The sequence below is a fragment of the Panulirus ornatus genome, chromosome 19 (genome assembly GCF_036320965.1).
Source record: "Panulirus ornatus isolate Po-2019 chromosome 19, ASM3632096v1, whole genome shotgun sequence".
NCBI classification, from domain to species: Eukaryota; Metazoa; Arthropoda; class Malacostraca; order Decapoda; family Palinuridae; genus Panulirus; species Panulirus ornatus.
This window is the reverse complement of record NC_092242.1, coordinates 50,768,625-50,895,021: the sequence shown is the minus strand read 5'-3', so window position 1 is coordinate 50,895,021 and position 126,397 is coordinate 50,768,625. Positions and strand designations below refer to the sequence as shown.

At 40.4% G+C, this 126,397-nt stretch overlaps 1 protein-coding gene across 1 annotated transcript; it reads right to left on the bottom strand.

The window, feature by feature from the left end:
* Positions 1 to 33,410: 33,410 nt before the first annotated feature.
* abo (de-etiolated protein 1 abo) lies at positions 33,411 to 124,492 on the bottom strand. The gene is made up of 10 exons (XM_071673836.1): positions 124,341 to 124,492; positions 122,239 to 122,451; positions 111,602 to 111,695; positions 96,086 to 96,237; positions 90,218 to 90,488; positions 77,809 to 77,960; positions 71,434 to 71,587; positions 58,126 to 58,349; positions 55,322 to 55,528; positions 33,411 to 38,898 (listed from the first exon to the last, which is right to left on the bottom strand). The coding sequence occupies exons 2-10, from the start codon at positions 122,445 to 122,447 to the stop codon at positions 38,697 to 38,699; spliced, it is 1,665 nt and encodes a 554-aa protein (XP_071529937.1). The 5' UTR covers positions 122,448 to 122,451; positions 124,341 to 124,492; the 3' UTR covers positions 33,411 to 38,696.
* Between the last annotated feature and the right edge of the window lie 1,905 nt (positions 124,493 to 126,397).

Here is a 126,397-nt window from a genome sequence, read left to right as displayed (position 1 = left end):
AGTTGTATCATGTCGCCAGGGCTGTTTAATGTTTATGGATGGCAAGATGAGAGAAATTAATGCAAAGGTCGTAGAGAGAGGGGCAGGTATTCAATCTGTTAGGGGTGACGGGGCCTGGTAGGTGAGTCATTTATTTGCTTATGACACGGTGCTGGTGGTAGATTCGAACGAAAACTACAAAAATTGGTCTCTTAAGTTTGGAAGAGTGTGAAAAAAACAAAAAAAAAGTAAATATGAACAAAACAAGGTTATTAGGAATTGGCAGGGCAAAGAGACGGTTTAATTGGGGTGTGAATCTAAATGAAGAAAACTTAGAGGAAGTGAAGTGTTTTAGATACCTGAGAATGGAAATTGCAGCAAATGGAAACAAGGACTTTGAAGTGAAGTATAGGGTGGGTGAGGAGGTGAAACTCCCGGGAACATTGAAAAATCTGTAGAAAGAGAGGTCACTATTCTGGAGGGTGAAGATGGGTATGCTTGAGGATATAGTGGTCCTCACGGTGTTGTATGGCTGATAAGCTTGGATAAGCTTATAGATGAGACTGTTTGGAAGAGGATGCATGTGTTGGAAATAAAATGCTTGTGGACAATATGTGGTGTGAGGAGGGCTGAACGATTAAGTATTGATAGGGGAAGAAAGAGGCGTGATGACATGAAGAGCAGGGTTAAGACACTTGAAGTAGTGTTGAACTGGTTTGGATATATGGAGAGAATGAGTGAGGAGAGTTTGACAAGGAGGATATATGTGTTTGGGGTGAAAGAGGCAAGCAGGGGAAGATCGATCTGGAGATGGGAAAATGTAGTGAATAAGGTTTTGAGTGCTCGGGAACAGGAGCATGAAAGGCGTGCACGGGTTAGAGCAAATTAGTTATAGCATTTAGAGGGTGACTTCATTAATGGACTGAACCAGGGCATATGAAGCAGTAGGGAAACCATGGAAAGGTGTATGGAGCCTGATTGTGAATAGAGGGCTATGGTTTACACATGACAGCTAGAGGATGGATACGAGCGAAAGGCCTTTTTTTTTGTTTTTGCTGGCGATTCCTTGCTAAAGCGGGAAATGATGAACAAGTATGAATATATATATATATATATATATATATATATATATATATATATATATATATATATATATATATATATATATATATTCCCTGGGGATAGGGGAGAAAGAATACTTCCCACGTATTCCCTGCGTGTCGTAGAAGGCGACTAAAAGGGGAGGGAGCGGGGGGCTGGAAATCCTCCCCTCTCGTTTTTTTTTTAATTTTCCAAAAGAAGGAACAGAGAATTGGGCCAGGTGAGGGTATTCCCTCAAAGGCCCAGTCCTCTGTTCTTAACGCTACCTCGCTAATGCGGGAAAAGTAAGAAAAAAAAAAATATATATATATATATATATATATATATATATATATATATATATATATATATATATATATATATATGCCCGAAACCACAGCTCCCTTTCCACATCCAGGCCCCACAGAACTTTCCATGGTTTGCCCCAGACGCTTCACATGCCCTGGTTCAATCCACTGACAGCACGTCGCCTCCGGTATACCATATCGTTCCAATTCACTCTATTCCTTGCACGCCTTTCACCCTTATGAATGTCCAGGCCCCGATCGCTCAATCTTTTTCACTCCATCCTTCAACCTCCAATTTGGTCTCCCACTTCTCCTCGTTCCCTCCACCTCTGACACATATATCCTCTTTGTCAATTTTCCCTTACTAATTCTCTCCATGTGACCAAACCATTTCAAAACACCCTCTTCTGCTCTCACAACCACACTCTTTTTATCACACACATCTCTCTAACCCTTTCATTACTTACTCGATCAAACCGCCCCACACCACATATTGTCCTCAAACATTTCATTTCCAACTCATCTACCCTCCTCCGCACAACCCTGTCTATTGTCCATGCCTCGTAACTATATATCATTGTTGGAACCTCTATTCCTTCAAACATACCCATTTTTGCTTTCCAAGATAACGTTCTCGCCTTCCACACATTCTTCAGCGCTCCCAGAACCTTTGCCTCCTTCCCCACCCTGTGGCTCACTTCCGCTTCCATGGTTCCATCCGCTGCTAAATCCACTCCCAGATATCTAAAACACTTCACTTCCTCCAGTTTCTCTCCATTCAAACTTGTCTGCCAATCGACCTGTCCCTCAACCCTACTGAACCTAATAACCTTGCTCTTATTCACATTTACTCTCAGCTCTCTTCTTTCACATACTTTACCAAACTCTGTCACCAACCTCTGCAGTTTCTCACTCGAATCAGCCACTAGAGCTGTATCATCGGCGAACATCTGACTCACTTCCCAGGCCCTCTCACCCACAACAGACTGCATACTCGCCCCTCTCTCCAAGACTCTTGCATTTACCTTCCCATCCATAAACAAGCCAAACAGCCATGGGAACATCACACACCCATGCCGCAGACCGACAATCACTCTCCTGTCTTCCTACTAGTACACATGCCCCACATCCTTGGTAAAAAACTTTCCACTACTTCTAGCAGCTCACCTTCCACACCATATACTCTTAAGACCTTCCACAAAGATTCTATCAACCCTATCATATGCCACACAGCCCTACGGGAAACAGCATCGCTGCCCCACGCTTCAATGAGGTAGCACCAGGAAAACAGACGAAGAACGGCCCATCCACTCATATGCACATATATATAAACGCCCACACACGTATATATACATATCAACATATCAACATATACATACATATACGTACATACATCTACACGGACATATACATATATAAACTTGTACATATTTATACTTGCTTGCCTTCATCGATTTCGGCGCCACCCCGCCCCATGACACAATCGCTACCCCCTGCTTCAGCTAGGTAGCGCTAGGAAAATAGACAAAAAAGACCACATTCGTTCACACTCAGTCACTAGCTACCATGTGTAATGCACCGAAACCATAGCTCCCTTTCCACATCCAGGCCCCACAGATCTTTCCATGGTTTACCCCAGACGTTTCACATGCCCTGGTTCAGTCCATTGACAGCACGGGGAATTTTATATATATATACATATATATATATATATATATATCTTTTTCTTTCTTTTAAACTATTCGCCATTTCCCGCGTTAGCGAGGTAGCGTTAAGAACAGAGGACTGGGCCTTTGTGGAATATCCTCACCTGGCCCCCCTGTGTTCCTTCTTTTGGAAAATTAAAAAAAAAAAAAAAACGAGAGGGAAGGATTTCCAGCCTCCCGCTCCCATATATATATATATATATATATATATATATATATATATATATATATATATATATATATATATATATATATATATCTTCAAAGCAAACACCTGATCCACACATCCTCTACCACTTCTGAAACCACACTGCTCTTCCCCAATCTGATGCTCTGTACATGCCTTCACCCTCTCAATCAATACCCTCCCATATAATTTACCAGGAATACTCAACAAACTTATACCTCTGTAATTTGAGCACTCACTCTTATCCCCTTTGCCTTTGTACAATGGCACTATGCACGCATTCCGCCAATCCTCAGGCACCTCACCATGAGTCATACATACATTAAATAACCTTACCAACCAGTCAACAATACAGTCACCCCCTTTTTTAATAAATTCCACTGCAATACCATCCAAACCTGCTGCCTTGCCGGCTTTCATCTTCCGCAAAGCTTTTACTACCTCTTCTCTGTTTACCAAATCATTTTCCCTAACCCTCTCACTTTGCACACCACCTCGACAAAACACCCTATATCTGCCACTATATCATCAAACACATTCAACAAACCTTCAAAATACTCACTCCATCTCCTTCTCACATCACCACTACTTGTTATCACCTTCCCATTTGCGCCCTTCACTGAAGTTCCCATTTGCTCCCTTGTCTTACGCACTTTATTTATCTCCTTCCAGAACATCTTTTTATTCTCCCTAAAATTTAATGATACTCTCTCACCCCAACTCTCATTTGCCCTCTTTTTCACCTCTTGCACCTTTCTCTTGACCTCCTGTCTCTTTCTTTTATACATCTCCCACTCAATTGCATTTTTCCCTGCAAAAATCGTCCAAATGTCTCTCTCTTCTCTTTCACTAATAATCTTACTTCTTCATCCCACCACTCACTACCCTTTCTAATCAACCCACCTCCCACTCTTCTCATGCCACAAGCATCTTTTGCGCAATCCATCACTGATTCCCTAAATACATCCCATTCCTCCCCCACTCCCCTTACTTCCATTGTTCTCACCTTTTCCATTCTGTACTCAGTCTCTCCTGGTACTTCCTCACACAAGTCTCCTTCCCAAGCTCACTTACTCTCACCACCCTCTTCACCCCAACATTCACTCTTCTTTTCTGAAAACCCATACAAATCTTCACCTTAGCCTCCACAAGATAATGATCAGACATCCCTCCAGTTGCACCTCTCAGCACATTAACATCCAAGAGTCTCTCTTTCGCGCGCCTGTCAATTAACACGTAATCCAATAACGCTCTCTGGCCATCTCTCCTACTTACATATGTATACTTATGTATATCTCGCTTTTTAAACCAGGTATTCCCAATCACCAGTCCTTTTTCAGCACATAAATCTACAAGCTCTTCACCATTTCCATTCACAACACTTTTGAAGAATGTATGTGAGAAATACTTAGAAAAGCAAATGGATTTGTATGTAGCATTTATGGATCTGGAGAAGGCATATGATAGAGTTGATAGAGATGCTCTGTGGAAGGTATTAAGAATATATGGTGTGGGGGGCAAGTTGTTAGAAGTAGTGAAAAGTTTTTATCGAAGATGTAAGGCATGTGTACGTGTAGGAAGAGAGGAAAGTGATTGGTTCTCAGTGAATGTAGGTTTGCGGCAGGGGTGTGTGATGTCTCCATGGTTGTTTAATTTGTTTATGGATGGGGTTGTTAGGGAGGTGAATTCAAGAGTTTTGGAAAGAGGGGCAAGTATGAAGTCTGTTGGGGATGAGAGAGCTTGGGAAGTGAGTCAGTTGTTGTTCGCTGATGATACAGCGCTGGTGGCTGATTCATGTGAGAAACTGCAGAAGCTGGTGACTGAGTTTGGTAAAGTGTGTGAAAGAAGAAAGTTAAGAGTAAATGTGAATAAGAGCAAGGTTATTAGGTACAGTAGGGTTGAGGGTCAAGTCAATTGGGAAGTAAGTTTGAATGGAGAAAAACTGGAGGAAGTAAAGTGTTTTAGATATCTGGGAGTGGATCTGGCAGCGGATGGAACCATGGAAGCGAAAATCCTGGGAGCCTTGAAGAATGTGTGGAAGTCGAGAATATTACCTCGGAAAGCAAAAATGAGTATGTTTGAAGGAATAGTGGTTCCAACAATGTTGTATGGTTGCGAGGCGTGGGCTATGGATAGAGTTGTGCGCAGGAGGGTGGATGTGCTGGAAATGAGATGTTTGAGGACAATGTGTGGTGTGAGGTGGTTTGATCGAGTAAGTAATGTAAGGGTAAGAGAGATGTGTGGAAATAAAAAGAGCGTGGTTGAGAGAGCAGAAGAGGGTGTTTTGAAATGGCTTGGGCACATGGAGAGAATGAGTGAGGAAAGATTGACTAAGAGGATATATGTGTCGGAGGTGGAGGGAACGAGGAGAAGTGGGAGACCAAATTGGAGGTGGAAAGATGGAGTGAAAAAGATTTTGTGTGATCGGGGCCTGAACATGCAGGAGGGTGAAAGGAGGGCAAGGAATAGAGTGAACTGGATCGATGTGGTATACCGGGGTTGACGTGCTGTCAGTGGATTGAATCAGGGCATGTGAAGCGTCTTGGGTAAACCATGGAAAGTTGTGTGGGGCCTGGATGTGGAAAGGGAGCTGTGGTTTCGGGCATTAGTGCGTGGCAGCTGGAGACAGTGTGAACGAATGGGGCCTTTGTTGTCTTTTCCTAGTGCTACCTCGCACACATGAGGGGGGAGGGGGATGGTATTCCATGTGTGGCGAGGTGGCGATGGGAGTGAGTGGGGGCAGACAGTGTGAATTGTGTGCAATGGTATATATGTATGTGTCTGTATGTATATATATGTGTACATTGAGATGTATAGGTATGTATATTTGCGTGTGTGGACGTGTGTGTGTGTATACATTGTGTATGGGGGTGGGTTGGGCCATTTCTTTCGTCTGTTTCCTTGCGCTACCTCGCAAACGCGGGAGACAGCGACAAAGCAAAATAAATAAAATATATACATATATATATATATATATATATATATATATATATATATATATATATATATATATATAGATAGATAGATAGATAGATAGATAGATAGATAGAGAGAGAGAGAGAGAGAGAGAGAGAGAGAGAGAGAGAGAGAGAGAGAGAGAGACTCCAGTCACGGACAAAAGTCCACATCAAGGCCGGACCTTAACTAATATAAGGATATTAAGGAATTGGAAAAAATAGAAAGACGAGGAAAAGTATTTAAGATTTTAAAGTAAGTGAAAAAGTTGTCTTTTTAATAAGGTCAGGTCATGGTTATTGAGAAAGATATGAGAGGGGTAGAGAGTTTCAAAGCTTGGAGGAGTGGAGAAAGTAAGTTATTATGAAAACGGTCCACCCTTGAGTTGCCAACGGCCACACAGTAATCACGTGACGCAGCAACTTACCGAGCATTGCGTGGTCTAGATAACGGTGGGCGAACACAAGCAGCCAGCTCTCGGGAGCAAAAACCAAGGGGAAATCGAACAAACAATGCGGCGTAGGACAAGTGGCTTAGCTACTGAAGTTTATCCTGACTGAGTTGATACGACGAACTGCTTTCGACCCAACTCTGTCAATTAAGGATGCAGAGCTCGAGGTACCCCAGATGTGAGAGCAGTACTCCATACAAGGACCAATCAAATCGTTTGTATAAACGAAGCAACTGTTCAGAAGAATCCCCTAACCATGTTTCTGATGATTATTTTCTTATGACAAGGAACTTTAAGGAGTTTAGTTTCAAGACACCTTCATATCTGCAATTTTCTCGCGTAAGGCTGACACTCAAATGGTAGTTCGCTCAGTAATTATTTATCACTCACCGGCTTTGTTACTCTGTTCAAAGGAATATCTGCAACGTCGTGTTGATCCACATTTATCTTGTGTTAGGCTGCATTACTATGCCAACAACACGTCAGCTAAAAAACAAATTGATATTTGATTTACTTGAATATGATAAATTTGGTGCTTACAAAAAAAAAAAAAAGATAATAAAAAGCTTCTTCGTTTGATTTAGTACTTATAGAAACGTGGGTGTTGATGTGGGCAGCAGGCTGTAGTCTTCGACTGTAGGTGTTGTGTTGGCAGCGGTTGGTCGTAGTGTGTGACTGTGGGTGGAGGTGTGGGCAGCAGTAGGCCGTAATGTGCAAATGTGGGTGGTGGTGTGGGCAGCAGCAGGCCGTAGTGTGCGGATGTGAGTGGTGATGTGGGCAGCAGCATGCGGCCGTAATGGGCAAATGTTGGTGGTGGTGTGGACAGCAGCAGGCCGTAATGTGGAAATGGTGGTGGTGGGCAGCAACAGGCAGTAGTGTGCGACAGCCACAGTCACACACTATGGCTTGCTGCTGCACACAGCTCTACCCTCCGTCACACTCCGGCCTGCTGCTGCCCACACTAACACTCCAGTACCACTTTCCGTGAAGTGGTTGGTGGCAGTCAAAGACCCTTGTAGGGTATTTGGTGTCAGTGTTGTAATGGCCGCTGAACATGCAGGAGTTTGAAAGGCGTGCAAAGAATAGAGTGAATTGGAACGATGTGGTATACCAAGGTCGACGTGCTGTCAGTGGATTGAACTAGGGCATGTGAAGCGTCTGGGGTAAACATTGGAAAGTTTTGTGGAGCCTGGATGTGGAAAGGGAGCTGTGGTTTCGGTGCATTATACATGACAGCTAGAGACTGAGCGTGAACGAATGTGGCCTATGTTGTTTTTTCCTAACGCTACCTCGTGCGCATGCGGGGGGAGGGAGTTGTCTTTTCATGTGTGGCGGGGTGGCGACGAGAATGAATAAAGGCAGCAAGTATGAATTATGTACATGTGTATATATATGTATATGTCTGTGTATGTATATATATGTATACGTTGAAATGTTAAGAGTAAATGTGAATAAGAGCAAGGTTATTAGGTACAGTAGGGTTGAGGGTCAAGTCAATTGGGAGGTAAGTTTGAATGGAGAAAAACTGGAGGAAGTAAAGTGTTTTAGATATCTGGGAGTGGATCTGGCAGCGGATGGAACCATGGAAGAGGAAGTGAATCATAGGGTGGGGGAGGGGGCGAAAATCCTGGGAGCCTTGAAGAATGTGTGGAAGTCGAGAACATTATCTCGGAAAGCAAAAATGGGTATGTTTGAAGGAATAGTGGTTCCAACAATGTTGTATGGTTGCGAGGCGTGGGCTATGGGTAGAGTTGTGCGCAGGAAGGTGGATGTGCTGGAAATGAGATGTTTGAGGACAATATGTGGTGTGAGGTGGTTTGATCGAGTAAGTAATGTAAGGGTAAGAGAGATGTGTGGAAATAAAAAGAGCATGGTTGAAAGAGCAGAAGAGGGTGTTTTGAAATGGTTTGGTCACATGGAGAGAATGAGTGAGGAAAGATTGACCAAGAGGATATATGTGTCGGAGGTGGAGGGAACGAGCAGAAGTGGGAGACCAAATTGGAGGTGGAAAGATGGAGTGAAAAAGATTTTGAGTGATCGGGGCCTGAACATGCAGGAGGGTGAAAGGCGGGCAAGGAATAGAGTGAATTGGATTGATGAGCTATACCGGGGTCGACGTGCTGTCAATGGATTGAATCAGGGCATGTGAAGCGTCTGGGTTAAACCATGGAAAGTTGTGTGGGGCCTGGATGTAGAAAGGGAGCTGTGGTTTCGGGCATTATTACATGACAGCTAGAGACCTAGTGTAAACGAATGGGGCCTTTGTTGTCTTTTCCTAGCGCTACCTCGCACACATGAGGGGGGAGGGGGATGTTATTCCATGTGTGGCGAGGTGGCGATGGGAATAAATAAAGGCAGACAGTATGAATTATGTACATGTGTATATATGTATATGTCTGTGTGTGTATATATATATGTGTACATTGAGATGTATAGGTATGTATATTTGAGTGTGTGGACGTGTATGTATATACATGTGTATCGGGGTGGGTTGGGCCATTTCTTTCGTCTGTTTCCTTGCGGTACCTTGCAAACGCGGAAGACAGCGACAAAGCAAAATAAATAAATAAAAACGTTGAAATGTACGAGTATGTATATGTGCGTGTGTAGACGTGTATGTATATACGTGTGTATGTGGGTGGGTTGAGCCATTCTTTCGTCTGTTTCCTTGTGCTACCTCGCTAACGCGGGAGACAGCGACAAAGTATAATAAAATGAATAAATATAAAATAAACATCTACATATTCATACATCCTTGGCTTCATCCATTCCTGGCACTATCCCGTCCACAGGAAACAACACTGCAACCACCTGCTTCAACGAGTAAGTGCCAGGAAAGTAGACAAAAAAGGCCACTTTCATTCACACTCAGTCTCTAGCTGTCATGTGTAATGCACTAAAACCACATCTCCCTATCCATATCCTGACCCCACAGACCTCTCCATAGTTTACCCCAGACATTTCACATGCCCTGGTTCAGTAAATTAATTGTCGACCCCAGTATACCACATCGTTCCAATTCATGCTATTCCTTGCACACCTCTCACCCTCCTGTATGTTCAGGCCCCGATCGCTCAAAATCTTTTTCAGTCCATCCTTCCACCTTCAATTTAGTCTCCCACTTCTTGTTCCCTACACCTCTGACACATATATCCTCTTTGTCAACCATTCCTCACTCATTCTTTACATATTACCAAACCATTTCAACACGCCTCTTCTGCTCTCACAACCACACTCTTTTTACTTCCACACATCTCTTACCCTTTCATTACTTACTCGATCAAACCACCTCACACCACTATTGTCTTCAAACATTCAATTTCCGATACATTCACCTTCCTTCGTACAACTCTATCTATAGCCCATGCATTGCAACCATATAACATTGTTGGAACAGCTATTTCTTCAAATATACCCACTTTTACTCTCTGAGATAACGTTGTCTCCTGCCAAACATTCTTCATCATTCCTAGAATCTTCACACCCTCCCCCACCCCGTGACTCACTTCCGCTTCCATGGTTACTTTCACTTCCTCCAATTTTTCTCCATTCAAACTTACATCCCACTTAACTTCTCCCTCAACCCTCTGAACCTAATAACCTTGATCTTATTCACATTTACTCTCAACTTTCTCCTTTCACACACTTCCAAACTTAGTCACTAATTTCTGCAGTTTCTCACTCGAATCAGCCACTAGAGCTGTATCATCGGCGAAGAACAACCGACTCACTTCCCAGGCCCTCTTATCTTCAATGGACTGCATACTTGCCCCTCTCTCCAAAACTCTTGCATTTACCTCCCTAACCACCCCATCCATAAACAAATCAAACAACCATGGAGACATCACGCACCCCTGCCGCAGACCGACATTCACTTGGAACCAGTCACTTTCCTCTCTTCCTACTCATACACATGCCTTACATCCTTGGTAAAAACTTTTCACTGCTTCCAGCAATTTACCTCCTGCACCATATACTCTTAATACCTTCCACAAAGCATCTCTATCAACCCTATCATATGCCTTCTCGAGATCCATAAATGTAACATACAAATCCCTCTGTTTTTCTAAGTATTTCTCACACATTCTTCAAATCAAACACTTGGTCCACACATCCTCTACCACTTCTGAAACCACACTGCTCTTCCCCAGTCTGATGCTCTGTACATGCCTTCACGCTCTTAATCAATATCCTTCCATATAATATCCCAGGAATACCCGACAAACTTATGCCTCTGTAGTTTGAACACACTTTTATCCCCTTTGCCTTTGTACAATGGCACTATGCATGCATTCCGCCAATCCTCAGGCACTTCACCATGATCCATACATACAGTGAATATCCTTACCGACCAATCAACAACACAGTCACCCTCTATTTTTATAAATTCTACTGCAAAGCTTTCATTATCTCTTCTCTCTTAACCAAACCATTCTCCCTGACCTTGTCACTTAGCATGGCACTCCGACCAAAACATTCTACATCTGCCACTCTGTCATCAAAAACATTCAACAAACCTTCAAAATACTCACTCCATCTTTTCACTTCATCTCTACCTGTTATTACTTCCCCCCCTCGTCCCCTTCACTGATGTTCCCATTTGTTCTCTAGTCTTATGCATGTTATTTACCTCCTTCCAAAACATCATTTTATTCTCCCTATAGTTTAATGATATACTCTTACCTCAACTCTCACTTGCCCTCCTTTTCAACCCTTGCACCCTCCTCTTGGCCTCCTGCCACTTTCTTTCATACATCTCTGTCATTTGGACTCCTTCCTTGTAAGTATCTTCCAAATGCCTCTTTTTTCATTCACTAACTCTTTCATCTCACCACTCACTACCCTTTCTGATCTGCACACCTTCCACCTTCCTCATGCCACATGCATCTTTTGCGCGTGCCTTCACTGCTTCCCTAAATACATCCCATTCCTCACTCACCCCCCTCGCGTCATTTGTCCTCACCTTTTGCCATTCTACACTCAATCTCTCCTGGTACTTCCTCATACAAGTTTCCTTTCCAAGCTTACTTACTGTCACCACTCTCTTCTCCTGAACATTCTCTTTGCCTCCACAAGATAGTGATCAGAAATCCCTCCAGCTGCCCCTTTCAGCACATTAACATCAAAAAGTCTCCCTTTACACACCTATCAATTAACACGCAGTCCAATAATGACCTTTGACCAACTCTTCTACTCACATACGTATACTTATGTATATCTCTTTTTAAACCAGGTATTCCCAATCACCAGTCCTTTTTCAGAACACAAATCCACAAGCTCTTCTCCATTTCCACTCACATCACTGAATACCCCATGTACACCCTCAACTGCCACATTACTCACCTTTGCATTCAAATCACCCATCACTAATACCCGGTCTCGCGCTTCAAAGATGGTGACACTCACTCAACTGCTCCCAGAACACTTGTCTCTCATGATCAGGTGTGTAAGCATCAGCAATCACCCATCTCTCTCCATCAACTTTCAGTATTACCCACATCAAACTAGAATTTACTTTTTTACACTCTATCACACACTCCTACAACTGCCTTAGGAGTAGGGCTACTCTTTCCTTAGCTCTAGTCCTCTCACCAATCCCCGACTCTACTCCCAAGACTTTTCCAAACCATTCTTACCTTTACCCTTAGCTTCGTTTCACTCAGAGCCAGAACATCCAGGTTTCTCTCCTAAAACGTACTACATACACACCACCGATTTTCCGGTAGTTAAGCCTTACCGGATTAACAATTTCGCCGTACCAACCGTGGTTACGTAATAACAATTCATCAACACACCTCTAACCCTCTAATTATACATCTCCCGTGTGTCTAAAGTATACTATGGACTGCTAGAAATTTAAATCAAATATTAAATGTAAATCAAATAAATAAATGAAATACAGGTATTTGTACACTAGTACATAAGTGAAACAAGATTACAGGTATTAATTAAACAAGATTAAACAAATATTGAATGCAAATTGATTAATTTCTTTACAAAGAATGCTGCAGCACTGTTGCTCCCAAAGTGGCAGATTTTAGACTTTTACTGGAACTGTAAAGCTAATCACAAAGGTCTGGAAGTTGAGGGCAGTTAGAATCACTGTCTGTTTCATAAATGATCGTTTCATCTTGGATTTCTGATGTTGCAGGTGAGACATATGAGGTACTTGAAGACACAGGATTTACATATGTACCGGTAGGCTTACTGCTGTGAGACATTCTTCTTTGCTATCTTCTTAAAGATTTTATCCAAGCGAAGTTGCTTCATGTGTCTAGATTTTTCCTTCTGGAATTTTTCATGCATCAAATGAAAATTCATTAGTTTTTGTTTCGTAACAAAGGTATGTTGCTCTAACCCTTTGATTAATTCACTCATCAACTCAATTAACTTTTCAATGGAAAGTCTTTCAGCTACATCTGTTTCATCTTTATCACTGTCATCTTCAACACTTCCTGTGTTTTTATGAGTATTCAGAAGTCTCTATAATTTCAGAGTCTGTAAGATGATACACAACCGGTGTTTTGTCGTCGACATTCATCCACTTGCTTAGATTTTCTTCTTTAATATTACTTGCCATATCCTTTGCAACAGGTTCGGTAACACTTTTAGCTTACCCAAGCCATAGAAGCCATAGTAAGGGTTAAATTCAAGCAAAATAAGCTAAGAACCTCACTGAATTGCGGTATCACCACCAAGTGCTGTGTAAAGAATATAAATAAGCACGCCCTACACACAACGCCATCTGTGGCCGCCCAGTAAACTAGTCTGGTGGCCGTGATAATTTCAAGTTCCCTCACGTAATTTAGCCCGGACTAAAGGAGGTACCGAACCATCACTTGCCAGAAATTCGGTGGTGTACCAGTACCTATTTCTCCTTTCTTCTCATCTTGGTTACATCCACACACATTCAAACCGAAACATCAAGATAATCCTTGGAAACGTCTTACAGAACCTCTCCAGCTATATAAAAAGAGATATTAGACAACTTGATTCAGAAAAAATCTGATAAAAATGTCAGTTTAACTGAATATATATATATATATATATATATATATATATATATATATATATATATATATATATATATATATATATATATATATATATATATATATTATTTATTTATTTATTTTGCTCTGTCGCTGTCTCCTGCGTTAGCGAGGTAGCACAAGGAAACAAACGAAAGAATGGCCCAACCCACCCACATACACATGTATTTACATACACGTCCACACACGCAAATATACATACCTATACATCTCAACGTATACATATATATACACACAGACATATACATATGTACACATGTACATAATTCATACTGTCTGCCTTTATTAATTCCCATCGCCACCCCGCCACACATGAAATAACAACCCCCTCCCCCCTCATGTGTACGAGGTAGCGCTAGGAAAAGACGATAAAGGCCACAGTCATGCACACTCAGTCTCTAGCAGTCATGTAATAATTCACTGAAACCACAGCTCCCTTTCCACATCCAGGCCCCACAGAACTTTCCATGGTTTACACCAGACGCTTCACATGCCCTGGGTCAATCCATTGACAGCACGTCGACCCCGGTATACCACATTGTTCCAATTCACTCTATTCCTTGCACGCCTTTCACTCTCCTGCATGTTCAGGCCCCGATCACTCAAAATCTTTTCCACTCCTTCTTTCCACCTCCAATTTGGTCTCCCACTTCTCGTTCCCCCCACCTCTGACACATATATCCTCTTGGTCAATCTTTCCTCTTTCATTCTCTCCATGTGACCAAACCATTTCAAAACACCCTCTTCTGCTCTCTCAACCACACTCTTTTTATTACCACACATCTCTCTTACCCTATTATTACTTACTCGATCAAACCACCTCACACCACATATTGTCCTTAAACATCTCATTTCTAACACATCCACCCTCCTCTGCACAACTCTATCCATAGCCCACGCCTCGCAACTATATAACATTGTTGGAATCGCTCTTCCTTCAAGCATACCCATTTTTGCTTTCTGAGATAATGCTTTCGACTTCCACACATTCTTCAATGCTCCCAGAATTTTCACCCCTTCCCCTACCCTATGATTCACTTCCGCTTCCATGGTTCCATCCGCTACCAAATCCACTCCCAGATATCTAAAACACTTCACTTCCTCCAGTTTTTCTCCATTCAAACTTACCTCCCAATTGACTTGACCCTCAACCCTACGGCACCTAATAACCTTGCTCTTATTCACATTTACTCTCAACTTTCTTCTTTCACACACTTTGCCAAACTCAGTCACCAGCTTCTGCAGTTTCTCACATGAATCAGCCACTAGCATTGTATCATCAGTGAACAACAACTGACTCACTTCCCAAGCTCTCTCATACACAACAGAGTGCATACTTACCCCTCTTTCCAAAACTCTTGCATTCACCTCACTAACAACCCCATCCATAAACAAATTAAACAACCATGGAGACATCACACCCCTGCTGCAAACCTACATTCACTGAGAACCAATCACTTTCTTCCTACACTACACATGCCTTACATCCTCGATAAAAACTTTTCACTGCTTCTAACAACTTGCCTCCCACACCATATATTCTTAATACCTTCCACAGAGCATCTCTCTCTCTCCCTATATATATATATATATATATATATATATATATATATATATATATATATATGATAGTTGATATATATATATATATATATATATATATATATATATATATATATATATATATATATATATATGATAGAGTTGATAGAGATGCTCTGTGGAAGGTATTAAGAATATATGGTGTGGGAGGCAAGTTGTTACAAGCAGTGAAAAGTTTGTATCGAGGATGTAAGGCATGTGTACGTGTAGGAAGAGAGGAAAGTGATTGGTTCTCAGTGAATGTAGGTTTGCGGCAGGAGTGTGTGATGTCTCCATGGTTGTTTAATTTGTTTATGGATGGGGTTGTTAGGGAGGTAAATGCAAGAGTTTTGGAAAGAGGGGCAAGTATGAAGTCTGTTGGGAATGAGAGAGCTTGGGAAGTGAGTCAGTTGTTGTTCTCTGATGATACAGCGCTGGTGGCTGATTCATGTGAGAAACTGCAGAAGCTGGTGACTGAGTTTGGTCAAGTGTGTGAAAGAAGAAAGTTAAGAGTAAATGTGAATAAGAGCAAGGTTATTAGGTACAGTAGGGTTGAGGGTCAAGTCAATTGGGAGGTAAGTTTGAATGGAGAAAAACTGGAGGAAGTAAAGTGTTTTAGATATCTGGGAGTGGATCTGGCAGCGGATGAAACCATGGAAGCGGAAGTGGATCATAGGGTGGGGGAGGGGGCGAAAATCCTGAGAGCCTTGAAGAATGTGTGGAAGTCAAGAACATTATCTCGGAAAGCAAAAATGGGTATGTTTGAAGGAATAGTGGTTCCAACAATGTTGTATGGGTGCGAGGCATGGGCTATGGATAGAGTTGTGCGCATGAGGATGGATGTGCTGGAAATGAGATGTTTGAGGACAATGTGTGGTGTGAGGTGGTTTGATCGAGTAAGTAACGTAAGGGTAAGAAAGATGTGTGGAAATAAAAAGAGCGTGGTTGAGAGAGCAGAAGAGGGTGTTTTGAAATGGTTTGGGCACATGGAGAGAATGAGTGAGGAAAGATTGACCAAGAGGATATATGTGTCAGAGGTGGAGGGAATGAGGAGAAGTGGGAGACCAAATTGGAGGTGGAAAGATGGAGTGAAAAAGATTTTGTGTGATCGGGGCCTGAACATGTAGGAGGGTGAAAGGAGGGCAAGGAATAGAGTGAATTGGATCGATGTGGTATACCGGGGTTGACGTGCTGTCAGTGGATTGAATCAGGGCATGTGAAGCGTCTGGGGTAAACCATGGGAAGCTGTGTAGGTATGTATATTTGCGTGTGTGGACGTATGTTTATACATGTGTATGGGGGTGGGTTGGGCCATTTCTTTCGTCTGTTTCCTTGCGCCACCTCGCAAACGCGGGAGACAGCGACAAAGCAAATAAAAAAAAGAAAAATATATATATATATGTATATATATATATTTTTTTTTCATACTATTCGCTATTTCCCGCGATAGCGAGGTAGCGTTAAGAACAGAGGACTGGGCCTTTGAGGGAATATCCTCACCTGGACCTCTTCTCTGTTCCTTCTTTTGGAAAAAAAAAAAAAAAAAAAAAAAAAAAAAAAAAACGAGAGGGGAGGATTTCCAGCCCCCCGCTCCCTTCCCTTTTAGTCGCCTTCTACGACACGCAGGGAATACGTGGGAAGTATTCTTTTTTTTGCTTTGTTGCTGTCTCCCGCATTTGCGAGGTAGCGCAAGGAAACAGACGAAAGAAATGGCCCAACCCACCCCCATACATAATGTATATACATACACATCCACACACGCAAATATACATACCTATGCATCTCAATGTACACATATATATACACACACAGACACATACATATATACCCATGCACACAATTCACACTGTCTGCCTTTATTCATTCCCATCGCCACCTCGCCACACATGGAATACCAACCCCTTCCCCCCTCATGTGTGCAAGGTAGCACTAGGAAAAAGACAACGAAGGCCCCATTTGTTCACACTCAGTCTCTAGCTGTCATGCAATAATGCCCGAAACCACAGCTTCCTTTCCACATCCAGGCCCCACACAACTTTCCATGGTTTACCCCAGACACTTCACATGCCCTGATTCAATCCACTGACAGCACATCAACCCCAGTATACCACATCGATCCAGTTCACTCTATTCCTTGCCCGCCTTTCACCCTCCTGCATGTTCAGGCCCCGATCACACAAAATCTTTTTCACTCCATCTTTCCACCTCCAATTTGGTCTCCCACTTCTCCTCGTTCCCTCCACCTCCGACACATATATCCTCTTGGTCAATCTTTCCTCACTCATTCTCTCCATGTGCCCAAACCATTTCAAAACACCCTCTTCTGCTCTCTCAACCACGCTCTTTTTATTTCCACACATCTCTCTTACCCTTACATTACTTACTTGATCAAACCACCTCACACCACACATTGTCCTCAAACATCTCATTTCCAGCACATCCACCCTCCTGCGCACAACTCTATCCATAGCCCATGCTTCGCAACCATACAACATTATTGGAACCACTATTCCTTCAAACATACCCATTTTTGCTTTCCGAGATAATGTTCTCGACTTCCACACATTCTTCAAGGCTCCCAGGATTTTCGCCCCCTCCCCCACCCTATGATTCACTTCCGCTTCCATGGTTCCATCCGGTGCCAGATCCACTCCCAGATATCTAAAACACTTTACTTCCTCCAGTTTTTCTCCATTCAAACTTACCTCCCAATTGACTTGACCCTCAACCCTACTGTACCTAATAACCTTGCTCTTATTCACATTTACTCTTAACTTTCTTCTTTCACACACTTTACCAAACTCAGTCACCAGCTTCTGCAGTTTCTCACATGAATCAGCCACCAGCGCTGTGTCATCAGCGAACAACAACTGACTCACTTCCGAAGTTCTCTCATCCACAACAGACTTCATACTTGCCCCTCTTTCCAAAACTCTTGCATTTACCTCCCTAACAACCCCATCCATAAACAAATTAAACAACCATGGAGACATCACACACCCCTGCCGCAAACCTGCTTCTAACTGCTTCTAACAACTTGCCACTGCTTCTAACAACTTGCCTCCCACACCATATATTCTTAATACCTTCCACAGAGCATCTCTATCAACTCTATCATATGCCTTCTCCAGATCCATAAATGCTACATACAAATCCATTTGCTTTTCTAAGTATTTCTCACATACATTCTTCAAAGCAAACACCTGATCCACACATCCTCTACCACTTCTGAAACCACACTGCTCTTCCCCAATCTGATGCTCTGTACATGCCTTCACCCTCTCAATCAATACCCTCCCATATAATTTACCAGGAATACTCAACAAACTTATACCTCTGTAATTTGAGAACTCACTCTTATCCCCTTTGCCTTTGTACAATGGCACTATGCACGCAATCCGCCAATCCTCAGGCACCTCACCATGAGTCATACATACATTAAATAACCTTACCAACCAGTCAACAATACAGTCACCCCCTTTTTTTAATAAATTCCACTGCAATACCATCCAAACCTGCTGCCTTGCCGGCTTTCATCTTCCGCAAAGCTTTTACTACCTCTTCTTTGTTTACCAAATCATTTTCCCTAACCTACTCACATTGCACACCACCTCGACCAAAACACCCTATATCTGCCACTCTATCATCAAACACATTCAACAAACCTTCAAAATACTCACTCCATCTCCTTCTCACATGACCACTACTTGTTATCACCTCCCCATTTGCGCCCTTCACTGAAGTTCCCATTTGCTCCCTTGTCTTACGCACTTTATTTACCTCCTTCCAGAACATCTTTTTATTCTCCCTAAAATTTAATGATACTCTCTCACCCCAACTCTCATTTGCCCTCTTTTTCAACTCTTGCACCTTTCTCTTGACCTCCTGTCTCTTTCTTTTATACATCTCCCACTCAATTGCATTTTTTCCCTGCACAAATCGTCCAAAAGCCTCTCTCTTCTCTTTCACTAATAATCTTACTTCTTCATCCCACCACTCACTACCCTTTCTAATCAACCCACCTCCCATGCTTCTCATGCCACAAGCATCTTTTGCACAATCCATCACTGATTCCCTAAATACATCCCATTCCTCCCCCACTCCCCTTACTTCCATTGTTCTCACCTTTTTTCATTCTGTACTCAGTCTCTCCTGGTACTTCCTCACACAAGTCTCCTTCCCAAGCTCGCTTACTCTCACCACCCTCTTCACCCCAACATTCACTCTTCTTTTCTGAAAACCCATACAAATCTTCACCTTAGCCTCCACAAGATAATGATCAGACATCCCTCCAGTTGCACCTCTCAGCACATTTACATCCATAAGTCTCTCTTTCGCGCGCCTGTCAATTAACACGTAATCCAATAACGCTCTCTGGCCATCTCTCCCACTTACATACATATACTTATGTATATCTCGCTTTTTAAACCAGGTATTCCCAATCACCAGTCCTTTTTCAGCACATAAATCTACAAGCTCTTCACCATTTCCATTTACAACACTGAACACCCCATGTATACCAATTATTCCCTCAACTGCCACATTACTCACCTTTGCATTCAAATCACCCATTACTATAACCCGGTCTTGTGCATCAAAACCACTAACACACTCATTCAGCTGCTCCCAAAACACTTGCCTCTCATGATCTTTCTTCTCATGCCCAGGTGCATATGCACCAATAATCACCCATCTCTCTCCATCAAGTTTCAGTTTTACCCATATCTATCGAGAATTTACTTTCTTACATTCTATCACATACTCCCACAACTCCTGTTTCAGGAGTACTGCTACTCCTTCCCTTGCTCTTGTCCTCTCACTAACCCCTGACTTTACTCCCAAGACATTTGCAAACCACTCTTCCCCTTTACCCTTGAGCTTCGTTTCACTCAGAGCCAAAACACCCAGGTTCCTTTCCTCAAACATACTACCTATCTCTCCTTTTTTCACATCTTGGTTACATCCACACACATTTAGACACCCCAATCTGAGTCTACGAGGAGGATGAGCACTCCTCGCGTGACTCCTTCTGTTTCCCATTTTTTAGAAAGTTAAAAATTACAAGGAGGGGAGGATTTCTGGCCCCCCGCTCCCGTCCCCTCTAGTCGCCTTCTACGACACGTGAGGAATGCGTGGGAAGTATTCTTTCACCCCTATCCCCAGGGATAACATATATATATATATATATATATATATATATATATATATATATATATATGAAATGGTTTGGGCACATGGAGAGAATGAGTGAGGAAAGATTGACCAAGAGGATATATGTGTCGGAGGTGGAGGGAACGAGGAGAAGAGGGAGACCAAATTGGAGGTGGAAAGATGGAGTGAAAAAGATTTGCGCTGCCTCGCTGGTGCGGGGGACGGCGACGGGGCAAAGTGAATAAATAGATAAATATATATAGGGGAGAAAGAATACTTCCCACGTATTCCCTGCATGTCGTAGAAGGCGACTAAAAGGGAAGGGAGCGGGGGGCTGGAAATCCTCCCCTCTCATTTTTTTTTTAAATTTTCCAAAAGAAGGAACAGAGAAGGGGGCCATATGAGGATATTCCCTCAAAGGCCCAGTCCTCTGTTCTTAACGCTACCTCGCTAATGCGGGAAATGGCGAATAGTATGAAAAAAAAAAAAAAAAAAAAATATATATATATATATATATATATATATATATATATATATTTATATACATACACACATACACACATACATATATATATATATATATATATATATATATATATATATATATATATATATATATATGAAAAATGTAAGAAATAATTTAGAAAACTGAAACTTCTAGCTTGAAATGAAATGAAAAATGAATGTCACATAATGGTTCAACCTCTGGCTATGGAAAAGGGAAATGTCTAATTTATTTACACAAACGTCAATAGAAGTTTTCATCAATTTAACCACTGTATCATACTGCCTGGTCCACTTCTCTTATAATGAAACTGGAATATTGGCTTATGATGTTTCTCAATTGTCTTCATTACACAAAGTACAACCATATCTGGGAGTGGATCTGGCAGCGGATGGAACCATGGAAGCGGAAGTGGATCATAGGGTGGGGGAGGGGGCGAAAATTCTGGGAGCCTTGAAGAATGTGTGGAAGTCGAGAACATTATCTCGGAAAGCGAAAATGGGTATGTTTGAAGGAATAGTGGTTCCAACAATGTTGTATGGTTGCGAGGCGTGGGCTATGGATAGAGTTGGGCGCAGGAGGATGGATGTGCTGGAAATGAGATGTTTGAGGACAATGTGTGGTGTGAGGTGGTTTGATCGAGTAAGTAACGTAAGGGTAAGAGAGATGTGTGGAAATAAAAAAAGCGTGGTTGAGAGAGCAGAAGAGGGTGTTTTGAAATGGTTTGGGCACATGGAGAGAATGAGTGAGGAAAGATTGACCAAGAGGATATATGTGTCAGAGGTGGAGGGATCGAGGAGAAGAGGGAGACCAAATTGGAGGTGGAAAGATGGAGTGAAAAAGATTTTGTGTGATCGGGGCCTGAACATGCAGGAGGGTGAAAGGGGGGCAAGGAATAGAGTGAATTGGAGCGATGTGGTATACCGGGGTTGATGTGCTGTCAGTGGATTGAATCAAGGCATGTGAAGCGTCTGGGGTAAACCATGGAAAGCTGTGTAGGTATGTATATTTGCGAGTGTGGACGTATGTATATACATGTGTATGGGGTGGGTTGGGCCATTTCTTTCGTCTGTTTCCTTGCGCTACCTCGCAAACACGGGAGACAGCGACAAAGAAAAAAAAAAAAAAAATATATATATATATATATATATATATATATATATATATATATATGTATATATATATATATGGAGCTTACCTTCCTGCCCCAAGAGTCCCTTCTTTCCTTATGACAGAAGCTGGCCACATCCACCGTTCCAGATCAGATCATAAAGTCTTGTAACACTGTGTGTGTGTCTATGTGCAGAAAGTGCAAAGACAATAAATGTTGAGGGCTCAGTGTCTTCTCTATGGTAGCTGCTGTGTGCATGAAGGGTCTTGGAATGTGTTAAAATGGTGTTTATAGCATTATAGTGATGGGTGATGTCCACAGTGTAAACAGGGGATTGTGATTGACTTTTGACTGCACTGATAGTGCTAATGAGTTAGATAATCTTGGTGTTGAGTTGTTCTGTGGGGGGCTTTATGAAGATCTGATGGATTCAAACTGAAACATCAAGATAATCCTTGGAAATATCTTTCACAATCTCTCCAGCTATATAAAAGAGATATTAGACAACTTGATATTTTCAGAAGAAATCTGATAAAAAACAGTAATTCTAAGTGAATATGTATATGTATCTTACCTTCCTGCCCCAGGAGTCTCTTTCATCCTTTTGGTAGAAGCTGGCCACATCCACCAGTCCAGACCAGATCATAAAGTCTTGTAATGTTGTGTGTGTGTCTGTGTGCAGGAAGTGCAAATGGCGAGTGCTAAGTGTCTTCTTTTTGGTAGTTGCTGTGTGCATGAAAATCTTGGAATATGCTAAAATGGTGTTTAAAGCATTATAGTGATGGGTGATGTCTAGAATGTAAGCAGGGGAGTGTGACTGACTTGTGTTTGTCTAGGGAGTGTGGTTTCTGATGGGTATATGTCTGGAGGGTTGGAGTTTCAGACTGGGCTTTTTCGGTGTGTTCACAATTTGTCAGTGTTCTATTTGTTGGGGGCAGGGATATCTGTGAATAAAGGTTACTAAAGTGTGATGCACAGGAGTTTTTATTTTTTCATTTCCAACTGGGAGTTGGCAGTCAATTATAGAGTGGTTCGGTGAAGAGGGGTTTAGTGCTGTTGCATATGAATGCTGAGCATGTTAGTGGGTTTGTACTGGGAGGATCATTGTTTCACTGTGAAATCCTTGATAGCTTGTAGTTGCTATGCAGCCATAGATTGTTCTGACTACTAAATTTTGAGGTGGTGGAAGACCAGGTAGGTGAGGCATAGTTTAGAGTGGAACAATTGAATTGTCTGTATAGGATGTTACGGGATTCTTTTTCATCTTCATCTGGCACCAGCTAGTTGTGTATTGCTTTTGTGTTGATGCTAATGGTGTGTAGAGTGAATATCATATGTGTGGCATAAGTGATGCCTAGAAATGGTTGTTTTTTGTTCAGAGGGAGTGATTATCCCTCAAGGTGACTGGAGGATGTGAGCTGGATTCACACTTGTTTGGGGTTAAAAGAGTGATTGAAGATTTCTGTGGAGATGCTGACATTCTTCTCTGGGTGAGCCATTGTTCCAATTGTGTAATGTAGTGCTGCAAATTTGATTTTGTTACCATAGTGTCAGGATGTTGTGATGTGACATTGAGGCTTGAGGCAATGGGAGGCCGTGAAGAAATTGAAGACAGCTGGATAAAGAACTGCTCTTCTGGAACTCCATTGTTGAGTTTAAGTGCCTTAGAGGTTAATTCATTGTGAGTGATTCTGGCATGATACTGGCCAACCATATTTTGTCATTGTTGTGAAAGGTGGTATCATGTATTCAATGTGTAATGTGTTGGGGACACTGCCAAATGCTTTGTTGATGTCTACTACCACTAGTACTGTGCTGAGAGTGGATATGGTTGGTTGAATCCATCTAAGACGTGTTTTGTGAGCTCTGTGTGTTGTTTTTTGGTATAGTGTTTTGGGTGTGAAGCTATGTTATGTGGTTGAGAAAGGGCTGTTTTATTTGATTCTGTTGTGGATCATTTTATTCCCAGAGTAAGGGTACTGACGATAAAATTGATAACAGGAAGAAAGAGGAGGGGACATTTAGGGGGGTTTTGTTACTGGTATTTTATTGGTGAGTTTCCAGATGTTAGGAATTTTGTTGTGTAGTCAAGAGTAGTTGAAGATATCTGTAAGTGCTTGGATTACAAATGAGACAGTGTTTTATGTCAAAGTCTGATATATTGTCAGGGATAGTAGCAGGAGAGGTCTTTATGTTTCTAAATGCCCTGTTTGTATCAGTGAGTCAAGGGTGGCTGGGCAGTTGTTTTTGGCTGGATTTTGTTTAGGTTTTTCGTGACTTCCCTGTTTGAGGGCATGGTTGGTTTGTGGCTAATTTTTGAGTGGTGTTCTAAGAGTATGTTTGTGTGTGCTTTGGGAGAAGGGATATCATTTGAATGGGTCAGGAGTGCTTTATGACTTGGGGCCGGATTAGTTCAATGAGAGTGGATTCTCTTTAGTGTGTACCAGAACTGGTTGCTGTATGTCTTGTGATTCAACATGTTGAAGAAGGAATGAAAGTTTTCAGTTTCTTTCATTGATTAGGTTAGTGATGGTGTTATTCAATCTTTGCATTTGTTATCTGATTTCTGTTGATGCTGAATGGTTATGTTTGAAGAGGTTTGTTAGCTTTATGAGGTGTGTAACTTGTGAAGAGAAATTTGGGTTATATTACTCTCTGTGCCTCTTGTGGTTTGTGTACATTTTTTGGTGTTTGGATTGACTGGGTTAGCTAGATGGCAAATCATCAGGATGGGTAAGTGATGAAAGGATAGTTTGTGTAATGATGGTAAGCAAAGTGTAATGTCTGGTGAGGTCAGCTGCTGAAGGTGATAGGTTGGGAGTTTGGTTGGTTGAACTGCCCTGGATGAGGATACTGAGAGGATGCACAAGGTTTATGACTCAGGTGAAGAAACAGATTATTAATTACGTAACAGCAGGAGGAAAACATAATTAAAACAATATTTCAATCAATCATTTACCTCTCAATAACATTTCCAATGGATATAAAGTTCTATTATGTACCTATTATAAGTACAGTATAAAAATACACTTTAATGAGTATCATAAAATTATACAAAATAACATCATATATATTTACACATTAAATATATTTTATCCATAGGATAAATTTCAAGTAAAGTTATTAAAGTTACCATATTCTAATGATGATAGTTTTACAAAATCCAGTGAGCATCAATAACTCATAGCTGAGATCTAAGCAACAAGAAAAAAGTCTGTAATATCATTAAATGTTCGATGAACTGATATTCTTAAATATAGCTAAAGATTTTCAAAATGTGTAATGATAAACATAAGAATTTGTACAAAATGTAAAAGGTCTTAAGGAGGTACATTTCATATGTAACAACATGTAACACCTTTTTTGGCATTATCCACTCTCATTATGGAACTGATGATATATAATATTTCTTAATATATCACATCCAATAACAAGTTTCCTATTATACGTCTGTTTGACCCTACATGCATTCAGAACCTGCTTCTTCATACTTACTCCCTTCTTTCACATATACTACATGATGCCATTATTCTGCCTAACATTTGGTCTTCTCTTCATCTGATTCCCACTCTACTCATTAATCTGCTCTCCTTTATCTGTCTCTTACCTTAAACTTCATTCCAAATAGTCTGGGAAGGATCAAAACAATAAAGCCTCTCAGTTATACATAAACCCAGTGTACTAACATGAAACTGGGCCATTTTTCTTTTTTACATTGCATACTCAGGCAATTTGACATTAAGTCCCCATTCACTACTTCACCTCTACACATAATGATTCTTTTGTCTTACCAAAAATCATTCCTTCGGCACTTTCATCAGAAATATTTCTAACCCTTGTCATCTCTTTTGAGTATTTATCTATCATTTTTATAGTCTTTCTTTATCTTAGCAAACATCCTTCTCACTTCTTTCATTCTTTATTCTATTTTTCTAATCTTAACTACCCAACTTAAATATCTATTTCTACTGTTTTTATTTCTTACCTTCCTTGACCTGTAGAAACTAGTTTTACATACTATTATCAAAGATGGGACAAGTGTTCCATCATGCATATTTCTTGTTTAGTGTACAGTTATGAATTCTTCCCATTCATAGAGCTTTCAAGTTACTTAAAATTTTTCTTCAATGGGGAAATACTGATCTCCTCTTCAGCTTTCCCTTAACAGTCATTATTGATAATCTATCTTAAATAACTAAACTCGTATAAAACTTCCAGTTTTTCCCATTCACGTGATCATACTATTATAACTCATCTCTTTCAAAAATTAGTCATATATTTCACCAGCACTAGCTTTCAACATGCCTCTTCATATCCAATCAAATTGATGTACCAATATCCAATCCTTTTATGAATTTGTTAATCACTTGCATAAAACTGTAGAAATATCCACATTGTTCTAAGTTCAGCACTCATTTTGCTCTCATATTATGCCTCATCCATAAATGCAAGTTCTGAAGGATGAAAAACCATTTCTTTCCATAGGAAAAGCCCTATGAGCATCTGAAAGGCCATGTGATATGTAGTAGGTCAGAACACTGTCATTTTTAGGAGGGAACTTTGGGTTCAAACAAATGTAGCCTGGGTGTCAGATTAATTAGTGATGGTAATGTAGTGTGCCAGCTTTATGGCATTTGTTAAGCAACCCTCCCTGGCAACGTGTTTGTGTATTCTTGCTGCTACACTTACACATGTTGCTGGAAACCAACCTATGAGTCACATCCTCGTCACTTCAAACATAACACTGGATATTAATATAGCTCATACAACCACAAAAATTAAGACTACATGTTCCAATGGATTCTAGTGCCAAATCAGAATGGTGCCACTAGCTGAAGATGGCTCCCTTCACTGAAATCAAGCAACTGGGATCTACCTCATTTCTTCCAGCACATATTCCATTCATTTCCACAAAATTTGTAGTCTCATTACCTAACTTTGTTTGTAGAACACCATATTTCTTTTTCTTGTGATCACCATTTCTCTAAAACCCAACTGTCAAGAGCTGCTCCTCCTCTAAACTGTTCAGTGCTACTTCTCCTCTAAACTATTCAGGAATGCTTCTCCTCTAAACTGTCAGATCCCTAACTCTATTCTCCTTAATATTCACTTCTCAAACACTTATCATCCCACTCTCTTCTATGTGACTTACATCTGGTCCTTCTTTTTCAGGTACTTTGGTGAAACTTTTATTAAAGCCCTAGACATTTCCAGAGTGTGATATGAGTTTTTACTTTATTTATCTATTATACTTAATAGCTATTCCCGGGTCAGCAAGATAGCGCAAGGAAACAGATGAAAAATGGCCCAACCGCTCATATTTATTTATCATTTATCATACTTTGTTGCTGTCTCCCACGTTGGCGAGGTAGCGGAAGGCCCAACCCACCCACATACATATGTATATACATACACGTCCACACATGCACATATACATACCTATACATTTCAATGTATACATATATATATATATATATATATATATATATATATAGAATGTGTGGAAGTCGAGAACATTATCTCGGAAAGCAAAAATGGGTATGTTTGAAGGAATAGTGGTTCCAACAATGTTGTATGGTTGCGAGGCGTGGGCTATGGATAGAGTTGTGCGCAGGAGGATGGATGTGCTGGAAATGAGATGTTTAAGGACAATGTGTACTGTGAGGTGGTTTGATCGAGTAAGTAACGAAAGGGTAAGAGAGATGTGTGGAAATAAAAAGAGCGTGGTTGAGAGAGCAGAAGAGGGTGTTTTGAAATGGTTTGGGCACATGAAGAGAATGAGTGGGGAAAGATTGACCAAGAGGATATATGTGTCGGAGGTGGAGGGAAGGAGGAGAAGTGGGAGACCTAATTGGAGGTGGAAAGATGGAGTGAAAAAGATTTTGTGTGATCAGGGCCTGAACATGCAGGAGGGTGAAAGGAGGGCAAGGAATAGAGTGAATTGGATCGATGTGGTATACCGGGGTTGACGTGCTGTCAGTGGATTGAATCAGGGCATGTGAAGCGTCTGGGGTAAACCATGGAAAGCTGTGTAGGTATGTATATTTGCGTGTGTGGACGTATGTATATACATGTGTATGGGGGTGGGTTGGGCCATTTCTTTCGTCTGTTTCCTTGCGCTACCTCGCAAATGCGGGAGACAGCGGCAAAAATAAATATATATATATATATATATATATATATATATATATATATATATATATATATATATATATATATATATATATATATATATATATATTCCTCGCGTGTCGTAGAAAGCGACTAGAGGGGACGGGAGCGGGGGGCCAGAAATCCTCCCCTCCTTGTATTTTTTAACTTTCTAAAATGGGAAACAGAAGAAGGAGTCACGCGGGGAGTGCTCATCCTCCTCGAAGGCTCAGAGTAGGGTGCCTAAATGTGTGTGGATGTAACCAAGATGTGAAAAAAGGAGAGATAGGTAGTATGTTTGAGGAAAGGAACCTGGATGTTTTGGCTCAGAGTGAAACGAAGCTCAAGGGTAAAGGGGAAGAGTGGTTTGGGAATGTCTGGGGAGTAAAGTCAGGGGTTAGTGAGAGGACAAGAGCAAGGGAAGGAGTAGCAATACTCCTGAAACAGGAGTTGTGGGAGTATGTGATAGAATGTAAGAAAGTAAATTCTCGATTAATATGGGTAAAACTGAAAGTTGATGGAGAGAGATGGGTGATTATTGGTGCATATGCACCTGGGCATGAGAAGAAAGATCATGAGAGGCAAGTGTTTTGGGAGCAGCTGAATGAGTGTGTTAGTGGTTTGGATGCACGAGACCGGGTTATAGTGATGGGTGATTTGAATGCAAAGGTGAGTAATGTGGCAGTTGAGGGAATAATTGGTATACATGGGGTGTTCATTGTTGTAAATGGAAATGGTGAAGAGCTTGTAGATTTATGTGCTGAAAAAGGACTGATGATTGGGAATACCTGGTTTAAAAAGCGAGATATACATAAGTATACTTATGTAAGTAGGAGAGATGGCCAGAGAGCGTTATTGGATTACGTGTTAATTGACAGGCGTGCGAAAGAGAGACTTTTGGATGTTAATGTGCTGAGAGGTGCAACTGGAGGGATGTCTGATCATTATCTTGTGGAGGCTAAGGTGAAGATTTGTATGGGTTTTCAGAAAAGAAGAGTGAATGTTGGGGTGAAGAGGGTGGTGAGAGTAAGTGAGCTTGGGAAGGAGACCTGTGTAAGGAAGTACCAGGAGAGACTGAGTACAGAATGGAAAAAGGTGAGAACAATGGAAGTAAGGGGAGTGGGGGAGGAATGGGATGTATTTAGGGAATCAGTGATGGATTGCGCAAAAGATGCTTGTGGTATGAGAAGAGTGGGAGGTGGGTTGATTAGAAAGGGTAGTGAGTGGTGGGATGAAGAAGTAAGAGTATTAGTGAAAGAGAAGAGAGAGGCATTTGGACGATTTTTGCAGGGAAAAAATGCAATTGAGTGGGAGATGTATAAAAGAAAGAGACAGGAGGTCAAGAGAAAGGTGCAAGAGGTGAAAAAAAGGGCAAATGAGAGTTGGGGTGAGAGAGTATCATTAAATTTTAGGGAGAATAAAAAGATGTTCTGGAAGGAGGTAAATAAAGTGCGTAAGACAAGGGAGCAAATGGGAACTTCAGTGAAGGGCGCAAATGGGGAGGTGATAACAAGTAGTGGTGATGTGAGAAGGAGATGGAGTGAGTATTTTGAAGGTTTGTTGAATGTGTTTGATGATAGAGTGGCAGATATAGGGTGTTTTGGTCGAGGTGGTGTGCAAAGTGAGAGGGTTAGGGAAAATGTTTTGGTAAACAGAGAAGAGGTAGTGAAAGCTTTGCGGAAGATGAAAGCCGGCAAGGCAGCAGGTTTGGATGGTATTGCAGTGGAATTTATTAAAAAAGGGGGTGACTGTATTGTTGACTGGTTGGTAAGGTTATTTAATGTATGTATGACTCATGGTGAGGTGCCTGAGGATTGGCGGAATGCGTGCATAGTGCCATTGTACAAAGGCAAAGGGGATAAGAGTGAGTGCTCAAATTACAGAGGTATAAGTTTGTTGAGTATTCCTGGTAAATTATATGGGAGGGTATTTATTGAGAGGGTGAAGGCATGTACAGAGCATCAGATTGGGGAAGAGCAGTGTGGTTTCAGAAGTGGTAGAGGATGTGTGGATCAGGTGTTTGCTTTGAAGAATGTATGTGAGAAATACTTAGAAAAGCAAATGGATTTGTATGTAGCATTTATGGATCTGGAGAAGGCATATGATAGAGTTGATAGAGATGCTCTGTGGAAGGTATTAAGAATATATGGTGTGGGAGGAAAGTTGTTAGAAGCAGTGAAAAGTTTTTATCGAGGATGTAAGGCATGTGTACGTGTAGGAAGAGAGGAAAGTGATTGGTTCTCAGTGAATGTAGGTTTGCGGCAGGGGTGTGTGATGTCTCCATGGTAGTTTAATTTGTTTATGGATGGGGTTGTTAGGGAGGTAAATGCAAGAGTTTTGGAAAGAGGGGCAAGTATGAAGTCTGTTGGGGATGAGAGAGCTTGGGAAGTGAGTCAGTTGTTGTTCGCTGATGATACAGCGCTGGTGGCTGATTCATGTGAGAAACTGCAGAAGCTGGTGACTGAGTTTGGTAAAGTGTGTGGAAGAAGAAAGTTAAGAGTAAATGTGAATAAGAGCAAGGTTATTAGGTACAGTAGGGTTGAGGGTCAAGTCAATTGGGAGGTGAGTTTGAATGGAGAAAAACTGGAGGAAGTGAAGTGTTTTAGATATCTGGGAGTGGATCTGGCAGCGGATGGAACCATGGAAGCGGAAGTGGATCATAGGGTGGGGGAGGGGGCGAAAATTCTGGGGGCCTTGAAGAATGTGTGGAAGTCGAGAACATTATCTCGGAAAGCAAAAATGGGTATGTTTGAAGGAATAGTGGTTCCAACAATGTTGTATGGTTGCGAGGCGTGGGCTATGGATAGAGTTGTGCGCAGGAGGATGGATGTGCTGGAAATGAGATGTTTGAGGACAATGTGTGGTGTGAGGTGGTTTGATCGAGTGAGTAACGTAAGGGTAAGAGAGATGTGTGGAAATAAAAAGAGCGTGGTTGAGAGAGCAGAAGAGGGTGTTTTGAAGTGGTTTGGGCACATGGAGAGAATGAGTGAGGAAAGATTGACCAAGAGGATATATGTGTCGGAGGTGGAGGGAACGAGGAGAAGAGGGAGACCAAATTGGAGGTGGAAAGATGGAGTGAAAAAGATTTTGTGTGATCGGGGCCTGAACATGCAGGAGGGTGAAAGGAGGGCAAGGAATAGAGTGAATTGGAGCGATGTGGTATACCGGGGTTGACGTGCTGTCAGTGGATTGAATCAAGGCATTGAAGCGTCTGGGGTAAACCATGGAAAGCTGTGTAGGTATGTATATTTGCGTGTGTGGACGTATGTATACACATGTGTATGGGGGGGGGGTTGGGCCATTTCTTTCGTCTGTTTCCTTGCGTTACCTCACAAACGCGGGAGACAGCGACAAAGTATAATAAATATAAATAAAATAAATATATATATATATATATATATATATATATATATATATATATATACAGACATACACATATATACACATGTACATAATTCATACTTGCTGCCTTTATCCATTTCTGTCGCCACCCTCGCCACACATGAAATGACAACCCCCTCCCCCTGCACGCGCGTGAGGTAGCGCTAGGAAAAGACAAAAATGGCCAAATTCATTCACACTCAGTCTCTAGCTGTCGTGTATAATGCACCGAAACCACAGCTCCTTTTCCACATCCAGGCCCCACAAAACTTTCCATGGTTTACCCTAGAGGCTTCACATGCACTGGTTCAATCCACTGACAGCACGTCGACCCCAGTATACCACATTGTTCCAATTCACTCTATTCCTTGCATGCCTTTCACCCTCCAGCATGTTGAGGCCCTGATTACTCAAAATCTTTTTCACTCCATCTTTCCACCTCCAATTTGGTCTCCCACTTCTCCTCGTTCCCTCCACCTCTGACACGTATATCCCCTTTGTCAATCTTTCCTCACTCATTCTCTCCATGTGACCAAACCATTTCAAGACACCCTCTTCTGCTCTCTCAACCACACTCTTTTTATTATCACACATATCTCTTACCCTTTCATTACTTACTCGATCAAACCACCTCACACCACATATTGTCTTTAATCATCTAATTTCCAACACATCCACCCTCCTCCGCACAACCCTATCTATAGCCCATGCCTCGCAACCATATAACATTGTTGGAACCACTATTCCTTCAAACATACCCATTTTTGCTTTCCGAGATAATGTTCTTGCCTTCCACACATTTTTCAACACTCCCAGAACTTTTTCCCCCTCCCCCCCACCCTGTGACTCACTTCCACTTCCATGGTTCCATCTGATGCCAAATACTCCCAGATATCTAAAACACTTCACTTCCTCCAGCTTTTTCCCATTCAAACTTACCTCCCAGTTGACTTGTCCCTCAACCCTACTGAATCTAATAACCTTGCTCTTATTCACATTTACTCTCAACTTTCTTTCACACACTTTACCAAACTCAGTCACCAACTTTTGCAGTTACTCACCTGAATCAGCCACCAGCACTGTATCATCAGCGAACAACAACTGACTCGCTTCCTAGGCCCTCTCATCCACAACAGACTGCATACTTGCCCCTCTCTCCAAAACTCCTTCATTCACCTCCCTAACCACCCCATCCATAAACAAATTAAAGAGTCATAAGGACATCACACACCCTTGCTACAAACCAACATTCACTGGGAACCAATCACTCTCTTCCTACTCCTACGCATGCCTTACATCCTTGGTGAAAACTTTTCACTGCTTCTAGCAACTTACCTCCCATACCACATACTCTTTAAAACCTTCCACAAAGCATCTCTATCAACCCCATCATATGCCTTCTCCAGATCCATAAATACTACATACAAATCCATCAGTTTTTCCAAGTATTTCTCACATACATTCTTCAAAGCAAACACCTGATCCACACATCCTCAACCACGTCTGAAACAACACTGCTCTTCCCCAATCTGATGCTTTGTACATGCCTTTACCTTCTCAATCAATATTCTTCCAAATAATTTCCCATAAATACTCAACAAACGTATGCCTCTGTAATTTAAGCACTCACCTTTATTCCCTTTGCCTTTGTACAATGACACTATGCATGCATTCCGCCAATCCTCAGGCACTTCACTATGATCTATACATACAATAAATATCCTTATCAACCAATTAACAACACAGTCATCCCCTTTTTTTAATAACTTCCACTGCAATCCCATCTTCTGCAAAGCTTTCACTATCTCTTCTGTTTTTATTTTCTATATCATCTTCCTTTCATTTTTCTGCTTTTCTCGATTTCCTAATGCATTGCTTCCACCCTGGCTGTTCCATTGCAGCAGTTATTAATGAAGCAATATCCCCCTCTTATCCTGTCACTAGTGGTCTCATGGGTCTGAACTATTACCTACTTTCCTCTCTCTATAAATAGTTTCCTCTCTTGTTTCTCTAACTCCATTCACTCGTACTGATGATTCCACTTTGCATACTTCACCTCACTCCTCCTCCCTTCTTTCTTTTAATATTCATCATCTTTCTTGCACTAAAAATATTTCTTATTTCAACTTGGAACTGTGCAGTACTGCCGTGAGGAGAAGCAGCGATCTGGATAAAGTTAATTAGGCTAAGATGCAATTTCCCCCATACCTCTTTCACTGTTACTCATTTCTCTCTGTTCAGTTTCAAAGCACAGTTCAACCTTGTAATAACATATACATATTAGGCATAACACTATCCTCAACTCTATCCTAGAAATCCTTTAGAATCATCACAAATATGTTTCTCAAAAGCTGGGTGTGTTATATAGGTGCCATAATTATTTTTCTTAAGAACAACTATTTCCTATTTACAGGAGTTTTACATGCCCAATCAACGAGTACAGCTCACATACCTGGGTTGGTGATTTCTTAATGTCTCTGTTAGCAAGAAAGGAATCAAAAGCCTTAATTCTCATCAATTTTCTTAAAATAATCTCTCTTTAACCACTCTTTTCTGTACATTGTGGTATTTTTGCTGTCTTCCCATTCTTCAGGTACTGTTATGGCTACTGTTCTTACAAGTTATACGCATGCATTCCTGCCACATAGGATTGGAGTCAAGGTATGTATCTCTGCTACTTCCCAAAGACTATGAAAACTGACTTCAAGAGAAATGACCATTATAATACCTCATTCTTCCCTTGAACAATTAAGCTGCAGCATTTTCCTTCTTTTGACTTTCCCATTTTTTCTATAAACTTTCTATCTTTAACTCAGATTAACAAAAACCTGTGGAGACTGGACTGATTTCCATGTTCTATTTCTCTTACATTTTTTCTTTTCATATGAGATGATCTTGACTGAGACATGATTGCCTATGCCATTTTGGTCGCTGTAAAAAGAAAAAAAGGGTATCTCTATCATAACATTATAAGAATTTCACTGACTCTTCTTGGTGCCAAAACTATAAGTAACAAATTTTCTGTATGAAATATTTTGGAGCATTAAATGCTCTTAGCTAACTTTTGACTGCCCCCATTTAGTCTGAGATGAGGAAGCTTACAAAACACGATTTCGATGCACACCAACTGGGGCTAAATAGAACGCCTACCACAGCCAAAGGCTCCTATATATCTGTCCTATCTGAAAAAAATTGCTACTGGCTTCATTCTAGTCATAAAGATAACATAATGGTTCTGTTACAAAAGTTCCTTCAAAATGTCTTAGAAGAGCCTGAAAAGATTATGAATCCATCTGGTAGTTTCTTTCAGTGGATGGACATACATTATATAAAAGATCACCTCTGAAACATTTTCAAAGTATCATCTATTTATTTGATGAAAAAAATCACCCAAGCAAGAAGTTTACAAAACCTAAAATTTGACGCTAGATCCCTCTTTTATGGTGACGACAGTAAACTTTAGAGTTCAATGAAATTTGAGAATGAACTGGCACTTCAAAAATATTGAATCCTCTTTACCAGGGTTTTTTTATACACATTTTTGGGCTACAAGAGTCACTAAACCTTAAAAACTGATCAGTTTAAGAATTTTCAGTATCTCCATCAAATGATGAAAATAATCAAAGCACAAGCATTTGAAACAAATGTTATGGCAGTGATCCTACAGCTTCAAATTGGAGAAAATCATAAAAGAGTAAAAGGATGCTGACCTCTGCAACTAAACGACCCAACTGATAAGTCGTGTCTAATGAGAAGATTCATTTGAAGGATGGTGAACCTAATGTCATTTTGGGCATGATAATCTTAGAAGACCTAGATTGTCTGCCTAGATATTACCTAGATACTAAAGTCAAGGTAGGTAAAGATGCTAAAGTGAACTGTTTTTATGATGCTGATGAGGCAAGATAAATAAAGAGGAAGAAAATGACATGAACTTTGTTCATAAAGGCATGTACAGATGCAGTTTTTCATCAAAAACTGAACCCTTTGACCTGCCTTCAAAATGTTCCGATAAAAAATTACTGGGGAACCATCATATCTTTCCTCTTGATATGCCAAAAATTCATAGCTTAAGTCCATATATCTTCTTTTAGTTACCCTCTGGAGAATGGGAGCCCCATCCAAAGCTTAACATGTCTGTCCAAACTCTCGTTAGGTCCAAAGTGCTTCTCCAAGATATTCATTGCTGAGCCATCACATCCAAACCGGAAATTTTGTGGTAAAACTCTAATACATCTGTTTCCTTTACAATGAGAATTGTGGTAGGTAACTTGGCAATCCAAAGGAGCTGGGCATCCCCATCCTATTTACCAGTTTGCAGGGTTGAGATGTGAAATCCTAGTTCTGCTAACATTCCCAACTACAGGTGTGTGTGACATGGAAGATGAACGTACCTTATCAAACAAGGAAACTGGGAATTGAAGGTAATGAAGAGAAACAGACTGACAGAATTTGTACAAGACAACTTCTCGATTAGATGATGTGATGCCATAAATCTGGAGGTCCAGGTCATCAGATGCTCACTACTAGTTTGCAATATGCATTCAAAAGAGAATTTCATACTTGGTTCTACAAAATCTAAGTCCTGCTTTTTACAAGACACTATCCTGGTGTTAGATGCAAGTATCATACTATAAAGCACCATGTCAGTCTTACATCCATCACTGCAAACATACAAAGACGCAACAGTCCAAACACAAATGCCCTTGCTGCCTCTGCTGTCAACTCCTGCTGAAGACACAAAATATCTAATTCCCTATTGTCTAATATTAACCCAGCATAAAGAACACCTTAGCATTTCTTCTATCTTTAGAAGTGCTCTGGGAATGCAGCAAACTGATTGCTGGAGGTTTTCCATAATTGTACCCTGTGGCTACAACAACAAAAACATCTTTCACAAAAGCAATAATTCCATCACCTCATATTTCATGCTTATTTGCCATTTCCCGCATTAATGATGCAACAACAGGAACAGACAAAGAAACCAATCATTTGTCCACAGTCATGCTCTAAGTGTTATGTACAAAGCAATGACACTAATAAAACCAGAGCCCTTCATGTGGCTTTTCCTGACTGTTTCATATGCCCTGGTTCAGTCTATTAAGAGCAATTTGCCTGTTTTCTCAGTATCTATCACCTCACTCACACTTTTATTTTCAAATTTCTGTATCTTCATTAGTCTTGTCATTCATTCAAAAACAATTTCTAGCCCCTGACCACTAAAAGTATAAAGGCTGTACATATTACTATTATTCCTATGAGTCCACGGGGAAAATGAAACACGAAAAGTTCCCAAGTGCACTTTCGTGTAATAATCACATCATCAGGGGAGATACAAAAAAGAAATATAACAGTCATTTGATATACATCGAAGAGACGAAGCTAGGACGCCATTTGGTAAACATGAGAAATTATTACATGTGATCATTACACGAAAGTGCACTTGGGAACTTTTAGCGTTTCATTTTCCCTGTGGACTTGTAGGAATATCTTGATCACATTCAAAATTGTGATCCTTTCCAATATTACTATTATATGATCTGACAACCCCATGTCTAAACCCCACATCATTACCCTACTAGTCACATCATTCCTTTCCATAAGCACAGTATTCATGATCCTGTCTACTCTCTTCTCTTTTCTTACATCATGCATGTTGAAAATATGCATTTGTAACATATCTTCTCATATTCTGGATATTTGGTCCTCACAATAATTTTCAACTTTAAAAAATTACAAGATGAATATATGTGATTATCTACACGTATAACAAAATCCACTCATTCAATATAACCTTAGGAGGAATACATCAATATACCAGGAGAGAGCTCTGTCAATAAAAAGAAGAAAAAAAAAAAAAAGATTAAAAAAAAAACCCAAAAGTTTACAACTCACTTGAGCATATAATTAAGAACTCTTGAGGCTTTTGGTATCTAGGCAGTATGCATGTTGTAGCAATCAATAGCTAAATGACTGTCAAGTTACAATCTATACATCTCATTCAAACAATACAAAAACTCTATTATCTGAAAATGAGTTATATGAAGCAATATCATTACAGGGGAGGAAAATCAGATGTGGATCACAGTTACTGACAATGAGGCACTTGACCAATCAACTTGTTGTGAATGCGTTGAAATAATTGTTACTGACCAAAGAAGAAAAACAGAATAAATTACTTTTTTGGTGTTGTAGTTGGTTAACAACGAAAAAGGCCCAAACTGTGAGTAACATGATACAAAACAATTCTGAATTGTGATGAAAGTTAAATGATTTACAAACTGCAGTGTAAATGCATTTTTGATAAACAGTTACATAACCACAGGTCACAAGCTAAACTATTAGGAAGCTTCAACTAGATCAGAAAATCTTAAGGTTCTTTTAACATTATTCAAAATTTTATGAAATTAAAAGTTATATAAAATGTAAACATTTAAGTATTTGTACAAGACTATATTTCTTGTGTTATTTGTTTGTTGCACATAAGTTTCCACCTAGTGTTTAATGTGCCTCCTCATCAATAACTTTTAATACAGTGATAATACCATAGGTCAAATACCTTAACTGTTTTGATTCATCATAAGTACTAATATTTTACATAATCTAAAATGAAATGTATAATGCAATGCAGGACCGTGCTGCAATTAGTCTTCCACTTCTTTGTCGAAACCCTACCTATCTAAGTCAATACCCAAATGTGAGGAAAAAAAGACAGTACAAAAGAAAGGCAGCCATAAAGTAAAATATTGAAATTAACTTCAGCATGAGATGTGGAATATCTTAATTTAGACAAAAAATCTATTGATCTCTCTATCTATCTATGTATCTATCTATACTTCTGATGCCTGTTCCAGCTGGAACTCCCTCATGGCAGTGAAAAACAGTGAAAACAAAAATGATGTATACTCAAAAAGACTTTTAACCTTGGATATAGCTTTTCATAATGCATTGAACATAGATGGGCTATAATACCACTAGGTTGAGGTAAAACGAAAAATAAAACAGGCAAGGAAAGAGATTCTCCTTATATGAATGTACTGTCACTAAAACTAAGAGGAGGCAGAAAATGGTACTACTGTTAAATAACTATTTGGGTAATTTAACTAGACTGGTGCCTTAGATGAAAATTAACAACATAATCTGCATTAGCTCGCTGGACAGATATAGTGAATGGATCTGCAGGATGGAATGTAAATGCTACAAGTCTTCGGGCAGATGATGAAGCTACAGTAGATCCTGGGAGACCAGCTCGGCCTGCATTAATGCTGAACTTGATGAGACCTGAATCACGTCCATAAAATCTATGGAAAATAAAATTTTGTTACAATTTAGAAAACTGGACCTGGATTACATATCATGTTGGAGAAAGAGATTATTGATGAGACATGAACCACATCCATAAAATCTATGGAAAATAATTTTTTTCATGATTTAGGAAATTGGATCTGGATTACATACTATGTTGGAGAAAGAGATTACAGCACAAAGCAAATTAAATTGTAGGAAGAGTCAAATTATGCTCAGTATTATGTTCTTGCCTTTGAATTGGAGAAGGCATTTGAAATTCTCCTCTAACATCATAATTACTGCATATCTTTGCAACTGCCAAAAACATACACCCACTTTTTTATCTGTTGACTACTTTGGCCCTTGCACTTTGTTTACCATAATGCAGTTTCCAAAGGGAAGGAAAAATCATATGCAATGGCTTATAAAGTCTATAGAAGCAAGAAACAAGGGTTAATTTAGCAATGTGAAGGCTGACAGCAGTATGGTCTATTCATCAGTATTCTCTTATTAATTAAAGACTTTTGTGACATTTCGTAAAGGATCTGAGGTTGATGATCTATAAGTAAGCTTTAAGTTCCAGATGTATGATCAGATCATCAGAGACTGAATGCAAGGATAAAGAGAGCTCCCCTGGTTTCTTGATACCTTTATGTGTTGGGAAGGATTGAATGGACTATGCACTGAAGTCATGTCTGTGTGCTCTGTACAGTCCATGAAAAAAAGTCAGAGCTATTAACAAGTATGAAAATCAAGGATATTTTTCATTCATCCATAATTCATCAGGAGGAATAAAGAAATTACATACTGTGAGTCTCTTACCACTGAAGCTGAATGTAGGTATGTGGTGGCTTCTATGTCACCTGAAGAGGATTGTATCATCTTATTTTAATAACTTAAGATTCACTGGAGGTTGCCTGAGGATCCAGGAGTGGCAACCTAATATATTCAACTTGTGGCACTCTCTCTCTCCTATTTGCCCTCAACTATAATTAGGTGAAAGACTATTGCATTTCGTACTTATCATGTTAGTGGAAATGATGAAATGATTTGGTGGACTTTAGATATTTTTTTTCATGAAGCATATATTTTCATACTTCAGATATGATGCAAAAGTGACCCCTGAAAACCTTGGCATGGAAATGGAACTTGAGTTTTATGACCATGGAACTCTCCTGAGGATGTTGATTTAGGAAATTAAGCTTAAGTAATATGGTCTGGCTCTGTGTATTTTAGGAATTTTGAGAAGTTGAAATCTTCAAAATTTCATGAAAAGGTGAAAAGATATCTTATTCAGAAAATTTTGATACCTTAGACTATGGCTATATTACTTTCTAAAATCAATCATAAGTGAGTTTAAATTTTTTTTTAAATGGAGGCATATTAGAGTACTGAGACACTGAAAGAAAAACAAGAGAAAGCTTATTAAAAAAAAATGGAAATTAACTAAATATATCACTATCACATTAGTAACAGGATATAAAGGAAGTAAACTTATGAACATCACTGAAGAAAAACGTGGGAAGACTGAAAAGCAGCATGTAAAACAAATTAGGAGGAAGACTGTTAAAATCAATATTAAAAACCAACAAAGTAAAAAATTTTTCTTGTGTGACAGTTGTTAAAAAGATTCAAAGGTATCAATCCTATCAGAATAATTTCCCATTAGCTACTTCTAAATGAAGATGAAGAAATCCTCAAAGACCTAAATCCAAACATTCTCAGTGTAAAAAGAATAACAAAGAAAGTTGATGGTAAAGAAATGAATACAAATACCATGACTTGACAGTCCAGAAATACCCTATGGGCCAGAGGGATGTCAGTGTCAAACTATACGTCCCATTCCCAATTCAATGTTATAAAGAGGTGCAAGAGGTGAAAAAAAGGGCAAATGAGAGTTGGGGTGAGAGACTATCAGTAAATTTTAGGGAAAATAAAAAGATGTTCTGGAAGGAGGTAAATAGGGTGCGTAAGACAAGGGAGCAAATGGGAACTTCAGTGAAGGGCGCAAATGGGGAGGTGATAACAAGTAGCGGTGATGTGAGAAGGAGATGGAATGAGTATTTTGAAGGTTTGTTGAATGTGTCTGATGACAGAGTGGCAGATATAGGGTGTTTTGGTCGAGGTGGTGTGCAAAGTGAGAGGGTTAGGGAAAATGATTTGGTAAACAGAGAAGAGGTAGTAAAAGCTTTGCGGAAGATGAAAGCCGGCAAGGCAGCAGGTTTGGATGGTATTGCAGTGGAATTTATTAAGAAAGGGGGTGACTGTATTGTTGACTGGTTGGTAAGGTTATTTAATGTATGTATGACTCATGGTGAGGTGCCGGAGGATTGGCGGAATGCGTGCATAGTGCCATTGTACAAAGGCAAAGGGGATAAGAGTGAGTGCTCAAATTACAGAGGTATAAGTTTGTTGAGTATTCCTGGTAAATTATATGGGAGGGTATTGATTGAGAGGGTGAAGGCATGTACAGAGCATCAGATTGGGGAAGAGCAGTGCGGTTTCAGAAGTGGTAGAGGATGTGTGGATCAGGTGTTTGCTTTGAAGAATGTATGTGAGAAATACTTAGAAAAGCAAATGGATTTGTATGTAGCATTTATGGATCTGGAGAAGGCATATGATAGAGTTGATAGAGATGCTCTGTGGAAGGTATTAAGAATATATGGTGTGGGAGGCAAGTTGTTAGAAGCAGTGAAAAGTTTTTATCGAGGATGTAAGGCATGTGTACGTGTAGGAAGAGAGGAAAGTGATTGGTTCTCAGTGAATGTAGGTTTGCGGCAGGGGTGTGTGATGTCTCCATGGTTGTTTAATTTGTTTATGGATGGGGTTGTAAGGGAGGTAAATGCAAGAGTCCTGGAAAGAGGGGCAAGTATGAAGTCTGTTGGGGATGAGAGAGCTTAGGAAGTGAGTCAGTTGTTGTTCGCTGATGATACAGCGCTGGTGGCTGATTCATGTGAGAAACTGCAGAAGCTGGTGACTGAGTTTGGTAAAGTGTGTGGAAGAAGAAAGTTGAGAGTAAATGTGAATAAGAGCAAGGTTATTAGGTACAGTAGGGGTGAGGGTCAAGTCAATTGGGAGGTGAGTTTGAATGGAGAAAAACTGGAGGAAGTGAAGTGTTTTAGATATCTGGGAGTGGATCTGTCAGCGGATGGAACCATGGAAGCGGAAGTGGATCATAGGGTGGGGGAGGGGGGCGAAAATTTTGGGAGCCTTGAAAAATGTGTGGAAGTCGAGAACACTATCTCGGAAAGCAAAAATGGGTATGTTTGAGGGAATAGTGGTTCCAACAATGTTGTATGGTTGCGAGGCGTGGGCTATGGATAGAGATGTGCGCAGGAGGATGGATGTGCTGGAAATGAGATGTTTGAGGACAATGTGTGGTGTGAGGTGGTTTGATCGAGTAAGTAACGTAAGGGTAAGAGAGATGTGTGGAAATAAAAAGAGCGTGGTTGAGAGAGCAGAAGAGGGTGTTTTGAAATGGTTTGGGCACATGGAGAGAATGAGTGAGGAGAGATTGACCAAGAGGATATATGTGTCGGAGGTGGAGGGAACGAGGAGAAGAGGGAGACCAAATTGGAGGTGGAAAGATGGAGTGAAAAAGATTTTGTGTGATCGGGGCCTGAACATGCAGGAGGGTGAAAGGAGGGCAAGAAATAGAGTGAATTGGAGTCATGTGGTATACAGGGGTTGACGTGCTGTCAGTGGATTGAAGCAAGGCATGTGAAGCGTCTGGGGTAAACCATGGAAAGCTGTGTAGGTATGTATATTTGCGTGTGTGGACGTGTGTATGTACATGTGTATGGGGGGGGGGGGGGTTGGGCCATTTCTTTCGTCTGTTTCCTTGCGCTACCTCGCAAACGCGGGAGACGGCGACAAAGTATAAAAAAAAAAAAAAAAAAAAAAAAAAAAAAAAAAAAAAAAATGTCATCTGTATAAGCATGCAAAGGATAAATGTAAGAGCAATTAAAGTAAATGTGAGGTCTGTAAGGAATCCTTTTAGACATCCTATGTATGTCCAGAAGTAAATAACTACTGTAATTGTGGGGTTATAAACCCATCTATAAAAAAAATTTCAATCAATCTAAAAGGGAACAACAGAGTTATACTCCCAGTGGTCTGCCGTTATAGCAAAATGTCACTACATGAGTAGCTGAAACACTCAGTATAAGCGGGGGGTTACACTTCAGAAGCCAAAGTTCCCTAATCTAATTCTCGTGTATGGATTACACCCAAAACAGCTTACTATACCATATACCACACTCTGATTCAGCAACTGTTGCTATTTCATTAGTAAATCAGACCACATTTAATGATTCTTACTGAAACTGCTGGTGAAGATGGATTGCTGTAGGTAGTGGTGGGGTAGGATGGTGTACAGTGAGCAGTTTGTTGAGCCTTTTAAAATAAGTTTATCCACTTCAGAAGCTGTCATGGGAAAATTTGATGATATGGGAGGAGAGCTAAGGGAAAGAGCAGTACCATGTAAAAGAGTTATTGGGTCCCTTAATGGAATAATGAAGGGGAGAGGTGTACGTATGGAAGTAAACAGAGGATAAAGGGACTGTATAATCCTCCCAACCCTGACATATGCAGCCCAAACATGGACACTGAATATGGTAATAGAGGTCTAGAATCCAGGTGGTGGAAAAGAGATATCTGAGAGGAGCATATGGTATGACTAGATGGAATGAAGAAATAAAAGGGTGTATGAGAGATGTGATATGGTAGGGAATGCAAAGGGAATGAATTCTGAAGTGGTGGATTGAATAAAATGTACTTCTTTGAGGTGGTTTGGGCATGTGGAAAGAATGCAAGATGGGGAGTTTACGAGGAGAGTGTATGATGGTAAAATTGAAAGGGGCTGGTGTGACAGGACATGGGGAAATAAGTGGAAGAATACTACAGGGAGAGAAATGATGGAAGAATGCATAGAATAGTGTGTGCAAGGGAGGCATGTAAGGACAGGGATAAGTGGAGACTCTTTTGCTGTAGCCACCCTCGTGATGAGAGTTTCTGGAGACAATGGACATCAGAGGTATAGATAGATAGATAAATAGATAGATAGATAGAAGTAATTGTTTGTTAATGCCTTTGGCCATTATGTTATCCATCTTAACATTTTTGCTATCTATCTTAACATTTTCGATTAGGTAGATCTCACTTTTTTGGCAACTTAAGAATATGAAAACTTTGTGTTCCTTATAATGTAACCATCACAGGCTTGAAAATGATAAGAATTAAGATCTATTTTGCATTCATTTAATTATAAAAGGCATTATTTATTTATCTATTTTGCTTTGTCGCTGTCTCCCACGTTAGCGAGGTAGCGCAAGGAAACAGACGAAAGAATGGCCCAACCCGCCCACATACACATGTATATACATACATGTCCACACATGCACAATATACATACCTATACATCTCAATGTACACACATATATGCACACACAGACATATACATATATACACATGTACATAATTCATACTGTCTGCCTTTATTTGTTCCCATCGCCACCTCGCCACACATGGAATAACAACCCCCTCCCCCCTCATGTGTGCCAGGTAGCTCTAGGAAAAACACCAAAGGCCCCATTCGTTCACACTCAGTCTCTAGCTGTCATGTAATAATGCACCGAAACCACAGCTCCCTTTCCACATCCAGGCCCCACACACTTTCCATGGTTTACCCCAGACGCTTCACATGCCCTGGTTCAATCCATTGACAGCACGTCGACCCCGGTATACCACATCGTTCCAATTCACTCTTTTCCTTACACGCCTTTCACCCTCCTCCATGTTCAGGCCCCGATCACTCAAAATCTTTTTCACTCCATCTTTCCACCTCCAATTTGGTCTTCCACTTGTCCTCGTTCCCTCCACCTCTGACACATATATCCTCTTGGTCAGTCTTTCCCCACTCATTCTCTCCATGTGACCAAACCATTTCAAAACACCCTCTTCTGCTCTCTCAACCACACTCTTTTTATTTCCAAACATCTCTCTCACCCTTACATTACTTACTCGATCAAACCACCTCACACCACATATTGTCCTCAAACATCTCATTTCCAGCACATCCACCCTCCTGCGCACAACTCTATCCATAGCCCACACCTCGCAACCACACAACATTGTTGGAACCACTATTCCTTCAAACATACCCATTCTTGCTTTCCGAGATAATGTTCTCGACTTCCAAACATTCTTCAAGGCTCCCAGAATTTTCGCCCCCTCCCCCACCCTATGATTCACTTCTGCTTCCATGGTTCCATCCGCTGCCAGATCCACTCCCAGATATCTAAAATACTTCACTTCCTCCAGCTTTTCTCCATTCAAACTTACCTCCCAATTGACTTGACCCTCAACCCTACTGTACCTAATAACCTTGCTCTTATTCACATTTACTCTTAACTTTCTTCTTCCCACACACTTTACCAAACTCAGTCACTAGCTTCTGCAGTTTCTTACATGAATCAGCCACCAGCGCTGTATCATCAGCGAACAACAACTGACTCACTTCCCAAGCTCTCTCATCCACAACAGACTGCATACTTGCCCCTCTTTCCAAAATTCTTGCATTCACCTCCCTAACAACCCCACCCATAAACAAATTAAACAACCATGGAGACATCACACACCCCTGCCGCAGACCTACATTCACTGAGAACCAATCACTTTCCTCTCTTCCTACACGTACACATGCCTTACATCCTCGATAAAAACTTTTCACTGCTTCTAACAACTTGCCTCCCACACCATATATTCTTAAAACCTTCCACAGGGCATCTCTATCAACTCTTATCATATGCCTTCTCCAGATCCATAAATGCTACATACAAATCCATTTGTTTTTCTAAGTATTTCTCGCATACATTCTTCAAAGCAAACACCTGATCCACACATCCTCTACCACTTCTGAAACCACACTGCTCTTCCCCAATCTGATGCTCTGTACATGCCTTCACCCTCTCAATCAATACCCTCCCATATAATTTACCAGGAATACTCAACAAACTTATACCTCTGTAATTTGAGCACTCACTCTTATCCCCTTTGCCTTTGTACAATGGCACTATGCAAGCATTCCGCCAATCCTCAGGCACCTCACCATGAATCAAACATACATTAAATAACCTTACCAACCAGTCAACAATACAGTCACCCCCTTTTTTAATAAATTCCACTGCAATACCATCCAAACTTGCTGCTTTGCCAGCTTTCATCTTCCGCAAAGCTTTTACTACCTCTTCTTTATTTACCAAATCATTTTCCCTAACCCTCTCACTTTGCACACCACCTCGACCAAGACACCCCACATCTGCCACTCTATCATCAAACACATTCAACAAACCTTCAAAATACTCACTCCATCTCCTCACATCACCACTACTTGTTATCACCTCCCCATTAGCCCCCTTCACTGAAGTTCCCATTTGCTCCCTTGTCTTACGCACTTTATTTACCTCCTTCTAAAACATCTTTCTATTCTCCCTGAAATTTAATGATACTCTCTCACCCCAACTCTCATTTGCCCTCTTTTTCACCTCTGCACCTTTCTCTTGACCTCCTGCCTCTTTCTTTTATACCTCTCCCACTCATTTGCATTTTTTCCCTGCAAAAATTGTTCAAATGCCTCTCTCTTCTCTTTCACTAATAATCTTACTTCTTCATTCCACCACTCACTACCTTTTCTAATCAACCCACCTCCCACGCTTCTCATGCCACAAGCATCTTTTGTGCAAGCCATCACTGCTTCCCTAAATACATCCCATTCCTCCCCCACTCCCCTTACCTCCTTTGTTCTCACCTTTTTCCATTCTGTACTCAGTCTCTCCTGGTACTTCCTCACACAAGTCTCCTTCCCAAGCTCACTTACTCTCACCACTCTCTTCACCCCAACATTCTCTCTTCTTTTCTGAAAACCCCCACAAATCTTCACCTTCGCTTCCACAAGATAATGATCAGATATCCCTCCAGTTGCACCTCTCAGCACATTAACATCCAAAAGTCTCTCTTTCGTGCGTCTATCAATTAACACCTAATCCAATAACGCTCTCTGGCCATCTCTCCTACTTACATACGTATACTTATGTATATCTCGCTTTCTAAACCAGGTATTCCCAATCACCAGTCCTTTTTCAGCACATAAATCTACAAGCTCTTCACCATTTCCATTTACAACACTGAACACTCCATGTATACCAATTATTCCCTCAACTGCCACATTACTCACCTTTGCATTCAAATCACCCATCACTATAACCCGGTCTTGTGCATCAAAACCACTAACACACTCATTCAGCTGTTCCCAAAACACTTGCCTCTCATGATCTTTCTTCTCATGCCCAGGTGCATATGCACCAATAATCACCCATCTCTCTCCATCAACTTTCAGTTTTACCCATATCAATCTAGAGTTTCCTTTCTTCCACTCTATCACAAACTCCCACAACTCCTGATTCAGGAGTAGTGCTACTCCTTCCCTTGCTCTTGTCCTCTCACTAACCCCTGACTTTACTCCCAAGACATTCCCAAACCACTCTTCCCCTTTACCCTTTAGCTTCGTTTCACTCAGAGCCAAAACATCCAGGTTCCTTTCCTCAAACATACTACCTATCTCTCCTTTTTTCACATCTTGGTTACATCCACACACATTTAGACACCCCAATCTGAGCCTTCGAGGAGGATGAGCACTCCTCGCGTGACTCCTTCTTCTGTTTCCCCTTTTAGAAAGTTAAAATACAAGGAGGGGAGGGTTTCTGGCCCCCCGCTCCCGTCCCCTTTAGTCGCCTTCTACGACACGTGAGGAATGCGTGGGAAGTATTCTTAATCCCCTATCCCCAGGGATAAGGCATTATAACTGAAAAATCTTGAAATATATTTACATATATCATTACTGAAAAGAATGATAGAAAAAATGCAAATTTTCTTCAAATCTTTTGCTATTGTGAACACTTAAGTGTTTTTCTACAAATTTCTATCCCAATTCTCAAATGTCAGTCTTATGAATCATCATTCCGTGAGCTATTGCTCTGTAAGGACCCCCTGTACTCAAAAAATATGAGTTGCAGAGGGAAGTAAGGATGTAAATACAACTTTCCCAAAGATATCTTTAGCTGATGCACTCAAGAACTTTGCTCTCTTGGAACAATACTAGCTCAGCTATCAAAGCTCTCCCTCCAAGTAAAGGAAAAGAACCAAAAGCATTGCCTAATGACACTCCTAAACCTCCTCAATCTTATATTGGTGGTAAATCAAGTGTTTCTGTTATCCTCTATGGGGGTATTATTCTCATGTCCTTTTGAGGGAGCATCATTTGAATGCTTCCTCTGAGAGGAGTATAACTTCATTACTTCTGCTTGGGAATGCCTTCAGATGTTCCTTCTAAGAATATATTTTGGGCACTCCTTCACACAGACACCAAAGAGCACTTATCAACTGTTCCCATGAACCAAAAATTGAGTAAGTGTAAATCATCTAACTCAAAATCAGCTAGTCTTGAGTTAAGTTGTGAGAATGAGTCCCTGGATGATGACATAGAAGATCCATCCAGTCATCTAATATAGTACCTCACTATCATTCTAAACCAGTAAAGTCATCAGCAGGCAAATTTCTTTCAAACCATACTGTTAGTAAAAGTAAAAACTGTGAGGTCAATTTCCAGCCCCCCACTCCCAACCCTTTTAGTTACCTTCTACGACATGCAAGGAGTATATGGGAAGTATTCTTTCTCCCCTAACCCTAGGAATAATATACATACTGTCATGTAGTCAGGTGCAGTTTTTCAATCCCCTTTATTAGTAAATACATGCACAACATTTGCCCTCTTCCATGTATTTGGAACTACAGAGGCTTGAGAAACTCTTCAGAATGAGATATTCGTAATTTCTTAAGAATTTGATGATGGAACTGCAGAGGAATAAGGTTCCAATAAGAAGATCTTTAAGTTCTATGGAACAAAACTGACCCTAAAATAATTCCCATTATGATATCAAACAAGAAAATAAGAGCTGAACCCTTGGATACAGCAATATGTCTCATAAATATGATCCTCCACCTGGTAATAAGGATAAAGGCAGAGCTGGCATTATTTTGAAATAAAAAATCAATCGTGGTGTAACTCCTTTGAGGAATACTTTAAAAGTGACAGTATTACATGTAAATCTGAAAACATAAATTACTATCTCCTCCATATATCTCCCTCCATAAGGAGAACTTATGCAAACGAATAATGAGACTTCATGAATAAACTACCAATTCCTTTTCTTCTGCTCTGAGAATACAGGAACAGAGATACATATGGAGATTATCTGAGGACTTGCCATCAAACTCTGACATAAGTATTTCTAATGATGATGGCTATACTTGCCATAATATTCATGTTGGAAAACTTCCGGCTGTCAACCTTTCTGCCTGTTTCCATGACAATTTTCTAGATTTTAATAGCTGAATTGCAAATCAGAAAATTCTTTACCAAATAACCTTCCTAGATGGAAAGGGACAGCTAATTAGGACAAATATAAAAATGAATTTTAATCACACTTAATAGATTATGTATTTTCTGCTCATAAAGAAGTGTATGGTTATACCCTAAACATTGTCTACGCTGCAGCCCAACAAAGCATTCCTAAAACCAAGACCAAAAAGCAGAAGCAATGACCATCAGTGCCATGGTGGAAACAGTCTAGTCATAAGCATTTTAGGATCGTGAGATCTGCTTACAGGCCAACTCTTTTACTGCACAACTAATTTTCTAGCTAAATCCATAACAATATCAATCATCCACTAAGAATAAGTCATTTATTATTACTTTTTCAGTACTGAAAGAAGCTGTATTTTCTATATCTGGCAATAATATTCCTTGGAATATTACTATCAAAAATAATGATTTAATAAAAAAATTGAGGAAAATTAAAAGAAATGTGTTCCCCGCAAATGGCATAACCATATGTAAAACTAAATCAGCATGACAAAATCATTACAAAATAAAAAAAACTATTCTGATAACAATATTCAAAACAGAAAAAAGCTATATATAGATTCCATATGTGTTCTCACAAAGTTGTCAATTTCTAATTAAAAATTAGTCCTTATTTCCACATGATTTTTATTTCTAGAGCTAATCCTTCCACTTTACAATATGGTAATCATATAAAAAATTTAATGCAAATTGTAAGCTACTGCTAAACAATTATCCTGAAAAGTACATATTTAAAACATGGCATATGTGAGATTAATCTGTTTTGGCTTAAAAAAAATCCAGACTTCACAGGGTAGTGCATAGATGGCAGCATGCATGCTGATTTGGCACTTGTTTCAAGAATGTGTCAAAGCAAAAGCAAATCTTTTCTGTACCTGTGAGGTATATCTGAATTTTGCAGTCAGCGGGCATAAATGTTTTTTTCTGATATATCCAAACTATGCAACAAAAGAGTAAAAAAATAATTTTTGGGGGTAATATTCCAATTTATCAGAGTATAAAAAAAAGATCAAGGAAGCCATACGGCATCCTGAATAAGAAGTGTTCTCCCACTCCTTTGCCTGGCTGTGATCATTCAGGGTTAAAATAAACAACCCTTCTGTCGTAGCTATTTTTTTTTTGCTAAAAGTTTTGTATTGGTTTCTAGTGTCTGCAGATATAACTGAGTTTCAGGAAATCAGAGAAAGAGAAGACTTTCCCCTATCTTTCTCCTCCATGAAGAAAGAGTTTCAGGGAATCAGAGAAAGAGAAGACTTTCCCCTATCTTTCTCCTCCATGAAGAAAGAGGATTCTAATGAGCCATTTTGTTTGGTAGAATGATGTCAGATATGTTAAAACATCTTCCTGAAGCCTCCACAGAATCTGTATTAGATTTGTTTCACCTAATAGGATGCTTACCATACTCTCATTTAGCTGGATGATATCACTTATTTTGCCATTCTTAAGCCAGGTAAAGATTATATTATTGGTACAAGCTATGGAAATACTGCACTAACCAGTTGTCTTTGCATACTAATGGTAAAAATAAATATGTACTAGATTGGTCTATTTTCTTGAGAGAAACAAGCATATCAGTCCATTCCAATATGGTTTTAGAAAGTTTCAATCTCCCATGGAACCCTTATTATAAATATCATGCAACAATCAGAAAGAATATGCTAATCATCATCATCATACAATGGCACTGTTCTTGGATTTACAGAAAGCCTATGATATCACTTTGAGATATCGTGTAGAGGAAACCTATGATATTACTTTGAGACAAATGATTGAGGTTTATTCAAGTTTTTGAAAGAAATATGAAAGATGAGGGCTAACAGTGAATACTCAAGAGAATTCTCACAGAAAGAAGGTGTGCTATAAAAGCTCAGCGTATTAAGAGTTACCTGCTTCACTGCTGCCATTAAATAAAGCTGTGGGCACTATTCCAGGAGATATCATATTATCTGTTTCCAATGATGATTTGACTATCTATCATACATCATCACCTGAAACTGCTGTGAGATGCTAACAAGCTGCTGTTGATAAATTTACTTACTCAGCAAATAACTCTAGCTTTAATTCCACTGAAAAAAAAAAACTATGCCAGCACATTTTACAAGATTACCTAAGAGCTCAGCAGTTTCCAAATGAATCCCTGAAAGATAATCTCATTCCATACGAAGAAGAAGCAAAATTCTTTAGCATAATCTTTGATAAAAAATTGACATGGATACCTCATAATATAAACCTTTCAGTAGTGTTTGATTAACATTCAAAGATACAATTGGTGTGCGACAGGGCTTGGTATTGGGGCCTCTGCTGATCTTGGTGCATACAATAATTTACCTGATGGCCTTGAATTACATCTAAACATGTTTCATGCAATGCAAAGATCATGATGGATATAATAATGATGACTGCAGCAACCTACAGGGAGATCTGGAGAAACTCCAAAGTTGGTAAGATAGACAGATGATGAGATTCAATTCAAGTAAGTGCTAGGTGATAAGGATTGAACAATGTGGAAGAAGGCCTCAGTGTGGTTATTATCTATTGGAAAATAGATTACACAAATCTGCAATGGGGTCAACACTGTGCCAAATTCATCATCTAAGCTACACATTAGGAGAACTGTGAAAGACAGAAACTGTCTGCTCTGCTGGCAAATGAAAGAATCACATTCATATATAAGGACAAGGACTTGTTCTTACAATTACTCACTATACATGTCAGACCAAACTGGATTATGCCTCACAAGAAGCACATACCTCTAACTGAGAGGTTATTGAGAACAGCAACTAAGACAATACCTGAATTAAGAAAATGAGCTACAGTGAGCCACAGAGCAGTCCACTAGCTGGATGATAATGACTGAGGACGATTGTTCAAGAGATGGGGCACCAGAGTAACCAGAAACCATAACAAAAAGCTGGGTCAACAGCTTGTTAGAAAGGATATTAAGAAGAACTGGTTAGGGTAACAGATGGCTGGAATTAGCTACTCATTCCCCACGGATGAATATACAGTTTTACATAAACAGTTTTAAGTTTTTATATATCTTTTAAAGATCAAAATATACATCTTTTTTCGTCTGGCACAAAGCTGACTTATTGCAGGAAAAAACTATCATCAGCAAAAGAGAGACAGGGCAAGAGAAGGTGGTGTATGTGGCAAAGATGGCTGTGTTCTGTGAATTTACTGCTATGCTGCATAAAAATCTAAGTTATATAAACTTCTTTATTGTCTTGAAAAAGTTGATGAATTTTGCATAAATCTATGATCTACAAATGTTACATTACTTTGCAAGCAGACCTACCTACCTCCCTGCTCCAGGATGAAATATAATTAAGTTCTATGTTCCTACATAAGCAACAGGGGGTATATGCACTTTGTATAATTTGTTTTAAGTTGCCTGATATTGGTTTATAACAAAAGGTTAAACACAAACAAGTGGTAGGTCTTCCCATTCATTACAACCACAGCTTTCATTCTATAAATCATAAACTTTATCTCTCCAATCCTGAAATTCCTTTCTGAACTATATCTACTACAATGATAAAATTTTCAAGCTATAAATGTATTCAATTTCTTGTCATCAACACTCTTCTCATCTGAATTGCCTATATAGATGGAGATGTCAAAACTGAACTGATGCAGGTACTTCAGTGACTGATGGTTATGTATTTAGGAACAATTTTTCATGCAAGTTTGTCACATAACCCTTTAATGAAAACCTGATGATGTAAAATGTAGATAATTGTAAGAGTAGCTGCATCTATACTTAATATGGAGATAGTAAGTGAGGACAAGTTGACAAAGAGGATGTGTGTCCAAAGGTGAAGGGGATAAGGAGAAAGGGAAGATCAAGTTGGAGATGGAAGTATGGAGTGAATAGGGTTATGAGTGCTCATGGCCTGATGATAAAGGAGGATGTATGGCATGCACAGGATTTAGAGAACTGGTATATTGGGGTGATGTGTTGTCAATAGACCAAAGAAGGGCATATGAAGCAGCCATGGAAAACTATGGAAAGGTCTGTGGAGCCTGGTTATGGCTAGAAAGATGTGGCATCATTGCATTACACATGACAGCTAGAGAGTGGATGTGAGTGAATGAGGCCATTTCTTTACCTGTTCCTGGCATTACCTCACTAAGGAAGGACACACCAAACAAGCATAAAAAAATAAAACTACTCTCTACTGTCAATTAAAGTACAATACAGAAGGTACCTATGGTCAACTAAAGTACAATACAGAAGGTAGCACAGTCCACAGTGTTGGTGATCTTTTACACTCACCAAACCTTCACACTTAGAGTTTTTCCAATGATAGGTTACCTCAGTATTTTACATTTTCTCTTCATTTCCATTTCAATTATTTAAAAATCTCTCTTATCTATTTTTTTTTTTTTTTTTTTTTTTAATACTTTGTCGCTGTCTCCCGCGTTTGCGAGGTAGCGCAAGGAAACAGACGAAAGAAATGGCCCAACCCCCCCCCCCCATACACATGTACATACACACGTCCACACACGCAAATATACATACCTACACAGCTTTCCATGGTTTACCCCAGACGCTTCACATGCCTTGCTTCAATCCACTGACAGCACGTCAACCCCTGTATACCACATGACTCCAATTCACTCTATTTCTTGCCCTCCTTTCACCCTCCTGCATGTTCAGGCCCCGATCACACAAAATCTTTTTCACTCCATCTTTCCACCTCCAATTTGGTCTCCCTCTTCTCCTCGTTCCCTCCACCTCCGACACATATATCCTCTTGGTCAATCTCTCCTCACTCATTCTCTCCATGTGCCCAAACCATTTCAAAACACCCTCTTCTGCTCTCTCAACCACGCTCTTTTTATTTCCACACATCTCTCTTACCCTTACGTTACTTACTCGATCAAACCACCTCACACCACACATTGTCCTCAAACATCTCATTTCCAGCACATCCATCCTCCTGCGCACATCTCTATCCATAGCCCACGCCTCGCAACCATACAGCATTGTTGGAACCACTATTCCCTCAAACATACCCATTTTTGCTTTCCGAGATAATGTTCTCGACTTCCACACATTTTTCAAGGCTCCCAAAATTTTCGCCCCCTCCCCCACCCTATGATCCACTTCCGCTTCCATGGTTCCATCCGCTGACAGATCCACTCCCAGATATCTAAAGCACTTCACTTCCTCCAGTTTTTCTCCATTCAAACTCACCTCCCAATTGACTTGACCCTCACCCCTACTGTACCTAATAACCTTGCTCTTATTCACATTTACTCTCAACTTTCTTCTTCCACACACTTTACCAAACTCAGTCACCAGCTTCTGCAGTTTCTCTCTTATCTATATCTTAGTTATATGCAGAAAGTGAATATATGAGAAGTGCTGTATTAGTATGGAATACACTACACCTAATTCATGGATATGTGAGTGGTCTGTGACACTATGCATTTCTATTCCATTATCTTTACTCCACTTGCATTTACTGTGTGGATCAGAGACGTACATATTCTAAGTTCACTCATAAATGTCAATATCCCCTGTCCAGGGTGATAATGTGAAACAGGAACATCCATAATACTATAAGAGCTTCTTAGTTTTTTCCCTGCACACATCCATAATACTATAAGAGCTTCTTAGTTTTTTCACTTTGCACACAGCTAACTCATCATGTGAGTTTAAAGTTTCTATTCATGCCCTATATCTTTATCCCCCAAATCATATCATTTTACCCAATTAAAACAGTAAAAATGTAGAGTGTGGCAGTTAAGAATAACAAAAAAGAACCTAAACTAAAATTTCATGAATCATGAAAAAAAATGATAGGTTACCTCAGTAAAATGAAAAACATGTTAAAAAAGATTCAACTATAAAATTTTATCATCCACAAGTTTCAGTGCCAAAGTATAAACACAACTGAGAGTTTCATATATCTTATCCTTGAACCTACTTGCACTTAAGCACTCACCTTAGAGGATGATCAGCACAGCTCTTTGGACGCTCCATAACAGATACCCATTTGTCATCATATGAAAAAAGGGTAAGATCTAGGTAGGGTGAGGCTGAAAATGATTGAGCTGAAATCGGCAACTGGCCCAGAAGTCGCTTAGTGGCCTCTGTGACACCACCTCCTCGAGCATTGATTATAGTCGTCTTGAATCTTTTATGAATCAATCTGAAAACAAGAAAATGAAGCTGTGACAAGCTATAATTCCTTTTTGAGAAAATGATGTCTCCTAAGGCTGTCTTGCAGTCCATCACCAAGAGTAAACAGGACCAAATGTTTCCCGAAACCAGACAGTAAAGACAATCTCTTTCTCAAAGGACTTTTAAAAATATGTATACACTTTACTGCATTTTTCAAGATAAGTCAAGTACTCCAAATAACTTTTATCTGATGATTTCATTAGCTAATTTCAGAGAAGACATAAAATGAGCCTCTGTGATGCATGTTCAGAGAGTGGGATGCAGGCAGGAGGATGGCCTAATTACAGAGATTCTCTTCCCGTTACAGGTACATCACCGATTTTCTGGCACTCTTGGTTCCAAAGCATCGCTGGATTAACCATTTTGCCGAACCAACTGTGGTCATGTAATAATAATTCATCAACACACCTCTAACCCACTAATTATACATCTCTCATGTGTCTAAAGTATACCATGGACTGCTAGAAATTTAAATCAAACAAATATTAAATGCAAATTAATACATGAAATACAGGTACTTGTACAATAGTACATTAATTTGAATCCTGTGGGGTCTTCATCTTCTGTTGTTAGTGTTTTCCTCGCTGTGCATCACCAGAATAATGCAGTTTCGTCTGCATTATACACCTGCTCAGGACTGAGGTGCTTGTCAGCTACAAGTTTTGCAAATTCGTCCACATACTTGGCTGCTCCTTCGAGGTTTGCAGACCACTTTTCCCTGCACACTTTATTCATGGAAATTCCATGATGCTTCTTGAATCTTTGAAGCCATCCTTCACTACAGTCATGCTCATGTTGTAATTCAAGTTCTTTATGGACAACTTAGCCTAGTCCATTATCATGCTACCTGACAAGTCCACTCAATCACTCCGATGCTGCTGAAACCATTCCATCATCACTCGATCGTGCTCAGTACTCTTACCATCTTTCATAGTTTTTCAAATCATCATTAGCTTCCTGGAATCACTGTCTGCATAGAATTTCAATATTTTCTCCCTTAGCTTCTTTATATCATAAGCAGTTGATGAACCAATATTGTAGATGTCACAAAGCTTACACACCGAAACACCACGGTCCATTTTTTTCAACAGTTCTACTTTATCTTGAATTGATATAGACAAGTGTTTACGTTTGACACCAGGACTGACACTCTCATATGTCTTAGAAGTTAGGGTTGAATTTAAGCAAAATAAGCTAAGAATCTCACAGAATTGCGGTATCACCACCAACAAGTGCAGTGTAAAGAATGTAAATGAGCGTGCCCTACACACAACGCCATCTGTGGCCACCCACTAAACTAGTCTGGTGGCCACAGAAATTTCAAGTTCCCTCACATAATTTTGTGTGGACTAAAGGAGGTGCTGAACCATCCGCTGCTGGAAATTCGGTGGTGTACCTGTATCATCATTATAATTCTCATTTTAATCCTGGGTCCCTTTCATGGTGCTTCTGCAATTTCAAGGTTGTGCTCCAAGCAGTACCAGGGTTTATGGGCTCCTTCTGGGTAATAAAGTATTGAATGACACTATGCTCTCTCCCATTTGCTAAAAATGATACAGCCTCATACGAGGTGACTTCCATCTTATAGTGTTACACTTGCAAACAGAATCTGCAAACACATTCCCCAGCAATGCTAAATATGTTATGTTAATATGCATACAGCACTGACTATGGTAATGCCTATTTGCACAGGTGAATGGCAATGTTGGCCTTACTGGACTCTGCCTGCTTTTGGTTACATGGGCTACAGGACTCCAGCCACTTGAGGGACAGTACAAGCAAAAAGTCATCTTTGGTGAAGTTGCATCATTGTTAAAGGACAAGAAGTACAATCTCATCAAAGAACTTCTCACTCTGAAGGAATCCACAATTTCCATGTTACTGATTGCAGTACAGCCTTGGAGTTGCATGATCCCTGCAAAAGGGGTCTTGGGGTTAAATACTGAGAAAAAAGAATGTTACATCATGAGTGGAAATTCACCTTTGGTGAGGTTATATCATGATCTTGATGACATGACAATGATGTATGAAAAAAGACATATACTGTACTACATATTGGGGAGCCATTTACAAAAATGTTCACCAAAAACTAATGCTCCAAGTTAATGGTAATACTAAATGTGTTGGGAGTTTATGGAAATCAGAAACAAAGATTTAAAACATTCTATCTTACTACATCTTTTCTAAAGGATAATGAATTAGTCTTCCCAATGATGTGTTTTGCATATTCAAAATGTAATGCTTTACATTAGTGGGATAACTCCAGAAAAACAGAACAATCATTTAAGATAATTTTTGTGAACTCTTGTACATGCGCTTTTTTTTTTTTAATGTTAGCTTAGCAGGCTCCCTATACTGTACTTTTTCACTGGTATAATATTCAGTACAGTCTTAATGATAATGAAACCCCCTTATCTCCAATAATCATATTACCTGATTTACACATTTGATATATGCAACCATTTTCAAGAACACAGCTAGTGTATAAACTGAGAGGTACCTGTATTTCATGTTCCACTATTACAAAAAAAAATTCCAAATCTAACCAAAAATTCATGACCTCACCTTGCCCAAGTGTTGTTGGATGGTGAGCAAGTGAACTGAGACTCACAGCTCAGTCGTGCATTGCGGAAGAAGTCTGCCATCTTCTCAAAAAGTTCCAAGAGCTCTGAAGATGTGTTTTCATACACTGCAAGGACCTCAGTTGTGATCATATTGTATACTACAAAAAAAGATGGTTGTCCATTTGGTTCAGCTGCTCGAAGAGTCACCACTTCCTCAGATGCATACTATGTAGGATAAAATTTACACAATATCTGACTACAGTGGTAAAATTTCTATACAGCATACACTGTTATATCAAAAATAAATGCTTGCAACAATTTGCTAATCATACGTCCTGATAACTCTCAGTCTCATCTAGAATTTCCAAAAGCTTTATCTCACACTCTTTTTCTTAATGGAATCATTTAAAAATGTAAATTTAACACATTACTAAAGGTAGAAAGTTTACCTCAAGGAGCTGGGTGCCAATGCCCTTTTTGCAAGACAACTAGGTTGATGATGGGGACCCTAGATCTGTGAATGCTCCTCAAGAAAGATATATGCTGTTTGAATAAAAGAAGTGTGTCTGCAACTTCTTTCCATAACAGATGCAGGTTTTCAACAATGAATGGATTGTAAAAGGTATAAATGATGAATGTAAGAGGACAGAAACTGCATACATCTTTAGAAAGGGAAAATTAGATATGTTAAGGTTCTGCAAGGCAAGGTTAAGAGGTAGTGAAAGATGCGAGATCTGGTTTGCAAAACATTCCTTGTTCATCATTTCCTGCTTTGGAAAGGAAGTGCCAATAATAGACAAACCAATGGCCTCAGTTGCTCCCAACCACTCTTTAGCTGTCATATAAAATGCACCAAAACCAGAACTCAACATTCAGAGCTAAGCCTCACAGACTTGATCACTTCACATGCCCTGGTTTAGCCCACTGAAAACATATCACCTCTGTATATCATGACAATCAAAACCATTAATAATAAAATTAAAGTGTATGATTAAGAATGACTGAAATAGTCGCATATGTACAAAGTAATGATACAAAAAAGGATATGATCTTCAACTAATTCTAGCTATGTTACATAATGCCAAAAATCTGGAAACCAGCCAACATAATACCCATTGTGAAACCCTTTGACTCCTAACTCCCTAATCCTATGACTCTACGTCACTACTTTCATCATTAGCCAGACTCCTGGAAAAACTTAAGGCCTAACCACCCCAATACTACAATGCCAAAGGACCTCACATAACACATCCTGAATGGCTTCAACCATCAACAAATCTCTATTCCAATTGTAATGGTGGCAATAGACATCAACAAAGCATTTGATACCCCAACATCACTTCCTCACAAAAAAGATATTTGATGTGAACCTCCTGTTGGCGCCAGACGTATGAAAGTTGACTGCGAAAATAATGGAGTGACGCATTTAATCCATTGTGGACACATCAGTCTGTAAGATGCCTTATTGAATGTATAAGATCCCATTGTTGTTTGGAAGAGATCACATTTACTCAGCAAAGTAAAAAAAACTCAGTACACCACGAGACTCGAGCTGTTTGAGACCCCCCATGTGTTGCTCCGCCTCGCGAGTTATTTTTCACCGGTTTCTCCTCCTATGGGACTTGTGTGGGAGGAACAAGTGGTGCCCAGACCCGCGAGCAGACTTTACGTGCTCAAGTGAACTGAACTTCTGTATATCTGCAGCAAGCTGTGGTGATTACTCGTGATGGCGGAGAAGGAGCAACTTGAAAGAGGACAGGCGGCTGCTCGAAGATGGTGTACGAGAGCCTCCAAGGCTTTGCTTGAACTGCCAACTGTGTCCAGGGTGCAGCTGGAAGACGCTATAGCGGATTTAGATAAGCGTCTAGACACCTTGGACCGAGTTCAAGCGGAATATGAACTGACAATAAGTGACCCCGAGTTGTTGGAAGCAGACCTGAACAAAGCAGATAGTTTACACAGTGGTGTTAGAGCTGTTCGGGTGCAGGCTGGTGAACTGTTGGTGAAACTGGATAAGACTGCCGTCCATGAAGGGTCGGGAAGTAGTGAAGATAAGTCTGCAAGTGCAAGCGTAGTGTCTACTAGTGCCAGTGTGAACCTTCCACGGCTCGACTTGCCGAAGTTTAGTGGTGAACTAACCCAGTGGCAGTCATTCTGGGATTTGTTCGTGGCCATGGTAGACGACTCTACTCTACCAGCCATCAGCAAGTTCACCTATCTGCAGGCCTTATTGGAAGGTGAGGCCAAGTCTGTCATCCAAGGCTTGTCACTTACTGCAGTTAATTATGCTGTGGCCTGTAATCTGTTGAAGGAGCGGTATGGGAAGCCAGAGAGGATTATCTTTACCCACATTCAAGCTCTTCTTGGCTTGAGCCTGCCGTTCAAGCCTCAAGGATCTACGACTTATGTGTCCGCCTTGAGGAAGCTGCAGGATGACCTCCTGATCCACATCAGGAGTTTGGAGGCACTGGGGGTAAGTGGCAGTGAGTTTGGCCTCTTCCTCACCCCAGTGATTTTGTCTCGTCTGCCGAGCGACATCCGTTTGGAGTGGTTGAGGGAAGGATCGGGCCATGAAAGGGATCTCGCATGGCTGCTGGATTTTCTCAGGAAGGAGATTGAGCGCCGTGAACGCTCAGACTCCTTTAAGGACGTGACTACTGCTGCAGGGACAGACGGCCGCAGCGTGAGGGAGTCTGAGAGAAGAAAGAAGTCTCCTAGTTCTGCATTTGCTCTTCAGACAGTCTCAGAGACATATTCAGGTGGGTGTGGATTTTGTAATAAGTCCCATTCCAGAGAAAAGTGCTTTAAAGTTACCAAACTTCCACGTGCAGAACGACTGGAAAATATTCGTTCTGCTGAGCTGTGTTTTAAGTGCTTAAAAAGGGGGCACGTAGCTAGAAGTTGCAAGGCAAAGTGCTCTAAGTGTAAAGGCAACCATAATGTCCTTCTCAGCTCAAAGGATAATGTTTCACCTAAGGGCAGGGCAGTTAGTCAGCCGGCCAAGGAGAGTGAAGGTGTAAAGGGAGATACCAATGTTATGCCTGGTGATCTAGTTGGTGTTTCTCATTCTTCACAGTTTAAACAAAGGTGTTGTGTCTTGCCGACAGCAAAAGTTAAAGTGTAAGGAAGGCATGGCAAGTACAGTAAAGCTACCTTGTTGTTCAACTCTGGGGCAGATCGATCCTATGTGTCGAGTGAATTTGTAAGGAAGGTTAGGCCTACATGGGTATCTTCTGAACAGATGTCCTATTCTGCCTTTGGGGGAAGGAAGAGTTCTAGATCTACCCAGTGTAATATTTATGACCTGAATTTAGTGGATGTTAATGCACAACTCTATCCATAGCCCACGCCTCGCAACCATACAACATTGTTGGAACCACTATTCCTTCAAACATACCCATTTTTGCTTTCCGAGATAATGTTCTCGACTTCCACACATTCTTCAAGGACCCCAGGATTTTCGCCCCCTCCCCCACCCTATGATCCACTTCCGCTTCCATGGTTCCATCCGCTGCCAGATCCACTCCCAGATATCTAAAACATTTCACTTCCTCCAGTTTTTCTCCATTCAAACTCACCTCCCAATTGACTTGACCCTCACCCCTACTGTACCTAATAACCTTGCTCTTATTCACATTTACTCTTAACTTTCTTCTTCCACACACTTTTCCAAACTCAGTCACCAGCTTCTGCAGTTTCTCACATGAATCAGCCACCAGCGCTGTATCATCAGCGAACAACAACTGACTCACTTCCCAAGCTCTCTCATCCCCAACAGACTTCATACTTGCCCCTCTTTCCAAAACTCTTGCATTTACCTCCCGAACAACCCCATCCATAAACAAATTAAACAACCATGGAGACATCACACACCCCTGCCGCAAACCTACATTCACTGAGAACCAATCACTTTCCTCTCTTCCTACACGTACACATGCCTTACATCCTCGATAAAAACTTTTCACTGCTTCTAACAACTTTCCTCCCACACCATATATTCTTAATATATGTTAATAATGAAGTAGTGTGTTTACTTGCAGCTGAAGTGCCCACAATATGTGCTTCATTATTATGTCCTTGTGTTCCAGCTGAAACCCTACTGCCCTTTAAGTTTCTGCTGTTAGCAGATGAGTATGAGCGGGACAGGAAGGTAAATGTTGACATTTTGATAGGACTCGATGCCTATTGGAAATTTGTAATCCCCAACAAGAATTCGCAGGTTGAGGGACTAGTGGCTCAAGAGATGGTGTTTGGTTGGATCCTATCTGGGAATTGTGCTTCGGCATCCAAGGGAAATGTTAAGTTGTCTCAGATGTTATGCATTAACAATTTCAATGAGAATGAGTTACATAAGTTTTGGGATTTAGAGTCAGTGGGAATTTGTGACAAGGAAGTATATCCTGATGTTAGCAACCATCCTGTGTTAAAATCCTTTTCAGAGACAGTTAAGTTTAAGGATGGTAGATATGAGGCTGCTCTTCCCTGGAAATCAGAGCATAAGTGTAGCCTCCAAAATAATGAAAGGCTTGCAGGGAAAAGGTTGTTATGTTTGATGCATAAATTTAAATCCAATCCTAAACTTCAGGAGGAGTATGATGCCGTATTTGAGGGTTACGAACGGGAAGGCATCATTGAGGAGGTACCTGAGGGTGAGATGAACAGCCCATACCCCACATTCTACCTTCCTCATCATCCTGTCGTCAGGGAAGTCAGCACCACAAGTAAAGTAAGACCAGTCTTTGACGCATCTGCTGTGCGCTATAATGGAGTCTCATTAAATCACTGTCTTGAGGTGGGTCCCACTCTTAACCCACAGTTGGTAGAGGTACTTATGAGGTTCAGAAGGAGGAAGGTTGCCTTAACTGGTGATATCACTAAAGCTTTCCTCCAGATTAATGTACGGAAAGAAGACAGGGACGTGCATAGATTTCTTTGGAACTATAATGGTAACATTTGGATAATGAGATTTACTAGAGTTCCATTTGGTGATAAAAGTAGTCCATTTCTGTTGAACGCAACTGTAAAACATCATCTTAAAAGCTTTCCTGATTCTGAAGTTATTGCAGAGCTAAAGGATAACCTATATGTGGATGACTGGTTGTCAGGAGCTGACAGTGCAGAGGAAGCCTTTGCTAAGTGTGATGAGGCACGGTCAGTTCTATCCAAGGCCAGTATGACACTTTCAAAGTGGAGCTCGAACTGCAATGCCTTAAAAGACAGATTTAACGACTACTTAGAGCCCAGCAAGCATGCAGAGACAAAGATTCTTGGTTTATAGTGGTGTTTGACTAGAGATAGTTTTTCATTTGATTGTTTAGAATTGAAGGATCTTGAGGTAGCATCCACAAAGAGAGCAGTTCTCATTGTCATCAGTAAATTATTTGATCCTCTTGGCCTTCTATGCCCAGTAATCATGATGGCAAAAATTATGTTCCAAGATATTTGGAGACTTGGACTTTCTTGGGATGAGATCTTGCCTACAGAATTGCAACACCGGTTTCAGAAGTGGGTTCAAAATATAAAAGTTCTTAACACATGGCAAGTTAATTGTTGTCACTTTCCAGAACTTGTATGGAACAAGCTACAAAATGTAGAACTGCATGCCTTTGGAGATGCTTCCGAGAAGGGGTATGGTGCCTGTGTATACTTGAGAGTTCCTGATAATGATGGGTCATTTAAGGTAATCTTAGTTCTAGCCAGAGGAAGGGTAGCACCTATCAAGAAATTGTTGGTGCCGAGGTTGGAATTAATGGGTGCTCTTCTGTGTGCTAGGCTATCTGTATTTGTGAAGACTTCCCTACACTTAATTGATGTACAAATGTACTGCTGGACTGATTCTAAATTAGCACTGTCATGGATAAAGGGAGACCCTAATAGATGGAAGACTTCTGTAGTGAATAGAGTAACTGAGATTCAGAGTTTAATCCCCCCAGTTCAGTGGAAGCACATTCCTGGTAAAGATAATCAGCAGACCTTATTTCCGGAGGTGCCTTTGCTGAAGAATTAATTTCCTGTACCTCGTGGCTGAATGGTCCTGCTTGGCTCTCTGAACACTTTACTCCCATGCAACAGGGTGAGGTACCAGCAGCACTGCCCATTGTAGAGAAGGTATTCCCTGACAGCCCAGTGACATGCTTAGTGTCCGAGCATCCATCAGTAGGGATTTACTATGCCCGCTGGGGTCATTTTACAAAAGCTATTGAGTGTGTAGCTTGGGTAATAAGGTTTGTGAACAATTGTAAACCTCATGCTGTTAAATGTTGTTCAGAGAGAAAGGTACAGCCAAGAGATCAATGCCTTAATGCTTGGAAAGTCACTCCCTAAGAGTTCTGACATTAGGAAATTCAATCCTTTTATGGATGAAAATGGTCTTCTGAGAAGTAAGAGTTGGCTGGACCAGGCTGAATTAAGTTATGATTGCAAGTATCCTATGATTATTCCAGCAGGTCACATTGCCAAGCTGTTAGTTAGTTTCCAACATGTATTTCTGAAACACGCTGGTGTTTCCACTTTAATTTCAACATTAAGATCTTGTTACTTAATTGTCGGATTAAGAAAGCTTGCTAAGGTAGTCTGTAGAGAATGTATGATTTGTCGTAGACATCACTCACAAGCTTGCCGTCAGCCTGTAGCTCCTCTCCCAGGACTAAGAATTAACTCTGCTCCTCCTTTCACTGTGACAGGTGTAGATTATGCTGGACCACCTGTTTTGTGTTGATTTTCCATGCAAGAAGCTGTACATCTTGTTATTCACTTGTGGAGTTGTCCGTGCAGTACACTTAGAGTTGACTAACTTTATGTCTTACGATGATTGCTTACTTGCCTTTTGTAGGTTTTCTGCCAGAAGAGGCCTTCCATCAGTTATTTACTCTGACAACGCCAAGACTTTTATTAGTATGTCTAAACAAATGCATCAGTTCTTTGGCACCCTTCCTCCCCAGTGGAAGTTTGTTGTACCCCATGCTCCATGGTGGGGAGGTTGGTGGGAAAGATTAGTCCAATCTGTTAAATTAGCTCTGAGAAAGACTCTTGGCATAAAATGTTTAACAAGATGTGAGCTAGAGACTACCTTACATGAAATTGAGGCATGTGTAAATTCCAGACCCTTAACTTTTGCCACAGATGATCCTAATTCTGTAAGCCCTTTAACACCCTCTCATTTTTTAATTAGACACACTGCTGGATTTCATAGAGAGCTTAAAAGTGATTGCCAGGTTTCTGAAATGTCACATAAGGACCTATGTGAGCGAGAAAGCCTGAGACATCAACAACTTGATAAGTTTTGGAATGTGTGGGTGTCTGACTATCTATTGAATTTACCCCCTATCATTACAGGTTTCATACCCAGATGTAAACTGGAGAAGGGATCTGTTGTGCTGGTTTGGGAAGATAATTCTCCTCGTTTGCAATGGCCCCTTGGAGTGATTGTTGAGCTATTCCCTGGGAAGGATGGAACAATTCGTAGTGTCAAAGTTAAGACTGCAAAGGGAGTAATTAGTAGGCCAGTGCAAAAACTGCATAATTTGGAGCTTTCATCTGCAGGGGAGGATGCTACAACAGATGAAGCTCATAGTCCCTTACCACCAACAGATACCTTCCCAGCATATGCTCAAGGTTCTGATGAGGCTCACTCCATGACACCGTCGTCAACTTATGTGTTTAGAACAGGACGAACTGTAAAGCCTCCTCGGAGGCTGAATATGTGAGATTGGAGGGTTTGAGATGCATTGTAGATTTAGGTTGATGATCAGTATAGTCCCTTTGGGTATTGTTTATTGTTTTATTGTATCATTTGCTTCCCAGGGTGAGGGTTGAGTTTACTCTTAATGAGACATTTGTATTTATACATCCTGATGCCATATGATCATGTTATTGAGAGTAAGGATAGGAGTTATTAAAGGTACTCCTATGGTGGGGAGATGTTGGCGCCAGACGTATGAAAGTTGACTGCGAAAATAATGGAGTGACGCATTTAATCCACTGTGGACACGTCAGTCTGTAAGATGCCTTATTGAATGTATAAGATCCCATTGTTGTTTGGAAGAGATCATATTTACTCAGCGAAGTAAATAAACTCAGTACACCATGAGACTCGAGCTGTTTGATACCCCCCATGTGTTGCTCCGCCTCGCGAGTTATTTTTCACCAGTTTCTCCTCCTATGGGACTTGTGTGGGAGGAACACCTCCAAAGCAATAACAAAAAATTGTTTGCCAATTTCATAATTGGACAACAGCTAGAGTCATTCAAAAAAGCTTCACCTCCAAAACCCTTAAACTCTTCAGTGGAATTCCCTAAGGAACCCTCTTCCATCTCCTCCTACATGACTTTCCGACAACTCTTGCAGACTACACAGAATTCCTTTCATATGAAGGTAAACTACAAATTACATCACACACCCTGACACTATCCAAGCAACAACAACCATGTAATATTACATCATGCAATTAGAACACTAGCTCACTTAAAACAAACTCTACATCCCCATGGAAATACATTCTCCCTTTTAACCCCAGACAGACACACATCCAAGCTACACCCTGCCACAATCCTGAATGGTCAACCACTATACTACGTATAAAGCATTACATTCACAAAGCATTTACTTCCCATGAGATAAACATCAACTCAAATGCCATAATCAAACTAAATAGTCACAGAACACTAAATGACACAAGTTTTGGACAAGGAAAAGAATACCCTAGCACATTATACAAATAATTCATGTGCTCCATTTAAAAAAACTATGCCTCATTCACCTGGTCATCAACTCTATCAAAAGAAAACATAAAACTGCAAACCACATAAAGAAAGGCCCTTAGAACAATCACTGGCTGTCTTACAACCACAAAAACTCATCATGTGTACAATGAAGCAAAAAACAAATTCAATCAGCAGGATGCAACAAATATATTTATTTGAAAATCAAACAACACGGAATTTGTGCAACCATGGAAGCGGAAGTGGATCATAGGGTGGGGGAGGGGGCGAAAATTCTGGGAGCCTTGAAGAATGAGTGGAAGTCGAGAACATTATCTCGGAAAGCAAAAATGGGTATGTTTGAAGGAATAGTGGTTCCAACAATGTTGTATGGTTGCGAGGCGTGGGCTATGGATAGAGTTGTGTGCAGGAGGATGGATGTGCTGGAAATGAGATGTTTGAGGACAATGTGTGGTGTGAGGTGGTTTGATCGAGTAAGTAACGTAAGGGTAAGAGAGATGTGTGGAAATAAAAAGAGCGTGGTTGAGAGAGCAGAAGAGGGTGTTTTGAAATGGTTCGGGCACATGGAGAGAATGAGTGAGGAAAGATTGACCAAGAGAATATATGTGTCGGAGGTGGAGGGAAAGAGGAGAAGAGGGAGACCAAATTGGAGGTGGAAAGATGGAGTGAAAAAGATTTTGTGTGATCGGGGCCTGAACATGCAGGAGGGTGAAAGGAGGGCAAGGAATAGAGTGAATTGGAGCGATGTGGTATACCGGGGTTGACGTGCTGTCAGTGGATTGAATCAAGGCATGTGAAGCGTCTGGGGTAAACCATGGAAAGCTGTGTAGGTATGTATATTTGCGTGTGTGGACGTATGTATATACATGTGTATGGGGGTGGGTTGGGCCATTTCTTTCGTCTGTTTCCTTGCGCTACCTCGCAAACGCGGGAGACAGAAAAAAAAAAAAAGAAAAAAAAATATCAATGGCTAAGACAAGATGGCAAGAAAAAGTATACTGTGATTCTTGCATGAAAAGAACATATCAAAAAAAGCTATAGCATGTTAACTTGGAGAAAAGATATTACTCAACTCGAGAAGTAAAATATAAACTGACAGGAATAAAGAATATTCTAAATGAAAAACATACCTTGAATTAATTAATGGTTTCTGCCTGACTCTACTGCCAATGAGAGGGAGGGCTCTGGCAGTAGTAGTACTGGCCTCTCCCATGACCCTTCCCTTTCTGTTAGACTTTCCTCTTTTCCTATTCAATATACCAACATTCTTGGTCTCTCCAGAACCCTCTCCTCTGTTGAACATCATCTGTTTCGTACCTCTCCTAAAATCTTACTTCTCTCTGAGACTCACTGGTTTAATGATGTTCTCACTGGTCCCTTTTTCATATCCAACTATAATCTCCACTCACAATTCCAGTTCAAAGGAGGTGTTTAACCTTAATTTGATATCAACACACCTATTGCACACCTCAGAGACCTTAAGTCCCCAAAATCTAATGCTATGTGGCTCAAGGTGTGTCACCCAACTAGCACACTGTTCCTCTGTTTTGCTTATTGCTCTTTTAATTCTACAAACTTTATATCTTTCTTTGACTATTTAAACTCCTGCCATGAGACTGTGACATCCTCTAACCTGCAAGCTGAGATCCTCTACCTCAGGGATTTCAATGTTCATCATAGGGAATGGTTGAATTCCTCTCGTATGGAAGGTGGAGGGATAGAAGCCCTCATGCTCTCCATTTTCAATGATTTAGAGTAAATTATTTCCCATCCTACCCATATTTCTGACTGCTGTGATCATTCTCCTAATATTCTGGATCTGTTTTTCACTTCTAGTCCATTCTGCTGTAAGTCTACAATCCCACCCCAATTGGTTCATCTGATCATGCTCTTGTACATGCATCTATTCTAATGGCACCTACCCCTCCAGCAGCCCTTTCTAAGAGTAAATACTGGCACTTCAACAAAGCTGACTGGAACAACTTATGCAACCTCTTTTCTGACTTTCCTTGGGTAAATTACCACCAAATGCATAGCAGAGGTTGTTCTTGCAGGAATAGAAGCATTAATCCCATCATTCTCCAAGACAACCTCTTCATCCAATTCATGGTTCAACCATTTCTATTCTGAGGCCTTTCAGACTTGGGATCAGGCATGTCAGGCTTGGGAACACTCTCATTCCTCTGGCTCCCATTCAGCTTTTATCACTGCCCATAATCAGTGCAATCCACGAGGCAAAGCATCCTTTTGTCCAAAGGAAGTGCTATAACCTCTCCTCATCATTTACTGATAGGTCTTTCTAGTCTTTAGCTAAGGGCATCTCTAACAATAACTATCATTCTACCTTTCCTAACTTTTCCATTCTGATGGTACTATGGCTGTCTCTCCCATACACAAAGCAACTCTTTTTGGCTCCCAATTCTCCTCTAACTCAACCATGGATGACTCTAACATTCCTTCACCCTTTGATGCTCCTCTAACTAACTCTATGCCCCTCCACATAATCTCTTTCCGAACTGTCCGAAAAGTGCTTTTCTCTCTGGACACAATCAAGGCCTATGGTCCTAATGGCATTCATCCCCGTGTGCTGGGCGTGCCCCTGAACCTGCACCTCTACTTGCTCATCTGCCCCATTTTTGTTTAAAAACCAAAACTTTTTCTTCTCCTTGGGAGCATGCATTGATACATCCCATCTCTAAGAAGGGTGACTGTTCTGACTCCTCTAACTATCGTCCTATTGCTTTGAAATCTACCATTTCCAAACTCTCTGAATCCCTTCTTAACTCCCATATCCTTAGACACCTCGAAATCACAGTCTGGTGATATTCTTTCCTATCTTACTAATGTCTGGTCATCATCCCTGAAGGATTTTGGGGAGTCATATGTAGTTGCCCTTGACATATCCAAAGCTTCTGACAAGGTGAAGCATTGGGGTCTCATCTCTAAGCTCCTCTCCTTTGGCCTTCCTCCCTCACTTTGCTCCTTCATACCTAGCTTCCTCTCTAGCTGATCTATCTCTGTGGCTGGTGATGGATCAATCTCCCCACTTTTCTCCATCAACAGCGGTGTCCCTCAAGGTTCTGTCCTGTCCCCTAAACTTTTTCTCCTTTTTTTCAATGACTTCCTCTTCTCCACAATTAATCTAATGCATTCATACACTGGTGATTTAACACTGCATTCATCGACATCCTTCAATTTTGCTCCTTCTCTCAATCCATCTGTTTCTCATCTTGATACAACTTCCTTAATAAACTCAGAATTGGACAGAATATCTCAGAGGTATCTAGAGGTTGTACCTCTTTAATCTTGCAACCTTGGGACCTGGCCACTGACGGACCTCAGAAAATGCTGGAAAACAGAAAATGACCCTAAGTTATACACAGTTGATGGTCCTATCTTATAGTACTCATACGAAGTCTTTACTGAAGTTCCTTTATCTAATTCTTTCAGTAACTCCACCTTCTTAAGCATAGGTAATGGTTTATGCTTACACTTATTAGCACTGGCACCATCTTCTGCACCTCTTGGTCTCTTGGATGACATCCTGAAGGGTTAAAATACATTGAATATAAAAAATAAACAGAACTGTTAATTAGCCTGGTTGCAGTGTAAACAGATTTTGGTGTCTTAGTGCTGCTAACACCACTGCCCTGGTAGCAGATCCACAAACTGTAAACAGATTTTGGTGTCTTAGTGCTGCTAACACCACTGCCCTGGTAGCAGATCCACAAACTATCAACTAATAGTGACAGATTCAAATTGTGCCAGACCGTGGGAGTTGCTGAACCACTGTAGTTAAGTTTAATGCCTCCAAGACCTACGTTCTACCCAACTCTCTATCAAAAACTCCTCACAACTGTCTTCTCTCCTTTGATGGCTCTGAAATTCCACCTCTTAAATCAATGAATAATACTTTGTATTACTTTAACATCCACACTTTCGTGGAAACCTCAAATTACAGGAATAGCTAAGTCTGCCTCTAAGGAACTGGAAGTTCGGTTTAGATGTTGAAACTTCTTTTCCTCTGAAATGTAGCCCCATTTATACAAAGGATTGGTTTTCCTTGTATGAATTACTCTTCTGAAATCAGGGCTGGTTCTAGCTTTGTATCCTTACATGACAGAGTTGAGTTGAAAGTGGTCCAACCTATAAACTGTCCCATGATAACTTCCAAACTTGACCCTCTTGCTCTATGCTGCAATAATGGTTCATATTCCTTCTTCTATGAGTATTACTTTGGTGTTTGCTCCTGAGAGCTGGCTGCACCACAAGCTAGACCACGTAATACTCGGAAAGCTGCTGCGCCACACGATTAATGCGCGGACATTGGCAACAAAAGGGTGGGCCATTTTGAGAACTGCTTCTTTCCCTACTCATCATAGCTCTGGAGCCCTCTATCTTCTCATGACCTAGCACATTCTAAAAGACAAGTTTGTCACTTCCTCCAAAATCTGTAAAGACTTTTCCTTGTCTTTTCTTTTCCCTTTCATAATTCTCTCCATATTTCAATTTAGGCTCAGCCTCAATGTGGACTCTCGTCAGTGACTGGAGCCTAAAAAAAAAGAAGAAAAAATAAAAAAATATCTCACCTTTATAAGCAAGTGTACATCATCAAGGAGCTGCATTTTCCACATACGAAGACGGTGGAGGTGATCAAAGTAATGGAAGAACTCTCTCAAAGCGCGTGCACTACCTTCTTCCTTGCTAATGGATTCAGCACGTCGGTATAGAAACACTAGTAACCTGCCAAGAGACTCTACACATTAAAGATAAGTGAATACAGGCATTACAGAGTGCTGTTACTGATATAAACATTCTGTGAACTGATTTATAGGCACACAGAGGAGAAAACCTGTAATTTTTCAAGAAACCATAAATAAGTACCATTAACAGTCTCCTAAGAAGTATTGTTTTTTAAAGTACTCTATCATGACCTCTACATTATTGGAATTCAGCTAAATCTGAATGAAAACAGATTCATAATTAAGTGTATTACTTGGCACACTAAATTAAGAGCTGACAGTTATCCACACTGGTATTACATTGGAGTGAGAGAGGGTTACATTGGTGAAATCTTTCTGAAAATACTTAAATTTTCAAAGCTATCTCCTCTTACTGTCACAATCAAGTCATATCTACTAGTTTGTATGCTTTATAGAACACACTAAATCTTACAACTATTCCTTTATACTTCTTGTTTGTTTGTCTGCCTAATTATTTCATCTACATGCACATCCACACTTTTCATATATGAAATCTATATCCTTTACTATGTAAGTAGATGATGACTGCTTCACTGATATTTTCGCTAATGTAATGTGCACAAGACATTGAGGAATGACCAGTTATGGCTACATCTAACTTGGAGTCAACTAGCCAGATGGTACTTAGACAGGCAAAGAAACTTAAATACAAGGTGGAATTCAATGAGGTATCCATCACTTATGATAGATCAAAGGCAGTGAGGGATAGAATTAGAGAATACCATCATAAGGCAAAAATCTTGAGATGCCAAGTGAGGTAAGAGGACAAAAAAGCCCATATAGAAAGAGCAGGAGTTCAAAGAGATGGTAACAACAGACCGAAAGTGATGTAACAATTATTGTTGGATTAGCAGTTAATGGGAAAATCTCACTTGTTGTGCCCTGAGGGGTATATGATAGTGAGTAAAGAAAGAGAAGGCAGGGGAGGGGAGGATTGGCCTTTACAATAATAGACATTATTAACTTTCATTTGCTTTTCTAAGTATTTCTCACATACATTCTTCAAAGCAAACACCTGATCCACACATCCTCTACCACTTCTGAAACCGCACTGCTCTTCCCCAATCTGATGCTCTGTACATACCTTCACCCTCTCAATCAATACCCTCCCATATAATTTACCAGGAATACTCAACAAACTTATACCTCTGTAATTTGAGCACTCACTCTTATCCCCTTTGCCTTTGTACAATGGCACTATGCACGCATTCCGCCAATCCTCAGGCACCTCACCATGAGTCATACATACATTAAATAACCTTACCAACCAGTCAACAATACAGTCACCCCCTTTTTTAATAAATTCCACTGCAATACCATCCAAACCTGCTGCCTTGCCGGCTTTCATCTTCCGCAAAGCTTTTACTACCTCTTCTCTGTTTACCAAATCATTTTCCCTAACCCTCTCACTTTGCACACCACCTCGACCAAAACACCCTATATCTGCCACTCTGTCATCAGACACATTCAACAAACCTTCAAAATACTCATTTCATCTCCTTCTCACATCACCACTACTTGTTATCACCTCCCCATTTACGCCCTTCACTGAAGTTCCCATTTGCTCCCTTGTCTTACGCACCCTATTTACCTCCTTCCATGGATTTGTATGTAGCATTTATGGATCTGGAGAAGGCATATGATAGAGTTGATAGAGATGCTCTGTGGAAGGTATTAAGAATATATGGTGTGGGAGGCAAGTTGTTAGAAGCAGTGAAAAGTTTTTATCGAGGATGTAAGGCATGTGTACGTGTAGGAAGAGAGGAAAGTGATTGGTTCTCAGTGAATGTAGGTTTGCGGCAGGGGTGTGTGATGTCTCCATGGTTGTTTAATTTGTTTATGGATGGGGTTGTTAGGGAGGTAAATGCAAGAGTCCTGGAAAGAGGGGCAAGTATGAAGTCTGTTGGGGATGAGAGAGCTTGGGAAGTGAGTCAGTTGTTGTTCGCTGATGATACAGCGCTGGTGGCTGATTCATGTGAGAAACTGCAGAAGCTGGTGACTGAGTTTGGTAAAGTGTGTGGAAGAAGAAAGTTAAGAGTAAATGTGAATAAGAGCAAGGTTATTAGGTACAGTAGGGTTGAGGGTCAAGTCAATTGGGAGGTGAGTTTGAATGGAGAAAAACTGGAGGAAGTGAAGTGTTTTAGATATCTGGGAGTGGATCTGTCAGCGGATGGAACCATGGAAGCGGAAGTGGATCATAGGGTGGGGGAGGGGGCGAAAATTTTGGGAGCCTTGAAAAATGTGTGGAAGTCGAGAACATTATCTCGGAAAGCGAAAATGGGTATGTTTGAAGGAATAGTGGTTCCAACAATGTTGTATGGTTGCGAGGCGTGGGCTATGGATAGAGTTGTGCGCAGGAGGATGGATGTGCTGGAAATGAGATGTTTGAGGACAATGTGTGGTGTGAGGTGGTTTGATCGAGTAAGTAACGTAAGGGTAAGAGAGATGTGTGGAAATAAAAAGAGCGTGGTTGAGAGAGCAGAAGAGGGTGTTTTGAAATGGTTTGGGCACATGGAGAGAATGAGTGAGGAAAGATTGACCAAGAGGATATATGTGTCGGAGGTAGAGGGAACGAGGAGAAGAGGGAGACCAAATTGGAGGTGGAAAGATGGAGTGAAAAAGATTTTGTGTGATCGGGGCCTGAACATGCAGGAGGGTGAAAGGAGGGCAAGGAATAGAGTGAAATGGAGCGATGTGGTATACAGGGGTTGACGTGCTGTCAGTGGAGTGAATCAAGGCATGTGAAGCGTCTGGGGTAAACCATGGAAAGCTGTGTAGGTATGTATATTTGCGTGTGTGGACGTGTGTATGTACATGTGTATGGGGGGGGGGGTTGGGCCATTTCTTTCGTCTGTTTCCTTGCGCTACCTCGCAAACGCGGGAGACAGCGACAAAGTATAAAAAAAAAAAAAAAAAAAAAAAATAACTTTCAAGAAATACTGTAGGATGGCCCATTTGGACAATACATAATGGGAAGCATTACTGTTGGGAAGAAGTTATGGATTTCATGGACCTCCCTGGTGTAGTGATTAGCATCACTAACCATGATGCATTCACAGTTTGTCTAAGGTCAAGAACATAGGTTTGAATCATAGATGCAGCAGTTGGTCCACAGGTAACCCAGCTATTCATACTCCCCAAGGGGTTTGGTCAATAAAATGTGTTTGATGACAGAGTGGCAGATGTAGGTGTTTTGGTTGGGGTGGTTTGCAAAGTGAGAGAGTCAGGGAGAGTGGTTAGGTGAAGAGAAAAGAGGTGGTGAAAGCCTTGCAGAAGATAAAATCTGGCAAGGTGGGAGGACTACATGGCATTGCAGTTGAATCTATTAAGGGGTGACTGTTGTTGATTGGCTGGTAAGGATATTTAATGTATGTATGCATCATGGTGAAATGCCTGAGGACTGAACAAAAGCAAAGGGGATAAAGGTGAGTGTTCAGGTTATAGAGGCATAAGTTCGTTCACTATACCTGGAAAATTGTCTGAGAGGATAATGACTGGGAGTGTGAAGGCATGTAAAGAACATCAGACTGGGGAGGAGCAGTGTGGTTTCAGAAGTGGTAGAGGATGTGTGGATCAGGAGTTTACCTTGAAGAATGTAGGTGAGAAATATGTAGAAAAATAGATGGATTTGTATGAAGCATTTATGGATCTGGAGAAGATATATGATAGGGTTGATAGAGATACTCTGTGGAAGGTCTTAAGAATATATGGTGTGAAAGGTAAGTTGCTAGAATCAAAGAAGTTTTTATCAAGGGTGTAAGGCATGTGTACGAGTAGGAAGAAAGGAGAATGACTGGTTCCCAGTGAATGTCGGTTTGTGGCAGGGGTGTGTGATGTCACCATGGTTGTTTAATATGTTTATGGATGGGGTGGTTAGGGAGGTAAATTCAAGAGTTTTGGAGAAAGGGGTGAGTATGCCGTCTGTTGAGGATGAGAAGACCTGGGAAGTGAGTCAATTGTTGTTCGCCAATGATACACCACTGGGGGCTGATTCAAGTGAGAAACTGCAAAAGTTAGTGACTGAGTTTGGAAAAGTGTGTGAGAGGAGAAAGTTGAGAGTAGATATGAATAACAGCAAGATTATTAGGTTCAGTAGGGTTACGGAATTGGGATGTAAGTTTGAATGGAGAAAAACTGAAGGAAGTGAAGTGTTTTAGATATCTGGGAGTGGATTTGGCAGCAAATGGAGCAATGGAAGCTAAAGTGAGTCATGGGGAGGGGAAGGTTCTGGGAGCGATGAAGAATGTTTGGAAAGAGAGAACGTTAACTTGGAGAGCAAAAATGGGTATGTTTGAAGGAATATTAGTTCCAACAATATCATATGGTTGTGAGGCATGGACTACTGATAGGGCTGTACAGAGGAGGATGGATGTGTTGGAAATAAAGTGTTTGAGGACAATATGTGGTGTGAGGTGGTTTGATCAAGTAAGTAATGAAAGGGTAAAAGAGATGTGGGATAACAGTGTAGTTGAGAGAGCAGAAGAGGGTGTGTTGAAATGGTTTGGACATATGGAGAGAATAAGAGAGGAAAGGTTAACAGAGAGATAATACGTGTCAGAGTTGGAAGGAACAAGAAGTGGGAGACCAAACTGGAGGTGGAAGGATGGAGTGAGAAAGATTTTGAGTAATTGGGGCCTGAACATGCAGGAGGGTGAAAGGCATGAATGGAATGGAGTGAATTGGAATGATGTAGTATACTTGGGTCGACATGCTGTCAATAGACTGAACCAGGGCACGTGAAAGATATGACGTAAACCAATGAAAGGTCTGTTGAGTCTGGATGTACAGAGGGAGTTGTGGTTTTGGTGCATTACACATGACAGCTAGAAACTGAGCGTGAGTGGATGCGGCCTTTTTTCATCTGTTTTCTGGTGCTACCTCATTGTTGTTAAACACATTCAACAGTCCTTCAAAATAATCACTTTGTGTACTCTTCATCTCAGCTTAATCTGTTATCACTTCACCATTTGCCTTCTTCATCAACGTTTTCATTTGTTCTCTTGTTTAACTCAAACTATTAATCTCCTTCCTAAACAGTTCTTATTTCTATGAAGTTTACTGATACTTGTTAACCCCAACTCTCATTTGCCCTCTTTTTCAGCTCTTGATCTCCTGCTACTTTGTCTTGCACATCTCCCACTCACCTTCACTCCTTCCTTGTACATAACACTCATACATACCTCTTTTCTCTTTCAATAGCTTCTTAACTTCATCTCACCACTCACTAACCTCTCTCACCTACCCATTTCCCATCTTCTGCATTCCAAACACTTCTCTTGCACATGTCAGCTCTGCTTTCTTAAACACCTTCAATTCCTTAGTTACTCCCCTAGCTTCATTTATTTCCACTTTTTGCCATTGAACACTTAAACTCTTCTGAAGGCAAGCCTAAAAGTGAAGATACCTCAAGCTGACATTAAGTAATGATCAACAGGCCTGCACTATTCCTGTAAGCAAGTGAAAATAAATGAGCATTTCATTTGGCCTAGTATGGAGTTCAACTATACTGCCTGGGATGGATCTTCTTCCACCTCTTTCTTAGATAAAGCTTAATCAGAAGTCTTGTAACAGTTCCTTACTCGGCTATGACTTCTCTTCAACCATACCTTTTTTGTCAGTGAAGTTGCTACCTTCTATCTGTTCTACAGGTATTACTACGGCCAATGCTCTCATAAGCTGTCTCCATGTCTTCTTTCCTCATGCCCTGGAACATTTTAAAGTGCCTGGCTGCTATTTTCTATAGTTTCTCTGTGAAGGCTAGCCACATGGGGACTGACCATTATGATGCCTTTTTCTTTCCTCTTACAGTGAATACTGGGGATTCCCATCCATCTTTCAATTTTCCCTCTTCCTAGAACTTTCCACTTTTAAGAATCAGGTTTACTAATGTGTAGGGACCTTAAATAATTTTTTCCATTCTTTTTCTCATACTCTTCATTTTTCTTTTCATCTGATATGGCCATGACTTGACCATGTTTTGGCCTGTATCATGATGGCTGCTAAATAAAAAAGAAAAGAAAAGATGTCAGCAGTACTAAAATAATTCTATGGGGTATCTCAAACTACTGCACGCTTTTAAGTAAGTTATCTTGTATTCCTCCTTTCTTTCTTCATTTACCCCAAGAAATTACAAGATACAGTCAGTACTAAAGATGCTAAAGTAGTGCCAGAAAATAATTTTGTATCAAGCTACTAACAAACCTGTGCTTGAGGCAATTAATTGTCTTCTCTCTCACATGTTGATAGGTGCATTGCATTCGATCTCTGCAGACTGTGGCTAATAAGTAGTCATCATCCTCATAACAAACTCTACCTATTGTGCGGACATCTAAGAAGCATCCATGTGGAGTAATCTGAAGAAATACAAACTACATTAATATACATTATATATCAGTACAGATTTTGATAAAGAAAACAAATTTCTGCCTGGTTAAGCACAAATGAACAGGCCTCCTTCAATATAAATGGGAGATGAGTTCCTAGAAGGGGTTATCTAAAACAAAACCATTCAAAGCAAATTCAGGTTTCAACAAAAGAAGAATTTTGCTCCAGATCTCCTTATGAAAGGCAGTATTCACAATTTTGGACAATTAACCCTTTAACATACATACAGTTTTTCCCTACCCTAAACATTTGAGGTTTTTGCACCCTTAAATTTCAATGCTAGCCTCTGGGTGGTAATACTATACACTTGGTTCAGACTATCACCGATGCTAAATATTGATTCAGAGGAGTTGCTAGATCCTTTGGTATATAAGATTATCTGAAGGTTATAGAAGAAAGAAAAAAACATGGGCAATACACTTATGCAAAAGGGGAATTCAAAACTTTCCCTACACGAAAGTGAGACTCCTAACTATTACTTGATATCTATATAGTAATAAATAGGTAACCTGGTGTATTCGTAAATATGGAAAGTGAAAATACACACTGGTACAAAAAGGGTCAGTAGAAGAAGAGTCCAGGTGTAGGCCCACATTGCTGAGACTTCAGAAGTGGTGGAATGCAAATTATCCACATTTGAATTCACCTTGCTGGGTGGAGCTCCTCCCTATAGATTCATTATACAACCAATACATGATACAGGACCTAAACTGCAAGATGATACATGATAAAGCCTTATCCTTCATAGTAACTGAATGTATCATTGGTAAGCTAATCCAAACATGGGACTGAAGGACAGAATGTTTATTGTCATATCCCTCAAAGATACAGGGTAATTAGGTCAAAAGTCTACCTGTAGCCAAGTTCCCACCAATGAGCATAAAGATATTTGCTTATAGTTTCCAAACAGTGGCATATGGTGATAGGATGGACAATGCCCACCTGACTTTCTGGCACATATATGGCTCATTAAATATGATAGTCTAACAAAGGCCCTATGGGCCTTCTAGGCTAGGCCTACTGGTGGCCTTTGCACCTTCAGTGCCACCATACTGCTTGTAGTGCTAAGTTTGCTCATTTCACTTGTTTTTTTGCTTCATTTTGTTATATAAAGGATCGCAATGAGAAATGTTAGAAAATAGGTCAGGTTTGTGTAACAATAAAATATAAGAACTCTTACTATCCCTACAAGCATATCATATCTCAGTATTTGAAGATTCTCAAATGCAGTTTTTCTACAAAATCTTTGATTAATATACTGTACAAATTTGACACAATTTTCTTTTCTCACACACTAACACTGATATACCTCCAATATCTTACAGATAAACATACCCATAAACTTTTTTTTAATGTGTCTGCACATATAAATGTTACCTTGAATCCCCTGACAATGACTGAGGGATAAGGGATATCTTGCTCCTGTAAGATCCATGTGGTACAATAGAAGCTTCAGATATGTGTAATGAGGGTAGCAGCTCTGGGGCCAGAGCCATCCAAGGGTGGGATAGAAAATTCTTATGGCAGAACCGGAATGAAAAGTAGGTAATGGTGGACAGCATTAGACGGCCCTGAAAAACTTAATATTAGGGTTCTGTCTATGCTCCAAAAGGCCTATGAGGATGTGGCATGACCCAGTGAGGGAACCAAAGGAAAGTCATGGTTTCCACTTAAAAAAGAGAATGGACAACCTTGCAGGCAAAGAATTATGAATGACTGTAATGCCCAAAGAGAAGACCAGTATATAATAAGACCAATATATAATATTCATATAAAAGGATATACCACTGTAAATACTACAACATATAGCCTCCCCAAGCCATACTCTAACCACATCCATATAAGGAACAAGAGCACTCTTAATCAGTACTAACAAAACAACAAGTTACATATGCCACACCAAAGGTGCCTCAGTAAAACGTTTTTCCAATTAAACCCTGTTGTTTTGAGAGTTTTTCCCTGCCAGGAACTACTTGGATTCTAAATTCCTTGAGGCTGCCCTTTTCCCCATTATATCACTGTCAGAAACATAAGCCAAAAGAACAACATGCCCTCCCTATGAACTAGGGCATGCTATTTATGTATGCAAGTAGCTACCTAGACTCTAAGTTCTGTGAGAAAGCAAAGTTTCCATAACATAGCCTTTTCTCTTAATGCAATGTCCAACTTTTGGAGCTACTGGCATCCTGAAAGTCATCTGAAGTCTAAAAAATAAAACCCAGAAGTGAGAGGCCTTGACCTAGTGATGTTCATCCCTGTAACTGCTGTTTAGGTTCAAATTAGTATTAACGGTATACCAGTCCAGTGGCTACCTCTGACATAAATTCTCCTCTATGGGGCTAATATGCTTAAAAGGCATCAAAAATAGAACCAGCAAATAAATCAAGATAATGACAGAAAAATACTCTAGAAAGTGTAGGTGTGGGTGCATTGAAAGTGTGTGGGTGCATTGAAAGTGTGTGGAAAGAAAGGTCAACTTCTGTGAGGCCAAAGATGGGAATGTTTGATGGTATAGTAGTCACAATAGCACTATATGGATTCGAGTTGTGCATTCTGAATGTAAAAATAAAGAAGAGGATTGATGTGTTGGAAGTGAAATCCCTGAAAACAATGGGTGGTGTAAGGAGAGTTGATCAGATAAGGAATAACACTATGAGAGAGAGGTGTGGCAGAAAGTGGAGTATGTCTGACAAAGCTGAGTATAGTGTGCTGAAAATGTTTGCACATAAGGAGAGGAAGAGTGAGAGGGACTGACTAAAAGAATATATGTCATAAGTGGAGGGTATAAGGGGAAGGGTTAGGCTAAGGATTAGATAGGAAGATGAAGTAAAATATGATCTGAACTTCTAAGGCCTGAACATGGAGTACGGTGTGAGGCATGCAAAGGATGAAATGAATTGGAGTGATGGCTAGACGGGGAATGCAAGTGAGATGAACTAAGAGGCAGGAGGTGGTCAGGGGAAACCATGGAAAGGTCTATGGGGTTTGGCTATGGATAGGATGTCTCTGGTTTTTAAGCATTATACATGAGAGCTACATTGGATGTGAGGTAACTAAAGTGCAGTTTCTTCAACTTCCTCATACAGGTTGTACATTTCTAATCCGGAGTTCTGTGGTCCAGCAACTCCCATTGTCCAGCACATTTTGAATCTCCTGCTATTAGTTTGTGTCTGCCACCTGGGAAACACTGTTAGCAGTGCTAAGGCACCAAAAATCTGTTTACACCACAGCTGAGATAATTCCTGAAAATGTAAGCTAGAAAAGTTTAAAGTTTCGGAAAACTTTGAAAGGTGCCCGGAGTACAGAGTTCAACAGTGCAATTATAAAGCAGTTTAAGCTCCCACTGAATGAAGGTGAAAGCATTTCTGAGGAGATGCTTATCGAGCAGGCCAAAGTTCATCAAGAACTAAAGCTAGGCTATGACTGAATGTTTGCAAGGATGGTTACACAAATATAAGTGGAGACATGGAATTTCAATACATATGGTGTGTGGCGAAAAACATAGCCCTAACATGGAAGCTTGTAGCGTAATGTCAAATTAAAAGAATCAATAAAAAATCCAATTCTCTATCAAATAACTAACAGAAATATGTACAGGGCAAGAGAGAGTGTAAAAGCGGGCTGCCTGATGGACTGATGCAGCGTGGGCTGGCTGCCTTGATGATAACAATAAACAACAAAAGTAACAAGAGTCGACCAGAGTCAACTACCACCTACGGTTGTTCGTTACATTAACTACTCGTCATAAAGCTGCAACAAAGTCTGTGGATGATTTTGCACAGCTAGTAGCAGCAGAAAACTCAGCCCCAGAATAAGTGTATGATGCTGATGAATCTGCCCTGTATTGGCATCATTCATATTTATTTATCTATTATACTTTGTTGCTGTCTCCTGCATCAGCGAGGTAGCACAAGGAAACAGACGAATGAATGGCCCAACCACCCACATACACATGTATATACATACACGTCCACTCACGCACATATAAATATGTATACATCTCAACGTATACATATATATATATATATATATATATATATATATATATATATATATATATATATATGCGTGCGAAAGAGAGACTTTTGGATGTTAATGTGCTGAGAGGTGCAACTGGAGGGATGTCTGATCATTATCTTGTGGAGGCTAAGGTGAAGATTAGTATGGGTTTTCAGAAAAGAGGAGTGAATGTTGGGGTGAAGAAGGTGGTGAGAGTAAGTGAGCTTGGGAAGGAGACCTGTGTGGGGAAGTACCAGGAGAGACTGTGTACAGAATGGAAAAAGGTGAGAACAATGGAAGTAAGGGGAGTGGGGGAGGAATGGGATGTATTTAGGGAATCAGTGATGGATTGCGCAAAAGATGCTTGTGGCATGAGAAGAGTGGGAGGTGGGCTGTTTAGAAAGGGTAGTGAGTGGTGGGATGAAGAAGTAAGAGTATTAGTGAAAGAGAAGAGAGAGGCATTTGGACGATTTTTGCAGGGAAAAAATGCAATTGAGTGGGAGAAGTATAAAAGAAAGAGACAGGAGGTCAAGAGAAAGGTGCAAGAGGTGAAAAAAAGGGCAAATGAGAGTTGGGGTGAGAGACTATCAGTAAATTTTAGGGAAAATAAAAAGATGTTCTGGAAGGAGGTAAATAGGGTGCGTAAGACAAGGGAGCAAATGGGAACTTCAGTGAAGGGCGTAAATGGGGAGGTGATAACAAGTAGCGGTGATGTGAGAAGGAGATGGAATGAGTATTTTGAAGGTTTGTTGAATGTGTCTGATGACAGAGTGGCAGATATAGGGTGTTTTGGTCGAGGTGGTGTGCAAAGTGAGAGGGTTAGGGAAAATGATTTGGTAAACAGAGAAGAGGTAGTAAAAGCTTTGCGGAAGATGAAAGCCGGCAAGGCAGCAGGTTTGGATGGTATTGCAGTGGAATTTATTAAGAAAGGGGGTGACTGTATTGTTGACTGGTTGGTAAGGTTATTTAATGTATGTATGACTCATGGTGAGGTGCCTGAGGATTGGCGGAATGCGTGCATAGTGCCATTGTACAAAGGCAAAGGGGATAAGAGTGAGTGCTCAAATTACAGAGGTATAAGTTTGTTGAGTATTCCTGGTAAATTATATGGGAGGGTATTGATTGAGAGGGTGAAGGCATGTACAGAGCATCAGATTGGGGAAGAGCAGTGCGGTTTCAGAAGTGGTAGAGGATGTGTGGATCAGGTGTTTGCTTTGAAGAATGTATGTGAGAAATACTTAGAAAAGCAAATGGATTTGTATGTAGCATTTATGGATCTGGAGAAGGCATATGATAGAGTTGATAGAGATGCTCTGTGGAAGGTATTAAGAATATATGGTGTGGGAGGCAAGTTGTTAGAAGCAGTGAAAAGTTTTTATCGAGGATGTAAGGCATGTGTACGTGTAGGAAGAGAGGAAAGTGATTGGTTCTCAGTGAATGTAGGTTTGCGGCAGGGGTGTGTGATGTCTCCATGGTTGTTTAATTTGTTTATGGATGGGGTTGTAAGGGAGGTAAATGCAAGAGTCCTGGAAAGAGGGGCAAGTATGAAGTCTGTTGGGGATGAGAGAGCTTGGGAAGTGAGTCAGTTGTTGTTCGCTGATGATACAGCGCTGGTGGCTGATTCATGTGAGAAACTGCAGAAGCTGGTGACTGAGTTTGGTAAAGTGTGTGGAAGAAGAAAGTTGAGAGTAAATGTGAATAAGAGCAAGGTTATTAGGTACAGTAGGGGTGAGGGTCAAGTCAATTGGGAGGTGAGTTTGAATGGAGAAAAACTGGAGGAAGTGAAGTGTTTTAGATATCTGGGAGTGGATCTGTTAGCGGATGGAACCATGGAAGCGGAAGTGGATCATAGGGTGGGGGAGGGGGCGAAAATTTTGGGAGCCTTGAAAAATGTGTGGAAGTCGAGAACACTATCTCGGAAAGCAAAAATGGGTATGTTTGAGGGAATAGTGGTTCCAACAATGTTGTATGGTTGCGAGGCGTGGGCTATGGATAGAGATGTGCGCAGGAGGATGGATGTGCTGGAAATGAGATGTTTGAGGACAATGTGTGGTGTGAGGTGGTTTGATCGAGTAAGTAACGTAAGGGTAAGAGAGATGTGTGGAAATAAAAAGAGCGTGGTTGAGAGAGCAGAAGAGGGTGTTTTGAAATGGTTTGGGCACATGGAGAGAATGAGTGAGGAGAGATTGACCAAGAGGATATATGTGTCGGAGGTGGAGGGAACGAGGAGAAGAGGGAGACCAAATTGGAGGTGGAAAGATGGAGTGAAAAAAGATTTTGTGTGATCGGGGCCTAAACATGCAGGAGGGTGAAAGGAGGGCAAGAAATAGAGTGAATTGGAGTCATGTGGTATACAGGGGTTGACGTGCTGTCAGTGGATTGAAGCAAGGCATGTGAAGCGTCTGAAGTAAACCATGGAAAGCTGTGTAGGTATGTATATTTGCGTGTGTGGACGTGTGTATGTACATGTGTATGGGGGGGGGGGGCATTTCTTTCGTCTGTTTCCTTGCGCTACCTCGCAAACGCGGGAGACAGCGACAAAGTATAAAAAAAAAAAAAAAAAAAAAAAAAAAAAAATATATATATATATATATATATATATATATATATATATATACACACACACAGACATATACATATATACACATGTACATAATTCATACTGTCTGCCCCTATTCATTCCTGTCGCCACCCTGCCACACATGAAATAACAACCCCCTCCCCCTGCATGTGCGTGAGGTAGCGCTCGGAAAAGACAACAAATGCCACATTTGTTCACACTCAGTCTCTAGCTGTCATGTATAATGCACCGAAACCACAGCTCCCTTTCCACATCCAGGCTCCACAGAACTTTCTATGGTTTACCCCGGATGCTTCACATGCCCTGGTTCAATCCAATGACAGCACGTCGACCCTGGTATACCACATCATTCCAACTCACTCTATTCCTTGCACGCCTTTCACCCTCCTGCATGTTCAGGCCTCGATCACTCAAAATCTTTTTCACTCCACCTCTCCACCTCCAATTTGGTCTCCCACTTCTCCTTGTTCCCTCCACCTCTGACACATATATCCTCTTTGTCAATCTTTCCTCACTCATTCTCTCCATGTGACCAAACCATTTCAAAACACCCTCTTCTGCTCTCTCAACCACACTCTTTTTATTACCACACATCTCTCTTACCCTTTCATTACTTATTCGATCAAACCACCTCACACCACATATTGTCCTCAAACATCTCATTTCCAGCACATCCACCCTCCTCCGCACAACTCTACCTATAGCCCACACCTCGCAACCATATATCATTGTTGGAACCACTATTCCTTCAAACATACCCATTTTTGCTTTCCAAGATAACATTCTCGACTTCCACACATTCTTCAACACGCCCAGAACATTCGCCCCCTCCCTCACCCTATGATTCACTTCCGCTTCCATGGTTCCATCCGCTGCCAAATCCACTCCCAGATATCTAAAACACTTCACTTCCTCCAGTTTTTCTCCATTCAAACTTACCTCCCAGTTGACTTGTCCCTTAACCCTACTGTACCTAATAACCCTGCTCTTATTCACATTTACTCTCAGCTTTCTTCTTTCACACATTTTGGAAAACTCAGTCATAAGCTTCTGTAGTTTCTCACCCAAATCAAACACCGGCACTGTATCATCAGCGAACAGCAACTGACTCACTTCCCAAGCTCTCTCATCCACAACAGACTGCATACTAGCCCCTCTTTCCAAAACTCTTGCATTCACCTCCCTAACAACCCCATCCATAAACAAATTAAACAACCATGGAGACTTCATGGACCCCTGCCGCAAACCAACATTCACTGAGAACCAATCACTTTCCTCTCTTCCTTCATGTACACATGCCTTATATCCTCGATAAAAACTTTTCACTGCTTCTAACAACTTGCCTTCCACACCATATATTCTTAATAACTTCCACAGAGCATCTCTATCAACTCTATCATATGCCTTCTCCAGATCCATAAATGCTACATACAAATTTGCTTTTCTAAGTATTTCTCACATACATTCTTCAAAGCAAACACCTGATCCACGCATCCTCTACCACCTCTGAAACCATACTGCTCTTCCCCAATCTGATGCTCTGTACATGCCTTCACCCTCTCAATCAATACCCTTCCATATAATTTACTAGGAATACTCAACAAACTTATACCTCTGTAATTTGAGCACTCACTTTTATCCCCTTTGCCTTAGTACAATGGCAATATGCAAGTATTCTACCAATGTATGTATGAGTCATACATACATTAAATAACCTTACCAACCAGTCAACAATACAGTCACCCCCTTTTTTAATAAATTCCACTGCAATACCATCCAAACCCACTGCCTTGCTGGCTTTCATCTTCCGCAAAGCTTTTACTACCTCTTCTCTGTTAACCATATCACTCTCCCTAACCCTCTCACTTTGCACACCACTTTGACCAAAACACCCTATATCTGCCACCCTATCATCAAACACATTCAACAAACCTTCAAAATACTCATTCCATCTCCTCACATCACCACTACTTGTTATCAACTCCCCATTAGCCTCCTTAACTGATGTTCCCATTTGTTCCCTTGTCTTACGCACTTTATTTACCTCCTTCCAAAACATATTCTTATTCTCCCTAAAATCTAATGATACTCTCTCACCCCAACTCTCATTTGCCCTCTTTTTTTTACCTCTTGCACCTTTCTCTTGACTTCCTGCCTCTTTCTTTTATACATCTCCCAGTCATTTGCATTATTTCCCAGCAAAAATCATCCAAATGCCTCTCTTCTCTTTCACTAATAACCTTACTTCTTTTCCCACCACTCACTACCCTTTCTAATCTGCCCACCTCCCACGCTTCTCATGCCACAAGCATCTTTTGCGTAAGCCATCACTGCTTCCCTAAATACATCCCATTCATCCCCCACTCCCCTTACATCCTTTGTTCTCACCTTTTTCCATTCTGTACTCAGTCTCTCATGGTACCTCCTCAAAAGTCTCCTTCCCAAGCTCACTTACTCTCACAACTTCTCTTCACCCCAACATTCTCTCTTCTTTCCTGAAAACCTCTACAAATCTTCACTTTTGCCTCCACAAGATAATGATGAGACATCCCTCCAGTTGCACCTCTCAGCACATTAACATCCAAAAGTCTCTCTTTCGCGTGCCTATCAATTAACACGTAATCCAATAACGCTCTCTGTGGAACATCAGTGAAGGGGGCAAATGGGGAGGTGATAACAAGTAATGGTGATGTGAGAAGGAGATGGATTGAGTATTCTGAAGGTTTGTTGAATGTGTTTGATGATACAGTGGCAGATATAGGGTGTTTTGGTCGAGGTGGTGTGCAAAAAGAGAGGGTTAGGGAGAATGATTTGGTAAACAGAAAAGAGGTAGTAAAAGCTTTGCGGAAGATGAAAGCTGGCAAGGCAGCGGGTTTGGATGGTACTGTAGTGGAATTTATCAAAAAAGGGGGTGACTGTATTGTTGACTGGTTGGTAAGGTTATGTAATGTATGTATGACTCATGATGAGGTGCCTGAGGATTGGTGGAATGCTTGCATAGTGCCAAAAACAAGGGGGATAAAAGTGAGTGTTCAAATTACAGAGGCATAAGTTTGTTGAGTATTCCTGGGAAATTATATGGGAGGGTATTGATTGAGAGGGTGAAGGCATGTACGGAGCATCAGATTGGGGAAGAGAAGTGCGATTTCAGAAGTGGTAGAGGATGAGTGGATCAGGTGTTTGCTTTGAAGAATGTATGTGAGAAATACTTAGAAAAGCAAATGGATTGTATGTAGCATTTATAGATCTGGAGAAAGCATATGATAGAGTTGATAGATATGCTCTGTGGAAGGTATTAAGAATATATGGTGTGTGAGACAAGTTGTTAGAAGCAGTGAAAATTTTTTATCGAGGATGTAAGGCATGTGTACATGTAGGAAGAGAGGAAAGTGATTGGTTCTCAGTGAATGTTGGTTTGTGGCAGGTGTGCATGATGTCTCCATGGTTGTTTAATTTGTTTAAGGATGGGGTTGTTAGGGAGGTGCATGCAAGAGTTTTGGAAAGAGGGGCAAGTATGCTGTCTGTTGTGGATAAGAGAGCTTGGGAAGTGAGTCAGTTGTTGTTCGCTGATGATACAGTGCTGGTGGCTGATTGGGGTGAGAAACTGCAAAAGCTTATGACTGAGTTTGGTAAAGTGTGTGAAAGAAGAGAGCTGAGAGCAGATGTGAATAAGAGCAGGGATATTATGTACAGTAGGGTTGAGGGACAAGTCATTTGGGAGGTAAGTTTGAATGGAGAAAAACTGGAGGAAGTGAAGTGTTTTAGATATCTGAGAGTGGTGCCTGAGGATTGGTGGAATGCTTGCATAGTGCCAAAAACAAGGGGGATAAAAGTGAGTGTTCAAATTACAGAGGCATAAGTTTGTTGAGTATTCCTGGGAAATTATATGGGAGGGTATTGATTGAGAGGGTGAAGGCATGTACGGAGCATCAGATTGGGGAAGAGAAGTGCGATTTCAGAAGTGGTAGAGGATGAGTGGATCAGGTGTTTGCTTTGAAGAATGTATGTGAGAAATACTTAGAAAAGCAAATGGATTGTATGTAGCATTTATAGATCTGGAGAAAGCATATGATAGAGTTGATAGATATGCTCTGTGGAAGGTATTAAGAATATATGGTGTGTGAGACAAGTTGTTAGAAGCAGTGAAAATTTTTTATCGAGGATGTAAGGCATGTGTACATGTAGGAAGAGAGGAAAGTGATTGGTTCTCAGTGAATGTTGGTTTGTGGCAGGTGTGCATGATGTCTCCATGGTTGTTTAATTTGTTTAAGGATGGGGTTGTTAGGGAGGTGCATGCAAGAGTTTTGGAAAGAGGGGCAAGTATGCTGTCTGTTGTGGATAAGAGAGCTTGGGAAGTGAGTCAGTTGTTGTTCGCTGATGATACAGTGCTGGTGGCTGATTGGGGTGAGAAACTGCAAAAGCTTATGACTGAGTTTGGTAAAGTGTGTGAAAGAAGAGAGCTGAGAGCAGATGTGAATAAGAGCAGGGATATTATGTACAGTAGGGTTGAGGGACAAGTCATTTGGGAGGTAAGTTTGAATGGAGAAAAACTGGAGGAAGTGAAGTGTTTTAGATATCTGAGAGTGGATTTGGCAGCAGATGAAACCATGGAAGCGGAAGTGAATCATAGGGTGGGGGAGGGGGCGAAAGTTCTGGGCGTGTTGAAGAATGTGTGGAAGTCAAGAACGTTATCTTGGAAAGCAAAAATGGGTATGTTTGAAGGTATAGTGGTTCCAACAATGATATATGGTTGCAAGGTGTGGGCTATAGCTAGAGTTGTGCTGGAAATGAGATGTTTGAGGACAATATGTGGTGTGAGGTGGTTTGATCGAATAAGTAATGAAAGCATAAGAGAGATGTGTGGTAATAAAAAGAGCGTTGTCGAGAGAGCAGAAGAGGATGTTTTGAAATGGTTTGGTCACATGGAGAGAATGAGTGAGGAAAGATTGACAAAGAGGATATATGTGTCAGAGGTGGAGGGAACGAGGAGAAGTGGGAGATCAAATTGGAGGTGGAAAGAAGGAGTGAAAAAGATTTTGAGTGATTGAGGCCTGAACATGCAGGAGGGTGAAAGGCGTGCAAGGAATAGAGTGAATTGGAACGATGTGGTATACCAGGGTCGACGTGCTGTCAATGGACTGAACCAGGGCATGTGAAGTGTCTGGGGTAAACCATGGAAAGTTCTGTGGGGCCTGGATGTGGAAAGGGAGCTGTGGTTTCGGTGCATTATACATGACAGCTAATGACTGAGTGTGAACGAATGTGGCCTTTGTTGTCTTTTCCTTGCGCTACTTCACGCACATGCGGGGGGGAGGGGGTTGATATTTCATGTGTGGTGGGGTGGCGACGGGAATGAATAAGGGCACACAGTATGAATTATGTACATGTGTATATATGTATATGTCTGTCTGTGTATATATATGTATATGTTGAGATGTATAGGTATGTATATGTGTGTGTGGATGTGTATGTATATACATGTGTATGTGGGTGGGTTGGGCCATTCTTTCGTCTGTTTCCTTGCGCTACCTCGCTAACGCGGGAGACAGCGACAAAGTATAATTAAAAAAAAAAAAAATAATAAACAAGGTCTTAAGTAAATAATATTTGCCTGCAATAAACATGATCACATAATCAAATACTTGCCTGGAATATGTGTATGGTTTGATGCTGAACAGAAAGCACTGCAAGAGTCTGTCTGTACAAATATAGTCCCTGATTATGAGACAGAAAAATCTTGTCATGCATGAAAGTTCTGGAATCACAGAGCCTGCCCATTTCAATATCAACTATGTGCAGAGTGTAGTCTTCTAAAGGTGAGCGAGGGTTTGGTGTCACCGATTCATTATTTCTGTACATATCAAAGTGGTCAATACTGTTGACATCATCTATGGAAGCAGATCCAACTATAACATACCTGAAATAGTAAGAAACAATCTACAATAATATAAGATGGTTGATAATATTGCCCACATATCAAGATGAAACACTTTCTAAAATATATTTCAATCACATAAGGATAAGCATCCACCTAATATGTAAAGAAGAAAGCAGCAAGTACAAAACATATCCTAATCATCAAAAGTTGTTGGAACAAGTAGTGATTACATCTTTAAATCTTCAAATAATTACATTTGCAAATCTATTTTCAGTTTGAATACGTGAGTTTCATGGCATATAACCAAAACAATACTGAATGTAAATTTACCTATCTGAACCTACACCAAGAGCCTAACGGCAAGCAATATTTTCAGCTAAATGGACCAAGAAAAGTTTTCATTTAAGATTCTAATAAGTAATCCAATACAATTTTGTCTCACACAGAATGTGACATCATTAACAGATCTTTTGATCACTTCTTTGAACTGCTTTTGAGAAATCTGAGGCCTTTCTAGACATCATTTTATTTGTTTGATTTCTCATTATGCTTTGTTCTGAGATGAAGCCATGATGTGTTTTCTATCACTCCCACTGAAATGATCAAGTTATCAAAACATTAAAGAACTTTCCTGCAAGAAGCCCTGGCAGCAGAACAAACTTTCACATGAAACACTTTGGCTCAGTTGCAATCCAAGTACTTAAAGATATCTTCAATCATCTATGGCTGCACAAGAAAATCCTTAACATCCAAAAACTTGCCAATAAAATACCAATCTTAAAACCCTACAAACTCCCATACTCTTACCCCTCCTACTGCTTTTACATCATAATATCTCTTTCATCCTCTATCTTTAGTATCCAAACTATGTGAAAAACTGATCTACGACAGAATCAAAGAACATCTCACTCTTATCTACAAAACATGGCTTCAGATCCAACCACTTAACAACCACTCTACACAGTGACTTCACAGAACATATCCTAGATAGTGTCAACCAACCAAAGCCCCCCCTCCCCACACACACAATACTAGTGGTAATATATACATTAAAAAAGCATTTGACTCCATCCCTTAACACAGCTTCACACAAAAGACACTTGACACTACCCTCCACAAAAATAACAGAGTGGTTGGCTAAAATCATAGCCGGCTACCATAGCAGAATCATACACAATGGCTTCACCTCTCAAACACTTAACCTCTACAATTAAGTGCCCAAAGGAGCAGTTCTTTCTCCACAACCTTTCACAACATGAAGGTCTTCTCATATGCAGATGACCTCACAATTACATCACAATGCCCTATCATCACAACAGCAACAACAAAAAGCAGCATCACATCACTATACTGAAACAATGGGGTGATTTACCACAGAATGTTGCATATCTACAGAAATCTTCAATCACTCTTTTAACCCCGGACAGATCTATATCCGGCTCACAATCTCTAGTCACCATAAATGGAAAATCACTCCCATTAAACAAATCACCAATAGTCATCATATACAACTCACAAGAAATTCATTCCTCACACTAAAAACATCAACATTACACCAACACACTCACTATACATATCCCTCAGAACACTATATGGCACCAGATGTGGACAACAATTCATCTTCTCCACATGCCCTCAGAACACAAAAAAGCACCAGATTTGGTCAAGAAAAGGAGTCCCTTAGCATCCTGTGCAAGCAATTCATCTGCTTCACTCTAAACTATACCTCACCTGCATAGTATTCCTGTTTCCCAAAAGCACATATCACAAAGCTGCAAACCACACAAAATTGAGGACTCAGAATAAATGCAATGAAACAAAAGTCCTCCCAATACAATCCTACTATAACATACTTGGCATTCGATTCTATGCAACAGCACTAGACTCCCCACCAATAAACCACTCCATAAAGAACCCTGAACTTCGACGTAGAACTCAAAAGCTTAGTCTCGCCTCAAATTTCAGCAACATCCACTCATAGATCTCTACTCTCCTAACAAATTCGATACTGACAAAATACATATAATCATTAAAATAATCCAACAAGCACTGAACAACTGACCTTCCCAACTCAGTTTTAAACTCCACCACACTAGATGTACATCAATCATAAGCCACACTCCCTATGCAATCATAAGTAACACTTTTCTGTCTACATTCTGGATATCACTCATTGCAGCAACATAATAAATCCCACTTCAACAAATCTCAAAACACTTTATGCCCTTGATGCAACCACCACAACAAAGACACCAAACAGTAACTTCTCAAATACCTTGCACTCTTCTCACAAAGATACATACACATCACTAAACTTTATGACCAATGGTCATGCCCAGTGGAGGTGATCAGCTTGCCGAGTGCTGAAAGAGCCTTATTATTTTTCTTTTCATACTATTCCCCTTTCCAATGTTAGCGAGGTAGCTTTAAGAACAGAGGACCAAGCCTTTGAGGGAATATCCTCACTTGGCTCCCTTCTCTGTTCCTTCTTTTGGAAAATTAAAAATGAGAGGGGAGGATTTCCAGCACCCCACTCCCTCCCCTTTTAGTTGCCTTCTACGACACGCAGGGAATACATGGGAAGTATTCTTTCTCCCCTATCCCCAGGGATAGAAGAAGCCTTATCAAGATAAAAATAATTTCTGGGGTAGTAAGATTAAATGGTAAAGTAGTCTTAAAGTTGTTGATAAGATGTAAAGCATGGGCCCTAGATGACAAAGTACAGAAGATGAATGCATTGAAAATGAAATGTTTAAAGACAATAAATGATGTAACGAGGGTTGATTTAGTAAGAAATAATTGGCCAACAGAGAGGTGTGGTAGTAAGAAGAGTAAGTGAACAAATGAGGCTATTCTTACCTCTTCCTGGTGCTCACTTGCTGATTAAAGAAATAACAAACAAGTATGAATATGCATATAACAAAGTAATAATCACCCTGATGTCTCATTCTTACAAAAAGTCTTATGCAGGATCTCTTTCCATAGGCTCCTGCAGCCCAAGGCTGAGCTCCTTCCAGTATTTCCAGCAGCAAAGGAAATGTGGACTTATGTGGATTGATAACTTCTTTATGAGACTGTACTCCCAGTGATACTGCCTCACCAAAGGTGGCTCTTCACTAACAACATAACTGCTTGCAGGAGGGGGAATGTGTAGTTGACTTGTTACTCAAGATTTTCAATACAGATCATAGTGAGGTGTGTGATGATTGTTGGAATGAGAGCACAATGCAAATGTATAAAGGCATGGGGAACAAAGGTGTGTTCAAATTACATAGGTATGAGATTATCATGTGTACCTGTTAAGTTGTATGGATGAATGGTGGTTGAGAGGGTGGCTGCTTGCGCAGAGCATTAGACTGGGAAGGAACAATGTGGATTCAGAGGTGGTAAAGAATGTAAGGGTCAGGTGTTTGCTCTGACGAATGTGCTTGAGAAATACTTAAAGAAAAAGAAAGTTATGTATGTGGCATTAGCAGATTTAGAGATAGCATATGATAAGATAGATAAAGATGCTTTGTGGAAGGTGCTACAAATATATGGTGAGGGAGGAAAGCTTTTAAAACTATTGAGGATTTTTTATCAAGCGAGTATGGCACACATGCAAGTGGGGAGAGAGGAGGGTGAGTGATTCCAGGTGAAGATGGATGTGTAGCAGGAGTGTGTGTTGTAACCATTTGCATAAAGATGGGGTAGTGAGGGAGGTAAATGCAAAGGTCAGAGAGAAAGGGGCAGGCCTGAGAAGTGAGTCAAAGGTTGTTTGCTGATGAGACAGTGTTGGTGGCAGATTTAGGAAAGAAACTGTAGAAGTTGGTGTCTGAGTTTGGGAGAGTGTGTGAAGGGAGGAAGTTGAAAGTAAATGTAAACAGAAGCAGAGTTATAAGGTTTAGCTGTACAGAGAGACACGTTAGTTGAGATGTGAGTTTCAGTGAGGAAAATTTTGAGGATGTGATGTGTTTTATATACCGGGAAGCAGACATAGCAGTGAATGGACCCATGGAAGTTGAGGTGAGTCATAGGAGATTGAGGGGGGTGAAGGTTCTGGGAAAAGTGAGAAATGTGTAAAATGAGAGGTCACTTTCTTGGAGGGCAAAGGTGGGTATCTTTGAAGGTACAGTAGTCCTGATAATGATGTATGGATGCGAGGCATGGGATACAAATGAGAATGTACAGAAGAGGGTACATGTGTCTGAAATGAAATACCTGAGGACAATATGTGGTGTGAGGAGAGTTGATCAAGTAAACAGTGACAGGATATGAGAGAGGTGAGGTAATAAGAAGAGTATCCTTGTAACTGGTGAAAAGAGTATGCTGAAATGGTTTGGACATATGGAGAGAATGCGTGATGAAAGGCAGAAAAAGAGGATATATACATCAGAAATGGGGGATCGAGGAAAAAAGGGGAGACCATATTGGAGATGTAAGAATAGAGTGAATAAGATTTTGTGCTAGGAGTCTGAACAAGTAAGAGGGTGAAAGGGGTGCATGGGATTAGGTGAACTGCAGCAACATGGTGTACATGGGGCAATGTACTGTCAATGAACTGAAGAAGGAAATATGAAGCAGCTAAAGGATCCTAAAGAAAGGTCAGTGGGGTCTGGTTGTGGATAGAGGCCTGTGGTTTTCAGTTTTGGTGCATTACACATGACAGCATGAGAACAGATGTGAGTGAATGAGGCCTTTTCTTTCTCTGTTCTTGGTCCTACCTAGCTAATGCAGGAAACAGCGAACAAGTATGAAAGAAATAAAAGACTCATCAAATTGCATCAACTCACAAGGTCTTCTCACATGCTTCTGCACTTATGTTGCAAAATACATCTACCATGAGAAGGAGGAATATTATTTCTTACAGAAGCTTTGAATATAAACATCACAAAAAACAAAAAGAGTAAAATCCATACCTTGCAAAGCTGTCATTGGCATGATTCATAAAGTAAAAGAAAGAAATGAAAAAAGAGGGTGGTTTGCTAACGAAAGCTTATATGCAGCTCATGGGTTGGGACAGTATGAGCTAGCAAATTGAGTGATATTGTTTCAAATGCAGACAATGGAAAAGATGGATAAATGTGGTGAAAAATTTGATTACATCTAGGGGTATTTCAGACGAAGATGTTTGATGGATGATTGGGGATTGAGTGCAATGGAAGCACTTTGTGTATAAAAGTGGTATGAAAGGAAACTTTGGTTTTAAATGAAGAAGCAATTTTGTGAAAAATGAAAAAGTGTGAGTGGCTTTTATAAGTTTGGAAGCTTATGTTTCAATTTAACAAACTGGAGATGGGTTGCTGATTGAAAAAAAAAAAAAAAAAAAAAAAAGGAATGGGAAGGGAATGGGGCTGAGCAGTACTGCAGAGGCTGTGTTTATCTGGTTCACAAAAAAATGAAATAGGAATGAAGAAATGAGGATAGATTGACACACAAATGAATATTTGTTCTATAATTTTTTGTCACTTTTAATCTGACAGCCATGGTAATCAAGTACAAAAAGATAGTTAATCAAAACAACATACTAAATCAGGAGAGAAAAAAAATTAATGCTATCATCAAGACAGCATGCTTCAAAACAGCCCTGGATCATTACAGTTGTTTTGTCTTAAACTTGTACCAACTTAAAAATTTCATAATTAATTTCAACATACTTGCCATCATCAGTGAACAAGCTGCATTCACGGTTAAGCTGTTCACCATTAGTTGCCACAGTCACAATGTGCTTCAACCTGAAGAAACGGTCAAATATGTTCCTTCTAATCTCATGTGTCTTGGGATCATTTTCCTTAAGAACACTTGTGCTCTGAAATACAAGTAAGTACAATATATAGCATTACAATAAAACAAGTTTCAGCATTATACTGGCTACTTACATCAACAATTACATCCAACAAGAAATGTAAATTTGAAAACAGAAAAACATTTTCTCTCTACAGTAGTCTCCTGCAAGCTTGAGATATTCTCTTGAATAATCTCTAGGAAAATCTGGGTCAGGATCTTTCAACCCTCATTATTTCTATAAGGAAGCACTAGCCCTCCTTATTCCTTTGTTAACCACACAATTGTATTTGCAGAAACTAGCTCATTTTAGGCCTGCTCTCTGTATTGAAAAACCATAATCAAGGTAACTTAATTGACCCACTCCCTTATAACCATTCAAGCTCAAAATTTGCAGATTGTGGGTGCTAAACTAAAGGCAGTTACAGCAGACAGAAAGAAAACGTTGTTTTAAAACGAAGAGGGAAGGTAAGGCAAAGTAAGAACATCAGGAGGAAATGCTCAAAAGACACTGTCTCAAGAGAGAAAAGGTTTTCAAATTTTCAAAACCTTTATTTCTCTCTTTCGCAGTCTATCCTGTGAGTATGACAGCATAACTATATGAAGGAGGGTTTACAAAAAAAAATGAAAAAATACAGATCAGGCTAAACCCAAGAGCAGATATAAATAACTTCAATGGTGATTCACAAGCACAATGAAATCTAAGTCTCCTAAAGAAGAAACCCTTAGAGCCATGGTGGATATATCTAGAAAGTCTAAACTATGGTGCCACCTGATGAAGGTGAAAGACGAGAACTAAACACCCCACTTCTTAAGTTCTGCTCCAATGAAAAGTTTCTGAGGAATGCTATGTTAGAGGACATCTGTCTTACATTATATGATATCAAGGTCTCTTCCATCTCCATGTAAGCATAGCAAAAAAAAGTCTGCTCTTCTCAGTACTATACAATCACCATTAGAGGTGTACAAAGGGAGGGGGGAAAAACTGCATGTAAGGGAAGCCTTTTCTAAGTGGGTGACCAGTGGAGTGACACACATTTCTGTTCTGGGAACATTATTCTTCTTGGTCTATGTAAATTACTTGTCTGAAGGTATGGACTCCCAACTGAATATGTTGTATATGATGCAAAGGTCATGAGGAAAGTGGAAAGTGAGGAAGACTACATCATCCTATAAGGAGACCTAAACAGACTTCAAAGCTGATCTGAAACATGGTTGATAAAATTCAACCTGAGCAATAGTAAAGTAATGAGGATGGGCCAAAATAAAAGATGGCTCAATATGATTATCATCTAACAGGAAATAAACTTCAGTGATCTGTGTGTGAGATGGCCTTGGGAGTTGACAATGTCCCTAATCTGTCACCAGATCCATATTAAGAGAAGAATTAAGAAAACAAACTGTTTGTTGACAAACATCAGAGCAGGTTTCAAGTACATGGATAAGAAAATATCCAGCAAGTTATTCATATTGTAGATAAAGGAAAAACCATAATATGCTTCTCAACTTTGGCCATTGCCCCTGCACAAGCACAAAGGACTAATATAGAAGGTTGAAGGTCCAGACGAGGACAATAAAGATGGTAATAGATTTTTTCATACATATTTGCCATTTCCTGCATTAGTGAGGTAGCATTAAGAACAGAGGACTGAGTCTTAGAGGGAATATCCTCACTTGGCCCCCTTCTCTGTCCATTCTTTTTGAAAAGTAAAAAAAATGGGAGGGGAGGATTTCTAGCCCTCCATTCCCTCCAATTTTAATCTCCTTCTACAACATGCAGGGAATATGTGGGAGGTATTCTTTCTCACCTATCTCCAGGGTTGGTACTAGAATTATGAGAGCAAATTACAGGGAAAGGCTGGTAGAAATTTATCAAGTTCACTGGGGAGGGCAAAAATAGGTGGTATGTTTGAGGGTAGAGTAATTCTAACCATGCTGTATGGATTATATGGATGTGAAGCATGGGCTACAGATTTCAATGTAGAGAAGAAGGAGGATGTGTTTGAAACAAAATGTTTCAGGCCAACATGTGGTATGAGGAACATGGATCAAGTAAGCTATGAGAGGGTGCAACAAAGGTGTGGTAATAAGTGTGGCCACATAGATGAAGGTGTGCTGAATCAGTTTTGATATATAAAGATAATGAGCAAGGATATATGTCTTAGAAGTGGAGGGAACAAGGAGAAGGGGGAGACTGAATTGGAGATGGAAGGAAAGAGTGAAACAGATTTTGAGTGCTCAGGATCTGAACATGCAGGAGGGTGAAAGGCATGCACAAGATAAAGTGAACTAGAGTGATGTGGTATACAGAGGAGGAAGTGCTGTCAATGGACTGAACCAGGCCATGTGAAGCAGATGGGAAAAACCATGGAAAGGTCTGCAAGGCCCCATTGTGGATAGGGGGTTGTAATGTCAGTGCACACAGATGACATGAATGTGAGTGAGTAAGGCCTTTTCTTCATCTGTTCCTGGTGTTACCTTTCTAGTGTGGGAAATGGTGAACAAGTAAGAAAGACTCAAATTATCAGATGAGCTCACAAACAGGTTTATCAATGAAAAAGAGCATTCATCTGAAGAGATCCTTTCTCAATGAAGGCCCGGGAATTTACAAACTGACTTCATGGGCTTTGAGTACCTTATAATAAACTTTCCAATAGTGGTACCAACCCACCATTTGACCTATCCTTGTCAGTATACTAGAGAGGTGAAAAAGTTTAAGAAGGATCCGAAGTTCACTTTTCAGTTTGTTAGGGAATATCAAATCTGTTTTTCCAAAAACTCATGCACAAAAACTAATTACACTACTGGGACCTTACTAAAGATTCTTTTATTAATGCCCAATCACTTTTCCACCTTAGCAGGAACAGACAAACAACAACTCAATTTATACATATCCACTTTCTGGTTGTGATGTATATTTTACTTAAACTAGAACCTATCATCCACAGCTGGGCTCTACAAACTACTTCATGATTTACCTTGACCACTTCATATACCTGGTTCAGCCCAGGGCATTCCCCCTGCCAACATACAGATTGATCCAATTCATTTGTCCCCCAAGCATGTCTCTCACTCCAAAGAATATTCGGGTTCTAATAACTGAAAGCTTTCTTTACTCCATAATTCTACTCATTACTAGCCATAGATTCAACCAAGGCATGTGAAGCATCTGAGGTAAACCATGGAAAGGTCTGTGGGGCCTGGATGTGGACAGGGAGGTTTTGGTGCATTACACATGACAGCTGGAGACCGAGTGTGAGTGAGAGTGGCCTTTTTGTCTGTATTCCTGCTGCTGCCTTGCGGAAGTAGGGGATAGCGATGCTGTTTTCTTTTGGGGCGGGGAAGCGACAGGAATGGATGAAGGCAAGCAAGTATGAACATGTACGTGTGTATGTATGTAGTGTCTGCATATGTGTATGTATATGATGATATGTATATGTAAGTATATGATGATATGTATATGTATGTATATGTGCATATGTGGGCATTTATTTATATATATGTGTATATGAGTGGATGGGCCATTCTTCATCTGTTTCCTGATGCTACCTCACTGACGTGGGAAAAAGCGATCATGTACAATAAATGAATATAAATACTGGCTGTCATGTATAGTGTACCAAAACTAGAGCCCCCTCTTCATAACCACACCCCACAGACATTTCCACACTTTCCAGTGAACTCTTCATATGCCCTGGTTCACCTCACTGACAGCACACCATCTCTAGTAAACCAAATTGCTACAATCAGCTCTATCCCATGCACATCTAATTTTTTGCAAGATAAGGCCTCTGGCCTTTAAAGCATTTTTCACTCCATCTTTCCACATCTTTGGTTTTTTCCTTTTCCTTGTTCCCTCCACTTCTGACATATTTATCCCCTTTGTAATGCTTTCCTTACTCAACCTCTCCTTATATCTAAACCATTTTAACACACCTTCTTCAGCTCTCTCATACATACTCCTCTTACTCCCACACTTCCCCCTTACTCTATCACTCCTTATTCAGTTAACCCTCCTCATACCGCATACTGTTCTCACCCAATTCATTTCCAACAAATTCACTTTATTCCTTAGATCTTTGTTGCTGGCCTATGCCTTGCATCCATACAGTACCAACAGGATCACTATACCATCAGAAATAACCATCTTTACCCTCAAGGACAGTAATCTCCCATTCCACACATTCTTCAATGTGCCTAAGGCCTTTGCCCCCTTGGGCTCACTTCAGCTTCCATGTTTCCAACTGATGTCATACCTACTCCCAGGTATCTAAAACACTCCACTTCATCCAAGTTCTCTTCATTCAAACCCACATCCCCAACTAACCTGTCTCTTTTTAATGCCATACCTAATAACTATGTGAAAGTTTCACCTACAAGGAGTTCACAGCAAGTGGACAAATGCTCTATCTTGGTCTGCGGCCTGTTCAAACAGAAGTCACAACCAGGAAAGAAGTAATCTGGTGGATTCTTTGCACAGGAGTATCACTGCAGACAGATCTATTCACAACTAGAACGGGTGTTTTTCCTTCTATACACCTCACTGACAACTGAATCCTGAAGATTTGACAAAAACACCTCAGATAAAGGATTAGAATCAATGCAATAAGACTTATCACTTTCCTTTACCAAAGATTTGTTACGACATGATTCAGAATTTGGATTATTTTCAGGGATCAGTAACCCATACAGCACTACTAGTAGACAACTATTGGACACACTATGCCTTTCTGGCCTTAGGTAAGGAGTTAGAAAAAAGGATGTGTACCTTCGTTCCTGATCTCATGAGAAAAGAAAGGCTATTCCCTGACACAATCAATACTTCTTAATGCAGCTGTGGTATATAAAATAATCAAGGTTCAAATTTTGGCATAACAGCTTTAAGAAAACATTAAAACACACCTTAACAACTATGAAACAATGAAAAAACAAATAAAAGCTAATCATATTTCCTGTACTATGTGGAGACAATCACAAACTTAGCACGGGTACGTAACAAGATAGTGCAATTATTACATTTTGGTTATTGACAGACAAATCAGCACATATAAATTTAGGCCCATAATGGACCATGTTATACATGTACACTACCAGCAACATATAACTAGTTTAAACAACTGTAGAATAATGAAAAACAAATCAAAATTCACTTACTGTGTGGCTGGTTTCAGGTGATGGTGGAGGTGGTGGCAGAGACATTGTTCATGATATGGTGGAGGGTGATGGCAGAGAAAATTACAGAGTAAATTGCTAAACAAACAGGTGTTGTTTTAAGGCTACTGTGACTGCTGTAAGCTTTCAAAAAGTGTATATTACTCTCCAACACAATACTCCACATACGATCGGTCTACTGTAGTTGTAAAATAACTTTAAAGGCATATGATGAGGTCTCAATTGTAAGCAAATTATGACATCTTTTTTCAGATGGATGAATGCATTGTGACCCTTGAAAACTTATGTTACACTAGCAACCCCAATAGACTGCCTGACACTATTCTGTGGAAAATAAAAAAAAAATTGGGTTTTGAGATACACCAGACAAAACAGTGTTTTATCATATGACAACATGCTGGAGAATTTGAATATAATCCTCCAATTCTAGGTATTTTTATTGAACTGAATCAAAAAATATCTCATGAAACCATGCCCTGTCAAACTGTTCACATATAAGACTTTTGTTATCATTCCATATCATATCTTTATATTCTTACAATCTTTTTTGTACTTTTCCTTCCTGGTAATCAGGCAATGCTCTTGCAGTATGTTCTGACTGTCTCCTCTCCTCACCCCCCATAACAGTAGCCCAAGAGCTTTTGTAGTGAAAGGGTCTTAATGCTTCATGTTGGGCTGTGTCTGGATGACTTTATGCTTCATTTACTGAAGTCCTTGCCTGCTGAAGCTTGCTCAAAATGGGTCTACAAGGTGGGGAGACAAAGCAAAGCCCATATGTGGCAAATAAAGAAGATAAAAGAAAGTAAGGTCAGAAAAGTGAAGCATGAAGCAGCAACAAGAGAGGAAGCAGCCACCATTCTGCCCACATCACTTTAAAGAAGAATTTGACCTACAGTGATGAAAAAGGACATAGAAATGACACTTGGTATATACTGTGGTAAAAAGAGTGTTGTGTGGAAATTGCAGAGCCCCATTTGTGTTTGAAATGTCACATGAAAGAGACTGGCAAAATTTATTCACTGTCAGGCAGGCAAACTTGAGAAAATATCAAGTAAGCGTGGCAGTGTTGTATATGATAATGTTGAAGACAGCAAGGTACAAGTTGCACAGAAAAATATGCATATTGTTACAATTATAATGGTTCACTGTGTATTGTTGAATGGCTATGCTTAAGCTGCATCATGAAAAATGTGTGGATTGCTTGTGTTTGGGCATTCCATATACATTACTAAAAATTTGGACAGATATCTGGAGAAGGTTGACACTTCTATGAACATCTCAATCAAGAGGAAAATGTGCAACAGGAAGCTGTGGCAGGAGCTGTCATAAGTGTCACCATCAGATTTTGAAATCTGTGGATGATACCAACCTGGAAAATAAATCTACAACTGATATTGAATGTCTACAGCTTCAAACTGACATACACAAACTGAAGAACTTGCATCACAGGTGCCAAGTGAATTTTGATATCGATAAGTGCAAAGGTGTACACACCAATTCTAAAAATGAAAAGGCAAAATACGGTATGAATTCTGTTGATCTACGAAAGGTAAATGGGAAAAAAACTTTGGTGTAATAATGTCTGGTGACCTAAATTCAAGTAAGCAATGCACAGAAGCAGTAAAAGGGGCAAACAAAATTCTTGGATCATGGGTTGGGCTTTTGAATTTAAGTCTAGGGAAATTATCCTCACTCTTACCAATTCAATTAAAATGTCCTCAACATAAATATCTTGTTCAGCTTTGGTTACCCTACTTGAAAGAAGGGAGAGAGTGCACAGACAAACTATCAAGATGATTCCCAGACTAACAAACAAATCTTAGGAGAGCTAACTAATTGACTTTCTTTAGCTTAGAAAACATTATGAAGTCATCCAGTATAGTTATCTAAAATTATCAAAGACTTCAATAATCTCAGTCTAACAGAATACTTAAGGATAGAGTTGCCTGATTTCACTTGCAGTAATGGATACAAATTCATGGGTACATGGTTTACCTTAAATGATATGAAGTATTTTTTTCTTCAACAAGATTGTTAACATGAAATTAGAGAGGGTAAAAGCATCACAGTACCATAGATACATTTAAGCAAACTTGATATTTTGCTTCATATCCATGACAAACATTATTTGCACCTCCTCAGCTATCAGAAAAGTGTACAAGCTTTTTTCTTTGATCAATCTGTATGCCTTTCTACCCTTAAAACACTAATTCATGAATTTCAGTTCTCTTCCACTACCTTAAGAAGCCACAAACAAAAAGAACACAATAGTCTGTTGCTATATGTATTTTGTACACAAGGGACTACAGTCCTACATGCATAGAGGATATGAGCTAATATTTCCCATTCAATCTGAGCCATAAAATACTATAGGTCAATGGCAATAATAATTTATCCTCAAATATTTAACAGCTGTCAGTTACCCTAAAAACACAACAGGGGTGGGATTCTTTTCTAAGTGTACATCTGGCATTTATGATAGTGATAACCATGTAACTAGCAGCAGCAAACAAAAATGAACTGCTAAATACGAAGAAATAGGATGCAGCTTCAAGAGAGAGTTGGGAGTGGTATACAAGCAAGATGATGACTCATTCCCTTCTTTAGGTTAATCATTACCTTCTTTATTCTTATCTTGTGTTAGCTTGAAATCTTGTGCCCAAAGCCTGCAACTAACCAAAAGAGGTTGCCAAGGCACTGTAGCAATGACAGAGAGAGCGCACACCATTGAAGCCTATACTTAGACAGAACGAGGAGTTTAGCCATCAACAGAGGACAAAGAGGCCCCGTATTTACCAAGCTCCCTTAACAGGAGGAGAGGTTTTATTATTCTAAACATGATTTTATATTGTAAACATGTGGCTTATACCTAAATGCAGAGGAATATGTTTGGATGAACAGGGTAGGTCATTCTAAGCACTTTTAACTTATTCCATATGGGACAAGGCTTTCATTGGTGTGCCTATTCCATGAAAGGCACAGCTTTCATAGTTTTGTATTTGACACTGTTACATGCATGCCAATGGAGTTACTATTGTAAACAAAAGCTACTATCAGCCATGATACATTTACTCATACAAAAGTAACTACACATTATGCTCCATCATATCAATTTTACAATTCATTTATAGCTCAAGATGAAATAACAGTACAGTATCAGAATAATAGCAGAATGACAACAGGAATGTACATAAAAATATCAATCAGAGCACATAATTTAATTGGCCTTGAAATAGAGTGCAGGTTGTCCAGACTCCAAAATTATTGCATGTATGTTTCCATTCACTTCCAACGCAATCTGAGATCAGCCACTTATCAAGTTAATCTTCATTTGTTTTTGCACTGTTTCATAAAGGTATGTCTTGTATTTCTAATAGTTTAAACATGCCATAAGAGCCACCATAGATTTTCAGACATGCAGATTCATTTGCAAGTATATTTATTTATTTATTTTACTTTGTCGCTGTCTCCCGCGTTAGCGAGGTAGCGCAAGGACACAGACGAAAGAATGGCCCAACCCACCCACATACACATGTATATACATACACGTCCACACAGGCAAATATACATACCTATACATCTCAACGTGTACATATGATATATACTCACACATACATATACATATATACACATGTATGAAAAGGATTCACATTTACTCTTAACCTTCTTCTTTCACACGCTTTACCAAACTCAGTCACCAGCTTCTGCAGTTTCTCACATGAATCAGCCACCAGCGCTGTATCATCAGCGAACAAAAACTGACTCACTTCCCAAGCTCTCTCATCCCCAACAGACTTCATACTTGCCCCTCTTTCCAAAACTCTTGCATTCACCTCCCTAACAACCCCATCCATAAACAAATTAAACAACCATGGAGACATCACACACCCCTGCCGCAAACCTACATTCACTGAGAACCAATCACTTTACTCTTTTCCTACACGTACACATGCCTTACATCCTCGATAAAAACTTTTCCCTGTGAATTCACTTTTCATGTGAATAAGAGCAAGGTTATTAGGTACAGTAGGGTTGAGGGTCAAGTCAATTGGGAGGTAAGTTTGAATGGAGAAAAACTGGAGGAAGTAAAGTGTTTTAGATATCTGGGAGTGGATCTGGCAGCGGATGGAACCATGGAAGCAGAAGTGAATCATAGGGTGGGGGAGGGGGCGAAAATCCTGGGTGCCTTGAAGAATGTGTGGAAGTCGAGAACATTATCTCCGAAAGCAAAAATGGGTATGTTTGAAGGAATAGTGGTTCCAACAATGTTGTATGGTTGCGAGGCATGGGCTATGGATAGAGTTGTGTGCAGGAGGATGGATGTGCTGGAAATGAGATGTTTGAGGACAATATGTGGTGTGAGGTGGTTTGATCGAGTAAGTAATGTACGGGTAAGAGAGATGTGTGGAAATAAAAAGAGCGTGGTTGAGAGAGCAGAAGAGGGTGTTTTGAAATGGTTTGGGCAAATGGAGAGAATGAGTGAGGAAAGATTGACCAAGAGGATATATGTGTCGGAGGTGGAGGGAATGAGGAGAAGTGGGAGACCAAATTGGAGGTGGAAAGATGGAGTGAAAAAGATTTTGAGTGATCGGGGCCTGAACATTCAGGAGGGTGAAAGGCGGGCAAGGAATAGAGCGAATTGGATCGATGTGGTATACCGGGGTAGACGTGCTGTCAATGGATTGAATCTGGGCATGTGAAGCGTCTGGGGTAAACCTTGGAAAGTTGTGTGGGGCCTGGATGTGGAAAGGGAGCTGTGGTTTCGGGCATTATTGCATGACAGCTAGAGACTGAGTGTGAACGAATGGGGCCTTTGTTGTCTTTTCCTAGCGCTACCTCGCACACATGAGGGGGGAGGGGGATGTTATTACATGTGTGGCAAGGTGGCGATGGGAATGAATAAAGGCAGACAGTGTGAATTGTGTGCATGTGTATATATGTATGTGTCTGTGTGTGTATATATATGTGTACATTGAGATGTATGGGTATGTATATTTGCATGTGTGGACGTGTATGTATATACATGTGTATGGGGGTGGGTTGGGTCATTTCTTTCGTCTGTTACCTTGCGCTACCTCGCAAATGCGGGAGACAGCGACAAAGCAAAATAAATAAATATATAAATGAAAAGGATCACAATTTTGCGCGTGATCAAGATATTCCTATGAGTCCATGGGGAAAATGAAACACGAAAAGTTCCCAAGTGTACTTTCGTGTAATAATCACATCATCAGGGCCGACACAAGAGAGAAATATAACAGTCAGTTGATATACAACAAAGAGACGAAGCTAGGATGCCATTTGGTAAACATGTGATTGTCCAAAACATACAACGAGTGTTCATAAACTTATCATTTTACAAATCTTATCAACAATAAAGTTATCTAATTTGTATTAACCATCACTAATATTAAGATCATAATTCTTTGTGTATTTAATAACAGATATTATTTTCTAAAAGAAAGAACAGAGAAGGGGGCCAGGTGAGGATATTCCCTCAAAGGTCCAGTCCTCTGTTCTTAACGCTACCTTGCTAACGCGGGAAATGGCGAATAGTGTGAAAAAAAAAAATTTTAATAATAGAAGATTTAATGATATTTCTCTTGGTAATAGAGTTAGAATTAATAACTGAGATGGCGTTACTCCAGTCAATACAATGATCATAGTTTTTAACAAGATTAAACAAGGCATTTGATTCTTAATAAAGAAACTAACCATTTTGACAATTCATATGTGATGGAGCCTACTGAACTCACTATAGGTCTTGCTGGAAAATTCTGTTTATGTGTTTTGATAAGTCCATACATATATGGCAATGAAGGGGACAAAGATGACAAACTTTTGATAAGAGAAATGTTACCTCTCAACATCAAATGCCATGGTTAATCATGTTAAAAACTATGATCATTGTATTGACTGGAGTAACGCCATCTCAGTTATTAACTCTAACTCTATTACCAAGAGAAATATCATTGAATCTTCTATTATTAAATACACAAAGAATTATAATCTTAATATTAGTGATGGTCTATACACATTAGATAACTTTATTGTTGATAAGATTTGTAAAATGATAAGTTTATGAACGCTTGTTGTATGTTTTGGACAATCACATGTTTACCAAATGGTGTCCTAGCTTTGTCTCTTCGATGTATATCAACTGACTGTTATATTTCTTCCTTGTGTCTCCCCTGATGATGGGATTATTACACGAAAGTGCACTTGGGAACTTTTCGTGTTTCATTTTCCCCGTGGACTCATAGGAATACAAATGTATATATTTCATACTGTCTGCCTTTATTCATTCCTGTCGCCACCCCGCCACACATGAATAACAACCCCCTCCCCCCGTATGTGCGTGAGGTAGCGCTAGGAAAAGACAATAAAGGCCACATTTGTTCACACTCAGTCTCTAGCTGTCATGTATAATGTACTGAAACCACAGCTCCCTTTCCACATCTAGGCCCCACAGAACTTTCCATGGTTTACCCCAGATGCTTCACACGCCCTGGTTCAATCCATTGACAGCACATTGACCCCGGCAAACCACATCGTCCCAATTCACTCTATTCCTTGTACGCCTTTCACCCTCCTGCATGTTCAGGCCCCAATCACTCAAAATTTTTTTCACTCCATCTTTCTACCTCCAATTTGGTCTCCCACTTCTCCTCGTTCCCTCCACCTCTGACACATGTATCCTCTTGGTCAATCTTTCTTCACTCATTCTTTCCATGTGACCAAACCATTTCAAAACACCCTCTTCAGCTCTCTCAACCACACTCTTTTTATTACCACACATCTCTCTTACCTTATTATTACTTACTCGATCAAACCACCTCACACCACATATTGTCCTGAAACATCTCATTTCCAGCACATCCACAATCCTCCGCACAACTCTATCTATAGCACACGCCTTGCAACCATATAACATTGTTGGAACCACTATTCCTTCAAACATACCCATTTTTGCTTTCCAAGATAATGATCTCGACTTCCACATTCCCAGAACTTTCGCCCCCTCCCCCACCCTATGATTCACTTCCGCTTCCATGGTTCCATCCGCTGCCAAATCCACTCCCAGATATCTAAAACACTTCACTTCCTCCAGTTTTTCTCCATTCAAACTTACCTACCAATTGACTTGTCCCTCAACCCTACTGTACCTAATAACCTTGCTCTTATTCACATCTACTCTCAGCTTTCTTTTTCACAAACTTTACCAAATTCAGTCACCAGCTTCTGCAGTTTCTCACACGAATCAGCCACCAGCGCTGTATCATCAGCGAACAACAACTGACTCACTTCCCAAGCTCTCTCATCCACAACAGACTGCATACTTGCCCCTCTTTCCAAAACTCTCGCATTCACCTCCCTAACAACCCAATCCATAAACAAATTAAACAACCACGGAGACATCACACACCACACCCCTGCCTAAACCAACATTCACTGAGAAGCAATCACTTTCCTCTCTTCCTACATGTACACATGCCTTACATCCTCGATAAAAACTTTTCACTACTTCTAACAACTTACCTCCCACACCATATATTCTTAATACCTTCCACTGAGCATCTCTATCAATTCTATCATATGCCTTCTCCAGATCCATAAATGCTACATACAAATCCATTTGCTTTTCTAAGTATTTCTCACATACATTCTTCAAAGCAAACACCTGATCCACACACCCTCTACCACTTCTGAAACCACACTGCTCTTTCCCAGTCTGATGCTCTGTACATGCCTTCACCCTCTCAATCAATACCCTCCCATATAATTTCCCAGGAATACTCAACAAACTTATACCTCTGTAATTTGAGCACTCACTTTTATCCCCTTTGCCTTTGTACAATGGCACTATGCAAGCATTCTGCCAATCCTCAGGCACCTCACCATGAGTCATACATACATTAAATAACCTTACCAACCAGTCAACAATACAGTCACCCACTTTTTTAATAAATTCCACTGCAATACCATCCAAACCCGCTGCCTTGCCGGCTTTCATCTTCCGCAAAGCTTTTACTATCTCTTCTCTATTTACCAAATCATTCTCCCTAACCCTCTCACTTTGCACACCACCTCGACCAAAACACCCTATATTTGCCACTTAGGGGATTAAGAATACTTCCCACGTATTCCCTGCGTGTCGTAGAAGGCGACTAAAAGGGGAGGGAGCGGGAGGCTGGAAATCCTCCCCTCTCGTTTTTTTTTAATTTTCCAAAAGAAGGAACAGAGGGGGGCCGGGCGAGGATATTCCACAAAGGCCCAGTCCTCTGTTCTTAACGCTACCTCGCTAACGCGGGAAATGGCGAGTGGTTTGAAAGAAAGAAAGATCATCAAACACATTCAACAAACCTTCAAAATACTCACTCCATCTCCTTCTCACATCACCAAAACTTGTTATCACCTCTCCATTAGCCCACTTCACTGAAGTTCCCATTTGTTCCCTTGTCTCATGCACTTTGTTTACCTCCTTCCAAAACATCTTTTTATTCTCCCTAAAATTTAATGATACTCTCTCACCCCAACTCTCATTTGCCCTCTTTTTCACCTCTTGCACTTTTCTCTTGACCTCCTGCCTCTTTCTTTTATACATCTCCAACTCATTTGCATTATTTCCCTGCAAAAATCGTCCAAATGCCTCTCTCTTCTCTTTCACTAATAATCTTACTTCTTCATCCCACCACTCACCACCCTTTCTAATCTGCCCACTCTTCTTATGCCACAAGCATCTTTTGCGAAAGCCATAACTGCTTCCATAAATACATCCCATTCCTCCCCCACTCCCCGTATGTCCTTTGCTCTCACCTTTTTCCATTCTGTACTCAGTCTCTCCTGGTACTTCCTCACACATGTCTCCTTCCCAAGCTCACTTACTCTCACCACTCTCTTCACCCCAACATTCTCTCTTCTTTTCTGAAAACCTCTACAAATCTTCACCTTCACCTCCACAAGATAATGATCAGACATCCCTCCAGTTGCACCTCTCAGCACATTAACATCCAAAAGTCTCTCTTTCACTCACCTATCAATCAACATGGAATTCAATAACGCTCTCTGGCCATCTCTCCTACTTACATACGTATGCTTATGTATATCTCTCTTTTTAAACCAGGTATTCCCAGTCACCAGTCCTTTTTTAGCACATAAATCTACAAGCTCTTCACCATTTCCATTTACAACACTGAACATCTCATGTACACCAATTATTCCCTCAACTGCCACATTACTCACCTTTGCATTGAAATCACCCATCACTATAACCCGGTCTCGTGCATCAAAACTACTAACACACTCACTCAGCCGCTTTCAAAACACTTGCCTCTCATGATGTTTCTTCTCATGCCCAGGTGCATATGCATCAATAATCACCCATCTCTCTCCATCAACTTTCAGTTTTACCCATATCAATCTAGAATTTACTTTCTTACACTGTATCACATACTCCCACAACTCCTGTTTCAGGAGTAGTGCTACTCCTTCCCTTGCTCTTGTCCTCTCACTAACTCCTGACATTTACTCCCAAGACATTCCCAAACCACTCTTCCCCTTTACCCTTGAGCTTCGTTTCACTCAGAGCCAAAACATCCAGGTTCCTTTCCTCAAACATACTACCTATCTCTCCTTTTTTCTCATCTTGGTTACATCCACACACATTTAGACACCCCAATCTGAGCCTTCAAGGAGGATGAGTACTCCCCGCATGACTCCTTCTTCTGTTTCCCCTTTTAGAAAGTTAAAATACAAGGAGGGGAGGGTTTCCAGCCCCCTGCTCCCGTCCCCTTTAGTCGCCTTCTATGACATGTGAGGAATGTGTAGGAAGTATTCTTTCTCCCCTATCTACACATTCGCAAGTGTGTAGATTAAAAACAAATGTGCAATACCACCATCACCCTGCCATCATCCAAAGAGAGTTTGAGGCTTTCTACAGCAAAAAGGTGGTATATTTCACTTTCATATATTTGACTGTTTCTCAGTTGTTAAGGTATATTTCAAATTTTCTAAAAATCATTTTGCAAAGATCTGGGTTTCCATTTTTTGTCTTCCCCAGCTGCAATGAGGTTGGGCATATCTATGGTCACACAGAATGGGTTAGAGAATCTAGGTGACAAATCCATCATAACTTTTATGTAGGACCTCCTTTGTAAAAATTTTTTCCTCATATAATTCATGTTACAGTGAGCTGTTATCTCTTAATAAAAGCTTACCTCACACCAGTGAAGTATGTCTGCAGCAGCTGAAGGCCCCATGTAACGATAGATTTCTATACTGGTTTGGTCTGCTGAAAATGCAATGAGGAATCTGGAAAGAAATAATCTTACATGACATTCAACTACAACTACATGTAGTGCAATGAAAAAGAGTAAAATGCAGAATAAGCTAGCATTTTGCAAAAAGACCATTACTGAAGCTAAGATTTAAGATGTACACTTTGAAGATTGAGACGAATTTGTTACATATGTAGAGAATAAGATGTAACATATCTGGTGCATATAAAACAAGGGAATGATAAAAATAATCTCCATCCCTTTTTGGTAAACATCTAATCATACTTTTGGAAAGAATTAGCATACCAAATATAGAAAGAATGGTTCCACATATGGTGCTAACAATGCCATAGGAAATACTGCATTTATGGCTGTACATACATTTCCCAGCTGAAGGAAACGTAAAAGATATTACTGAGTCACATTTGCCTCAGCTGCAGAGAAGAAAAAAAGAATTACTGGGGCATATATCTTCCAGATGCAGTGAGAGGGGTTAGACAGCCATGTTGACATTATACACCCTTGATCCAAACTTATCTTCACCTGTAATCCCTCATCTCCATCCCTTCCTACACACACATACAAGCCTTAATCTCTCCATGAAAACCTTTCATGCTTCCAATGCCTTTCCTCCCTCACCATATATTCACAGCACCTTTTACAAAATCTATATCCATGAATGACATATACAAGTCCCTCTTTCTCCAAGAATTTCTCAAATAATTTCTTCAAAACAAACACCTAGTCCTCATATCCTCTACCACTCCTGAAGCCAAATCTGATACTCTGTGCATGCTACCATCCTCTCAATCAACACTCCCATACAACTTACCAGGTATACTTGACAGACTTATACATCCGTAATTTGAGCACTTACTTTTCCCTATTGATTTTATGCAATGCATTCTACAGGCATTCCACTCATCCTCTCAAGGACCTTACACTTTAGCCAGAAAGACAATGAAAATCCTGAATAGCTAATCAACAACACTGTCATTGATTTTATTGTACAGGAAAAGTTTGTTTCAGTGTTTTTGTGGCTGGTGTCAGTATAGCCTGTTACTATGTAGTAGAGTGCTTTGTTTTGGGTTTTCTAAACCCTATGGATGTGATGTTGACTAACTTTAGGGGCCCTTCCAAGGATAACATTATTCATTGTGGTACAGATAATTTATTTATGAACTGCATTTATGGATTCATTTCGTATTTTGAATGTGGTATTTGTCAATGATTTTGGTGTGGTAGTTCCAACAATGTTATATGGTTGCAAGGCAAGAGCTATAGATAGGGTTGTATGGAGGAGGGTGGATGTGTTGGAAATGGAAAGTTTGTGGACAATATATGGTGTGAGGTGGTTTGATCGAGTAAGTAATGAGAGGATAAGAGAGATATGTGAAAATAAAAAGAGCAGGGTTGAGAAAGCAGAAGAGGGTGTGTTGAAATGATTTGGACATATGTAGAGAATGAGTGAGGAAAGACTGACAAAGAGGATATATGTATCAGAGGTGAAGGGAACAAGGAGAAGCAGGAGACCAAATTGGAGGAGGAAGGATGGAGTGAAAAAGATTTTGAGCTATTGGGGCCTGAACATTCCGTAGGGTGAGAGGTGTACAAGGAATAGAGTGAATAGGAATGATGTGCTATACTGGGGTCAATGTGCTGTCATCAGACTGAACCAAGGCATGAGAAGTGTCTGGGGTAAACCATGGAAAGGTCTATGGAGCCTGGATGCAGAAAGGGAGCTGTGGTTTCGGTGCATTACACATGACAGCTACAGACTGAGTGCGAATGAATGTGGCCTTGTGTCTTTTCATGGCGCTACCTTGCTGGGGTGGGGGAGTTGCTGTTTTCTGCATGACGAGGTGGTGAAGGGAATGGGTGAAGGTAGCAAGTATGAATATGTGCATGTATATATATATATATATATGTCTCCATATATTTTTTTTTTTTTTCTTTTATTTTTTTATACTTTGTCGCTGTCTCCCGCGTTTGCGAGGTAGCGCAAGGAAACAGACGAAAGAAATGGCCCCCCCCCCATACACATGTACATACACACGTCCACACACGCAAATATACATACCTACACAGCTTTCCATGGTTTACCCCAGACGCTTCACATGCCCTGATTCAATCCACTGACAGCACGTCAACCCCTGTATACCACATCGCTCCAATTCACTCTATTCCTTGCCCTCCTTTCACCCTCCTGCATGTTCAGGCCCCGATCACACAAAATCTTTTTCACTCCATCTTTCCACCTCCAATTTGGTCTCCCTCTTCTCCTCGTTCCCTCCACCTCCGACACATATATCCTCTTGGTCAATCTTTCCTCACTCATTCTCTCCATGTGCCCAAACCATTTCAAAACACCCTCTTCTGCTCTCTCAACCACGCTCTTTTTATTTCCACACATCTCTCTTACCCTTACGTTACTTACTCGATCAAACCACCTCACACCACACATTGTCCTCAAACATCTCATTTCCAGCACATCCATCCTCCTGCGCACAACTCTATCCATAGCCCACGCCTCGCAACCATACAACATTGTTGGAACCACTATTCCTTCAAACATACCCATTTTTGCTTTCCGAGATAATGTTCTCGACTTCCACACATTTTTCAAGGCTCCCAAAATTTTCGCCCCCTCCCCCACCCTATGATCCACTTCCGCTTCCATGGTTCCATCCGCTGACAGATCCACTCCCAGATATCTAAAACACTTCACTTCCTCCAGTTTTTCTCCATTCAAACTCACCTCCCAACTGACTTGACCCTCAACCCTACTGTACCTAATAACCTTGCTCTTATTCACATTTACTCTTAACTTTCTTCTTCCACACACTTTACCAAACTCAGTCACCAGCTTCTGCAGTTTCTCACATGAATCAGCCACCAGCGCTGTATCATCAGCGAACAACAACTGACTCACTTCCCAAGCTCTCTCATCCCCAACAGACTTCATACTTGCCCCTCTTTCCAGGACTCTTGCATTTACCTCCCTAACAACCCCATCCATAAACAAATTAAACAACCATGAAGACATCACACACCCCTGCCGCAAACCTACATTCACTGAGAACCAATCACTTTCCTCTCTTCCTACACGTACACATGCCTTACATCCTCGATAAAAACTTTTCACTGCTTCTAACAACTTTCCTCCCACACCATATATTCTTAATACCTTCCACAGAGCATCTCTATCAACTCTATCATATGCCTTCTCCAGATCCATAAATGCTACATACAAATCCATTTGCTTTTCTAAGTATTTCTCACATACATTCTTCAAAGCAAACACCTGATCCACACATCCTCTACCACTTCTGAAACCGCACTGCTCTTCCCCAATCTGATGCTCTGTACATGCCTTCACCCTCTCAATCAATACCCTCCCATATAATTTACCAGGAATACTCAACAAACTTATACCTCTGTAATTTGAGCACTCACTCTTATCCCCTTTGCCTTTGTACAATGGCACTATGCACGCATTCCGCCAATCCTCAGGCACCTCACCATGAGTCATACATACATTAAATAACCTTACCAACCAGTCAACAATACAGTCACCCCCTTTTTTTAATAAATTCCACTGCAATACCATCCAAACCTGCTGCCTTGCCGGCTTTCATCTTCCGCAAAGCTTTTACTACCTCTTCTCTGTTTACCAAATCATTTTCGACGATGAAGGCCTGCACTGTGGCTGAGAGATTGACTTGAGGAGGCAGAAGTGATATTGTGACAGTGATTGTGTCAGCGTCGCGTCGCCTCGCCGCAGTGTATCGAGACAGACTTCCCCAGAACTTTTAAAGGGGAAGTAAATGTTTATAGTTGTGTTACTGGAGTGATAGTTTTCATGCATGGTGTTTTTGACAAGAAAATAGTGAAGTTGGAGAAAAATGTAGCTTAGACATTGAAGCTTATTGATACAGTGGTGAAATTGATGAGAACTGCTATTGACGTTTGTGTGAATAAATTGTACATTTCCTTTTCCATAGCCAGAGGTTGAAACCATTATGTGACATTCTTTTTTTTCATTCATTTCAAGCTAAAAGTTTGTTTTCTTAATTGTTTCTTACATTTTTCATATGTATATATATGTATGTGTGTGTGTGTGTGTGTATGTGCGTATGTGTGTGTATGTGTGTGTGTGTATATGTATATATATATGTATATTATCCCTGGGGATAGGGGTGAAAGAATACTTCCCACGTATTCCTCGCGTGTCGTAGAAAGCGACTAGAGGGGACGGGAGCGGGGGGCCGGAAATCCTCCCCTCCTTGTATTACTTTCTAAAATGGGAAACAGAAGAAGGAGTCACGCGGGGAGTGATCATCCTCCTCGAAGGCTCAGAGTGGGGTGCCTAAATGTGTGTGGATGTAACCAAGATGTGAAAAAAGGAGAGATAGGTAGTATGTTTGAGGAAAGGAACCTGGATGTTTTGGCTCTGAGTGAAACGAAGCTCAAGGGTAAAGGGGAAGAGTGGTTTGGAAATGTCTGGGGAGTGAAGTCAGGGGTTAGTGAGAGGACAAGAGCAAGGGAAGGAGTAGCAATACTCCTGAAACAGGAGTTGTGGGAGTATGTGATAGAATGTAAGAAAGTAAATTCTCGATTAATATGGGTAAAATTGAAAGTTGATGGAGAGAGGTGGGTGATTATTGGTGCATATGCACCTGGGCATGAGAAGAAAGATCAAGAGAGGCAAGTGTTTTGGGAGCAGCTGAATGAGTGTGTTAGCGGTTTTGATGCACGAGACCGGGTTATAGTGATGGGTGATTTGAATGCAAAGGTGAGTAATGTGGCAGTTGAGGGAATAATTGGTATGCATGGGGTGTTCAGTGTTGTAAATGGAAATGGTGAAGAGCTTGTAGATTTATGTGCTGAAAAAGGACTGATGATTGGGAATACCTGGTTTAAAAAGCGAGATATACATAAGTATACTTATGTAAGTAGGAGAGATGGCCAGAGAGCGTTATTGGATTACGTGTTAATTGACAGGCGTGCGAAAGAGAGACTTTTGGATGTTAATGTGCTGAGAGGTGCAACTGGAGGGATGTCTGATCATTATCTTGTGGAGGCTAAGGTGAAGATTAGTATGGGTTTTCAGAAAAGAGGAGTGAATGTTGGGGTGAAGAAGGTGGTGAGAGTAAGTGAGCTTGGGAAGGAGACCTGTGTGGGGAAGTACCAGGAGAGACTGTGTACAGAATGGAAAAAGGTGAGAACAATGGAAGTAAGGGGAGTGGGGGAGGAATGGGATGTATTTAGGGAATCAGTGATGGATTGCGCAAAAGATGCTTGTGGCATGAGAAGAGTGGGAGGTGGGCTGTTTAGAAAGGGTAGTGAGTGGTGGGATGAAGAAGTAAGAGTATTAGTGAAAGAGAAGAGAGAGGCATTTGGACGATTTTTGCAGGGAAAAAATGCAATTGAGTGGGAGAAGTATAAAAGAAAGAGACAGGAGGTCAAGAGAAAGGTGCAAGAGGTGAAAAAAAGGGCAAATGAGAGTTGGGGTGAGAGTCTATCAGTAAATTTTAGGGAGAATAAAAAGATGTTCTGGAAGGAGGTAAATAGGGTGCGTAAGACAAGGGAGCAAATGGGAACTTCAGTGAAGGGCGTAAATGGGGAGGTGATAACAAGTAGTGGTGATGTGAGAAGGAGATGGAATGAGTATTTTGAAGGTTTGTTGAATGTGTCTGATGACAGAGTGGCAGATATAGGGTGTTTTGGTCGAGGTGGTGTGCAAAGTCTCCATATATATATATATATATTTGTTTATGGATGAGGTTGTTAGGGAGGTGAATGCAAGAGTTTTGGAAAGAGGGGCAAGTATGCAGTCTGTGGATGAAAGAGCTTGAGAAGTGAGTCAGTTGTTGTTCCCTGATGATACAGCACTGGTGGCTGATTCGGGAGAGAAACTGCAGAAGTTGGTGACTGACTTTGGTAAAGTGTGTGAGAGGAGAAAGTTGAGAGTAAATATGAATAAGAGGAAGGTTATTAGGTTCAGTAGGGTTGAGAGGCAGGTTAATTTGGAGGTAAATTTGAATGGAGAAAAATTGGAGGAAGTGAAGTGTTTTAGATATCCGGGAGTGGACTTAGCAGCAGATGGAACCATGGAAGCGGAAGTGAGTCACAGGGTGGGGGAGGGGGTAAAGGTTCTGGGAGCATTGAGGAATGTGTGAAAGGCGAGAATGTTATCTTGGATAGCAAAAATGGGTATGTTTGAAGGAATAGTGTTCCAACAATGTTATGTGGTTGTGAGGCATGGGCTATAGATAGGGCTGTGCAGAGGAGGGTCGATGTGTTGTAAATGAAATGTATGAGGACAATATATGGTGTGAGGTGGTTTGATCAAGTAAGTAATGAAAGGTTAAGGAAGATGTGTGGTAATAAAAAGAGTATGGTTGACAGAGCAGAAGAGGGTGTATTGAAATGGTTTGGACACATGGAGAGAATGAGTGAGAAAGATTGACAAAGAGGATATATGTGTCAGAGGTGGAGGGAACGAGGAGAAGTGGGAGACCAAATTGGAATGACTAAATTTCTAAGCCCTCTCATCCACAACAGACTGCATACTAGTCCCTCTCTCCAAAACTCTTGCACTTCCCAATCCAACCTATCCATAAACAAATTAAACAACCATGGAGACATCATACACCCATGCAGCAAACCGACATTCACTGGGAACAAATCACTTTCCTCTCTTCCTACTTGTACACATGCCTTGCATCCTTGGTAAAAACTTTTTACGGCTTCCAGCAACTTACCTCCCACACCATATACTCTTAAAACCTTCCACAAAGCATCTCTATCAAGCCTATCATATGTCTTCTCCAGATCCATAAATGCTAAATACAAATCCATCGGTTTTTCTAAGTATTTCTCACACACATTTTTCAAAGCAAACACCTGATCCACACATCCTCTACCACTTCTGAAACCACACTGCTCTTCCCCAATCTAATGCTCTGTTTCTGCCTTTACCCCTCTCAATCAATACCTTCCCATGTAATTTCCCAGGAATACTCGACAAACTTATGCCTCTGTAATTTGAAGTCACCTTCATCCCCTTTGCCTTTGTACAATGGCACTATGCATGCATTCCGCCAATCCTCAGGCACTTCACCATGATCCAAAATACACAGAATATCTTTACCAATCAATCAATAAGACAGTTATCCCCCTTTTTTAATAAATTCCAGTGCAATACCATCCAAACCCATTGCCTTACTGGCTTTCACCTTCTGCAAAGCTTTCGCTACCTCTTCTCTGTTTACCAAACCATTCTCCCTGACCTTCTCACTTTGTGAACCATCCAGACCAAAATACCGTATATCTGCCACTTTATCATCAAACACATTCAGCACACCTTCAAAATACTCATTCCATCTCCTTCTCACTTCATCACTATTTATCATTACCTCCCCATTTGCCCCCCTTCATCAATGCTCCCATTTGTTCTCTAGTCTTACGTGTGTTATTTACCTCCTTCCAAAACAGCTTTTTATGTATGTGCTTGTGCGTAAAGGTATATATATGTGTATGTGTGTGGATGTGTCTTTCTTTGTCTGTTTCCTGACACTACCTAGAATACACATATCTAGGTACACTTACCTGAGCTAGGAACCCATTTCATCGACCAACCCCTAGGAGTTGATGAAAAGTTAGGTTGAGTGTTGACTGACTGCCAAAACCAAGACAAACAATTGTGCAAGAGAAATTGTTTCTTTAATTATGAAATTAGCCACAATAGTTGCTGTGTTAATCTGGCTTTCCATATTGATCATGCAGTTACCCTCTCTTTGACAATTTATGGGGTGAATATGGCAGGTGATACCTTTCCCAGTTGCGTTATTAGGTTGCTAGTAGAATGTATGGATAAGAGACTGAATCATATATCAAGTGGAAACAAAATATGCCAAAAAACTTTGGTAGTCTACTGGCAGTTGTAGCACTTCACAGCAGTCCAGTGTACTGCCATGTAGCAAATCAAGGTTTAAGAAACTAGAAATGGATAGCCCCACATATGCACTGTTACTGCTGACTAATCAAGTTGGTGAAGTTGGCCCAAAGACTTTGTAAGCATAGTCAGCAATGAATTTGGAAGCATATCTATCAGACAAGGGAGCATATGGGAACTTCAGTGAAGGGCGCAAATGGGGAGGTGATAACAAGTAGTGGTGATGTGAGGAGATGGGGTGAGTATTTTGAAGGTTTGTTGAATGTGTTTGATGATAGAGTGGCAGATATAGGGTGTTTTGGTCGAGGTGGTGTGCAAAGTGAGAGGGTTAGGGAAAATGATTTGGTAAACAGAGAAGAGGTAGTAAAAGCCTTGTGGAAGATGAAAGCCAGCAAGGCAGCAGGTTTGGATGGTATTGCAGTGGAATTTATTAAAAAAGGGGGTGACTGTATTGTTGACTGGTTGGTAAGGTTATTTAATGTATGTATGACTCATGGTGAGGTGCCTGAGGATTGGCAGAATGCGTGCATAGTGCCATTGTACAAAGGCAAAGGGGATAAGAGTGAGTGCTCAAATTACAGAGGTATAAGTTTGTTGAGTATTCCTGGTAAATTATATGGGAGGGTATTGATTGAGAGGGTGAAGGCATGTACAGAGCATCAGATTGGGGAAGAGCAGTGTGGTTTCAGAAGTGGTAGAGGATGTGTGGATCAGGTGTTTGCTTTGAAGAATGTATGTGAGAAATACTTAGAAAAGCAAATGGATTTGTATGTAGCATTTATGGATCTGGAGAAGGCATATGATAGAGTTGATAGAGATGCTCTGTGGAAGGTATTAAGAATATATGGTGTGGGAGGCAAGTTGTTAGAAGCAGTAAAAAGTTTTTATCGAGGATGTAAGGCATGTGTACGTGTAGGAAGAGAGGAAAGTGATTGGTTCTCAGTGAATGTAGGTCTGCGGCAGGGGTGTGTGATGTCTCCATGGTTGTTTAATTTGTTTATGGATGGGGTTGTTAGGGAGGTGAATGCAAGAGTTTTGGAAAGAGGGGCAAGTATGAAGTCTGTTGTGGATGAGAGAACTTGGGAAGTGAGTCACTTGTTCGCTGATGATACAGTGCTGGTGGCTGATTCATGTGAGAAACTGCAGAAGCTGGTGACTGAGTTTGGTAAAGTGTGTGAAAGAGGAAAGTTAAGAGTAAATGTGAATAAGAGCAAGGTTATTAGGTACAGTAGGGTTGAGGGTCAAGTCAATTGGGAGGTAAGTTTGAATGGAGAAAAACTGGAGGAAGTAAAGTGTTTTAGATATCTGGGAGTGGATCTGGCAGCGGATGGAACCATGGAAGCGGAAGTGAATCATAGGGTGGGGGAGGGGGCGAAAATCCTGGGAGCATTGAAGAATGTGTGGAAGTTGAGAACATTATCTCGGAAAGCAAAAATGGGTATGTTTGAAGGAATAGTGGTTCCAACAATGTTGTATGGTTGCGAGGCATGGGCTATGGATAGAGTTGTGCGCAGGAGGGTGGATGTGCTGGAAATGAGATGTTTGAGGACAATGTGTGGTGTGAGGTGGTTTGATCGAGTAAGTAATGTGAGGGTAAGAGAGATGTGTGGAAATAAAAAGAGCATGGTTGAGAGAGCAGAAGAGGGTGTTTTGAAATGGTTCGGGCACATGGAGAGAATGAGTGAGGAAAGATTGACCAAGAGGATATATATGTCGGAGGTGGAGGGAAAGAGGAGAAGTGGGAGGCCAAATTTGAGGTGGAAAGATGGAGTGAAAAAGATTTTGTGTGGTCGGGGCCTGAACATGCAGGAGGGTGAAAGGAGGGCAAGGAATAGAGTGAATTGGATCGATGTGGTATACCGGGGTTGACGCGCTGTCAGTGGATTGAATCAGGGCATGTGAAGTGTCTGGGGTAAACCATGGAAAGTTGTGAGGGGCCTGGATGTGAAAAGGAAGCTGTGGTTTCGGGCATTATTGCATGACAGCTAGAGACTGAGTGTGAACGAATGGGGCCTTTGTTGTATTTTCCTAGTGCTACCTCGCACACATGAGGGGGGAGGGGGATGGTATTCCATGTGTGGCGAGGTGGCGATGGGAATAAATAAAGGCAGACAGTGTGAATTGTGTGCATGGGTATATATGTATGTGTCTGTGTGTGTATATATATGTGTACAATGAGATGTATAGGTATGTATATTTGCGTGTGTGGACGTGTATGTATATACATTGTGTATGGGGTGGGTTGGGCCATTTCTTTCATCTGTTTTCCTTGCGCTACCTCGCAAACGCGGGAGACAGCGACAAAGCAAAATATAATAAATATATCTATCAGTGAGTCTTTGTAAGCATATTCAGCCATCAAAATCTTTAAACAAGTAATGGACATCATAGTAGATGAATATGAATGTATATGAGACCTCTGCTCTATTCTATTCTGCTGAAAAAACTTCTTTCCTATTCATTTGGCATGGGTTAAGGGCAAAAAGTAAAAAAAAAGAATAACACGTAACTTACCAAAGATATTTAAAACCAAACAACTGCATAACTAAGATACATGAAACTCAAAGGCTAAAATGTGAAACTATGTTGTTATGCATAGTTCCTCTATGAGTTTTACCTTCCATCAGGACTGAATTTCCTCAAGAAACATGGTGGCTTCTGAACATTTGTGACGGTGAAGTTTGGGGTAACATTTTGATAAAAGAAGCGATCTGTGTGCATCTGACAGTGTGACTGCTTGTGTATTTCACGATGGAAGAGTCGAACAACCAAGTTTTGCGGTGGAATCCTAAGCACTCCAATGCCAGGCTCATTTTTCACATTCATGGTTCTGTTAGGAATCATAAATTATTACAAATCTATATTAAACATACATCTGGGATAGAACTCATACGAGTTTAGTTTTCCAACAACCTACACTAAAATATTCTTCATCAATGCATTCAATGATTATCACCACATCCAAGAGTGAGGTAAAAAAAGAAAAAAATGTGAAAGTTGTATTAAACTAAACAGTATAACATCATTTGTCTGATAACCTTGGAGCCAAGCAGTTGCCAAATTACAAATTCTACCTTACAGTGCATATATTGCTACTGGAACATGATAGCAGATTGAATTAGTTATAACTTAACCATAGAAATCTTATCCATTTTTCATTTGTAAGGCAGCCAAAGTGGCACAGTCAACTGTATTCCCCAATCATGGTTATCTCAGGTTCACTACATTCAATCTGCACCTTTCCATTACCCTGAATGGTTTGCTCCCTTTCAACAAAACTCTCGCCATGCTAAGTATCATAAACATCTTTTAAAAACTCTAACCATGCTAAGTATTACATATATCATACAGAGGATGGGTGAAACGTAATACTTTGAGGTGATTCAGGAAAGTGGAAAGAATGCATGACTGGGAGTTCATGATATCTATCCCAATGTTTACCTCTTAACCCTTGTGATGCATGATGCAATCCATTGTGTCTCCTCAAAATGAGGAATATTAACCAAGATTAGATTGCCCCTGTCATCTTTCGTGCATCAATTTGTAAGTTGTTTTTTAAAAAGATTATATATTTACATTACTTATTAATCATCTAACCTCACATACTCCCTCTTCTTCATAGACCTCCTCACTATCAGGTCATCTTTCAAAAGATCCTTATCTTTATACCACACAACAATTACAGAGCACTAAAACCAAGAACCCAAAAAACGAAACATTCACATCCTTAAATGGATGAATCATCATTCTCCTTTCATACTGATCTCTTAAACAACTACACCAAATACCACAAAATAACTGCTGTCATGGCAACTTGTGGAACAAGGGTATTTAAATATGACATAATCAGTGCGTGCGATTTGTGATATCATAAAAAGATATAAGTACTACCTAATAAGATATGTCAACAAAAGACAGTGTAGGAAAAAGTTTTTCAGTTTACTTGAAAAACACTTTTTCAGAGACAAAGCAGCACAGCGTTGTGTCATCAGATTGGAGACTGTGAAGCTCATCAAATAATACACTTTTTCAGAGACAAAGCAGCACAGCGTTGTATCATCAGATTGGAGACTGTGAAGCTCATCAAATAATACATGAAGAAAAATAAAATGCTTATACACAAAATTCACTGCTAGAATGGGTCTCCAAATGTATTACAGGTGATTTCACCAACTCTACTGCAGTCCTCTTCAATTTCAGTGGTTTCGGAGTTTAGGGATACCATTTTAAACCAATGTAAGAACTACAGTGCATGCATGACTCTGCCTACATGGTGTCTCCCAACCAACAGGTTGGATCTGATTACAAAAGGATGTTAAGCTATGTTAGGTTCTACTGGCACGAGAGAGATCTGTTGCCACTCAGGACAAAATTGCACCCTTAGGTATGACCCTGCCTACACTATCCCACCTCACTTTCAACCCGTAAACTGAGTTAGATTTGTATGATTGACGCATACTGTTTCATTTACACTATGGCTTGTGTGGCGACTCAATTACCTATTCCAGGTAGAGATCTTGTCCAGAGTGGCGCCGGAAGCACTTAGGTCCCAAACCAAACCAACCTAACTTGCAAGCTGGTAGATACCAAGCCGCCAGAGTCATACTGGGGAAAGCATGCATCACTGTCCTGACTATAAACTGTCTTCTATAGCGCCGGTAACGATTCGTTCTCCTATCACTTCCGCTGGTATTGAATCAAAGGTCAGACGTTTCCTACCTCCCCTTAAGCGACTGGAACAATGCTTTGCGATGTTCTTTAAGTCTGAAGACAGCACAAGCAGCAAGAAATATACACCAATTCGATACTTAATACAATAATGAACTTATATATGGTTAAAATAGCTTTTCATTTGCTTCCTGAGATCTTGTTGTTTACATATCTGAAGTTCGTAGAAGATCGTTCGTCATTACTATCCAAAATCCAGCTTGACTGTAAATCCAGATTTACTGTAAGGCTAAAAAAGCTATGAAACAACAACAATCCGTATTGGTTTCCCAACCTAGGGGTCGTCAAGTATTTGTCTTGAGGTCACGAAGCCATAAGAATTTCTCCATCGCTGTCAAAGCAAAAATATATGATACAAAGTTAAAGTAGGCAACTGATTCTTTCGTCAGTGTATGTTCGGAAAGTGTTATCAAGCTTTAGTTGCTTAACTCTTTTATGAACAGTAACCCTAATTCACACAATTACCCTATTCTTATGATTATAAAAGATACTTACTCACAAATAAGCTGTTTATTCCTGGGTGGGTTATCACAATTTTGAAAATCTGAAATGGGTCATGGTAAAGAGTTTGAGAGCCACTGACGGAGAATGAAGAATTTGAGTTAAATGATTCTGATCGTATTACCGCAAGGCTCCTGCAGCTTCGGTGTAATCATAACGTACGAATACAAGCAAATGTATCAAAAGACGAATATGAAAAGTAACAATACAGTAAAACTACGGTTACAGCATTCTTTTAGTAGTATTTGAAAATTTGTGAATAATTTCCTTTGTTTCTTCTATTTCCTTTTCACTTTCCTTGCTATGTTTCCTTAAGGCCCGGCCTCGATGGGGACCTTTGCCCGTGACTGTGGCCACAAGGAAGAAAAAAGAAGAAAATGACTGGTAAAATAGAGTCACTTTAGATAAATTCTTTACTGAACTTTTTCGACCAACATGGCTTCGAATGAGGAGCATTTTGTTGAGGGTACGATGTGCAACTTTGGGCCTCCTGGCTCTACAGCCCACCAGAAATAATGTTTCCAAGAACGTCCACTGACCAGACAATTGCTGTGCTTCAGTCTAGGAATGTTTCTTCCAGTGCAGTGCCCCTCTGTTCAATGAGACGTCAAAGATTAGGTTAGGTCTCGTTAAGCCTCTTATTCTGGCATTTAGTAAACTGAGGCGGCTCCATGAATCATGAGGCAGCCGAAGAACCAGGGCGTCCCACAAACCAAGGAGCATTTCAGTGCCTTAGTCGAAGCCATTTTTGTTGAAAGTGAAACAATGATTCTATCAAGGACACAGAAAGAAAGAACAGGATTGATTTGAGTTCCTCAAGTGTTTCTGAACCGAAGTGGAAAGGTTTAAGAAAAGACAAAAGGCACAGGTTCGAGGTATATGGAAATGAAGTGGCGGAAACTAGTATATTAAAACAACTAAAGGATCGCCCACAAACCGTCATCACTAATTATTAGCCAGGAGAGATAGTTTTACACTGGTTTTGCTCAATCTCTTATCATATTTTTTTTTTTTTTTTTTTTTTTTGCTTTGTCGCTGTCTCCCGCGTTTGCGAGGTAGCGCAAGGAAACAGACGAAAGAAATGGCCCAACCCACCCCCATACACATGCCTTGATTCAATCCACTGACAGCACGTCAACCCCGGTATACCACATCGCTCCAATTCACTCTATTCTTTGCCCTCCTTTCACCCTCCTGCATGTTCAGGCCCCGATCACACAAAATCTTTTTCACTCCATCTTTCCACCTCCAATTTGGTCTCCCTCTTCTCCTCGTTCCCTCCACCTCCGACACATATATCCTCTTGGTCAATCTTTCCTCACTCATTCTCTCCATGTGACCAAACCATTTCAAAACACCCTCTTCTGCTCTCTCAACCACGCTCCTTTTATTTCCACACATCTCTCTTACCCTTACGTTACTTACTCGATCAAACCACCTCACACCACACATTGTCCTCAAACATCTCATTTCCAGCACATCCATCCTCCTGCGCACAACTCTATCCATAGCCCACGCCTCGCAACCATACAACATTGTTGGAACCA

Excerpts from the sequence above, each read along its gene's own strand:
- abo (XM_071673836.1), bottom strand. The coding sequence starts at position 122,447 with ATGAATGTGAAAAATGAGCCTGGCATTGGAGTGCTTAGGATTCCACCG. Across the intron at positions 71,588-77,808 it reads ATTAATTGCCTCAAGCACAG|GTTACTAGTGTTTCTATACC; the intron begins GTTTGTTAGTAG and ends GTCTCTTGGCAG. Across the intron at positions 55,529-58,125 it reads TCCAACAACACTTGGGCAAG|ATTGATTCATAAAAGATTCA; the intron begins GTGAGGTCATGA and ends TCTTGTTTTCAG.